This window comes from Sinohyriopsis cumingii, chromosome 2 (genome assembly GCF_028554795.1).
Source record: "Sinohyriopsis cumingii isolate HCF-2022 chromosome 2, ASM2855479v2, whole genome shotgun sequence".
Taxonomy (NCBI): Eukaryota; Metazoa; Mollusca; class Bivalvia; order Unionida; family Unionidae; genus Sinohyriopsis; species Sinohyriopsis cumingii.
In genome coordinates, this window is record NC_142962.1 from 99413641 (window position 1) to 99557819 (window position 144179).

General features: G+C 35.7%; 2 protein-coding genes and 1 long non-coding RNA gene across 4 annotated transcripts; 1 reads left to right on the forward strand and 2 right to left on the reverse strand.

Moving 5' to 3' along the window:
* Window positions 1-33669: 33669 nt before the first annotated feature.
* LOC149805461 (uncharacterized) lies at window positions 33670-42924 on the reverse strand. The gene is made up of 2 exons (XR_016419669.1): window positions 40910-42924; window positions 33670-40862 (listed from the first exon to the last, which is right to left on the reverse strand). It is a non-coding gene; the product is annotated as an uncharacterized LOC149805461 (long non-coding RNA).
* Window positions 42925-45019: 2095 nt separating this feature from the next.
* Window positions 45020-85899, reverse strand: LOC149805462 (uncharacterized). The gene is made up of 6 exons (XM_089950051.1): window positions 85678-85899; window positions 83676-83945; window positions 73074-73246; window positions 59353-59518; window positions 54050-54550; window positions 45020-50360 (listed from the first exon to the last, which is right to left on the reverse strand). Exons 1-6 carry the CDS (start codon window positions 85853-85855, stop codon window positions 49330-49332), a joined length of 2319 nt encoding a protein of 772 aa, XP_089806177.1. The 5' UTR covers window positions 85856-85899; the 3' UTR covers window positions 45020-49329.
* Window positions 85900-85999: 100 nt separating this feature from the next.
* LOC149805463 (uncharacterized) lies at window positions 86000-119276 on the forward strand. 2 transcript variants are annotated; one of them, XM_089950052.1, is made up of 6 exons: window positions 86000-86109; window positions 94984-95165; window positions 99829-99856; window positions 104845-105051; window positions 110965-111080; window positions 117186-119276. In XM_089950052.1, exons 2-6 carry the CDS (start codon window positions 95028-95030, stop codon window positions 117339-117341), a joined length of 645 nt encoding a protein of 214 aa, XP_089806178.1. In that variant the 5' UTR covers window positions 86000-86109; window positions 94984-95027; the 3' UTR covers window positions 117342-119276. The 2 variants fall into 2 exon arrangements, with proteins under 2 accessions (XP_089806178.1, XP_089806179.1); XM_089950053.1 differs by lacking the exon at window positions 86000-86109 and adding an exon at window positions 86220-86327.
* Window positions 119277-144179: the final 24903 nt, after the last annotated feature.

Sequence of the window (144179 nt, forward strand, 5' to 3'; positions counted from 1 at the left end):
TATATATATATATTCGTTTGAATTTTGAATAAACTGCACATTGTTGGAATTGAAAATTGAAAGAAAATAACATTACTTTAATAGAAATATATCTTTGCAAAATACTAGTACGTTCATTTTCCTGAAAAAGTTAGTAATAAACATAGTCAAATAATGTGAAAGATAAACAAGAAGCAAAGAAATCGGGACTAACAAAGTAAAGAGTAACAAATAAGAACAGCCCTTATCTGTTAGAAGTGAGATAAACGTAGGAAGGTGGTTGGGAGAAATCGTGACAAGAAGTATATTTAAAGACTGGTATCGCAGTCATACGCATTGTCGACTATAGGAACAAAATTTTTTCTCTCTATCCTCATGAAATGAAGGTCATTTACCCAGGGTTTTTTTTTTTATACTTTTGGCTTCTGCGATCTATTAAAACATGATTTTTTTTTTAAAGTTAGGAAACTACATGACTGAGTTTGCTTCGTCTTTAAAAAATCGCTTTTTTAATTATTTGGCTATTGCTGTCCATTTTCATATAATCATGTTTTGAGAAGCATGAAATTTGACAGTAATTTCTGCAAAGGGGTTTTCAAGGGTTTGCGTACTTTTAGGAAACACATTATTATTTGTAAATGAAATATACAGATTGACTTCCAGTTAACCATAATTCTTATCCAGCTTCAATATTTCTCCAAATTGCCTTTTTGGGCACGTACCAATGCATCTTCCGAATTTTTACAGAAATGTATCTCGCGCCTAAAACTAAAGGTCTTTTTCTTCAATGGGGCCAAAGTTCATCCAGGTCAATGTACTATGCACTAGGCAATAGTTACAGTATATTGGTCTATATTACATTCTATTTACAGTATATTGGTCTACATTATGGTTTATTTACAGTATATTGGTCTATATTACAGTCTTTTTACAGTATATTGGTCTATATTATGATCTATTTACAGTATTTTGGTCTATATTATGGTTTATTTACAGTATATTGGTCTATAGTATGTTCTATTTACAGTATATAATATTGGTATATAGTATGGTCTATTTACAGCATATTGGTCTATATTATGGTCTATTTACAGTATATTGGTCTATATTATAGTATATTTACTAATAGTTGTAACGTCTAATACTGAATTGGTTGTAACACTGCATTTTGCTTATCCTCGCTAGCGATTCTAATGTCATGCAATGCTTCCAGTATGTGAAGCGATTTTTTTGTTGTGGTAACAGCTGCTACAGTGCAGATGTCGTCATGGGGAACCCGAACCATATTCAGTCGATTTAATGTTGATTGACTGGCCGTATAATTCCTATCTTCCCCAAATTTCGAATGTCAGTAAAATTATAATCAAGATCGATTTTTCATTTATTCTTGGACATGATATCGTAGTTTGTTCCATAATTCTTTAATGGTGTTGTAATACTTGTTACACTTTACTTCAGAAGTTCACTTTAAAGAAATTATCACACAAGTGTTACTCAGTCGATTCACTAGCACACTATCAAGATGTACCTGGTTCTCACCTGAGGTTAGCTAACCATAAGGTGCATGGGACTGGATAGGCCGATAAATACCCCCAAACCTATTGTGATACTGACGGGCAGTTGTAAGGTTGATATCGCCTTATCATTCAGTCGTGCAATTTAATGCAGGTATATCTGTCGTCATACATCGATGTACATTTTATACACTTACCAATATGTATCGAGGCTCTTGAGTTTTGCTCGGCTGAATGGTCTTAAGACGATATGTACAGAATATATTCCGGAAAATTTGTAAATCCATGTGCAGTGTCACAACCCTACCTCCTATGGCTATTTCGAAGTTCATGACTATGTTGGGCGACAACTTGGGATAAACCATTTCGTGATTTTTTAATTTTAATTTTGTGTGGTTAATACCATTTCTTAGCACATGATATGTTACACCTGGCGGCCAGTATATTTGGTGGGGTAAATGCCCTAAACGATCCCAGGAATAACCACCGACTCGCGGAATGCTGCTGACAATCTTTCTCACATGCCCACGCTGTTCGATCCCAGATTCACGCGGACAGAGGTGAGATGTGTCAATAATCTGTGAAGATGAACGCATCAGACCACTCAGAGTCATATTTTCCAATTATAAAGCCTCTTTCGAGTTTTTGCACGATCCATGCATGTCGCATATAGCATTAAAATATGTGGAAGGTATTACATTTCTAAAGGGACCGTTGCTTTCGACAAGTGATGCCGTATTTTCACAAAACAAAACTATCCAAACAAAACTCACGAGGTATAATGTGAACAATTATCACCTAGTAGCCTTGAAATCGGCGACATCCATCAACACAATCGTTGACAGGACAATGTTGTAGAGTATGTAAGCTCGACATATAGACTACAGGAGTCCACGAAAATCATTGGCTAGATTAGGACTCGAAATTCCGTGCATGTAATGTGGCGAAATCGCAGAGCATAAACCTTGCAACACATAAAGCATAACGAAATGAACATGAACCGTCTTTACTTCTTCCTCCTTCTCTGTCTTAAATTTAGAACTTTACCGTGGGCAAGTACTATGCAAAGTCTAAATTCTCCGAGCGAATTTGAGCTTGTCTCGAGCGTCGGATAGGTGGATTTGTAAAGCCCTGGGTAAGTATGGTGGCAGCTTTTTGAAAATGAGAATAACGCTCTTTCTTAATACGCTGTAGTGGTTCAGTTAATAGGTGGTAGACGTATTGGGTTTTCGAATAAATGCCAGTAAACATAGATATATGATTGTTATTCATTGATTTTGTTTCATATGACGTATGGCATTGGATTGTGTAAAATGAAGTATTGTGGTTTTGTAGGCTGTATTTGTAAGTGTTGGAGGGTTAAGACAAGTCTTGATCAGTTAAGACTCATGTTGACTTCTGAAGTTAGACCAATTTAAATTCAGATAAGGTTCATACGGTCATTTTGTTGATATTCCTATAGGCATTTTTAATGTCGTATTTTTTTTTATATAGAACCCAAAGAGCACATGGTTGTCATAACCTGAAGATCAGTTTTTAAAATTTTCTTCGGGTTAACGAACTATTTCAAAAAGATCTCATAGAAAAACTGTTGAATATAAACTACACTGCACAATGTACTTGTTTACTAATTTAGTGCAATATGATGGTACATGATCTCGTTCTAAACCGCTAAGTTTTTAATAGTTAGTATCTCTCTGTTGACCCCCTCCCCCATGCTTTCGTTTGGTATTGTACTTTGTGACACAGCAACACAAGTAGGTTGTTTAGTCCAGAGGCCGTTGGAGTAAAGTGTGCATTGCTTAGGGGCACACCACGTCAGGTGATTATGTGGTAGGATTCAAACTCAAACCATCTCGATCACGAGTCCGACACGCTAACCAATGACCATTTTTAATGCATCCATTCGTCGCCTCTTTCGACATGCGGGAAAGCGCACTGGGCCTAATGTACATCCTAACTCCCAAGGTTATACTAAACCAGGGGTGGGCAACCTATTTTACAAAGCGTGCAACTTTTTCCGGATTAATTACAAAATGAACGAGCGCGTGCTATCAGTAAAAGAGTAACACTGTTAAAAAAGATAGTTATGGTTGCCTTCGTGTGCCACACGAAACCTCTTGACATGCCACCTTTTGGCACGCGTGCAGTAGGTTGCCGACCCCTGTACTAAGCCAACAGTCTTACTGCGACTTCCTATTTTCGGGAAAGAGTGTAAAGACGTTACTACAAATCAGTCGTAGATCTGTATTAACGAATTGGACTAAAAAAGTCTGTCTCCGATCTTACAAAACGGTAGTGTTAGGAAGTGATTTAAGATACTAATTGTTTCAATATACGTGGTAATACAAACTCCCATAATATAAAGGAACATGACTGGAATATAAACTCCCATAATTGAAAGGAACATGACAATAATGCAAACTCCCATAATCATAATGAACATGGCTGTAATATAAATTCCCATAATCTAAAGGAACAAGACAATAATGCAAAACTCCCATACTCTAAAGCAGATTTGGGCAAACTTTCCAGTGTATGTAACGCATACACAAATTTACACCTTGTCGCGGGCCGCATAGTTCATTAAGTAAATTAATTAATATTTGAAATAGCAAAAACAAAAGGTTTTTCTAAATAATATCTAACTAATTTTCAGTCGTTAATATGTTGTTAATATTTTAAAACTTAAACTAAAACTTCAAAAGAAGCACATTTATTTGATAAACAGAGTAACATAAACAGAGTCAGTGCGAATGATGACTTGTTCCTAGGCCGCATGAAAACCCTTGGCGGTCCGCATGAGAGCCCTTGGCGGGCCGCATGCGGCCCCCGGGCCGTAGTTTGCCCACCCCTGAGGCTAAAGGAACATGACAGTAATATAAACTCTTATAATCTAAAGAAAGGAACATGAAAATAATGCAAACTTCCATAATCTAAAAGAATACGACAATAATACAAACTCGTATTATCTAAAGAAACATGACAATGATGCGAGACCCCATCATATAAAGAAACTTATTTATATTACTGTAATGTTCTTTTAGATTTCTGTGAGTCCAGTCTGTAATGTTATTTTAGATTATGGGTGTCCAGTCTGAGCCGTGGACACTTAATTCGCTGGCGGTTCAAAGTGAACGTTGCTTGCGTATAAAGACGTAGCTGAAATAAATTTATTTCGCTTAAAAGCTAGACTGAACAGCGTATAGTATTGTAGCTTATTTGGAGTTTAGTGCGAGTTATACCACAGTAAGCAGAACCGGAATTACACAAGTTGTAATTTTTATTTACGACAATTATTTAAACATAGTTTCACTATCGGAAGTTTCCTTGTACTCATTCTTGTTCTTTACCAACGATTATTTTTGTTTCTGATACATTTCGCTGAAAAATAATATCTTGCTTATTTAAGACGCATTAAAAAAAATCTGCATGAATGCACCCTTCCAATGTGGAACTATGCGCGAGTTCACTTCGCGTGCACTGCTATGCTACAAACATCCTATCTTTCATATCTTTCCTCTGTATCTAATTACTGCGAACTGAATATTACTCTGTGTGTTGGCATAATTAGACCAATTATTATTCTTTGAGCAGAATTCTGAAAATTGTCCTATACATGTTGCGACCTCTGCATGCACCCGGCTCTAATGTTTCTCGACAAGTTTACAGGAATCAGTTGCGGAACTATTGAACAACTCTCAATCTTTCAAGCCACAAGAGCGTTTCCAATTGTTGTCATGAACGGCGATTTTATGGTTTGATCAACCATAATTGTTTAGACGGGGATTCAATTTCTGAATTATTTCTATGGAATTTCTAGTGTAATTTCCTGACTCGTTTTTACTTAGGGCTTCTCTACTGACGTTTGTTGTACTGGAGTGTGTCGCTGACAACCCTAGCTATTTCAGATCGCAGCTTGATCGATACACAGCATTCTCGTGTCAGCTACTCAAATACCAAAGCTATAGGTTTGCGGACACTTGTACACAGCTTTGATGAAAGCAGAAATCCTTAACTAATGTGCTGTACAAGAGAATTAATCTCTAATACGCATAAGAAATTTGATACTTGGGGAGTAATGATCAGATGTGCTTGAACGATCTCTACCAGTATCAGACAGAACCTAAACTTATCTGACCGATCTCTGTCAGTATCAGATAGAACACAACTTGACCAATCGCTGTCAGTATCAGATAGAACACAAACTTGAATAATCTCTGTCAGCATCAGATGGAACACAACCTTGACCGATCTCTGGCAGTATTAGATTGAACACAAACTTGGCCAATCTCCGGCAGTATCAGACAGAACACAACCTTGCCCGATCTTTGGTAGTATTAGATAGAACACAAACTATACAGATCTCTGGCAGTGTCAGACAGAACACAACCTTAACCGACATATGGCAGTATCAGATAGAGCACCGCCTTGACCGATCTATGGCAGTATCAGATAGAACACAGCCTTCAACGATCTATGGCAGTATCAGATAGAACACATCCTTGACCAGTCTATGACAGTATCAGATATAACACAGCCTTGACCGATCTATGGCAGTATCAGATAGAACACAGCCTTGACCAATCTATGGCTGTGTCAGATAGAACACATCCTTCAACGATCCATGGCAGTATTAGATAGAACACTGCCTTGATGGATCTATGGTAGTATCAGATAGAACACACCCTTGACCGACATATGGCAGTATCAGATAGAACACAGTCTTGACCAATCTATGGCAATATCAGATAGAACACAACCATGACCGATCTATGGCAGCATCAGACAGAACACAATATTGATCGATTTATGGCAGTATCAGATTAAGCACAGCATTGACCGATCTACGGCAGTATCAGATAGAACACACATTTGACCTGTCTCTGGCAGTATCAAATGGAGCACAGCCTTGACGGATCTATGGCAGTATCAGATAGAATGCAACCTTGACCGATCTATGGCAGTATCAGATAGAACACAAACTTGAACGATCATTGGCAGTATCAGATAGAACACAGCCTTGAACGATCTCTGACAGTATCAGACAGAACACAAACTTGAACGATCTCTGTCAATATCCAACAGAACACAGCCTTGAACGATCTCTGTCAGTATCAGATAGAACACAGCCTTGAACGATCTCTGTCAGTATCAGATAGAACACAGCCTTGAACGATCTCTGTCAACATTAGACAGAACACAGCCTCTGGTAGTATCAGATAGAACATAAACTTGAACGATCTCTGTCAGTATTCAACATAACACAGCCTTGAACGATCTTTGTCAACATTAGATAGAACACAGCCTCTGGTAGTATCAGATAGAACATAAACTTGAACGATCTCTGTCAGTATTCAACAGAACACAGCCTTGAACGATCTCTGTCAGTATCAGATAGAACACAACCTTGACCGATCTCTGATAGTATCAGATAGAACACAAACTTGAACAACCTCTGTCAGTATCCAACAGAACACAGCCTTGAACAATCTCTGGAAGTATCAGATAGAACATAAACCTGCCTGAAGCAATCACACGTATGTATAAAACTTCATGATCTTATCAGTATTCGGTTCAATATGAGAGTGAATTGTTTACAAAGAAAGTTCAAAATTCTTCTTGACGACTTGATACTTCAAAATGTAATTTTTCTTTTTTTAAAACGTTTTACCACTCTTATAATCCAGTCGTAAAGATTTAGAGGTATTTAATTAAGAAAAGTTCCAAAGTTGTGACTTCTTATACCTTATTAATCATCTCTCTCTCTCTCTCTCTCTCTCTCTCTTTCTCTCGTTCGTCCGTGTGTGGAGTGTGAGCCAAGATAGCAGTTTGTTAAACGAAGGACTTGTAATTCAAGGGCCGATGGTTCGATACTCGCACAGGTCAGTTTTGTTTTGGCTTCCTCAGTGTGCCGTTGAGAAAGGCATTTAGCTAGCATTTCCTCGGCACGATCTAGATAATGTTTCAATTTTACTTCGTATTTTTTTTTAATTTTATGCTGATATGACTAGGCTAGGATTTTAGATTCCGCAATAAGAAAATTGTTATTATGTATCAGAGCGCAAATTATATATATATATATATATATATATATATATATATATATATATATATATATATATATATATATCAGCGCTGAAATTACATTTATAAAATTGCAACATCTATCTATATGCGAAGAAGAAAAGACTGACATAGAATCTTAAATAAGCGTAGTCTATACAAATTAAACCCTTGATACAATTTCAAGATGTTTCGATAACGTCCCTTTGATGGCGTGTTCGATTTCACCTGAAATAATGTCTTGTGTCTTATTTTGCACCTCCCCTCAAAGGACATAATACTTGAAATAAGTAAACCCGACATTGAAAAATATTCTACATCGATAAAGATCACTTCTGTGCAAAATAGCAGTATATCATATCAAAAGGTTCGCGGCTGCTCCGAATTCCTCTCTTTATGTTTTCGACAATCTGAATGATTCTCCACAAATTAATTGAACACCGGGATATCGGGCTATCTTTATTTTTAAAATGAATCAAATTTACAAATAAATAAAATAAATCTTATTTTCAGTCCAATGCACTCTGGTCAGGTGTTAAAACATTTTGTTCGGAAATCTTTTCATTTTGTAACTTATTGTCGTTAGCGTGGAACAAATCAAAGATTCGCTTAAAAATAGTCTTGGACTTCTGTATGTTAATGAAATACGATAATGCACACAAGTTTTTAATACCATTGTATAGAAAAAAAGATTACGATCTTTGTCCTAGGTATATAATCAGTCTTGATCAATTTATCTTTTGTTATCGATGTCTTTGATCACTTTTTCTTTCTAGCGTTTTTTTTCCCATTGATTCATTCATATTATTATTGATCTGAAAATGATCCTCTTCACTTTTTAAAAATTAATTAATTAAATAAATAAATCAGCAGATTGAATTGTCCGTGAATTACGTGGAATATCTGCACTCACATTATATTTGTGTTGAAAAGAACATAATGCTGATGAGGGATATGTTTTAATTAATTGGCATGTTCCCGCAACGTATTGAGCCTGTAACCTTCGGTCATGAATTTACTTTGGCGTATAAGCTCTTATGGTGTGCTCTTTTTACAAATCAGCAGTCAAAGCAAGTGATGGCGTGTGCTGTAGTTAATTAAAGACTGCCTCCTCTAACTAAAGATGCGGGTTCTGTTAATTATATAAATTTACGTGTAAATAGCGCAGATGTGGTATACTGAATTCCGAACAAGAACATCGGTACTAAGTACATGTCCCATAAATTAATGTCCAAGTAAAATACAAAATGAACCATTTACGTATGTGGTCAACTTTATTGGGTATTCTATACAAGTCCGGAGGGCATGTAATATAAGACCAACTTAATCTCGGACTGTAAATGTTCCAGGTGATTGCGTCCAAATTCACCGCCTCATGGTTAGGTGGATATTAGCGTAAACAAATGTGCATCATGCGATAAGAATATCTTTAGTGACAAAGTTAATTGTCTTGCCGTCTGTTCATCTGTACGAAGTTTAAAAAATAAAGAAATGGTACAATATTCCTTTACGTATAGTCAACTTTACATCGTAAATCCTGCAGCAAACTTTCAGACTGGTGTAAATTTGTATCAATAATTGTGGATCATTTCATAAACTGATAAAGAATAATATTCAGTTTGCGATAATAAACATGATGCGTTAAATTTTCCGATTTATGTAAATTCACCGAAATGCTTTTCTGTTATTACAATGTCCTCGACTTTGTCTCATATTTTTTAATTTAAAAAATGCTTTTATAATTAATTGCTCATTTATAATTTTTCACGAGATCCAAAAAAATGAGATTCAGAAACGCTGCTCTTCCAAGTGACTCCACCACTAAACTATCTTGGTCATATATGTTTCCTTCATTTTTTCGGATTCGCGAATACATAAAAAATACGTTTAATGCTGATATATAAAAATAACAAGAAAAGAATCCGATTATCCCTGAAGATCACATTATGTGTTTGGATACATGCTTAAATGAAAGAAATTTAGCGAGTTTAAAAGAAAGTTTGATCATAAAAGTATCCCCAAAATGTTTTTAAAAATTTGGGATGCCGCCGCAAGTTTCGAACTCGCGACCTCTTGTTTGGCAAGTTTGACACACAGACAAACGTGAGTATTTATATATAACAGTAAACCTATATTATCAAACAAGCTTGACTGAAAGTTAGTTATACCACGTTCCATGCAGGAATTTAACCCGTGTTGTGAGTAACATCATTTATCGCTTAGTTAGCACGCCCCCGCGACTGACCCCCCCCCCCCACGGATGAAATATGGTAGAAGATAAATATAAATATTCGAGTTGCACGCGAACTCACTCGCTTCGTAAACGGTATTTAACACATTAACCCCTGGCGACGAGTTAACGTGGCAGGAGGTAGTAGCCTACTGCCAAGCTCTGTAGCGTCAAAGTCATGCATGATAAACTAAAGTAGGTGGTATTATAGAAAGGTAGATAGATGTAGCTCTACAATGATGCCAAATAATCTGGAAGTTCTAGTTGCATACAAAAATACAAAGGGAAAAACCTCAGTTTTTGGACTCTATTTTTTTCCACCCAAAATTCGCCCGTGGTCGGAATCCGATTTTGTGTCCGGATTTTAGACTTTTTGGTCTCAGATGTAAGGCAGACCGGTATGAACTGCAAACAGACAGATGAACATTTGCACAAATTAGAATAACATGGGCATTTGCAATAAAGAGTGGTCTCGATTAGAAAATAATGGGTCCATTAAGGTGGCGCTCTACAGTTTCGCATTTTGCATAGGGTTTTAAAGAAAAAGAATTTCCCCGGCTTTCCTCACTGGTTATACTGGCTATTTAAAAAAGACCTTCTATATCTTAGGTATAATTCAAACAACCTTTAATTCCCTTTATTTTGGTGTATGATTGATGGGTGTACTATGGGTGATAGAGTATACAGCTTGGCTTTACTTCAGATGTGCACTTTTCAAAAAAAAGTGCTAGCTCTATTTGGTCATTTCCACTTCCAGAACTTCAGAAGTAAATTGTATAAAAAAAAAGAGCAGATAACTTTTTTTTACATTTTATATATTTGGTAATTCATTCTTTGCACTTTCAGAAGCTGGTATTGTCTAGTCTGGGAAAATTAATTTTCCCTATCTTAATAGCTGCTATTTATAGTGTACTTTAGACTAATTCGGGCTGATTTTTTAACACAAGGGAGCAGTCATTTTAGTTAGCAGTGTGCTTAAATCATGTAAAATTTCCAAAAGTACAATATCCAAAGAAATATTATCCACATTACATTAATGTAGCATAGAGGTATGTCAACATTCTCTCCATTGTGCATGTTTTAAATGCGAACTACTTCACCTTACATACGTCAATGTCTCAAAAATACATATTAACTCGTGAGCGCCCCCTAAGCAAAAAAAACAACAAAAAAACTAACTCCAACTTTTACCCTTCTGCTCATGCGCGAGTCAAATAGCCAATGAAAAACGATGTTTCAAACACTACTAGGCATTAGGTTATTGGAAAATCACCTGGAAGCTGATCTCTTAGGATGTATTCAGAAATAGATTTCAAAATGAGTTTCCTACTCGAATTTCAGGCGAAAACGACAAAAACCTCCAGGGTTTAATGTGTTAACACTCAACAATATGCACAAACCCCACTGGATATATATTTAGAAATGTGGGGTTTGTACATGACATTATAATTATAAATAACACCCATATACCAAACAGAATGAACAGCATGTTTCAGGATTCCAAATTATATATTGTATTTTATATTACACATACCGCTACGGTGGCCTAGTGGTAAGAGCGTCCGCCTCGGATGCGGAAAGTCGTGGGTTCGATCCCCGAACGAGTCATACCAAAGACATACAAAAAAGGATACTAACAGCTACCTCGCATGGCGCTCAGCATTAAGAGGTTAGTGTTAGGACTGGTGTCAGGATAATGTGACTGGGTGGGACATCATGCTACATGTCTGCGGTATGATGCCCCAGTGCTAGACATCACTATAAACTGCCACACTGCAAACATCGTAGCGATATGACTGAAAAATTGTTAAAACTACGTTAAAAATCCAAATCACACATTCACACACAAGAACGGCATGTTTCAGGATTCCAAATTATATATTGTATTTTATATTACACAATATATACATACATATATAGGGGGCCCCGAGTGGCCGAGTGGTCTAAAGCGCTCTCCGTTACGGGTCACTGCCATCTCACCTCTGTCTGCGTGGGTTCGAGTCTAGGATTCCGCCAATGTGGGTATGTGAAAAAGCTTGCCAGTAGCTTCTCGTGGGTCGTTGGTTCTTCCCGGGTTCTTCCTCCACCATTAATATTGGCCGCCATGCATAGCCTATCGTGTGCTGAAAAATGGCGTTAAACCCCACAACATATATATATATATATATATATATATATATATATATATATATATATATATATATATATATATATATATATATATATATACATAGATATAATAACACACACAAACTCATACATATATATATATACATATACATATATATATATATATATATATATATATATATATATATATATATATATATATATATATATATATATATATATATATAGTTACATAGATAAAATAACACACACAGACTCATACGTACATACATGTGCAGTTATATACAGTTTAAACTGTGTCCTAACTTACCTTTTTTATCGACGGGAAAAGAGAAGAAATTGGAAGTCATAAGGAACACCATTTTACTGTCTTTCAATATGCATATTATTATGAAACCCAAAAGAGTGATACACGCCTTGGCAAATATCGTTTTCATAAGCTTCACGAATCGTTGTGTGAGCCTCATGAATCAATAATTATATAGCATTAATCTGCATCTACAAAACATTTTGGGAACAAAAAAATTGGATCCAAATTTAAAGTGAGAGAATAAAAAATAAAAAATTGTATAACCACATACATACATACATACATACATACATACGTACGTACGTACGTACGTACATACATACATACATACATGCTTGCATGCATGCATGCATACATACATACATACATACATACATACATACATACATGTTTGAGAAATTATATCAGATTGCGCTAAAGGAAATAAAAGTAAAAAGGATAAATAAGGAAAAATAATCAAATGTAACATCCTACATTTTCTCCTCCTGAACAAACTAAGTCTGTATATATAATGCTGAGAGAGAGAGAGAGAGAGAGAGAGAGAGAGAGAGAGAGAGAGAGAGAGGGGGGGGGACCCTATATAATATATCATGTGAAAAGCGTTGCTGAGAGGTGGGACTAGGTAAACAAGCGGAGATGTTACCTCCTAACAAGCAAGTGTCTATTATGTACAACAAAAGCTCGGGCTTGATGTCACCCAAGCCTCCGTTGAATTTATATCCAAGGAAATGATTTTGAAGAAGTTCCCAAACCCTTTGTGGCTGTATGCCCGAAAATAGATTCTATCAGATGTCACCTTCTCCGCATGACCTCAAGTTGCAAACAATACCATTCTCATGCACAGATACAGTCATGCAAATTTAGAAATCTAATTTCACCATCTGCTAATTAGACCCGAGCGGACGGTAAAGGTTCACACATTTATAATATTAGACTTACTTCCACAATTCTACCTTTGCGCATGTGTAGCTTTTAAAAAGAAACAGTAATGCTGTACTTTTATAAATTGTTCAGAAAATTAAAAAATTACGCAGCTTTTTTCGACAAAATTTAGATAAAATTTGTAAATGGCAGTGGATAGCACACCATCACAACGTTAACTACTCCCACATAGTTCAGGTGTGATGTGATGACTAAAACTATATATATATATATATATATATATATATATATATATATATATATATATATATATATATATATATATATATACAGTATTAAAAATATGAAACCGTTTAGAGCAAATATACCGACCAAGAATTAGCATGAAAAGCACATTAAAATTTAATTGAATAAAAAATAATCCATGTATTATATTATTATCAAATACATTTTCAGAATCGAAGAATGAACTCGACATCATTTATTTCAGTTTATGATTTTCATACTTTTCAAATTTGTGTTTGCTTGATTAATTTCGTTATCAATGTAGTTACACCGAGAGTGTCAACATTAGTGATAATTTGCATTTTAAAAAATGTTCAGGGAATACTCGGATTTTATTAATATTTTGGTTTCAGTCCGTTACAGTTGTACGTTTTATTTCTTTGTGTGTAAATGTTTTTCTTCCGTTACCGTTGTACGTTTGTTTCATTGTTTGTACCATAAATGTTTCAAGTATCATCCAAATAAATTTACACGAAAGTTTCTAAATGGGAGTCAGGTGGGGTGGGAATAAATAAAAAACAGCTTTATTCTGAAATACTATTTTTAATACATATTTATTTATTTAATATATTATCAATGTTTTGTATGATAATCCCAAATTCTTTTCTTTGAAATTACTCTGTCATTGGTGTCAGATACACACAATCCGTGCCTGGTTTGGTTTTGCAGACCCAGCTTAACGGTATTGCGCCTAAAAAGACATGTTGTCCAACAATATGCCGAACGTTTTCTGAGGACAGGGTTGACTATTATAAGTTTAACGCCATTTTGCAGCACATGATAGACTATACATGCCGGACAGTATATTTAGTGTAGAAAGAATCCGGGGAAAATCTCGAGAAAAATCATCGACCCACTGGAAGCTACTGGCAAGCTTTCTCACATAGCCACGTTGCCAAGCTCGATAACCAAACCTACGCAAACAGAGGCGAGATGTCATTTTAAAAGACGAGCGCCTTAGAGTATTCGGTCACCCTTGGCTAATAGACATACAAGCCGTTCATAATAGATAACATGAGGTAACGTCCGTGAACCTCCAACCAGAACGGGACTGTCAGGTGTCTACAAATCAAGTATTTAGACTGATATAGATCAGGTGCAAACATGCTTACGCATGCAGCCTGGTCCATTAAAAAAGGTACTTTCTTTCTCAGATAAGAAATGTGTGCACAAAAGTTCGTGCATGCGTTATAAAATATCCAAATTGTGACTTGCATGACATATATTGAATAATCAATGCCCAATACAGATACTCCAACTTTTATTAAAATTTTGATTTCATTTTAAAGATTTTTGTTGCCCAGAAACAAAGAATAGTGAATATGGATTTGTTTTTGTCTGCCTAATTCACGTTTTTTCCTTCTTCTTCAGATTCCACAATACTTGCCTGAGTCTCTATGACATATTGCACGCGACACAGGTGATAGGGAAGCTTCGGGGAGCGCAAAGAGCAGGTGGAACCAAGCGCGTGAGCTACAGTGAATGCGCGGAGAGAAAACAGAATCCGCTTCGGCCCCTTTGTTCTTTATCGATTTTTATAACGAAGAGATAATTTTAAAATTCTCAACATTTGTTTGGTGAACTATGAATGGAAAATTTTACTGAAAGTGCAGAATAATCTGATACAAAGAAAGATTCGAAGACCGTCCAACTGTTTGGTGGTGATCTTCAATAATAATAATAATAATAAATAATAATAATTGTAGTAGTTCGTGATAATAAATATATTAAAAAAATAACTGCATGTAGGTGACACATCACACGTATGACATATGTAGGAAATTGCATTCAATGAGACACTTATTATTGATTAGTCACAATGTGATCTTTCAACGTGAAAACAAGAAAAAACAGTACACATTTTGTCAAAGAACATTGTTACAAACTTTTAACATGTTTGGATCAGCTTCCACAAATTAACTAGTGAAAACAGGAGATTAAAGGGAATATGGGGAAAGGGAAGAAAATGACACGGTAAACAGTCTAAAATGATGATATTCGCAGCTAATTAAATTTTTATTTTCAATGTGCTTTTTCCATCTGATTGCGAAGTGTTGTCGGATTTTTTAAAATATTTATGAGACCAAAAACTATGAATATTTAGACTATTTATATACCAGGCCAAAAGTATATTCAGACTATATTATATGGATGCATATTTCATATACCACACCCTCTAGTCACCCCGCTTCCAACTGTGTCGCCAAACAGCGATCTACGAAAAGGTTCTCTCTCTCTCTCTCTCTCTTCGAATTTGGAGATAGCACCGATTTAAAGTATATTAATGTACAAAGTAGTGCAATACAAAATTGTTACTTGAAAGAAAAAAATCTTAAACATTTATTATTTGTATTTTGTTGTTGATTAAATTGCATAGTTTTAACAAATACAGAAAATATGAATTTTTTTTATTTAAATTGGACAATATCATAACTTAGTAATACCGGATACAAGATGTAATAGATCGGATGAATATTTGATTTTCAAATTAAATGCATTTCCTTGCTTAAGGAAAATTTTTCTTGTCCAATTTAGAACTATTGTCGACTACCTTTCTTGACATAATCTAACTGAAGTTTTTTCTTCTTCATCTTTTCTTTCTTTTATAAATCTGAAAAATATGATAATTAAACTAGCAATAAGGAGAAAGCACAAATACAAATTAAAAATAAAACAAAAAGAGTTTTTACAAAATTACAGTAAGTGATTTTATCTCTACAAGAAATAATGATGTATTATGTCAAATGCGTAGGGCATGGTCAAATGCGTAGGGCATGATAGTTAAGTAATACATGTAAAAGAAGCTGACGCTTTGGATTACATTTCGTTTGAATAATATGTTTGAGTGCGTTTAGTGCAGTACATACGACGGTTATATTGAATGCTATTCGTGTTATTTACCAGTTTTTTTTTTAAATATAAGGCAGACCCAAAGTTTCTTTTTCTTCTTTTCTTCTTTCCTTGGATAGGATGACATATCCTTGATCTTCATGTCCCACTGTATTTTAGGAAAATATTTCAACATACAACGAAGAAGTCTTTAAAAATAACACCTTAAATTTTCACTATACTGCTATTATATGCAAAATTGTGCACATCGATAAATATTGATAAAGGTGTTGATGCTACCTACATGCAGATACACAGATGTTTACTACAGTTTTGACAATGAAAAATAATGCATTTCAAAATAATTATTTTAAATATTTGTTACTTTTGCAATCAACCTTGATATAAGAAAAATCTCTCCATGATTGCATGACCAATGTTTACATTGAATATACGCAACCACTTTGTTTCTTGTTCGCTACCCGACGAGGGAAATTCTTTCGGCATTCTATACTTGCGTATGACAAAAAAATGGTATAGTTACGCGTCTGATCTGCGTCCATCTCTCTCTCTCTCTCTCTCTTGTAATGTTTGTGCATATTAATCATCCGTATTTTATCTTAAGATTCGCATATAAGCCTGTGAAATGTAGCAGCATTTATTTAAATAGCTTCCTTGCTTTTTATGTCGCCTTTATTTGCTAAAAGATATTAATAAATATGCATGTTTGTTACTTATGTACCACAACATAAAGTGAAAATCATATGACGGATCGATTGTCAAAAGCCAAAGCCAGAGGCAGATAGAGAACTTGAGCTTGGATATCACGGCACGAGACACGCAATGAAACAGATCAAACTTAGAACATATAGTTATTTTGGGAATAAATGTAGATGTTTGTGTGTTGGGGAAAACTTTATTTTTTAAAGCGATATAGCATAGTGACTCTATAGTGATCTTGACCAAAAAAAAATCGTACGATGAAATTAATGGTACTTCATATCTGTAAAAGGCAAAAAGAAGCCTCATTAGCAATGCAGCGAATGTGTGCGCGGTTTTGAACAATACTGACTGCCAACCGTTTCATACTTCACACGCCAAACGATTCAAATACCCTGCTTCATCGATTTTTGAAGCATCCCCGGTACCGCACACCTGCCGACGCTTGCTGTACCAAACATCAGTCGTTGGGAAAGCCCGCGACATCCAGCCTCCCTTGCCGCTTTTCGTGAATAAAACCTTGATTTTATACGCAGATATCCATTTAAGGAAATTTAGTGCGGAGTAATTGTTCTGTCGTGTTTAATTCCATAACAGAGACTCGGGCTTTTGAAATGAGGCAATGTCGTATGTACACATAATGGGGCGTCGGCACGACTCACTGTCTCTTTGTACTCCAATAGATTGATAGGCCTGACATAAATTATTCTGCCATGCGGCAAATTGGAAGCAGTACGTGTGCAATTGTCCATTGTCAAGTTGCAACCAATACGCATTCCGCCACTTGTGCGTATATTTTTCAATACGTAATAAAATCTGCAATTTTATTGTGCTTTTGTGGTCAATTGAATTATGCAACTCTTCCGTCGGTATTTCTTGGTATATTTAGATGGAGGCTGTTATTTTCTCATACAATCATACAATGTTTCTTCAAAGAAAAAAAAAAAAGAAAAAAAAGTTATAATGTTTGACAAGGCGGCTACTTGGTATCTTTTCCATTATCACAAATCAGTGTATAAGCTTTTGCAAGTTTGCATTTCAACTCATTAACATTACCAAATAAATGATATATAGGATGTCATGGCACATAAACACAACGCTGACTACACAGTGTTTCAAGACCGCAAAAATGTAAAAGTAAAAAATTACTAACATTCTATGAAGCTACATTTTTCTAAATAACATCAAAAGAAACATGTACAAAAACAAAACAAGAAATATAGAAAGTAAATATTTTAATTTTAAAAGGTATATAAAATAAAGTTGACCCCTTCATCCGACCCGTAGGCCCGACGTTGGGTGGGTGGAGTAGGGCCTCAGGAAAACACATCACGACCACACTGCATTCAAGCACACGAACACTGTATGATATTGACTAAAAACATACAATTACATTTGTTAGCTCTTAAAATAAGGTAAGCAATTTTTATCATTTTTTAGTTCCATTTGGACATGTGAAATATCACGACTTAATTGCCTCCAGAATGCATATGTATTAGATTTAGGTAAAGTAATTCTTGTTCAAAGGTAAAATGTAGCAAGACAGAAGGATTGGGTTGCACTTCTTGCAGCTTTGTCCTATCATCATCTTCTCATATACACAAATCTCTCGTTTAACAAGTTTCATAATGTACTTAACACAGACATAAAGTACTATAATTCTCTTTCTGTCCGCTTTTAGCGACTAGAAAGAAAGAAAGAACGAATAAATAAAAGAAAAAGATATTATGGAATCATATGTGAAATGGACTTATAATTCACCAAAAGGGGATTCTGAATAAATATCATTACGCAAATTATTATTTAGAAATGAAAATTTTCGGAAATTGTACGCCTTTGTATTTCTGTGTGAATATCAGTCTCGCGTTTCTTTTCGAAGTACTCTCTCAGATTTCATAAGCACCCATTCATTAAGAATAATGGAGTTTAATTAACTATCCATTCCTTCGACACCCCATACAAGGTAATTTGCTGTTTTCATGTAATAATAATTTCTCTCCCCTCCCTAAAAATTAAAATATACAAAACGAAGTTTTGTAAAATTAACGGCTCATACTTACGTAACTTAAGAACCGATGAATAGTTGTACGAACAAACGATGAAACAAAGAAGAAAGAAAGGCTGAAAGAAAAAAGATCGACTCGACGATTTAAAATATGAATCAGTCTTCTGAGTTAATGACGTTCGATGTTAATGATATTAGATTTATGACGTTAGATGGATATTGCGTTAGATGTTAGGACGTTTTTACAGTTTTCATATATGGTACAAAGTACCCATATTTATAACATAGGAGCAAATTTGTATTGCAGGTGTTTTTTTTCTTCTCAATAAGATGGTTTACTAGTCTGTGATATAAAATTTTAACAGTGCATGCATCGAAATTATTGTATTCCGCGATTGATTTGTCTCATTCAATTGATAAAAATTTTGATAAAAAGACATGATATACCAGTATATGATCAAATCAAGATGTTACGTAATAAGCAACAATAATAAATAGTATGCAAACGCATGGGAATTACAAAGTCTTATTACCTTTTCTTAAAGATATCGTAACAGTTGACAAGGAATGATAAAATCACTTTTGTGCACATGTATGCCGAGAATATCAACAAGTGCAAATTAATGCAACCTTATCTAAAGGAGTCAAATTGAATAGTATGTTTTTCGCCCGATAGTCTGCACGAATACTGTACACACGCAATTACTAGACAGCATGACAAAACTGTAATACTAACAGTCGATCAGCAATAAATAAAGTAAAATTGAAATGTGTATGGATGTATTTTTGTTTGTCCTTGAATGGCCTGGAGCTTGAAGTGCATCGCTCATTTGATATAATATTAAATAACAGATGCATTTGTCCCTCCCAAGTGTCAACTTTTTCGACATCAAGCGGAACGTTCTGTTGGCTAGTCAGTTTTATTCAGCATGAGTGCGCAGGTGGCTAGTCCGAACCAACGCGCGCGTGCGATACCGTTATTATCATAATGGTCGCGTGCTGGGAATAAAGATGGGCCGTGTCAACTACTGGTGTTTGGGTCTTTGTCCCCAAACCAATGGGCATGTGGACAGTTTTGGCGGGTAGAGGTAGATGGCATATATTACCAAATACAGGTGCAAAAATGTCACAGACGTACCTATTGTACATTCGCAATTTTTGATAATATGGTCATTTACAATTATCATTTGAAATGAACCGAACGACCAAGACGCATTAGTTTTGAAATCACGGCTGTAAAAATTGTCCAATATAAAAGAAAACCAATCAGCTACATCAAAGCGGTAATGGCCCCACGTGTAAGTAGCGAGTAGCGTCAATTATAAAGAGTACATAAAACCTATCTAACTCAGAAATACTGAACCACACATGCCATACATTTGAATTCTTTCGATCACCTGCCTTCAGGATAAAGCGACTCCCTTAACATATATCGGCTTATATTAATGGAGAGTCATGTTAACTGATCTAGGAAGGTAATGCCGTATTGATGGCGCGACAACACAATATCTAAAAGGTTATCGGGATCGAAATGAATGAACCATATGTCGCTAAATTATACGCGGACGAGTGATGGAATCAAGAAAAGGGATTACAAGCGACTTCTTTTCCAAATAAAAGATGCTAAAAAGCTAATGAATTAAGACCCTTGGTAATAATAATAATAACAACAACAACAACAACAACAGTCTGTGTGTCTTCCCCGTAAAGTCTAGCTGTTTGCCATAAAGATTATTCAACAGATTTTAACAACGGTATCTTTAACATCAAAAGATCACAGAATAGCGACATATGAAGCAGCAGTGAGACTGATATTAATCGTAATAGTGACCGTAATAGCAGTAGTACCAGCAGTAGTGTTTGTAGTGATATCATCAGTTGTATCGGTAATAGCAATATTAACAGCACAAGTAATAGGAATATTAGTACTAGTAATAGCAACTGTGATAATAGTAGCAGCAGCATTTTTAGAAAAGCAGCAACAGTAATGGCAGTAGTAGTACTAGTACTAGTAATATCAGTAGTGGTATTAGCAATAGCAACAGCAGCAGTAGTACTAGTAATGGTGGCGGTAGTAGTCGTAGTAGAAGTGGTAATAGCAATATCAGTAGTAGTGCTAGTGATTGCAGCAGCGGTACTAGTAATAGCAGCAGTGGTAATAGTAATAGAAGCAGTGGTAATAGTAACAGAAGTAGCAGTAGTCAGTAAGGTAGCAAGAAATTTATCCTCCCTCCGCACAATTTAATTCTGGGGGAAGTCCCAATAAAATTTAGCACGTGTTTAATGGAAATTTTGTGGCTACCACAGAGTCTCTGCCCCCTCCCGCCCTCCGCGGTTTACGGGGATTGTTACTCTGTTGGTAGTAGTATTTAGTATTTGCCTTCGTTTTTTTAAGGTTGCTGCTGAAGTTGCATTTGTATGAGGAATAGTGGAGTCAAACAAGCTATGCAAATGTAATGAAAGTGCTACTTTTTACCCAAGTATTCAAAACTAATACCACTGATACTACTGCTGCAACTAATACTACTACTACTACTTTCACTGCTGCCGCTGCTAAGTAAAAATCACAACAACCTACTGCAGAAGACAACGCAATAGTTGAGTAAGGAGTCACTTGACGCTGCTGCTGCTGCTACTACTACTACTATTGTGGAATTCGTTGTATTAATTCAGGCCAGAGGCGCGTAATTACAAGTGAACAGATCCGACTGTGGAAACTTACAACCACTTTGCAGGCAAATAATATACATGAATGTAATTAACGCCCGCCGTAATGTTGGTAATAACGAGAAGAAAAAAAAAACAACGCTAACGTTTAAGATAGTTTTTGGATTAAGTTGATAGGGATTTAGTGAAAATTAAATCATAGGCCAGGATGGGCGTGTATAAAGGCAAACTATTAATATCCTCCAATTTCAGGCCATGAGGCACCAGAGATATCAAAATTAAAGTTAATTTGGGGGAACGAGATTTTCTATAGCTTCATTCATTTCAAGATACTTTACACATTTCACAATAAATGACAAGGGCGCGCAGATCGAACATAGTGTATTTTCCTTGCCATTGTCCTTTCATTATGTCAGAGACAAGCTGACTGGTTAGAGACAAGCTGACTGGTTGGACCTTTTCAATACAAACAAAACAATAAAAAAAAAAACACCCAACATGTCATCTTCAGTATATCGCTTTTCTAATGAAAGATAATGCGATAGATATAGCAACATTTATTTTCCCGTTTTAGAATACAGTATATTTAACATTATTAACAGGTACACAGGTAATCCCATGCTCGGGTAGTTGAGCTTAAATTGACTAAGCACCTCAACGAACATCCATGTAAAAAGCCCTATCAGAGACATTATCTCGTCAAAGTGTACTTCGTCCCGTTTCGCATGTCATTTCAAATGAGTAATTACTTCCTTGCATAAAAGTAATCCGTTGATGTAATTTCGCGCTTTAATTTCTGTCACATCTATTGGTAAATAATTTTCTCCCACCATGGTGCTTCAACTTTGAAATAATTATAAATACGCTGATGGAAAGGATATGTTCAGTTTAAACGACAAATTGTTAGAATATTGGAACCGATGGCTTGACGTTTCAGCAAGATACAGATAGTGTGCTATGTTATCATGGCGGTGAGTGTGCTAGAAAATTGCTGATTTTATTGCAATGTCAATTATACAAATTACCGCGGCGAAGAGATGTAGAAACGTAATAAAATTTACACCAAATTATTAAAAAAGATAAATAATTGTGAAATAATTGTGAGATTAAATTCACAATTTATGGAGCCAAAGAAACCAAAGGGTGAAACACAATGATCATGGATTCCATGTAAGTTATATTCAGTATCAACCTCATTTATAAGAACTGTTCACTATAAAATCTTGTAAACAAAGACACACTCATATTTAAAGACTGTCCACTATGAAGTCTTGTGAGCAAAGATACACATAGATTTATAAATCATAAAGAAAGTAAAATGATTTTGTTCCCTTTGAGTCAAAAGTTTATATTGTTAGTCAGTTGAAAATGCCGCGTTCCTGTCGAGTAAAATGTTTGTATTGTTAGTCAGTTGAAAATGCCATGTTACTGTCAAGTGTTTGTATTGTTAGTCAGTTGAGAATGCCGTGTTCCTGTTGAGTCCAGTGTTTGTATTATTTATTATTCAGTTGAAAATGCCTTGTTCCTGTCGAGCCAAGTGTTTATATTTTTAGTCATTTCAGAATGCCGTGTTCTTGTCGAGTCAAAGTGTTTGTATTATTTATTATTCAGTTGAAAATACAGTGTTCCTGTTGAGTCCAGTGTTTGTATCATTTATTATTCAGTTGAAAATGCCGTGTTCCTGAAGAGTCAAGTGTTTGCATTGTTAGTCAGTTGAGAATACAGTGCTTCTGTTGAGTCAAGTGTTTGTATTGTTAGTCAGTTGAGACTGTCGTGTTCCTGTCGAGTAACATATCTGTATTGTTAGTTGAGAATGCTGCAGTCCTGTCGAGTATAGTGTTTGTATTGTTAGTCAGTTGAAAATGCCATGTTCCTGTCGAGTAAGGAGTTTGTATTGTTAGTCAATTGGGAATGCCGTGTATCTGTCGAGTCCAGTGTTTGTATTATTAGTCATTTGAAAATGCATTGTTCCTGAAGAGTCAAGTGTTTGTATTGTTAGTCAGTTGAAAATACAGTGTTCCTGTTGAGTCAAATGTTTGTATTGTTAGCCAGCTGAAAATCTTTGTAAGTTGTATCTGCATAGCAGTATGTTTACGTAGTTGTCAGAGTACATTTATCCACCATGAAAAATGCTCCAAGATGACCCCTGTAACTCTTAAGGTGTGATATTAGGGAAGGTTATCCTTGACTGTAATTGGTAAAATGCGGCATTATCATTGGTCAATATATGGATATTTTTTGGAGTTCCAAAAGAACAGGAACTAGGGCCATTTTGACTAAAAATGTCCGCTCTCACTGTATATGGAAAGTATTTACCATGGCACGCAGTTACGTCAGTGAAGTCTCTCTTACAGCTGCATTTGATCAGATCACTTCAGGAGCCCGTATACTTTGAGAGCTTCATCTTAAGGGTTTGATTCTTGCAACTCGAATTTACACCAACAAATACATTGTAAGGGCATCAAAGATTTATTTCTATGAGAGCTAGGTGCTTTGCGCGTATTTTTAAAACCGATCTTCTTGCTTTTAATGGCAATATTTAGCAACAAAATGTGTTCGGGTGGGGTGGGGGTAACAAAAATAAAATCATCGAAGTCACTTCATATGATAGTACAATATTTTTTATTTTATCTTTCTTATTTCTATGCACAAACACGTTAAGGGTGGACAGGGAAAAATACTTCCTTTAATAAAAAAGTAAAATATTTAGAACACAGGGTGTCACTTCTAATTTCTCACCAGCAAGACACGCTGGGATGGGACTATCCGGTATCGCCCCCACCCCACCGCTTTCAGACCGTAAGGCCTAAATTGCTTTGTATGCTTGTTTATTATTTTGTTTCCTTTTACAGATTTTATTTGATATGATCAGGAAAAGATGTCCGGGTGGTTTTAGTACGTAAGCAGCAACGGTAAGTAGTAATGCAATAGCAGCAGTAGTGACAACAGTAATAGGATTACAGTTCATGAATTAAGGTTGCCAAATAAGCTAGATTGTTATACTAGGAACAATACAGACGACATGATTGTTGTAAAGATAACCGCGTATTTATTTCGTGTTGAATAGTATTATGCTGAATAAAGAAAGCTAACGAAGAAATAGCATTTTACAACAAAATACGCATGTGAAGGGAAACAACTCTTGAAAGACTTGCGGTAGAGACTTGTCGTTCTTGTTTTGAAATGCAAAGTTGGTTCGATGTTCATTAAGAAATTGGTGGCAAATTTTAGTTGTAAAATGCAGTTACACAGAGAGTACACTCGTTACTAAAAATAATGCAAACTAAAACGTGAGCGGAAAACATACATACGTAAGATGGAAAGAAATGACAGCAGAAAAGACAGATAGATTGACAACGAAAGTGTGTTTGTATATGTATATATATATATATATATATATATATATATATATATATATATATAGAGAGAGAGAGAGAGAGAGAGAGAGAGAGAGAGAGAGAGAGAGGCGTGCATACAAACACACGCTCAATTTTAAAATGATACCTACTGCTGAGTGATATTCTTCCACTTTGTCAGAACTAAACTTTACATTTTACAGGATTCATGAAATAAACAAAGCTTGAAAATCGATTAACACTGCATAAACAACCCGAGTGACGTTGGCTTGATAGAAAAGGCTTCATTTTCTCTGATTGTGTTACATAATGATCTTTATATGGATGACTGGGAAGACTGTGAAAATGAGATATGTATAGTTTAGTTATATATTCTCCTAAATCGCAAGTATCTATTTCCTCGTGTAAGCGCAAATGACTCAAAGTCGATAACCTCCAAGCATGTTCGGATAAATCATGCTGCAATGAAAATAGCATAAATTGGATATGAAAAACAACATTTTTAAATCTATAAATTTCTCCAGTGAGCACCAGCAAATAATAACAACTTTAAAACACCAAGAGCGTACTGAAAATCAATCCAGGTTCAGACACAATAGCAGTGATTGTGCCCAAGATTTATCAGTCGTCCATCTATATTTCAAAATTTTCTACGTATTTTGTTAAATTAAATTTTAGCCATCTATCAGCTCGGCTTATGCACAGCCCTCACTTTTATCCGCTACAGTGCATACTTGAAGGTGTCATCTAACAATTTAGTAGATGGATGGATGGATAGATAAATCAGGTTACTGAGCTAAATGGATGAAAATATGGATGAAAAGATAGCTAGCAAGCTAGCTACCAGACGAAATGGTGTCAGAATTGCTTTGAAAGGTATCTCAGGATAATCAGACTGTCGAGTACGTTTACGTATCCAACAAACGCACACAGAGCAATGACCAAGTTCCAAAAGGTCTTAAAGTAACAAGTTCAATTTCGTACACAAACTTCTCTTTTTAATAAAGCCAAGGACCCTTTCATCTGGAACTTCATCGCGTGAAGCATCCCAAGGCAAAAAAAAAAAAAGATGTTGCTTCCGCCTAGTCGCCTCTTACGACAAGCAGTAGGGTGCATCAACCGAAGCAGCAGAGAAGGTGGACAGGCCACTTGCTGGAAGTTCCATTTTTAAAAACTAAAGCTTCCTACAAAAATGAGAAATATAAGGTCAATAACGTTAAACAGAAGCCTCTAACTAAACCGAGAGTATCTCTAATTGGGTTAGTTTTTTTTTCTTATTCTATCGTTGTCGTTCGTGTTTTTCAAAATTTTAATGCGTGTTTTTGTTTACCCGTCGGACACTCATTTTTGGTCGCACCCTCTCTGCTGCTGTAATGTGTGAGTAATTAAATCATTATTATATCAGTCTCTCAACCAAACATTTTATCAAGACCTATACAATATCGCGATCGAGGATCATATAAATTTATTGTTATAAATCTGTGTGGGGTAGATTGTGCTTTTGATAAAAAGTTTTTGAACTTAATCATGTTCATGTCTTCTGAACACCAAGTCTGATGAATATTTCGTAGAGTATGTGTAGAGCACACCCCCACAAGTGGATTAACAACAACAATAACAGAAAAAGCATGCACTTACAGGTAAACGTGTATCATGTGGTACAAACATAATAAAATTTATCTCCCTTGACAAGTCAAGGAAAACAGGTGTTCATATCGATGCTTTATTAGGAAAATTACCAGGAGATCCATGGGCTAAATACCCAGGAGAAAAACATCTTCCTGTATATAATTATTGTGGTCCTGGAACTCGACCTGATATCTTACTTGACGAGCGAGATCAGCCAAGACCTGGAGAGTACCCAGTAAATGCGATTGATCAAGCATGTCATGTTCATGATGTAGCGTATACAAATAAGGATTTACAACAAAGACATACTGCAAACGTGAAGTTGATTCAATCGTTAAACTCCATAAAAAAATAAATCTTTCAGACAATCATTAGCTAATTGGTTGATAAGATCTGCGATGAAAGGTAAACTAGTATTAGGGGCCGGTAATTACTCAACCGATTATTATAATAATGGAATCGATTTATTATAGCCCAAGAGGATATTGGAGGGGTAGAGCAGCGATTAGTAAACTTGCTGGTACAGCAAATGTTACACGTTCTGTTGCTGCAAATTGTCAGCACGACAGGCAATATGGCAAATTATCTACCAGCACCTAAAAAAGTTCAGCATGCACATTTTGATGTCAGCACTCCTAATGAAGTTCATCAAGCAGATATTTTATTTTTACCACATGATACTGTTAAAATTGGTAGACGTCAATCACTTACATACAAATATGCGTTAACTGTCGTTGACGTTGCAAGTACATATAAAGAAGCAGAACCATTATAAACTAAAACAGAAGCTGAAGTGTATATGCTTTTGAACGAATTTATCATCGAGGACCCTTGCTATGGCTACAGTTACTACAGGTTGATCCTGGCAAAAAATTTCTTGGTGCATTATCATCTTTGATGAGAAAACATAACGTCAAAATCAGACGAGGACATACTGCAATTCATCGTGATCAGGCAATTGTTGAACGATTTAATCGAACACCTGCTGAGCGTTTATTTGGATATCAATATGCGAAGGAAATAATTCAGAAAAATATGAGATCTCGCAAATGGGTTGCAAGATTACCAAGTGTGATAGCTGCGTTAAATAATGAAATTACTCGTGCGATTTCTATGAAACCCATTAATGCAATTACAAAAAAAAAACCCATATACCAATATAACGACATGACTCCTATTCAAATCAACCAGTACTAGGTAATGTGACTGTGAGGTATTTATATGAACCCGGTGAACTTGAAAGTGGCACACAAAAATGAGTGACACATAACATTTCCAGCGTGGTCAGATCCACGGGTAGATCCACAATCTACTGATTAGATTCAACTGCTCCTCAACGTGGATTTTTGTACGCGAACAATTACAAGTAATTCCTGAAGACACACAATTACCACCACGTTCACTTTTGTAAACTAGCGCATCGACTACATTCAAAACAGGTCAGCATCACATTTTCGCGTGTTTGACCAAATTACTATTAATTCTGTCAGCAATGAAATGTCTTGGATTATTATTTGAATATTGCCACAAGATTACTGGGTTACAGCTTGCACAAAGATTATTTTGCTGTTGTTTCAGCGTCATGATAAATTCAGCATCGATATCATCAAAGTCGCGCTTTTTTTGTCACCGTTTAAAACCAACTGATTTTTTTTCTTACTACATCATCGCTATTGTCAGCAGCAGTTTGATTATTATTTTATGTAAAGTCTATTGATAACCCTCCGCAGCTGAGATATTCTTCTGACTCGAGATACTGCGAGATAAACTAAATTTGACCATTTGATAGGATCATCAACAATCCAAATATTAATATCAGAAATAGTTAATCCCTGAGATGAATGAATCGTTACAGCATATCCTAGAGTCCACAGAGTTTTGTTTCTGACTCCGTCAGGCGTTAGCGCGCTCTCAACAACACTGACAGGAACTAAAACAATAGCATTCAACACAAGATTTTGTTTCTCTGACGATCCTGGTATATCAAATTCAATATTTTGTCGTCGAATATCTGCTGGTCGATAACACAAGGGTACGGGTAGATTTCAAAAATTTTCTTTATGTAACATTAATAATTGTTGTTGAAGTGTATCACGAACTATCTTTCTACTTGCAACTATTAAATCATTTGGTCTCCATAAATTCCAAAAATTGTTACTAGGAGTTTCTGAAATTATTTCACGCATTATTTCACACTGAATATTATTTGGTTATAGTCTGACTAATTTCTTAAACACTGTTAATTCTGGATCAAGTACTCTATTATCATCATCATTTATTTCCTCGTAATAATCCACATTATTCTTTAGCCATTTATATGGAGACAATCCGACAAAAGGTGGTGGTTGACCATGATCGCCACACATTATTACAGCAGTATATTTTATCAACAACAAATCAATAAATATTTTTAGTTTTTCTAACGGCACTGTACATATTTCATCCCAAATAATAATCATTGGAATATATTTTTCACCCATTCGTTCAGGAGTCCATGTGTATCACCCTTCCACCGAAAGAAGCTATAATAAGTATGAGATTTAACTCCTCGTTCGTTAATTTCTCAGGCGATTCTAAGTATATGTGTCAAAACAACCATATAAATAGAGTTTGAAGAACTCTGTCAAAATAATTAAATCGCACGTGTTGTTTTGCCAGAACTATCAGGCCCATTGAGATAAACAGTCTTATGCCTAGCTACAAGATTATATGCCGATGGTGCTGATGATAATTTTGATATTTGATTATTTTTCAATAAAAATGTTTGATTTCAACTTCGGCAGATTCAGAAGAACTATGTGTATTTTCTTATTTTATTCTCTATTCGCCCCATGATAAACAAGCCCATATATGTAATTGTTCTAACAATCCTGCATGTTTTTTTTATTGATATAAAATGAATTCGTAGCGACTCTAACCACGATATCAGGAAATCTGTTTATCATCGATAATAAATTTATCGAAACATACGCAAGCATTGAAGATCTTAAATGAGTATATTGTGGTGACTCAGTATCAATATAACTCACAATTGTACCTAATTTAGTTCCATTTGGCATGAAAACCGTTTCTCGACTTATAAATATGCTTCTATTCGTTGTATCAGTAATTATAAACTATAGTTCAGCATCGTCTATAATCAGTATTGTACAATGTCGTTTATGAACATATGATTCTCCTTGGGTAAATTTACAAATTATTTTTCTGCCATGATATTTTGCTATTTCATTATCAAAATCGGCTATATCAGGATTTTCATCATCAGAATATTTCTTTTGCTGTGGTAACCAACTTGTTTATGAGGACTATATGATATAATTGCTTCACATACTGCTAACAATAATGTTATTTTTACACCAAGCATATACCGTAATAATACTGTTAGTGCCCACATTTTTTCTGAAAAGCTTTTGCCAAACCAGACATAACAAATCAGATGAAGATCTTTGGCAAATTTAAATGACTCGATACAAGCGAATCCAGTTAGGTCACAATCTGGTATTGTTCCGTTTATCGATACTTTTGTCATCTCGTGTGTTGGATGTCCAAATCACTCAAAATATGTATAACACCATCTCATTCCAGGAAAACTTCCGGTATAACACGCAGCCATATCAAGCGAGATAACATCTTTATAATCGTATCTGGTATTCCATAATCTACCGTGTCCGTATTCGACACAACTCGATATTATCTCATCGATAAAATCAAACCTCATAGGAATGAGCCGCGACTGATGGAATCATAAAACAATTACTGAGCAACTTTTCATACATGACATCGTCGTGGGTATATTCAGCGTAAGAGTTTTCATTTCTTTGTGGAGAGATTGTGTCCGTTAAATCTCACCATTAGGTCTTACAAACTGATCAAACTTATTTTTTTCGATGCAGATACTTCCATCAGGTTTTATTAATTCGTTGTGGTTTTCTTCAGAACTCTGAAATAACCATACTGATACAGAATCACTTTTACTTATTTCTTTAGTAAATACAAACATATCACCGTTATAAAATTTGACAGTTCGACCTCGTTGAAATATTTTTATAGCCGATGTCCACGCATGTTCAGTATGATCAATAACATTTATCGTAGCTCAATACCAAAATTATTTGCTGGTAATCCACCGAATGAATTTGATCTATTATTTGGCCAACTATGATATACTCGTAATTGTGCTAGTGCTATTTCTTTCGCTGGAGTTGCAGTTGAAAAGTTAACACTACATTCAGGATTGGTTGAGCTTACTGAAATCGTCGTAGTTTTTGACAGAGTTGTATTAACGGCAATCTGCTGTAATAACTCGTTCGGGGTTGTTATTATTATCATTATTATTTAATTCAGACGTGGATTCTATCACAGTCATTACTTCTTTGTAAATCTTAATCATCTACGTTAACTCAGTATTTGATATTTTTCCATCACTAAGGTTTGATGATACTAACGAAGATAATTTGGAGTATGCTAACATCGTTGTATGTAATTTTATTTTATAATTATGTAATTTTGTGTTTGTGCACGTGCATATTTTTTGCGATGATATTGAGAATACTAGCAATTGTTGTTGCAGCTGAAACACAAATTGTTGCAACCGCTGTTGATGTCATTGGTATTGTTGATAACAATACGCCGGTTACAGCGATAACAGCAGACGCCGAATACACAATTATGTCAACGACAACTATACGTCTGCGATATTTTTTAAATACTTTTACTGTATACTTGACAACGATATTTTTTAGTTTTGTTTGCCATTCACGCGCTTGATTGTCTCTGTAATGTTGAACGTTGATTGAGGAACTCATTATATTTTACGTAGGTGGTAGTCAAGCAACTAATTCAAGACACCAATAATAAATTAAACTGAGTTTTTTGGTTGTTGTGTGTCATAAGAATAATATTGATAATCGCGACCAGAATCATCACTGAGAACTGACGCATTAATGTCAAATGCTGTATCAGACATATGCTTGAAAATGTTATTATAATTGTTATCGTTTAACACGAAGACCACTTCCTGCTATCAGACTGGCAGTTATATTTTTTCTGCTTCACCAGCCAACTCGGCTAGTTTTTGACCTGCAGCTTGATTGATTATTTTATTGACATTTGCAGGCATCACTTCAGCTCTGGGTAGTTTTACTGGTTGCGGTTTTCGTCGTATTAATCGTGCTAGTCTGTCCTTGATTGCCAAGAATGATTTGCTCGCAACAGCACCAATACCTTTATCACGAATACAATCGATAGCTTTCATTCCCATTTGCTTTGCAACAGGTAATGCTTTTGGGGCTATCCTTCTAAATAGACCCTGAACAACATCTCCGAGTCTATCTCCGTAGTATGTTTTATATACTGGTAATTGTGAATTTATCACCCTAACCATTACAGGTCTAAGTTGAGTACTATACATGATCATTGTATTTTTAGTCATTGTATTTAATTACTTTCAATCACGGTAATAATTATCGACGATTTCGTCAATGAGAGATAGATAAACATTAATATCTATGATACCGCTTGTAAATAATCGTTGACAAATATTAGCTGCTTCATTAATGATTTCTGGGGAATTATTACCGGCTCGTTTTCCGCTAATCAGAATTTCTAGTCTTTCAATATAGGCAAGAACGTTCCTGGGTCATGGAGTAATAAGCCCACTTCCTCGAGTAACAAGACCATTTCCAGTTGCTCTTTCTTCCTCACTTGCTATATCCGTTTTTTTTCTTACTTGGTGAAGAATGTAATTTCTTCAATCGTCTAATTTCTTCAAATTCCAAATCTTCTTTTTGTTTCCCTGCTCGTTCAACCTCTTTAAGTTTTGACTTCTTTTACTTTTCGTTTCCTGTCTGCTTTTGCTTTTTCAAGTTGCACCTTCATTTCTTCTTTTTGTCTCCTTTCCAGCATAGCTTGTCTAATATGGGCATCGATTGCCTTGTTAAAAATGTCAAAATTATTAACATCTTCCTCAGATCGGATTTGCCGAGTATCAGTAGCTATGCGATAAACATCTCTTCTCCAATCAGCATTTTTAAAAACATATTCGGGTTTTACATACTTATCTCTATCGTGATATCCATATGCGGCAATATCAAATATTTGGTTGGTTTGATAATTGGTTTGAATAACTGTTCTACACCTTCTGCAAATTCCACCTGAGACTCCTGACGAGCTTGCAATTTTTGTTTGACAGAATCAGGGACGGGAAGATATTTCTTAATTGCCTCTAATCGCTCTCGAGCTAATCTAGCTATATGATATTCTATAGCTGGCATACAATCACACATTATTGATATAATAATGATTTAATTACTCACACATTACAGCTGCAGAGAGGGTGCGACTGAAAATGAGTGTCCGACGGGTAAACAAAAACGCGCATTAAAAATTTGAAAAACAAGAACGACAAAGATAGAGTAAGAAAGAAAACAAAAACATAACCCAATTAGAGAAACTCTCGGTTTAGTTAGAGGCTTCGGTTTGACGTTATTGACCTTATATTTTTCATTTTCGTACGAAGCTTTGTTTTAAAAATGGACCTTCCAGCAAGTGGTATGTTCACCCTCTGCTGCTGCCTGCATTTCGCGCCCACATGGCCGGCCCAACTGGGCCCCGCGCTCACAATGGCCCCGCGCGTTAGTAACTTTAAAAATAAATCTGTAGAAAGTAATTTTAAAGCGATCAAAGACAATTTTAAGTTCAGTATGATTAAAACTTTTTACGATTTTCTTTCCAAATGCCGTGCTCACAGAGAGCCCCACGTGTAAATCGGGGGGGGGGGGGGGGGGGGGGGCTGCCAAAATGATCTATATCTTGCCCCGCGATTGCTAAGGCCATTTCTGCGTGTCCGTGGCCAGGGTGTGGGTGTAGACTGATACATTTCTATAAATTTAAGTCCTTGTCTAAGTTTGAAGAAAAAAATGTCGATGCAATTTTTCTATAAATATATAATGAATTCAGTTTATATAGGCAACGTTGTCAAAAGAAGCACTGAGCGACTTGAACAGAAGCTGGGGAAACTTCCATATTAACACGTGGTGATGGTTTTTAATAGAAAAGCAAGGCATGGCTATTACAAATGCTAGCTTTATTTTCCTTGTTTAAAAAAGTTGCATTTACATGATACATATATCTGTATTACATCATTCAAAATCTTTGACATTCCGCATTTTGATACAACTTTTTTCATAAAATACAAAATCTGAATGTCATGTGACTGCGAAAAATAACCAGATAAATATCTATTCAAAACAGTTTTGATTCTTAACAATGCTGTGCGACGTAAAACTGTAAAGCTGTCTATCTAAAGAAAGGGTCAGCAAAGTTTGCAACAACCTGATTAAAAACATCTAAAAACAACAGACTAAACGGAGTGATTAAGTAAGGTTTATAATGAGCTGTGAAGGGCGTTTTGAAAATGTATCTTACTGCTTACACAGACGGGACATTAAATCTTAGGATATCAGGGTAAAAACCCAGGGCTGTTAGTGATATACCAAAGTACCAGCTGAATTTAGGAAACGACACAGACGGTAAATTACTTTTACGAACTTTTAACGCTTACTCCTAAATTGTTGATGAGGATGACTACAATGCAAACGTCGGCGCTGCAGCTGCCGTTACCATAGAGAAGTGATAGAGGTTTCGCCATTCAAGGTCGAAATTAAAAGAAATGAAAAACCATTTCTGTAATATGGAACATGAAACACAAAATGTACTATAAACAGTATAAGCCGCGGTCATTCAAGTACAAAGTGGTACTTCTTTCTGCCTTGCATAGGTCGCTTACATCTGTTAAGTACTCGATACTGGTGGCAGATGAAACAACCACTCAATTCACATATTTGGCATTTAACTTTGGGAATGAAAGTAAAGAAACATAAACGTATTATCAAGAAACTTGGTCTGTTTTCTGTTGGAAAGAAAACTGAAAAATATATTTCATGAATTTTGCCAACAAGTAACTTTATAACTAATGCTTTTAAATGGCAATACACGATCAAGATGACACAGAACTGCAGGCATTTTTATGGAATAACCAGTCAAATAAACATCTTAAGTATATAATGTGGAGTAACTACATTATACGAAAAAACTATACATCACGACTCCTTTGGCCTTTAACATTGTTGGGATAGTCAAATTTATTATCATTACTTTATTATTATTATTATAATTATAATAATTATTATTTTTATTAAAACAATATAAAAAATCATGCTCAAAATTAGTTCATTGCATCATATAGCAACAAGCAATTAACTTAATAGGGAAGTCTTAAAGATTACAAAGCATTCATAAGTCATCATATTTTACATTAAGTTACAACAAATAGCAACTTAAAACAATTTTCAAACGAGTTCTTTTTAAATATGCACGAATGGACATAAGGCATAAAGAAACCATTTTTTACGATGAAAACCTTGTCCAAGATTAAAATGAAGTTACCAATATATTTCTTTTTTCTAAGGAAACCAGAATGTAATCAGTTATTACACAACTACATCTATGAACCCTTTGGCAGTCTCCATAATCGACTGTAAAAGCTATTATCATGCAGAAAATAAATTCGGACTAAAGTGGTGCTGACAAAAAAAGAGTTGATTTATGCGATAGGGCATACTGGTAACAATAAAAAATATACCATTTTTTTCAATGATTTTTAAGTTAGCGGTACTATAATGAATTAATATAAGTCATAAATAACTCTTTTTGGTTAAATCATTGTTCTTAAAATCTTTTTAAGAAGCTATTATTGTTGTCCACCCCTTGACTCTTAATTTTACTGGCAAAAAGGCACCAGCCTTGAGTAACCTTGGAGTAACAGCCCGTATGATAGCCATTAGAAGCACTGTTCATACATCATGACCTTGATTAAACTGTACAGCCAAGACGGCACATAAAAAGCAAGCAGTTCACACGTATAATTCCTATTCTTTTTCATTTGTACAATACACGTTAACCTGTTGAGGGTAACACATTGCAATATACAATGCATATTTATTAATATGGAAAGTTTACCATGATTTAAATATTATTTATTCCCATTTACAACTACAAGGGTCCAAGTTAGGGCTTACTGTGTTGGCTAGGATATATAATAATGTGGAAGAATACGTGGTCATGAGCTAAAAACATAAATATCTATGCCATAAATTGAAGGTAACAGGGACCTTTGGTTTGAAGGGTGTACATTGTAGTAATACAGAGATGCACTCAATTATCTCAATTATCAAGTGTCATGACTCTAACATAAACAGTACATAATAAATGACATTTGAACATGAAATATTAGACAATGTCACTAAATCATTAAATATAGGTATGGGTGACCTCTTTCGGCCACAGATTTTAGTATTTATCATGATGCATCCACACACCAAGTTTCATGATTTTAGGAAGGATAACATACATATAGCAAGCCAAAAACGTGTGTGATCATGAGCCAAACTGAAAAACTTAACCAAAGCCAATAACAAATAAAATATGGGTTGTGATAAGCTACTTCTGTTGTAAGTGTGCTGTACTAACAAAAATGCATATCATCATCAATTTCATGATTCTAGTATGAACAGCTAAGACAAGAAACTGAACCAGTCAGTGAAAATGGGCCAGAGCAACTTAAGTTTTGTCATGAGAGTGTAATACTCAGCAAGATACATCCTCTCACCAAATTTCAGGATTCCAAGTACAGTATAACAGTATGCATCCAGAATGCACAAAACCCCATGTGGTCAAAAGCTAAATGAAAAAAATTAAGATCAGTAAAATGTAAAATGTAGGTCACCATGACCTTTTATTGTAAGGGTGTGATACTAATAGTGATGCATATAGTTTGGTACTAATAGTAATGCATGCAGTCATCAACTTTGACAAATCTAACTTGAACAGAGCTCGAGAAATAAACTTTAACATACAATTTAACAAATCAATGAAGCACGAAATGTGAACTACTTTTGTGACAAGGGTGTAGTACCCATTATGATCCATCCCCTCACAAAATTGTATGATTTCAAGTAAAACAGTATGCATACTGGGTGTACAAAATCTAAGCTAATTGTAAAAAATTTAATAAGAATGTGTAACTAATATGCAAGTATATAGTTATCCCAAGGGGCGCTATGAAACACTCCAAACTGTTACCTGGGACGTAAGAGGCAAGAATGTTTAAGGTGCAGTGAGGCTGTATGTACAGTTTTCAATATATGTGGAGACTGACACCGACGCTGGTGTTAGTACAACATGCTTTCCTGTACCAGAAGTGAGCTAAAAATCACAAGTTCTTGTTTGAACTACAGTATCAAAGTTATTAATTCAGGCAAATGTAGGTATCCCCACCTCCGCTTTCCCACCCTCCATACCCCGAATCTTGCAGTTAGAAGAAGTGGTGGTCTGGATGTGATGAGGGATAATGGTGTAATGTAAGCACAAGTGATAGCCAAAATCGCCCTAAGGCAATCAAATGTTATTCATTCCAAATAAAACAACAAAATTTCAAAGTTTGTTTTGCTCATTGCTGAACTGCAAACTCACAGCCAGCCATCAGGGCAATGTTCTTGTTGCTGTATAAGGTTTAATGCCATTTTTCAGCACAAGATAAGCTATACATGGTGGCAAGTATAACTGTTGGAGGAAGAACCCGGAAAACCCCAGAAATAACCACTACTTCACAGGAAGCTACTGGCAAGCTTTCTCACAAACCCACAATGGGTGAACCCGAGACTCAAACCCAGGCAGACAGAGGCGAGATAGCAATGATCCATAATGGTAAGCACTTTAAACCACTCAGCCACCCGGGGCCTCCAAGTGTAATGTATTTTTTAGGTTATAGTAATAACTAAAAAGATCCATTCCGTAATGCTAACCTTCTCTGGTAAACAAAATATCGGAAACTTTAAATTATTATCTTAAACTATCACTTAATGGAATTATAACATTAGAAAAAGCAAATACATGTACAAACACACACATGAACAAACACTTGTTGGCATAAACAGGCTGGATGACACAGTCCCATCCTTTCATACCTTAACAAATATCTAAACAGATGCAAAGAAAATTTATAAAAAGACACCGAAATGTATTACAACTGTACAAAACCAATGACTAGATAGTGATCGACTAGACTAAAACAAAAACATGTTCCACATATTTAATGTATATGATGCTGATGGCACAAAGTTTACATAAGCTATTTAGTCATTTTTATTTTTGTAAAAAATGCTGTATAGAAAAGCATATGAGTTATACTTATATATAAAGTGTCACCCTAATTTTCATGGTAATAATACACCCAATAAAATTACATATTTGCTATCCATCATCCACTAAGCTATGTTGTGAACAGAATTTCACCTGGCTGTTTTAATTACCTTGAGATACTGCCAGGCTGTTTTCATTACCTTGATATACCTGGCTGTTTTAATTACCTTTTATATAAAGCCAGGCCATTTTAATTAACGTTATATACCTGTCTGTTTTAATTACTCTGACATATGGCCAGGTATTTGCAAGATAAAATGTATATATCAAGTGTCTTAAGTGAATTGTAACATTTGGTAAATTTTATTTTGTAAATTTTTATTACCATATATATTGTAACATATGCTGGATCCAACAGCAAACTACACTGACCAAGATCTGCCACCGCATAATGTAATGGAAAATTTGTTTCAATGCAGCATGTTGACTAAATGTATGAACAAACATACTTTATATACTTGCCTTTATGTCCAGTCCAACTGCATATAACATAGATCCTGATCTGCCATAGCATAATGTGCCTGCAGATCAAGGTCTACGTTGTCTGTTCTACTGATTAGTCCTAACAAACTGCACAGACCCGGATATACCCACACATTCTGTGATGGCAGATCTGGGCATGTGCAGTCTGCAGTTGGACTCACCGTATGAGTATATGGTAGATCCTGATGTGCAGACACATAATGTGATTGCAAATCAGGGTCTATGTTATTTGCATTTGATTCTGGCTGATACACCACAATATACAGATTTCAAACTAACAAGTCCACTATTAGAGTTAAAATAACAATTTTGATGTTTGTCAACCTGGATCTAAACAGAGCCGTCAACCTGTGTAGTTCAGCTATAAAATGATAGACAATTAAAAACTAGCTTTTGAGTTCTGTATTCGTTGGTTATAAAAGAAATTTAACACAATATCGGCTATATCATACAAAGGAAATGGGAGACAAGAGCATTTCCCAAGGACAAACCAAGGCAGCCCACCGGGGTTGACATTGACAGGTCTAAAACCTGCAAACCATAACCTGTATCAAACCAGAAATCCTGCATTAAATAAACCATCCACTGTATGAACTATGTCATCTCCACTGTATTAAATAAACCATCCACTGTATGAACTATGTCATCTCCACTGTATTAAATAAACCATCAATGTATGAACTGTCATCTCCAATGTATTAAATAAACCATCCACTGTATAAACTATGTCATCTCCACTGTAGTAAATAAAACATCCACTGTATAGACTGTCATCTCCACTGTATTAAATAAACCATCCATTGTATGAACTATGTCATGTGTCAGGAGTGAAAACTATTGTATGAATTTGTTGCCGAGGCATCTCTATTGTATTAAATAAACCATCCACTGTATGAACTATGTCATCTCCACTGTATTAAATAAACCATCCACTGTATGAACTGTCATCTCCACTGTATTAAATAAACCATCCACTGTATGAGCTGTCATCTCCACTGCATTAAATAAACCATCCACTGTATGAACTGTCATCTCCACTGTATTAAATAAACCATCCATTGTATGAACTGTCATCTCCACTGTATTAAATAAACCATCCACTGTATAAACTATGTCATCTCCACTGTATTAAATAAACCATCCACTGTATGAACTGTCATCTTCACTGTATTAAATAAACCATCCACTATAAAACTATGTCATGTGTCAGGAGTGAAAACTATTGTATGAATTTGTTGTATAGGCATCTCCACTATATTAAATAAACCAAATGTTAGGAGTGAAAACTAGCAGAATAAAGACCATCACTCTAAAGTCTTCTTTGATATATTGCCCAATCAAATTTTGTACAGAGGTTGGCATTATATCCAAGTTTATTTATATGCACGCACATGCCAGTACATATATACACAATTTTTTTTTAATTCAACAGGAAGTTAGTGAAATATTCATTTAAGTGTTTTCACATCATTATCATAGATGTTCTTTCGGTAGTTATATTATCCTTTCAAATATTTGTTGTAAATCAAATTTTGCTTGCATTTAAAAGCTTATTGTATTTTTGTTGTTTACAATATACTCTGACCTGAACAGTATCAAGGATGGCGATGTAAAAGCATCTGAAAGAAAATGGTATGTTGATTTCCTGTTGAAAAACAAAATTATATTTATGTGTTTGTGTGTGTGTGTAAGGTTTGCACTTGGAACTATATACATAAATAATTTAAGACTAGTGCCTCATTACAACTATAAGAATTCAACATTACAACTATAAGCATTCAACATTACAACTATAAGCATTCAACGTTACAACTATAAGCATTCAACATTACAATTATAAGCATTTAACATTACAATTATAAGCATTCAACATTAATAGCATAGACACATTTTGTCATTATTTGTTGTCCTATACTTATTCTGAAAAACAATGACATTACAACATCCCTTTTCAAATACATGTGGATAATTTAGCGCATATGTGCAATTTCTCAAAGTCAGAGAATACTACACTAACACAAAAGCCTTTTTATGTTGTTTTTTTTTATATAAGAAGAAGGGCAGCTTGAATTTAAAATACTGACAAACTGCAGCAAGTTTCACGGGGGAACCATTGTAGGTCCCCGCAAGTTTCATGGTGCACCATTACATTTCCCCAATCTGACTGAAATCAGATCTTCACAAACCTAAGTTATATGATGATCTGACATGCACTGATCAGGGTTGCAAATATTTCTATAATTTATGATTTTATTAACCAATCAGACAGTCACTTTCAAAGAGTCCTGGGCTTTTTATGTCAATCTGTTTAATGGAACACTTATATTTAGTGGAAATACAGCAAGTATGTCTTCACTGACTGTCAAAGTCATTACAGAACAGATACAACACCTGAACACGATCATTGATGGGTGCCTGTAAGATCTCGTCGTCCCTTAGGTTTGTGAAAATCTGATTTTATGCAGACTGCACAAATCAGCACACTCTATTTGCATTTCTGAAAGCATTCAAATTCTACCTTACCATGCATATTGTTCGGCTGCAATTCTATCTGTGTTACACAACCTTAAGACATCAGAAAATATTAGTATGTTGTAAACAGTTAGCTTGCAACAATTTAATGAATACACAAATAAAACAAAGAAAAAATGCTTCATTCATTTTGACACATGGCATGTGCTTGACACAATACACAATGATTCTACAGGAAAAATATCAAACAAGGAAATATGTTTTATAAAGAAAATGCAAGCATTGTTATCATTGCTATCAACCACAACCAAAAGGCATACTTTTGACAAATTGGCATACTTTTGACAAAAAAGCATACTTCTGACAAACAGGTTTACTTCTGCCAAATAGGCATACTTCTCCCAGATAGGCATACTTCTGACAAACAGGCATACTTTTGCCAATTAGGCATCCTTCTGACAAACAGACATACTTCTGACAAATAGGCATACTTCTGACAAAAAATGTTCACAGTTTTGTACATTCATATACAGCTGACATTAAATGGTGAACATTACAAGAGAGACAAACTAGTACAATGCACATGAGTTATATCTGGCAAAATTAATGAAAAAAGTAAAATTGCTATCCAGTGAGTTACAAATCATTTGCACTGCTCTAAATAATAACAAACCTAGTCAACACAATCCAGTACTACTGTAGAAATATCCCTAATATACATCTAAAAAGCAATACAATAAATTCACTATTATTTGCAGGGTGTCAATAATAAGGTTTGAGCCACTGCAGTTCTACCAGAGTAGTAGTAGGTGAAAACTTTATCAATTGTACTATAATTGTGGACACATTCTACAAGCAATTACATATTCCTGATGACTAAGCTCTTAGCATATGGTAATACTTGTGGGGTGGGGGTGGGGGAAATCTGAATTCCTGAAAGAAACCATAGACATGAGATGGGAAACTGCTGACATGACCATGTGCTGGAACTAGAGAATGAACTCAAAACAACATAAAGGTGAAATCAAGCAAACTGCTGATGTGCTAACGAGTGGTAATACTATGTACAAACTGCTGTGAAAATACACTAATGACAGAATCTCATGATGAAACTCTTATTTGAAAGCAGACTGTTAGCATACAGTAATGACAGAACCTCATGAAACGCTTATTTGAAAGCAGGCCGTTAGCATACATTAATGACAGAATCTCATGCTGAAACTCTTAATTAAAGGCAGGCTGTTAATATACAGTAAGACTCATGCTGAAAGTCTTATTTGAAAGCAGGCTGTTAGCATACTTTAACAACAGAATCTCATGCTGAAAGTCCTATTTTAAAACTTTATATTCTCTTGGTTGTCCTGAAAAAAATGCTGAGAAAAAGACTTGAACTATGAACATTATTTGGAACAAACAATGCAATCCAGAACTTGTTCCTAGAACTGCATTCAGGAATTCTCTAATTAATCCACAACAGCTTATTATCAGCCTAGCATCACAAAATGGTGATCTAATTGCAATCAAAAACACAGAACAGCATACCAGTATGATGCGTAGAAAGTAAACTGCTTGACATAACATATATACTAGCTTCCAAGATGAGTCCAACTGCAAACTGCACAGACCCAGATCTGCCCTTGCATAATGTGCCAGAAGATCTGGGTCTCTGTAGCTTGTTGGTAATAATCGGTAAAGCCACCATCATAAACCCTCATCTGCAGGTGAATTATGCTATGGCAGATCAGGATCTATGCTGTCTGCAGTCAGGCTTGAATTGTTGGTGAGTATATATGCTAAAAGTATATATGATAAGAGAACACAAAAGATGCACCAATTATCTAGTGGTAATTCCATTCAAATATCTCCTAGCTGTTATGTCATTTTCTTTCCTTTCCTGAATGTCATTTCAGTCTTCTGTATCGATGCAGCATGCAGATGTATTGAACATATATGTAAATTTATACAGTAATTATTATAGTAAAATGGCAAAATACACCCAAATACAATGTCCTCTTAACACAGGTTAATGCATAAGTGTCCACTAACAACCAAATTAAGAAACTGAATATAATATAACATAATAAAAAATCTAAACACACACACACACACACACAGATATATATATATATATATATATATATATATATATATATATATATATATATATATATATATATATATATATACACACACACACAAACAGAGACAGAGACAGACAGATATTAATATGTACGGTCTGACACTGGACAGGTGGCTGGATGATAATTGTTTTAACTGCCAATTTTTGCCTTACAAACATGAAAAGATATGAATATACTTAAACTTCAAAAATGTTTAACAAATCCAGTCCTTGTCTTTAACCAATCCAAAACACAAAAGGTAATAAGCTATCCACTTAGCACATAATGAAATCTACTAAATACTGTACATATTAAAAAGTAGTTTAAAAAAAACACACAGTAGCATCAATATAAACATAAAACACCTTTTTTTTCACAAACAAGTGCGGTATAGTTTAGTTCCATTCTCCTTTTGAGGAAAACCTGACCAACAATTAGTGCTTTTGAAAACAAGGATACCTTAAAAGGACTGATGATCCACTGGTTGAAAAAACATTCAAGAAATTCAAGATAAGACTTATTTTTAACAGCTGATTGTTGACATATTTCTTAGCAATAATAAGATTGTCATATCAGCATCTATGCTTGACATATTGGATGTTGGACTAGTGTGATTTGTACTTCGGACCAAGGCATCATAACAAGCCTTCTGATGGAAACACCATGCTGATACGACTTCTGTCTTTTAGGAGTAACGATAACTAGTTTTCAAGATGGCAGTCATGGTGACCAAAATGGATATCATTATGACTAACTTGACATCAGAATTAGTCTTTTGGCGAAATCATCTTATACGACCAACCGCCAATAAGTAGAAATAAGTGGTGGCCACTTTTGGATGTCCAAGCGACAATATTTTAATTTTGGACCAATTAAAGCATAAAATGAATGTGTGCAAAGTTTCATGGCAATTCTCCAAGTAGTTTTGGCAGAGTAGTTATGGCAAACTTGTGCCAATGGAAGGCTGGATGATGGATAACAGACCATATCATACATAAGCTCTTTTGGTCTAAGACTAATACAGCTAAAATCTGCTAAATTAGAAAATGGCAGCGTTTATTTATGACACACAAGAAAGATGCAGTGAAGGAACTTGAAGTAACTACATTACACCATATACAAAAAAAGCGGAATTTGATTAATTTCAAGAAAAATTTACTTGAGAAAAAAATCACTGCAATTTTACTTATAATTATTTCCCCTTTTTTGTCTTCATCAATACATTAAAAAATGTCATTCTCAGCAGAAATGATTATTAATCACAATACCATTATAATTAAAGATACATAATTTTCACTCCATTAACAATAGAGTTACACCAATACATAACGTGGAATATTGTACCTACTGTATATACTCACTTATAAGACAAGTCCAACTGCAAATTGCACTGACCCAGATTTGCCATCGCAAAATGCACTGGCAGATCTGGACATTCAGTTTGTTAGGAGTAATCAGTAGAAAAAACCCGCACAGACCCTGATGTGCACAATGCTACAGCAGATCAGGATCTTTATTGTTTGCAGTTTGACGACTTATAAACAAGTATGGTATGTACATAAGAAGCACAAATAACTGATATATAGATTGCTTAAGTGAAACATCCATCTAGACAAAAAAAAAAAAAATCTAACAAAAATTCGCCCATTATCGCAATAGGTGTGTGTGTGTATGTGTGTGATTTGGATTTTTAACGTAGCTTTAACAATTTTTCAGTCATATTGCTACGATGTCTGCAGTATGACAGTTTATAGTGATGTCCAGCACTGGGGCATCATGCCGCAGACATGTAGCATGATGTCCCACCCAGTCACATTATCCTGTCATCAGGCCGACCAGTCCCAACACTAACCTCTTAATCCTGAGCGCCAAGCATGGCAGCTGTTAGTACCATTTTTGTAAGTCTTTGGTATGACTTGGCCAGGGAAAATCGCAATAGGACTTTGTGTCTGGATTTTAGATATTTTGGCCTCAGATCTAAGGTAGACTGGTCTTATCTGCACAAAGACAGGTGAACCTTCGCAAAGAAGTAAAATAAGATGGGAATTTGGAATAAAAAGTGGTCCAGATACAAAAATGATGGGTTTGCTAAGCAAAAAACAAAAGAACAAAAAAAAAAAACCATTCCAACTTTAACCCTGCGCGAGTGAAATAACCAATGAAAAGTGTTTCCAACACAACTAGGCATTAGGTTAACCAGAAATCTCTTGGAAGTTGATTTATTAGGATATATTCAGAAATAGTCCCCTAAATATGTTTCCTACTCACATGACAAGCAAAAATGACAAACCCTCCAGGGGTTAACGAATTAAAAAAAAATCTTGATATTATACTTTTCATTATTTGAGTATAAAACAAAAAATATCTGAAGTGGAAAGAAATGAAAAGATGGAATAAATTCTTCTCACTTTTACAGGGACTTTACTGTAACAAGTTGATTTTTTTTTTTAAACTCAAATTTGTGACAATTTTAAAACTTTACTTAGCAAATAAACTTGGTTCTTCTCAGAAAAAGTCAAGATATTTTGACATTAATTCACAGAAGTACTTGCTAAATATGGAAATAAATTTTTTTATTTGTTTTCACACAATGAATTAGAAATGTATATCTATGAATTTCACTAAGAAAATATGCAATGCTAAGAAAACTATTCCATATTTCACCATTATAGTAGGATCAGTGCCAAATGTTGTCACAAATGAGTACATGTGTACTCAAAGATATGATCAATAAGTATCATATCACTTTTCAACCAATTATCTTTAAGCTTCATTCTTTTCCCCCACAAAAACTGAAAACTGAGATGACATTATACTGTGGCCTAGACTTCAAAAGAATGTAGTGAAATACTTTGAACTGAGATATGCCTGAGTGAAGGAAAACGGGAGTCTAAGGAAGGATCTAAAATGTAATGCAGTCAATTTAGCATGTAAATAAAGTGGGGTGTTTCCCAGGACATTGTTTATCACACTTGTACCAAACTGGCAACAAGGTCAGTGTGACACATGCATTTACATTTGGCCAACTGATAATTAATGAGAGGGCTGGGCTGGCAAAGCACATTGTAGAAAGCATGTGCTTTCAATATCCAAATTTTGTTGTAAGCAAACTTTGTGCCTGACCTAAAACCTTGTCTGCCAATAAATGTTTAACAGACCCATTAAAAATCATTAGAACTGTCCAAAAATGGTGTGTAACAATTTTGGAATGATGAATCTTGTAAATACTATTTGTATTTTTGTGAATATTTGAAGCAAGATAGCAATCTGTTAAAATTTGAATTTTTTTCATGCTAAATGAGAAAATTTCCTATGAACCATACTGCTACACAGTTGGACATGCTTAGCACCCTAGGCTAGATTACCTAATGTTTCCTACACAGGTCAGGTTGACATTGGTTAGCATTTTTATTTTAATAATACTTGGCTGACAGCTGTTGCCAACAGTTAAACTGTCAATTACTACATTTGCACTTTGTTAAAAATATTAATCTGGTGGAAATATATACACATGTAGCAAACACTTAGAATAAAAAAGTAGTTTATGGCAAAACCTTTCTGCTGACTATCTCTTCAAGGCATTTTCTATTTGTGGGTGCCTAAGATATGACTATGTTTGCTGTCCAGGCAGGTAGTTAAAGAAATAACTTGAATCCTCTTTACTGAACACTTGTTATATTCAGTAATTAGAAATATTCATTTAGGTGTCAAAACTGATTCTTTTAGGTACCAATCAGCTGGTGACAAAACCCAGTGTGAACCTGAGTGCACGACTCAATTTCCTAACTGTATGTAAGTTAAACAAGTAGCCAACTCTACAATATGACATGATTTATTTCAAATGACAACTCTTTTTATATTGCTCACGACTTCAATAAATTTCACCACGAATAAAAGAGCTACAGCTGAACACATGGGAAGCCATCAGTGCTTATAGAAAATAATGCTCTCTTTAATTATATTCCTACATCTGCATGGGTTCATGTCCAAGGCTCGGCTAACATGGGTATGTGGGAAAGCCTGCCAGTAGCTTCTCGTGGGTCGGTGGTTCTTCCCTGGGTTTTCCAGGGTTCTTCCTCCACCAGTTATACTGGCCGCCATGTATAGCCTATCTTGTGCTGAAAAATGGCATTAAACCCTAGAACAACAACATTATATTCCTACAACTGTTTCAGTTGTATATAAAGCAACATGTAACAATTTTTTAAGTACTTTTTAAAAAGTTTTGTTTTGTCTAAGACATAAGTTTTCATTTTTTTCCAATTATGAATTTACATTTGCTTTGATCTATTAATATTCAAAATATGACTTTATGCAACCAAAAATTTAACATGAAGTATTACTATCATAAACTCATAAATAAAACTGTTGTTATTTTAAGTCTAAAGAAAATTGCAGAAATTGCTCACATTACCTTTAAATAAAAGACTAAATGTATTCCTAATTGTATCTCACTGAAATTACAATATTATCAAAAATTCTCCCTGGGACATGCCTCATTTTTTTTAGCTGAACCTGCTTCCCAGTCCATATTCCTTGAAGCACTATTATTAATGTTACAGTATTTTAACGGGACCTGCTTCCCAGTCCATATTCCTTTAGCATCACCTGGAAATGCTTCCCAGTCCATATTCCTTTAGCATCAGCTGGACCTCCTTCCCAGTCCATATTCCTTTAGCATCAGCAGGACCTGCTTCCCAGTCCATATTCCTTTAGCATCAGCTGGACCTGCTTCCCAGTCCATACTCCATTAGCATCAGCAGGACCTGCTTCCCCGTCCATATTCCATTAGCATCAGCTGGACCTGCTTCCCAGTCCATATTCCATTAGCATCAGCTGGACTTGCTTCCCAGTCCATACTCCTTTAGCATCAGCTGGACCTGCTTCCCAGTCCATATTCCATTAGCATCAGCTGGACCTGCTTCCCAGTCCATATTCCTTTAGCATCAGCTGGACCTGCTTCCCAGTCCATATTTCTTTAGCATCAGCTGAGGACTTGGTCCCAATCGTTAAATTCTGTAACTACATCTTTTTCTCCTCTGGATCCCAAACATTTACCAAACTTAAGCAGTTCAAAGTTCTTTTCTGTCAAATTCCTGCCCTATGCAATCTTTGCAACCAGCTAGATATGTTTAAGGTCTTGAGGATTAAAGAATTGGAACTTTTGTCAACATTATCATTCAAACTGGGTCCTAAAACATAATCACAAATATTCTTCCAGGTCTCTTGTTGAATACTAATCAAAACAGGACCTTCTTCATCATTAATTCATCACTTTTCCACTGTAAAACATACTGGCACAGCCAAGATTTATGTTTCTCAGCAGGGCACAATGCTTAAATCAGCAGTAAAAAGAAGTACAGACATGAAAAATAGTCAACGAAACTGAGGTTTTCTTGTGACATCTGCATACCAACAAAACTAATTTACATTTTCAGTAGCAGCTAATAACTAGTTGAATTCTGGTCGGTAATGTTTACAAATGTTGCATCAACCATCCACAAACATGACCGACTAAAATATGGCTCATTAAATATAAGGAAAACGAATAAAAAGGCAAGGCCTACAGAGTACAGTTAACTTATACTGGATGACGACATAATATGCACATAATGTACTGACTGATAAGAGACGATGATGTGGAGACTTGATCTGATATGGCATGTGAACATTCTTTTAGTTTTTTTAATGGACTGAAACATGGCAAAATTTAAGAAATATTTTTTTGATGTTTCTTACATTTTCAGGAAGAATGATGACTTAATTTCACATCACTCCATCATTTTGTTTCAAATCAATATTTTAAAATCATCTTCTAAAGTCTGATCATGTTTAAAGGACCGTGCTTTACAAGGTCATTTTATACTCTCATTGGTCTCTCTCTCTCTCTCTCTCTCTATATATATGTGTGTGTGTGTGTGTGTGTGTGTGTGTGTGTGTGTAATTTTATACTGCACTTACATGCAATCTAACAAAGATGACATCTGAGACTGTTCTGACTTCCACTTAGGAGAAACAAATATAAGACTCGTATCGCACATTGTTATGGCAACTGGCTTTGCCAGCTTCCGCAGACAATTTTCTGCAACAAACGTGCAGCCCCAAATAGTCGAGACACAGTGCAGAGTAAAGGCTGTACCCAGATGGGAAAAAATTCCAATACCAGACCACAATAAAAACTGTTGGATCATTCAGTTTTTGGAGGCTTGGCCAGTAAAGGGCAAAGCAAACATTTTGTAAATTCTGGACTTTGTACAAATTAAAGTAAGGTAAAAAAAAGTCCAATTATTGAAACCAATCCCCATATATAATATATCTAAGTCTAATCTCTTAATAGGTATAACAAATAAACAGTTATATAAAGCCATCCATTTACAAAAGACAAACAAGCATTTACACTCTGTATGTAGTCCTCGGGGAATATCTTATATGAATTCTTCGTTTCTTTATAAATCTGTACATTAACAATAACAGACCAGTCATGCATAAAACAAACACAAAACCAAGCATTTTGAATGAGGGAGAATCTTGAGAAACATCCACAAGTTTTATCTCTTCCTTAAAATGCTGTGCCACTATATCGTGTGCACGGTTCTTCTGGTTGTGAGAGTTATCTCCCTTTTTATGTTCCTTCATGTTCTCTTCATGGTCATCATAATAATTGTTATCATCTTTATCTGCATTATCATCACCTCCATATCCATCTTCATCCTTCGCTTCCACTTTCTTACCCTTGTTAAAGGAATGATTATCAATTTTTTTATTGCCCACATGTCCAGCCTGATTTGGAAGATTTTGATTAATGTGATTATCACCAGCAACATCATCTTTATATGTGTTATCTTCAGCATTGTCATCCTCATTGTAATCACCATCATCTTCTTCATTATAAGTTGCATGTTCCTCATCTCCATCATAGTAGTTATCACCACCCCCACCCCCATTCCCAGCATTATTATTTCTCTCTTTTCCCTTGTCATCACCCCCATCCGGATAATGAATCATTTTATGTGGGATGTTAATATCCCCAAATTTATCTTCATTCTGACCCATGCCACCTACATCATAAAGATTATGGTTTGGGACACCAAATGGACTTGGACCTAACTTGTGGGAAGACCAAGGCATCTGAATATTTACATCATTTCCTTCATGTCCAAGATTTGGAGGCTGAACTTGGTTGTTTCTATAATCATCACCTTGTACTTGATAATTATCCCCCTTGTGGACATTACCACCTTTTTGAGATGTCTTGTGAAGCTTTTTAAGGTTTCTATGTAGGGATTGTAGCCTATCACTTGGAAGCCCCTCATTGTGACTGGCAGATCGATTAAAAGTCTGAACAGCATCAGGATCTAAAAGGTGACGTAGGTACATAACAAGTGCTCCAGCAGCAACAGCAGTCTTGTGGGAGAGACAGCCACCTGAAATGGAGTCCAAGACCAGAGCTAGACATCCATATCTGAAAATGGCATGCTATTACTGAACCTACTTTTTCTGAATAAATGATTATTTGCCTCAACTTAATTGGAGTCAAAATGAAATGAAATGAAAAATAATTATAGCAAAACTTGTTGATAAAGGATTGAATTAAAAATAGTCTTATTCAGTTAACAAACTAGAATGTAGCAAGAGCACAGAACTTGCAGGAAACATGGTACCTAAATTAACATAAACACTGAAACAGGAAACGCTGCATCTAAATCAACATCAAAACAGGAAACACTGTATCTAAATACACATAAACTTCAAATACAGCAAAAAAATTGATTGTGATGAAAAATCAATGCAAAAAAAGAAAAACATTTTTTTAATTACATTTTTGACAAAATAAATAAATAATAAATAAAAATATTTTTGAGACAAAGAACATAAATATGTCACAAAATATTACTGAAGTGTTATACCTCAAAGTTATCTTTAATATAAATTATTGAATTGGATGGACAGTAAGCTTTATCAATATCAATCAAACTATATACCTTTTTTCATTTGAAGAAAATTTTCTCCTCTGTCAGTTGTCTACATATTTTTATATGCAACTTCTCTCATTTTCTTCTACTCTCCTTCTATCATTACAATGAAAACCCGTATGAAAGTGACATTTTACAGTTTAGTCATGTCTGATGCATATAAACAGTGAACAGTCTTTCAATTAAAATTCGATGTTGATATAACCATCTATTCAGGTGGAAAAATGATAAATCTTTTTCAAGATAACCACAGACCAGTGACAATCATACTGGATGGCCAGGTGACACCCTTTGTACTTAGAACTAACTAAGTTTTTGGTGAAAACCTCATGACAATATGACTTTCCATTCAGGAGAAGTAGCAAAAAGGAAGATTTTTAAGATGGCTGCCATGGCAGCCATATTGACTCTTGGATTAGCACCACTTTCATTCAAGACCAACTAGACATCATAAATAGTGTTTTATTGAAAATCCCATGTTGACATGACCATTCATTCAGGAGAAGTAGCACACGATTTTAAAAAATGGCCACTGTGGCATCCATATTGGATGTCCAAGTGGAATAATTTTCATTTAGGAAGAAACTAGACATCATAAGGATATGATGAAATGACCTTCCATTCCTCTGCAGAAGCTATAAAAAGATTTTCAAGATGGTTGCTATGATGACCATATTTGATGTTAGATTAGGAAAAACACAGTCTTTTAATAAACCATCCATATTGATATGACCACCCATTCTGAAAAGGCAGTTTATACAAGATTTTCATGATGGGCAGTGTTTTATCTATATTGGATGTCTATGCAGAACCATTTTCATGATGGGCAGTGCTTGTCTAAATTGGATGTCTATGTATAACCATTTTCATGATGGGCAGTGTTTTGGCTATATTGGATGTCTATGTAGAACCATGGGCAGTGTTTTGGCTATGTTGGATGTCTATATAGAACCATGGGTAGTGTTTTGGCTATATTGGATGTCTATATAGAACCATGGGTAGTGTTTTGGCTATATTGGATGTCTATGCAGAACCATGGGCAGTGTTTTGGCTATGTTGGATGTCTATATAGAACCATGGGCAGTGTTTTGGCTATACTGGATGTCTATGTAGAACCATGGGCAGTGTTTTGGCTATGTTGGATGTCTATGTAGAACCATGGGCAGTGTTTTGGCTATATTGGATGTCTATGTAGAACCATGGGCAGTGTTTTGGCTATGTTGGATGTCTATATAGAACCATGGGTAGTGTTTTGGCTATATTGGATGTCTATGTAGAACCGTTTTTCATTTATGACTAATCTGACATCATAAGAGGTTTTCTGGTGAAAACCCCATGCTTAAATGAATTCCTGTTCGTAAGAAGAAGAAGCAATAACAACATTTTTAAGATGGCTGCCATGCAGTCCATACTGGATGGACATCTGACTGGCACCATATTCTTCTAGGACCAACTAGTCTTGAGAAGAATGGGTGTGTAATGTTTCATGGCAGCCCTGCAAGTAGCTTAGAAGAAGTAGCGATAACAAACTTGTGCCAATGTATGAACAGATGGAAAAAACGTGGTTGTTTAATAACAGTGACCTTAAAGTCAGTTTGACTGTCCTGAATGGCCCTTCAAGAAGTTTTACATCCCTGTTAGCACTTAACAAATAAGTGATTGTAAAATACAAATAAGTTAGGATAAAGTATACTGTTATTAATGAAAGAGTGGTAACTTTTTCATCTATTTGTGAACATTTTCAAGCTGTGCAAAATACTTCATTACAATAACATTAACATATACTGTGGAGATAACGAATACATTCTTGCGACAAATTTGAATTCATTTCCTTTTCTTTGGAAAATAAAAATGGTTTTACGATTTATTTCTCATTTTAAATCACAACATTTTATACTTCTTATGACCAATGCATCACTGACTCAGCATAGTGTTTTTCAAACATAGTAGGTCCAGCCAAAGCTTTGATATGCCTAACATAATTATAATGCACTGTCAAGTACTATCTATACTTGCTTATGAGTTGAGTCCAAATGCAAACAGCACAGACCCAGATCTGCCACTGCATAATGTGCTGGCAGATCTTGGTATGTGCAGTTTGTTAGGAGTAAACAGAAAAACAAACAACATATACCCTGATATGCAGGCACATTATGCTATGGCAGGTCAGGATCATTGTTTCCAGTTTGACTTGTCTTAAAAGTGAACATATATGGTAAATTTCACCTTAGATTCTGAGATATATATCAGATGTGTCATGATAGTCCAAATAAGTCTAAATAATGATCTGAACTTTCACAAAGAACCTTCTTTTCAGTCTTGAATCCTTATCTAGACCACCAAGATATCAAAGTGGGCCACATATAAAACTCCTGCATTGAGAAAAACAAGTTAACCATTGTAGTTACATCCAAGTATTAAGCAACAAATGAAAACAACAGAGAAACAGTCAAGCACTGTTTTAATGCAAACCAATCAAATTTCACTTAACAAATGATGATAGTGCACAATCCAAAAACAGTATCTTGTTTCATGATGAAAATAAAGCAAAAGCATCATGATTTTGAAATGAAGGATATTGCCTGTGTGTTACCCATCACAATTAAAGTTTTCACTTATGCTGTGTTGAAAATGAGGGTGCATGTTATATATTACTGATTGTCATTCACACCAAAATATGCTACAGGTGGAATTTTTAAAAGAATTTCTGAAAGTGACATTTATTTCCTATAATAGTGTCATTTATGTAAAAATATCCTTTAATGATCTATTCTATAATGTGAATTATGTCTAACTAAACTTTGCTTGCAGTTTCAAGTAGAGAGTTCTGAATGGAATAATTTATATGGTCAATATTGCTTTTAACAATAATGATGTATAGGGCTCGTAATCATGTCTAACAGAACATTACAGCTCTTGTGTTTACAGTGCAAGAAAAGAAACTAAATAACTCCCTATTTCCGCAACATGATTTGCAGTACAAGTCCTCCATTTATTCTGTTAAAATTAGTTTCAAATCAATTGATTAAAATAAACAGTAACAGGTATCTAAAACCACAAAGTCCCCATCATTTAACAGATTTGTTGGGCAAACTGATTTAAACTGACGGCATATATTTGAGGCAACTTAAGAAGCTTACCTCCAAGACTTTTCTCTGCTAAAAGGTGTCTATTTTGATGCACTAAACCATCAAAGGAATTGTCAACACCCTCCGTACTCAGTAGCTTCCTCAATCCATGATCCACAACATTTTGCTCCTGAAGAGTTTTAAAATGGTTCATTTGATGATTTACAAAATTTGACATGTTCTTTAAATCTACTGCTGGAAACTGTCCATGTTGCACCTGATTCTTAGGAGGGACTTTAAAGTTGACTGTGTCTTGATGCATGCTGTCAAAATGTAAAGGTTGATTGTTTGCCACCATATCACCAGTATCTGAGACAGAATATTTGTCATCTAAATAATCATAGTCATGTGCTTTAAATCTTGCTAGAACAGATAAATCCATTTTTGCTAGCTCTTCTTTTGACAGTTTTCGCATGATTCCAAAGCAACCACTCTTTTTCTGCCATGATAAAATCTGTGACAAAATCTTCAGGTCCAGGAATTCATAAAACCCAATACTTGGACAGATAAACACTGAAAACAGAAGAAAACAATCAGGGCAATATTACTTGTCAGCAGAAAAAAGAAACAACAACACTATTATACCATTCAAATGGAATAAATGTGCAGTATAAGTCTGAATACTCAAAGCACTGTGTGATCAAACAATTGTTGGCACTCTTTTGTGGGTCAAGGGCAAAATAAAGCTTTATACCCAAGTCTGTGCAAGTCATTTGAGTGGTGCAGATTAGTCAAATGACTAATGTCTGAGCAAGCCATCTGAGCAATGTAGATAAGTCAAAGTGACTGATGTCTATGCAAGTCATTTGTTGAGTGGTGCAGATTACCCAAGTGATTGATGTCTGAGCAAGTCATTTGAGTGGTGGAGATTAGTTCAGTGACTGATGTCTGAGAAGGTAATTTGAGAGGTGCAGATTGGTCAGGTAACTGATGTTTGAGCAAGCCATCGATTGGTGCAGATCAGACATGTGACTGATGTCTGAGCAAGTCATTTGAGTGGTGCAGATTAGTCAAGTGACTGAGCCAGTCATCTGAGTGGTACAAGTGACTGATATCTGAGATAATGAGGTCTATCTTTAATCTAAGAATCTTATATGAATGCTAATTTTACATGAACTGTATGAAGAGAGATGAATAACTGCAGAAAGCAAAACATTAAAATTATTCAACCGGGTTCCTAAATTCTATTTGAGATGAGCATGGACATAATATTCTATTCATCAAAGAACAAATAAGTTCAGTCAAGTGCCTAAAGTGATTGGACCCGAATTACAGTTAAATGCTTAAGAATGTTAAGTAATCGGACCTGGATTACAGTTAAATGCTTAAAAATGTTAAGTGATCAGACCTGGATTACAGTTAAATGCTTAAAAGTCATAAAAATGGATTTTTTTACTTATGTGAAGGCAATTCCTCTGGGGTTCTGGCTTACCTACAAAAGTTCTGCAGGAGAATCCATGCCAGAAAACAAGGTTGAGCTTCACAAATAGAGAATGATAATTGTCTGGCAGTTACCTTGGTTTGACAGGATTCAAATCTTTCATGAGGCCATGTCCCATAGAAAAAGCTGGAGAAAGTAGAAAAGATATGTCAGCCAACTCTCTCTACTGTCTCAAACTGACACATTACATTCAAAGGCCAGATCTGTGGAAACCTGAGTTCAGAGTATTAACCCACTTTATCCAAGAAGCCAGTGCTTGTGAGGTTATCTTTAGCTTTCCCATCTTAATTGGGTTCAAGAAGCCAGTGCTTGTGAGGTTATCTTTAGCTTTCCCATCTTAACTGGGTTCAAGAACCAGTGATGGGCTCTGAATATGCTTCCTGTACACCAGGTAGCATCCGAAAGTGCAGACTAGGCCCAGCAACTTTGCTACTCTTGAAGGGTTTGTCCAAACCCAGAAGAACAAAGTGAACTAGCAGGGCCTGGTTAACTTGAAAATGGACAAGTCAGTCATGAGTGGGGGGTCAGAAAGTAGAGTGGGGGGGGGGTGTCATCAGAAAGATTGTCCTGTGTATGTCACAAGATGAAGCAAATTGCTGATCCAAGATCTCTCCCATTGTATATGGGCAATCTTAATGCTTCTGTAAGCCTTGCATTTCATCTTCTCTGTTAGTGTTATTAATAAGACTACTGGAGGGAGAACGGGGTAAAGGCATAGGTTGATATCCCCTCCCAGGTAACTGACAGGTCACCAATGACCCATGCCTCAGAATCCAGAAATGGAGAGACAAAGGTGGGCAGTTTCTTCTTCCACTGTATCACAAATAGGCCTGGCCCCATAGAGCACAAACTCATTAAAAGATGGATAGATGGAGACCACTCCATATGAAGCAGCACACCTCTTCTTGATACTGAATTGACAAAGACAATGAGCCTGCCCAGGATTTGTTACACATGTATGTGCATATCGTATTGCACACACCAACAGATGAACTTTCACACCGTAAAGCAGAGTTCAGGTTATTTCTTCCTCCCTTGTTTGAAGAGTTAATTCACTGAGTTGTCTAAAATTATCAAAAACATCTTCCCTTAGATTTTCTTCCTCCAGTGCTTCAAGAATGGAGACTGTCCTTCACTTCTACAAGATTTATGTGAAGAACCTTCTCCTGTACTGTCCACTTACCAATGACCACTATGAAGCATGGAAGCATGTGCATAAATGTATCTCAATTAAGAATACCTCATCTGTCACTCAGAGTGATAATAAATTCAACTGCTTCACCTTACTGGTAAAAAACCCACATCAAACGCATGGGATTCATACAGGTTCTCCCATTATCACATAGATGCTTGAAATGAGTTCAATGAAACATTTCCAAATGCTTCAGTAATATTGTTTAAGATCCTACCAAATGAACAAAACTCGGGCACGAAGCAGACAGATACAAAAAATGATGTTCAATACAATGATCTGCAGCTGCACATACAGCATGCTGGGCACAGGCAGATATATGTTTGTCATGTAATATTGATAAATGACAGTAACAAAAATATTGGAGGAGGAGAAACAAGAATACTAATGCGCAAACTGTATATTGTATAATCTGGCATTCTTTGGGTAGTCTCAGAATGATATCAAAGCCAACTTGGATAGAGGGGAGTAAACTGATCAAGATCTTCCATAAGAAGTCCAAGATATTTATATTTTCATTTTATACTTCATCACCTGAAAATAAATGGCGCCAGATATTGTAATATACATACTTTATTGATGTCATTGACGGATGTTATATGACCAAGAATTGTTAGAGAAGAGGGATTTTGTTAAACTTAAAACATGTTGCATCTGGAAAAGGGCAAATCAATAGCACTTTTAACATCTGGAAAAGGGCAAATCAATAGCACTTTTAACATCTGGAAAAGGGCAAATCAATAGCACTTTTAAAATTCTGAAATAAGAATCTGACAGTGATGTAATACAGCAGTCATCATTTTTGGACTTTACGACTATTCATGAAGTTGATAATGTTGACTAGTTAAAGTAAGCTACTAATCCACATAGATTTAGCCAATTTGTGACACAAATTTAATTGAGATCAAAGAAAGTAGCTAAAATAAATGTATGTTTTTCATAGTTTTCTGTAATTAATAATTAAGGCATGTAACATATAGATTGCTCTCTTTATGCTCCGATTATGCTTTTTTGCCACTTATATTAGTGGGGGTTGGCATGTGTGAACCTACAACAAAGCAGTTCAGGTTCACATTTAATACCATTTCCCTTTATCACATGTGGGAAAATTTGCTGATACTTCATATCTTTTTATAGTTAATTCGTAGTTAAGAACATCATGGATAATGTCAATACATATTATGTAAGATTACGACTATAGACCTGATTCTCTGGACTCAAAGAAACTACCTGTCTGTCATTTAACCATTATGCAATGACCCATCTGTGGTAAATTCAAAAGGAATTCTACAACCTGGACAATGAGGCAGAGACTCCGATTTTTGTTTTGCAATCCATCAGTGATGTCACGACTGACTTGAAAGCAATTTCAGGCTTCGGGAAAACGGAAACCAGAGAGTGACAAGTGTTAAATTACTCAAGGCAGTTTCCAAAGAGACCAGACCATATCCAATCAAAACTGAGAGATTCAATCAAGGGCAAAGTCTAAACAAGCAACAGCTTATGTCTGAACTAAATCCATTTTTCAATCAATGTGGGAACCTCACCAGGGGCGGATCGAAGAAAAGTTGAGAGCCATTAGACTGCACTCCTAGTAGCATAAGTTGTGCACTTATTAATGGCGGGAAGGAAATTCTAGTTGGAAATCTAGTTTTGGATTTGTGAACAAAGCCTTCATTAGGAAGCTTTCCAGGTGGGTGTTAGACTCGACATCCAAGGATAGGAGACAAGGGAATAGACGTGGACAGTATGTGGTTGGCATTTATAGTGACGTCAGCAGTTGGTGTGAAGGTGCAGTGCCAGAAGAAGCACATGACAGAGAGTACTGGAAGTGTCAGAGGAATGGATCCATAAGTGCCAGGAAAGCACACTGTCAAGGGTACTGGAAGTACCAATGAGAAACAAGAGGTGAACAGGGATTGACAGATGAGTAGCAAAGACAACACTGAAAGGAAACACTCCCACTTAAGACCTTTAATTTCACTGATGAAATAGTAATTGGCAAATGTGAATAGGTCATTGACTGTATTTGTTCAAAAGAAACTGCGAATGAGAAAACTATTAAATTATTGAATACATTTGCAATATTTCATTGAATTATTATAGTTTGCACCTTGAGTTATTTATACAGCTAGACCATTGGCATTGCTGACTGGGGGCTCAGAGCTATTAAAATTTTAATCGTCCACCTTTCTCCGGAAATAATAGAAATAATACCCTAGGAACCATGTGATGCCCTTTGACTGGTTACTAGGGTAACTGATCATTAGGATCAATGGGTGTCTGGTTGAAATTTCCTAAACTTTTTACATCTCTACCCACCATGGACATGAGTATAAATGGCATTGATCGTCACAACCACAAATGTCATTCCTTGGCCTTTTATCAGAAATATGTTGGAGGACATTATGTAATCATTTTATTCCATCAGAAATGATTTTCAAATGTAATAAACAATGTGAGATTTAACAAAATAATGATAATAATTTTTTATATTAAGCATAGACATATTTCTGACTAATTCTTTTCATTTATAAAAATGGTATGTTTAACAGCAATAAGAGAAGGGAGATAACTCCTAAACTGAACTGTTGATGAGGACAACATCACCAGAAAGTGATACCTAAACTTCACAATCTAAGAATACAAGTTTTATAATGAAATTCTAAAAACCATGATTACATTGCTCTAAGAATAAGTCCTGAAAGCGAGGTATAATTTTCCCTCTTAATTTCTTCACTGCCTCTGTCATCTGGATGTAGTTGTTGCTACATAGTTCTTGCTGCATCAAGGCAATGGAGCTGTTATACTGTCGTAGCATCTGATCCAGGACTTCAAAACAACCTGCCTGAAATTAAGAAAAGCATAGTATGCACATGGCATTACATAAAAAGACAACATAGAATTAAAAAAAATCTACCTGTGGATAAAAAAATAAGCAGTAAAACCTGATTTAAAAAGAACATCTGAAAACATGAAAAATTTATACTGCAAAATATTTGTGATGACTCTTTATTTAACAATAGTTACTTTTTTTGGAATGAGAGTAGCAGTGGCTGCCTCTGTTCAGCCAACTCTAGCCATATCCCTCTTCATCTTAAATCAAGAATCCTCTCTTACAATGTGGTATTAGTAACTTGCTGTTGTTGTGGGTTTAACACTATTTTTCAGCACATGATCAAGCCATACATGGTGACCAGCATAACTGATGGAGAAATAATACGGGAAAGAAAGCTTGTTCACATACCCATGATGGTGTAAAGAATCATCATCCATCATATCAAGTACATACTGATTTTGTCTATTGGTTGATTTAACTGGAATGACACAATCTACTGACCAGTTAATAAAACAAAGATTAAAATCACTAATAAAGAAAAATGACAGCTGAGAAAAGTTTTGCAAGCTGGGGTATAATTCCAGTTATTCAAACAATTATCATCATTTGGATGTGGTCTGTCGAATGAAGAAATTAAATGGATTTGCTAATTCAAATATGTTCATTGTCTAAACAGTGTTACAATCAATCTTATACTCATGTACTTCTTAGACACTGGCAGCAAATTTGTTTCTAATTGCTATTGAAAATATAATATAGTTTTAATTTTTTTTCGTATTTGTCTGGCAAGCATTTCTGTTAATAGTGCAATCACTTTTGTTCATAAACATAACAAAATCAAGATTTTCTCTGCCAATTAAAGCATATTTTACAGAACTATTTCATCTTAGTAAGTTTTTATGCTTATAATTTATTGTAAAATTATTTTAAAAATACTGCAGGTACTTTATAGTGCAATTAAACACCATGACTTCTTCAAGAAAAACCTATACATACAATCAGAAGACAGCTACTTGTGTGGGACCTCTTCAAATCAAATCTTATTAAAAAGATTGAACTGATACTTTATAAAGACCTCAATAAGTTGCAAATAGATACCACAATACATAATTCTTCCAAAGACAAATAAGGCAGACATTCCTGAATTGTCCAACTCTTCAATAGTGCAAGCTTAGAAGTTACTTAATTTTTTCTACAAAGTAGTTTATCATCATATATTTCATTTGAAGTACCGGTACCTGATTCTCAATAACCATGAAAATTATACAAACATGTGAACTATCTAAATGCCAATAAACTCATATAAATACTACTTTCATCCTTGTACTTTAACAAAGTAAAAATGTCTGAAACTAACCACTGATTTAGTGGAAAACATCAAAGCACTTAAACAAAAATATATATGCTACATAACAAGCTCAAAATGTAAAATAACAAACATTTTTCTGACAAGATTTCTTTTTCTTCCTCCTAAGAGTAGGAAGCCAAGCAATCTGGGACCATAACTCCTGTAAATGCAAACTTGGATCAGTGAAAATCACTCATATATGGTCTCATCAACATAAAGCTGCATCATAAATTTAGTTAAAATCCAACATTCCACTGAAAAGATACCATTAGGAATCAAAGTTAGAAATATCTGCATTTAAGAGCTACAACACCTGTAAATGCTGAAAATCAAACTCACTCAAGGTGTCCTCGGTGTCAAGCTGTATGCCAAATTTGGTACAATACTCCATGACACAAAGTTATGCTGCAGAAACCAGTGTTATGATGATGGCAAGGAAGGGTCACTAATCCTAACAATGATGCTGTGGAATGCTGTAAACTGAAATTGTTCCAGGTCTCATGAAGATAAAGCTGTGGAATGCTGTAAATCAAAATTGTTTCAGGTCTCATCAAGATATAGCAGTGGAATGCTGTAAATCAACACTGTTCAAGGTCTAATCAAGATACAGCAGTGCAACGCTGTAAATCAAAACTGTTTCAGGTCTCATCAAGATATGGCAGTGGAATGCTGTAAATCAACACTGTTCAAGGTCTCATCAAGATATGGCAGTGGAATGCTGTAAATCAACACTGCTCAAGGTCTCATCAATATACAGCAGTGGAACGCTGTAAATCAATTGTTTCAGGTCATGTGAAGATACAGCTGCAGTGGAATGCTGTATATCAAAACTGTTCAAGGTCTCATAAAGATACAGCCATGGAATGCTGTAAATCATAATTGTTTCAGGTCTCATAAAGATACAGCTGTGGAATGCTGTAAATCAATACTGTTCCAGATCTCATACAAATACAGCCATGGAATGCTATAAATTAAAATTGTTCCAGGTCTCATCAAGATACATTTAACACTGTGAAATGCTATAAATTAAAATTGTTCCAGGTCTCATCAAGATACATTTAACACTGTGAAATGCTATAAATTAAAATTGTTTCAGGTCTCATCAAGATACATTTAACACTGTGAAATGCTATAAATTAAAATTGTTCCAGGTCTCATCAAGATACATTTAACACTGTGAAATGCTATAAATTAAAATTGTTCCAGGTCTCATCAAGATACATTTAACACTGTGAAATGCTATAAATTAAAATTGTTCCAGGTCTCATCAAGATACATTTAACACTGTGAAATGCTATAAATTAAAATTGTTCCAAGTCTCATCAAGATAAACCTGTGGAATTCTATAAATTAAAATTGTTCCAAGTCTCATCAAGATAAACCTGTGGAATGCTATAAATTAAAATTGTTCCAAGTCTCATCAAGATAAAGCTGTGGAATGCTATAAATTAAAATTGTTCCAGGTCTCATCAAGATAAGCCTGTGGAATGCTATAAATTAAAATTGTTCCAGGTCTCATCAAGATAAACCTGTGGAATGCTATAAATTAAAATTGTTCCAGGTCTCATCAAGATAAAGCTGTGGAACGTTGTAAATCGAAATTGTATCCTATGAACAATTTACTGATGAGGAAATTTCACTGAAGGTGCACACTTCGAAAATCTGTCCCAGTGAGATCTCTGTTTACATCCAGTTGTACCTGTTTGGTGATGGTGATAAAATTAAATTAGTCTTTAGGAACAAGCCTACTATTGCATGCAATTTACCCATGTGTAAGCGTCTTCTAAAAAATTATAGTAATTTTGTCCCAGTAATTATTTTCAGCATACTTGTGCCCTTAAATTTATTTTTATGTACCACAGCACATAGGTTGTCTCCACAGCACATTAAACCAAATTTTATTTTCATAATTATTCATAGTATACTGCATTTTTTCTTTAAACCTCCTGAAAAAGCACAGCAGTCTCACAAGTACTGTTTTCAAGAGATAGAAGAATTTATTTTGATTTCAAAGCCTGCTGTAATGATAAAATGATACAATTTTTCACAAAATAATAAACATTATCCTGTGCAGGGATGGTCCTGGCTTTTAAAAAGATGTCGCCAAAAAAATCGCCAACCTCAATATTTTGTCGCCAATTTTCAAAAAGTGTCGCCAAAAAAGTAGTGTGCATTTTTCCAAGTGTTAATTTAGTCTATTAATGTAACAGGCAATGAAAATTACAAAAGATGGATTAGTTATTACTTTAATTACAAGAAGCATTAACAAAATGTTATAATGTGTTACATGAAGATCCGTCGCAATTTTAGGGCTGCCCACTTGTTGAATGCAGTTTCAAAGTCTAATTTTTCACATCTGTACATGCTGATTCTCATTAAATTCTCGAGAGATGAGATACAGAGCTTATTTCTGATGTCAGTTTTTATGAAGTTCATCTTACTGAATCCACGTTCACAGTCTACAGTGCTGACAGGTGACACCAGAAGTCTCTCAGCAGCCCCCCCCCTTTATGGCTAGCTTCACAAAGCTTGTAGTGAATTGCTTCCTAAATCCCAAGAATGACCACTGAATGCTGTATAAATTTTCTCGACAAGAAAAACAGGATCTCCATTCCCACGAATGAAGCTTATACGAGTCAACACCTGGCAATATTGGACCGTATATATAAGCATAAATTCACACCCAATTTAGGGATTCTTTCACTCCTGCTTTTTGAGAAATAAATAATTATTATTAATTATGCAAAACTGTTTTTTTGTTCTTTTGCTATTTCTTGTTGCAGAGTTTAAGTCTCTGCAGCCGTAACACAGGACTGATGGCAAAAGGAAAGATCAATGAGTAAAATGCTGCACTCGCGACAGATGTAATTGTGATTTAGATTTTTTCCATTTGCTTTGTATTTATACACGGTAGTCGGTACTTCAAAGCTTATCAGTTTTCTATGAAGGTTCAGCAAAACTATTGTATTGGTATATGTATAAAAAAAAACAGAAGGATTAGCCATACAATTAATTTTATCTGTTCTATTCGCGTCTTCAGAAGTCGGTCAGTTGTAGGTATAGTGCGGTAGCATGATTGACTGTATCGCAGCATACAGTACTCAGCCCAGATGTCAGCATAAGCAGATTATGATGTAACAATGCACTGTGAAGATGGGGTTGTCAATAAGAATAAAGGATCGTTTGTGTAACAGATTGATTCCAATGCATTGCTTAGTCAAGTTTGTGGCTTCCTTTCATTCTGCCTTTTAATTTATCCAGTCCAAATCCATGATTGTATGTACAAATCAAATAACCAAAAAGTATGTCGCCAAAAAAATCGCCAGATGGGATATTTTTGTCGCCAATAAGGAAAAAAAATCGCAATTTGCGACATTGGCGAAGCCCAGGACAATCCCTGCTGTGCAACTTACAGATATAAGCTAGCAGAAGTAGTCTGGTTTCCATGTAGATACATAGTGCGCCTATACATATGCTAAATTAATTATAAAGCGCAAGGCAAGACAACTTCGACAAAGGGATGTAACCTGCTATCATTACATAAGCTACTAGTCCATACAAAATATGAAACATGTGCATGTACATAGAGGTATAAAACTTGCACAACAAACAATTTACTTCTAAACTGCAAAGATATTCACTTTAAATCGCTGACACAATGGGTGGAAAAGTATTTTATCCAGATCCAATTCCTCCAGATCTTTTTTGTTGTAATACAAGTGATTCATTGACAGTATAACGTTAATGTTGGGCCAAATTCGAATAATTTCATGGTAAGACTAGCAAAATATGCTTACATTGTATTATTTTTCTATCCAAGAGGAAATATTTAAAATGATAACAATTATATGCTGCACTATTCATTTTTTGAGAAGAATTCTCTTGTACTACCTGTTATAACATGGTAGTCGGGGTCCATTACTGCAAACTGAGTTTTAGTAAGAACAGTGATATTCAGGTACAAAAAAATGGATGTAGGTAATTTATCCAGTGGTAGAATTATGGATGTAAAGAAGTCATGCATATACAATGCAACGATGTCCTTTAATGGAAACCTTGTGTTAGCAAATAAAATAATTTTATTCATAGTATTATTGTTTTCATACTTTATGTTTTTATGTTTATTTTACTGTCCCTCACAAAAATAATGAATGACTGCTCTAGCATGGTAGTGGCGCACCAAGTACACTGAAAGTATGCAGGTCCCACTTTTAAGCTCCTTCAACAAATTCTGGAATGAATTTGCCAGATGCAAATTTGAATATGGTAGAGAATTTGATGTCTAAAAAAAAATATGGTAGAGAATTTGATGTAAAAAGTGTCCTATCGATGGAAAAAATGTAAGTATTTCCAGAAATAATAATACTTAACAGCATGAGCTTGCATCATTTTCCAGTCAACAACAGAAATAACATTTATCTCAATTCACCTAGTTATAAATCAAATAAATGTAAAATTTTCAAGAAAAATATTAAAAACACTCCCAAGTTATACTGTGTCCACCAGTGATGGTGCCATAATTAACTGCTATCATAATGCCCATTTTTAAATAAAAAAGGGGGGGGGGGCATCACTGGGTTGGGTGGGTGTTCAGGTTAAAGAGAAAGCATAAATACATGCATCTGAAATTGTGAAAAGATCATCAGAATGAGAGAAAATAAATCAAATTATTGTTCACTCTGCCTAGGACATAGAACTTTTACAGTAAATGTCATGTACCAAACTTTTATAAATTTGTTAAGCCAATCACACTGATTTCCCACCATGTTTTGTCTTGCCAGGAAAGTACCATTTGTTGACTGAATTCATGATACAAGTCATACAAGGAAAGCACCAGTAAAATTTCTGACAGTTTTCCCAATTTTGTAAATAATTTTTTGTGACAGAATGGAATTGTATGAGACGTTGGCAGCAAATGGAGAAAAAAAAAAACACTATCTATGTGAAGGGGCAAATTTCTGGCGATCAGATTAGATCTGCAAAAATTTGAAGAGCAAAATCCCTGATTTTACTCTTCAAGGTGGGGCCTATGTGAAGGGGCAAATTTCTGGTGATCAATGAAAAACACATGAATTACATTTATGGGGACAGGCGCATATCAAATCGCCATTCTGACATGATTGGTAATGTCTTTTCAAAGGGGGAGGGAATTTCATTCTTAATTAAGCATTTGTTTCTACAGCAGCCAAAAGGACTATTAGGGACACGGTAAACTTTGATTTCATGGGAAAACTGTCACAAACTGAAAATTTCCAGTAACCCGTAGTTGCAATGTAAAAAGTCAAGTTGACCCCGACTTTGGCGCCCCTGGAAAAATGCGGCAGATATATTTGATTCTGATTGGTTATGCTAAATAAGGGGCATGTTTCCCACACTAAATTTCCTAGTTTTAATATTGCCACATCGAAAATTTTAATCAGTCTAAGCTTTTCTGCAAGAGAAATCAAGCATAAGAAGACTCTGGGAGAATTTACAGAGAAATTCTCTCGTAAAACTGTTGTCAAGAAAAACTGATGAACAAATTTGGCGGTAGAAGCGAGGAACGCTGAAAGCTCAAAGGTATTTGTGACAATTCCATGTAATTTGTGATACCATATATTGCTGAATTTATTTACTTATATTTGCATGAATTTAATTTCTACATTCGTATATCAGTTTGATTTATGTAGTAGAACTGTGTTGAGTTTATGCATAGGAAGTCGTACATTAATCTTCTTTAGATAAGTTTGACCAATTGTTTGAATTTGTCGTCTAGTTTGCATAAGAATTAGGTTCTACGAATTTCATGCATTACATTAGTTGATGTGATTACTTGAATCCGTGTAAATTCACCAAATTTAGAAGATTTCACATATGATTAAGGGAGAGTGTGTATTGACTGAAATGACGTAGTAAGCCATGTAATGTATCTCATTTATTCACTTGTGTCAATTGAGGCTGGCTCAGAAACGCTATGCCTCATGTGGTGTTAATGTGTGATGTTAATGCGTGATGAATTAACCATTAAACTAACTAGGGTCATTATAGGACATGTGGAGCAGACTGATAGCCTTAGCATCTGTTTAGCACCGATAGTAAGATCTGATAACGAGGGGGAATAATGCAAAAGCCCCTGTTATCATAAACAACAGAAAATTTTGGTTGTCTCTATTTATATTTTTTTTAAAGGGAGAAAATAGCTCCTGCACGTATGGTGCAACGGATTAATTCTGCGATGTATGGTATGACGTGTTAATTCTGAGATGAATTCTGAGACGTATCCTGTGAAGTATCTGTGAATCTATGTGCTACATACAGAGGACTGAGAGAGGCAAGACCGACAGAATCGAAAAAACAGCTACAGTGGAAGTGGAGTGAACGAAGAAACAGGTTATGCAATTGCACAAGGCATTGACTTTGATTGTTCACTTGATCATATGATGAACTAAATCTATCAGTAAACAGATCAGCTATTTTATTTAAATATATGTGTTTTTATTTTCTTTACTGTAATTCAGTGAAAATTTTATATCTAAAAGCAGAGTATATTCCTGATGTAATGAATTCTCACAGTTGTTTTATGTAATTGATTAAATTGTTTGTTTATAAGTACGGGGGCTCATGTTGGTTTGTTCTATATATCTGCTCAGATCTCTATCTATTCCACCTCTAAGTTTCACTACTTATATTTACATTTACTCGAACCGGGCAATAATATCGAGGGCGGTCAACCTCTAGATAATGAAAAACCAAATTAAGCAACACACCAGCGCCTTACAATCTACATCGATCAGTGTTTACTTAAATTATGACATCTATATGCTATTCATTTAAAATAGCCTGACAGTAGCTCATTTGGTTGAGCACCAGACCTTTAATCCTGAGGTTACAGGTTCAATCCCTGCCCTGGCAAGCTCAGGTTGGCTGCTTTACTGTGTCCTTGGGAAAGGCATTCAGATTACCCCAACACCCCACCCCAATTCATAACAGTAATTCTTTCTGGAAACTAAGATGACTGTTGTCATGTACAATCAATAAGAGTAAAAACATCCTGTTAATGGCACATTAGACAGCTGAGAATTATGTAACATGTGACCCACTGTTCAAAATCCACCAAGTGGTAAAGTGCAAGTGCATCTGACCTAACATTTCTTTATAAAAAAAAACTTTTGCATTCCAATGTCTTATCTATGGTAATAACAGAAAATGGTTAAAAATTACCCAGCTTAGATTAATTTTATTAAAAACATAATGTAATGAGGCAGATGGTTCTTCCAATCACCAAATTCGAAAGCAAAATCCATGCCATATCTGTAACAAATGACATTATCCAAATTATGAGCAATAACCCAATAAACTAGGATGTAAAAAAAAAATTCTCTCAGCTTAAATCTTTCAAGCTGATGATTATTCATCTGGAGAATCCTCTAATGTGTTTCATAATCTTTACTGAAAAAGGAAAAAATGGCACATTTCTAAGCAATTAATGTCCACAGGTTTCATATAATAATATCTGATCCTAATGTACAGTGTAGTAGGACTCTTATCGCACAAAACACAACAACAGGAGTATGTTTTCAATAAGACTTGTACGACAAAAATTGCTTGTGTTTTATTACATCATTATGCTGAAACAAAAAAGTTATTTCTTTCACACTGTACCTATGATGAAATATCTCCAGGAAACTGATTGCCACTATTCCAGTATTTCAAACTTAACTATCATAGCCAACTTTTATTAACTATGTACATTTTTTTAAACCTATGACATGTAACATGAATTTTATGAAATCATATGTTGCACCAGATAGGAAAGATGGCAGTACTAGAATCTTGTCTTGTTAAATGGACTCAAAGTGCTGTCTAAAAAATATCAGCTTTTGAAAAACAAGTTTGATTTGGAATTAATTTTAGGAGATCATTGTTATTAATGACCTCGTGTTTGTAAAAGCCATATCTTCACAGTTGCTGGATAAACAACTTTCAATTGTTTTATAAACATTGCTTTATCAGCAAATGTTGCATCATAAAATATCACCCAACTATAAACCTGTCCCTAATGATCTAGCTTCTAAGATATCCAACATGCGGTTTCTAAATCTTTGCATTCTAATCATAAGTCATATATTTTATCTTAAAATCTACAATGGAAAAACTGCTACAATTATCAAATTTTGCTGTACAAGGAGTGTGGTGTTGTTACCCTACAAATCTCAATTTTATTGATCACATTCATTTAAGCACATGTTTTCACAATTGTGAACAAGGTTTTATACAATATCAGGGTTCTCCTGAATGTTAAATAATACATATGCATAATTTTCATTTTGGGATGAATTAAAATTCAAAAACAGTTGAGTCCATCATACACAGGTATTTTTGTCTTGAAATTATTGTTAATCAGATCTGTTTCTACAAAGAGCATACCAGTCATGTAGTGTGTGTTATCAAACTGTGTTCAAGTTACTGTAATGGGAAGAGGTGAACCACAAAGGTTACAGCTTAGCAAACATGGAGATTAGGACATTGGTTAACTGACTGTCAGTTCATAATGATCATTTTGATCAGAAGACTCAGTTACACACGTGTGTGATCTGACACCTCTCATTGATAAACATTACACAGCAATTATACTCTGTCATACTATAAGTCATTACATGATGTTTGGAACTCGTGCAGTTCTTTTCTTTTTTTATTGACACAAAATAAATGATACCTGTAATGCGTAATAGTGCATTAGTTCTAGACAATAATTTTTCGACACTGTACAGTGAAAACTTTCAGATCATATGAGTTGATCAGGCATGAGGTGACATTATGTATTACAAACACATTATACCATACAATGTACATCATGCTATAAAATATGCACTTGAATAAACAGAATATTCATAGTTACCAGTGTAATAAAGGCTCCCACTCTTTCCAAAAATCAACATAAATTTGTCTATCTTTTCAGATCTGACTGCAATATACTTTTCCAAATTATAGTACATTTTACTGTATACAATATTTAGAAATATTGAGCAAAGAATTTAGGACTAATTTTGTTTGTCAGAGGATCACAAGATTGGCTGACAGAAATTAGTAATTGCATCAAGTTTTGGTAAATAAAGTAGAATGCTAAAACAACTGAGAGATTCATAGAACAAAAGAAAAATAAACATCTCATGGGCTGAAAAATGATAAAATATGACTTTATGCACATGTCATGACTTTGGAAGAGAAAATGCAATGGCAATCCAAGCAAAACCAAGTCCAGAACTTGGGGATTTTGCTCTATACCTACCACAGATAAATTTTTAAAAGTTTGCTGAAGAAAAAACGAATTTTAGTGTGCTGATTATTAAAATGAAAAATGAATGTAAACTGGTTATTAATTTCTTCTTTCTGTGTCCTGGAAAATGTGTTGATTTCAAATGGAATTAAGCTATTAAAAAAATCAATACAGATTTTTTAAAAAATATCTACCCTGATTCCTTCTATCTAGATCAGGGGTCTCAAACACATGGCCCATGGAGTTATTTCCTGCGGCCCACAATAATCCCCGGAATTTGTCAAATAATTAATAATGCAAATGAAAAGGTTTCAGCGATGAATCCCTCAAGCGAGTATACTAGTCCTCATGTGGCCATTGTGGTGATTTGAGTTTGAGATTTCTGTTCTAGATGCACACAAAAGTAGAAAAGACTGGCATGATGAAGGAATTAAGAATTGTTATAGTTGTAGCATAACAGTTACAGTTATCATTTATCAATAGGACTGTCAAAAACCATGGAAAACTTCACCCAGGTACCCGTTGTGCCATTTAATGGATAACCAGGTACCCATTAGAACATGAAAGATATGTACAACCCTAGTTACTCCACTGTCAAATATTCACAAACCTGGATTGTTGTAGGGTGACGAAACAAACTGACTACTTACATCAGTTCGCACATTGTTTACCACACTTTATCCACTATTTTACATTCTCTTTTTCGCATTTTACCAATTCGCACTTTCGCATTTTCACATTCACACTTTACCCACATCCAATGGGAGATGGCTGATAGTCTGTTGACGGAGATAATTTGTTTTCCTGTTGTACTTCAAATTGTCTATTATAAACTGTGCTATAATATTTTGTTTGATTTGTCAATAATAATGAATTAATATTACAATGTCGTTTCACTTAATAATAAACCTCCACAGCGTGTTTTGTTATTTATTACTCACGGCAAATGGTGGTGAAAGTCAACTTCCAATTGAGAATTTGGATACTAAAGGTGGTTTACACTTAAGTAAGTAAGCAATACATTACAATATTAAAATTTCAAACTAGAATAAAATAACCTTTTTGAATGTTTTTACTAAAAATTAAAAAATTAATAAACTAAGAAAGAATTTATCAAAGCTAAATAATACCAGTCTGTCCTAGTGTCCAAGTACATGATCATTGTCCCTCGCAAAATTTCCAGTTTCTGCTATAAAAAACCCCACAAAGATATCGACCGTATCTGGCAACAGCAATGCACGTTTCCTGTTTACAACGTGTCCTGACCTCAAAAAAGCACTTTCAGATGGAACTGACGTTGCAGGAATATAGATATTGTCACGCAAGGGCAGCCAGCCCATTACTCTTTGTAAAATAATTATTAAATAGAAATTAATATCACTCCCTATAACAACTGTGTTTTGTTAGACACACATGCAGTGCTTCTAGAATGGCAATAGCAAACAGGACTACAGCGACTGTGTGGTGGTCATGTGGTGTCACTGGTATGAGTGGCTGATTCATTTTCGCTAGCGGATCACTTGGCCTACTTGTTATGCAATGTAACAATTTAATAGGACAAGCTAGACCTCTTGGCATTGGGAGTCTATAGTATAAGCTGTGCATATAGCAGCAGCCAACCTCCCTCCCAGTCGCAGTCAGCCACAGCTTGTCGGTCGTTCGCTGACTGATGAGTAAGTGATATGTTAACACGCATAGTCTACATATTAGTATTGTTTTGAACTGTGAAGCCGTTCACACAGCCCAGAGTGCAGCAGCTGTTTAGTAGTCGGCTGATGATGCATAACGGGTGGTCCTACTCCTAAATATAGACTGAAGCTGCAACTCAGACCAGCGTACTGCTGAAGATATATGATATTTTGATAGTGTTGCTGACAAATTATTTTTGTGAATGGGTACTCATCATTAATTTTCAACGCCCGGGTTTTTCACTACGGTTGGGTACCCGTTGACAGCCCTATTTATCAACTGCCTTAAATTTGAGTTTGTTTATTATAATAGTAAATATTGCACAATGAATGACCATTAGCATTCTGCTTATATATATATATATATATATATATATATATATACAATTTATTACTAAATAGAGATAAACAGATATCATTAATCTTTGCTGTATATACACATCTCCATGTATATTATTCGTTAATGTATAAGATAATTAGGTTAAAAATGTAAGCTATGACGTCATCTTGTTTATGTCATATTGTTTATTTCATTGATCACTTAGAAACAACATATTTAATGATGTAAGCAGTGATATTGAATTCAGCCTGTCTGGTGTATATTTATAATTCTCTATAATTAATTCTGTATAACTTTATTTCTTTCATAGGAATCTGGAATGACTGTGCAGATACATGAGAATTAATTACTAGGTTGTCTTGCAAGTGTGTCTGCTGCACACGAGTGCATATAACACCGATGCAGTTTCATCACTTTAAAGGTGATGCGTGCTTAGTCGTGATGGAATATGGACTGGTGTGTGCAGGCAAGGCGATGGGTGACGTTTACTCATGTCCCTGGGTTTGAATCTCTGTAGAGTACGAATTAAAATTCTCTAACCAGTTTGATAGTTTTATTTGTATTATATATATATATATATATATATATAACAAAACAGATATAATGTTTTGAATTATTGCACTGAAAATAGGAGTTTTATTGGGATTCCTAATTTCAGCGCTGGCACTGCAAGATTTTTTAAGGAAGGGGTCCTTTAAAAATCATATGGGAGAAGCCTGTTAACACAAATTCTCCAGATACTGGAAAAGCATGTCCTGATGCACTGAGTTCTTCAAAAGCTGATACTAAGAAATAAACAGGTAAAGGCAATTTCAACAAAAATGTATTAATGGGGAAAATTAGATATAGTGGAAAAGTGAACTTGACTCTACACTGTAGTTGTTCCATTTCAGAATACAGGCCTGTATAGAACACTGTTGTAGAAACAATACCTTTTCAGCAAGCATTGTCCAGAGAACCTGATGGGTGAGCCCATATCCCATCATCCCTGGGTATGTCATTAATCCAAGACACTTGTTGCTAATGGAACATTTCTTTTTATCCTTTGCCATTGCTCCTGTTAGTTCTGCCATGCATTCATCACTTGACCTTTCATCTAGCTTAGCTGAAAGACACAACAATGAAATGAAAAGTCTAATCTGTGGAACAAAGATCTGCAACTGTCTTGCATATAGCAATTAGGTAGCATGACAATTTTTCATGTCAGCAATTTAGGTGACAATTTTGAAAAAACAACACTAACAAACCTAACAAGAAAAGATCCACTATTCATTGGTTATGAAAATTTTGATTGTATGTTACAAAATAAAATAACAAAACCAAATCGGTCACGGCTTTTATTTTTATAAATAAAATAAAAATTTAAGTACTTATATCATATAGCTACTTCAGACTGAATTCAAAATAATGAAGGGCAATAACTCTATAAAAACTCAATCATTAAGTAGAACAGTTAGCAAATTCTGATTCTGGGGCCACTGTGGTATGAACACTAATAGTTTCATTTTATGTAAAAACCACACCAAGCGCAGTTCTATGGAAATAATCAAAACTGAACAATGAATGTGCATATCTATATAAGCTTCCCAATCATATCACAAGTTATTTTATCTTATCTGGTACTGGATACGTTGTATCATATTATGAACACACACAAGCACAGGTATGATCACATAACCCCGGTCTGTTCTTAACAAAATGCAGGAATAATAAAAATATCTACTCTTACTTGCATGACAAAGTACATCTGCAGTGAAAATGCAGTGAATGACAGAAAGAGCAGTAAATGTCACTGTGCATTTAAGTTTTCTTCAAAAGAATGATAGCCTAATGCTGTTGTCTGAATGATAATACAAGTGTTCCATGTAACTTGGTGTCTCAATGGTGTTGATAACATTATACAGACACCAGTAATGCTGTCTGTCTGACAATGCACGTTTCTTGTTGGTGTTGCAGTGGTATTCTGATAACATTCTACAGACACAAGTAATGTTGTCTGTCTGACAATACAAATGTTCCATATAAGTTGGTGTCTCAATGATATTCTGATGACATTCTACAGATACCAGTATTGTTATCTGTCTGACAATGCATGTGTTCCATGTAACTTGGTGTCTCAATCATATTTTGATGACATTCTAGACACCAGTATTTTTTTCTCTCTGACAAGGCATGTGTTCCATGTAACTTGGTATTTCAATGATATTCTAATGACATTCTACTCACCAGTAATGTTGTCTGTATAACAATACATGTTTCATGTAACTTGGTGTTTCAATGGTATTCTGATGACATTTTACAGATGCCAGTATTGTTGTCTGTATGACAATACATGTTTTCCATGTAACTTGGTGTTTCAATGGTATTCTATTGACATTTTACAGACATCAGAATTGTTATCTGGATAACAATGCATGTGTTCCATGTAACTTGGTGTCTCAATCATATTTTGATGACATTCTACAGACACCAGTAATGTTGTCTGTATGACAATACATGTGTTCCATGTAACTTGGTGTTTCAATGGTATTCTGATGACATTCTACACACACCAGTAATGTTGTCTGTATGGCAATACATGTGTTCCATGCCATCTAACTTGGCATTTCAATGGTATTCTGATGACATTGTACAGACACCAGTAATATTGTCTGTATGATAATACATGTGTTCCATGTAACTTGGTGTTTCAATGGTATTCTGATGACATTCTACACACACCAGTATTTTTGTCTGTCTGACAATGCACGTGTTCCATATAACTTGGTGTTTCAATGTTATTCTAATGACATTCTACAGACACCAGTAATGTCTGTATGGCAATACATGTGTTCCATGCCATCTAACTTGGCATTTCAATGGTATTCTGATGACACTGTACAGACACCAGTAATATTGTCTGTATGACAATACATGTGTTCCATGTAACTTGGTGTTTCAATGTTATTCTAATGACATTCTACAGACACCAGTAATGTTGTCTGTATGGCAATACATGTGTTCCATGCCATCTAACTTGGCATTTCAATTGTATTCTGATGACATTCTACAGACACCAGTAATATTGTCTGTATGACAATACATGTGTTCCATGTAACTTGGTGTCTCAATGATATTCTGATGACATTCTACAGACACTAGTATTGTTATCTGTCTGACAATACATGTGTTCAATGTAACTTGGTGTTTCAATGGTATTCTGATGGCATCCTACAGACACCAGTAAGATACCTGGAATCCTGGCATATCAAGATACCAGCTTTAGGCATATAGTAATAGCATAGCAAACCTTCAGCTACATACAGATCTGATGTTGAAGATAAATGACTCTCAAATCCTCAATATAGAACTTAAATATTAAAAAGTAACACATATATCACACCATTCACAGGGAAGACAATCAAAACTAAAGTATGTAATCTTCAATAGTTTCTTCTGAATGGATTTTATATAATGCACTGTAACAGTCTGGGGTCAGAGCAATAGAAAAACATTTTCAGGATAAAGCCAAGACGATAAATATAGGTCCCTCAGTGGGACTGATGCTTTACTGTGCAAAAACTTCTTCCAGGAATTCAAGACAAGACCATTCTGAGATGCTGCCAGATTTTAATCAAGGACAGAACTCCCCCCTTCCTACCAACAAAATTGGGGGGAGCTGGAAAAAAAGAAGATGAGGGATTAGCTATAGTTAAAATATTACCCAACATTTAAATGGCTCTCTTTCTTCCTGTTTTATACTATGAAAGCTCTAATGCAATCAAAATCTTTAAAAAATGTCACAGCTAGTTGTCAGCATTAATCTGAGCTTAATCAGTTCCTTATTTGTGTATGAATATTGCTCTATGCTGAGACCCTCCCCCCTTACAGTCTGTTCTGCTGTCTGAAAGGGCATGTAAATAGCTAGTTCAGCTTGAACAAGTTGGGAAACTGTTCTTTATGGTTGTTATATACAATTTTCCACAGATCACAAATATTATCTTTTAAAAATTCTGCTCCCAAAAAGGATTTTTTTTTCTTTTGTATGTTTAGGGGTGGAGGTGTTTATATTTTTTAAAATAAGGAACTTCATTGATCTGATAGTGACTGATATGCCAGATTAACCATCTGTTCCATACTGCGGGGCCCAGAATGGCAGAGTGGTCTAAAGCGCTCTCCATTACGGATCACTGCCATCTCACCTCTGTCCACATGGGTTCAAGTCTCAGATTCGACCAATGTGGGTATGTGAGAAAGCTTGCCAGTAGCTTCTCATGGGTCGGTGGTTCTTTCCGGGGTTTTTCACCACCATTAATACTGGCCACCATGTATAGCCTATTGTGTGCAGATACATGGCGTTAAACCCTACAACAACAACTGTTCCATACTGCTGCATTAGGGTTCAAGTCCATCAAAGCCATATCCTATTTGTTCAGACAGAGGTATTTTGATCAAATAAATATCTTTACTTCTTAATTTCAGTTTTTATTCTCATTTTTTCAGTTTAGTTTAACTATTAAATGGATATATGGTTTTGTAGCACAAGATCTGACAGGGCTAAATAGTCTGAGCAAAGAAATGAAAAGTTGCATGGCTTTTTGCCTGTATTCTAATTAGGCTTAGTATTCTGCCTTTTCAACATTTAATTTTGAAATATTGCAGAAAGGGTGCCTGATCAGCATGCCATTATTTTTCTTCATCCAGCATTAGTTAATTTAGATTTAAGTGGTTTTCGCACAGTCGTGCATGTACCACTGTTTTATGCCCACACAGCAGGCTATTTAATTACTCCTAGGGGAAGGAATTGGAGCCACTTCCCCCAGGCTTTTATGTGCTCACGGAGCACTGTTTGATTGAAGCCGTCAGGCAGTGGGATTAAGATTAGTTCCTATCTGTCTGAATGAAGGGCTTGAAGGCGAGTGGGAATAGACCCAACACACACTCGACCTATTCAGTCGATTCATCCAGCATGTAGATATGACTTGTATTAAACACCATTTTCAGGCTCAATATCACTCATTATCTCTATTAATGCTTTCCTAGCTCCAATATTCTGATATACTATATAACTTAAAATCAATGCCAGCAACACCATCATCAGCCAGTATTTGCTAAATGAAATTGTTATTTGGAGATAAACCACACTGGGTTTTCTAGGTAGTCCATATTTTAAACATGCATTTGTAAAACTTTTTTGATGCAAGATTCAAACTTGAACAGAATCCCTGTTTTAGGGCCAAATGAATCAATCAAATTTAGTTTAACAACCAATCAAGCTGAAAAACCAGATGTGTAAAAAAGTGCATACTGGAAGAAAGACTGATGTTAAAAAATTTTTTTAAAAACCTACCTAAACAAAGATTGATACAGTGACAAGTACTATTGTACCTCTACTGACATGACTTACGTTGTGACAAGCATTCTGAGGGTGAGCAGTTAAATAGAAATACTGTGCAGAGTACATTTTCATATGTGCGACTTTAAACTAATTTGCAGGAATTCTTGCATATCACTGCTCTCCAAGTGTGCAAATTTATATAAATCTTGCATGATTCACACAATCTTGTCGCCCCCCACCCCCTCGGCAGCATCTCTCTGGAAGTCAGATTGGCAGCATTTTCATTTAGGACCAAACAAACATCATAAGAAGTCTACTGGTGAAAACCCATATCAATATGACTTTCTGTTCAGGCAGATTTGTGATAATAAGATTTTTAAGATGGATGCCATGGTGGCCATAATGGATGTCAGATCAGCAGCATTTTTGTTTAGCTAGATATCACAAGAAATCTTTTAGAAAAAAATCCCATGTTGATATGACCGTCCATGTAGGAGTAGCAATAACAAGATTTTCAAGATGGCCACTGTGGCTGCCATATTGGTACCATTTTTATCTAGGACCAACTAGACTTTATAAGAAGTCTTTCAGTGAAAACTCCATGTTGATATAACCATTCATTCAAAAGGAGTAGCATTAAGATTTTTCAAGACGGTTGTTGTGGTGGCAATATTAGACATTAGATCAGCACCATTTTCATTTCAGACCAAACAGACATCATAAGAAGTCTTGTAGGGAAGATCTGATGTTGATATGATCATCTATGCAGGACAAGTAGCAATAATAAAATTTAAAGATGGCCACTGTGGTGGCCATATTGGATGATCATTTTCATTTAAGACCAATTAAATCATGGGATGCAGGGGTCTCAAAGCATTTAAGAATGAGGAGTCCATCAGTCATGGAACTCAGGAGTCCCTCACTTTCAAAAGGATAGAAAGGAAACTGAAAAGCACATGTATTACTCAATATCATGATTGAATTCTTAGTCATTTATAATATCACACTACAAAGAAAATATTTTTCAGTAATTAGAATGCTAAGTTCATTATACATGTAAATTTATAAAAATAATTTACCTCTAAAATAATACTAAAAACAAAAATAAACCAAAGAAACTTAATCTGCAAACACCTGGCATTAAACTGTAGCATATATATACAACGCAAATTACATTTATGAAATTAAACAAAGAAGGAACAAAAAAATATACTATGCAGCATATGTGCAAAAAACCCAACTAATTCAGAATAAATATGTTAATTAGTAAAATGTGTGAAGTGTCTTAAGAGCTGACCCTAAGGAATAAGGTCAAGACTGCAGATTTGAACTGTTGTCAACATTAATACACACAGGCATTAGGTACTATTACTCAAATATCACCAATCAAATGAAACATTTTCTGTGTTTTTTTCTCCTCTAATTGTTTGCTAATCTCCATCACATGTCTGTTGTCCGACTCATATTTACGAGGCAACATACTTCCCTGCACTCTTTTAAAAAAGTCTCTATTGATACTGTAGTGACTTACTGAAATCAAATGCACTTAAATAGCAGTTATTATTATTATTATTATGGAATGTCAATTATTTGAGAATCTTTGATTACCCTTCATGACTTGTGTTTAAGTCATCACCAATTTAGTTAAACCTGTTACAACAAAATAGGGTATCATTTGTTTGCCAACCAATTTCAGGTGCTTACGTACATACTCAATACAACATGGTTTACGTGAAGTATGTCAGAGTGGCATTCGGAGGGGCAGTCCTTTTCGAAACATAATTACATGTACAATGATAATGGCTTCATGCCTGTTTACTTCAGTCTAGCATTTAGTTATTCTGCACAGTGGCCATGGATGACAAAAACATAAAAAGGGGTAGCAGTAACATTTAGTTATTCTGCACAGTGGCCATGGATGACAAAAACATAAAAAGGGGTAGTAGTAGCATTTAGTTATTCTGCACAGTGGCCATGGATGACAAAAACATAAAAAGGGGTAGGAATAGCATTTAGTTATTCTGCACACTGGTCATGGATGACAAGAACATAAAAAGGGGTAGTAGCAGCATTTAGTTATTCTGCACATTGGTCATGGATGACAAAAACATAAAAAGGGGTAGCAGTAACATTTAGTTACTCTGCTCACTGGCCATGGATGACAAGAACATAAAAAGGGGTAGTAGTAGCATTTAGTTATTCTGCACACTGGCCATGGATGACAAGAACATAAAAAGGGGTAGTAGCAGCATTTAGTTATTCTGCACACTGGCCATGGATGACAAAAACATAAAAAGGGGTAGCAGTAACATTTAGTTATTCTGCACACTGGCCATGGATGACAAGAACATAAAAAGGGGTAGTAGTAGCATTTAGTTATTCTGCACACTGGCCATGGATGACAAAAACATAAAAAGGGGTAGTAGCAGCATTTAGTTATTCTGCACAGTGGCCATGGATGACAAGAACATAAAAAGGGGTAGTAGTAGCATTTAGTTATTCTGCACACTGGTCATGGATGACAAACACATAAAAAGGGGTAGTAGTAGCATTTAGTTATTCTGCACACTGGCCATGGATGACAAGAACATAAAAAGGGGTAGCAGTAACATTTAGTTATTCTGCACACTGGCCATGGATGACAAGAAGATAAAAGGGGTAGTAGTAGCATTTAGTTATTCTGCACAGTGGCCATGGATGACAAAAACATAAAAAGGGGTAGCAGTAACATTTAGTTATTCTGCACAGTGGCCATGGATGACAAACACATAAAAAGGGGTAGCAGTAACATTTAGTTACTCTGCTCACTGGCCATGGATGACAAGAACATAAAAAGGGGTAGTAGTAGCATTTAGTTATTCTGCACACTGGCCATGGATGACAAGAACATAAAAAGGGGTAGTAGCAGCATTTAGTTATTCTGCACACTGGCCATGGATGACAAAAACATAAAAAGGGGTAGCAATAACATTTAGTTATTCTGCACACTGGCCATGGATGACAAAAACATAAAAAGGGGTAGTAGTAGTATTTAGTTATTCTGCACACTGGCCATGGGTGACAAAAACATAAAAAGGGGGTAGCAGTAGCATTTAGTTATTCTGCACACTGGCCATGGATGACAAAAACATAAAAAGGGGTAGCAGTAACATTTAGTTATTCTGCACACTGGCCATGGATGACAAGAACATAAAAAGGGGTAGCAGTAGCATTTAGTTATTCTGCACACTGGCCATGGATGACAAAAACATAAAAAGGGGTAGTAGTAGCATTTAGTTATTCTGCACATTGGCCATGGATGACAAGAACATAAAAAGGGGCAGTAGTAGCATTTAGTTATTCTGCACACTGGCCATGGATGACAAAAACATAAAAAGGGGTAGTAGCAGCATTTAGTTATTCTGCACAGTGGCCATGGATGACAAGAACATAAAAAGGGGTAGTAGTAGCATTTAGTTATTCTGCACACTGGTCATGGATGACAAACACATAAAAAGGGGTAGTAGTAGCATTTAGTTATTCTGCACACTGGCCATGGATGACAAGAACATAAAAAGGGGTAGCAGTAACATTTAGTTATTCTGCACACTGGCCATGGATGACAAAAACATAAAAAGGGGTAGCAGTAACATTTAGTTACTCTGCTCACTGGCCATGGATGACAAGAACATAAAAAGGGGTAGTAGTAGCATTTAGTTATTCTGCACACTGGCCATGGATGACAAGAACATAAAAAGGGGTAGTAGCAGCATTTAGTTATTCTGCACACTGGCCATGGATGACAAAAACATAAAAAGGGGTAGCAATAACATTTAGTTATTCTGCACACTGGCCATGGATGACAAAAACATAAAAAGGGGTAGTAGTAGTATTTAGTTATTCTGCACACTTGCCATGGGTGACAAAAACATAAAAAGGGGGTAGCAGTAGCATTTAGTTATTCTGCACACTGGTCATGGATGACAAACACATAAAAAGGGGTAGTAGTAGCATTTAGTTATTCTGCACAGTGGCCATGGATGACAAAAACATAAAAAGGGGTAGCAGTAACATTTCGTTATTCTGCACAGTGGCCATGGGTGACAAGAACATAAAAAGGGGTAGTAGTAGCATTTAGTTATTCTGCACACTGGCCATGGATGACAAGAACATAAAAAGGGGTAGTAGCAGCATTTAGTTATTCTGCACACTGGCCATGGATGACAAAAACATAAAAAGGGGTAGCAATAACATTTAGTTATTCTGCACACTGGCCATGGATGACAAAAACATAAAAAGGGGTAGTAGTAGTATTTAGTTATTCTGCACACTGGCCATGGGTGACAAAAACATAAAAAGGGGGTAGCAGTAGCATTTAGTTATTCTGCACACTGGCCATGGATGACAAAAACATAAAAAGGGGTAGTAGTAGTATTTAGTTATTCTGCACACTGGCCATGGATGACAAAAACATAAAAAGGGGGTAGCAGTAGCATTTAGTTATTATGCACACTGGCCATGGATGACAAGAACATAAAAAAGGGGTAGCAGTAACATTTAGTTATTCTGCACACTGGCCATGGATGACAAGAAGATAAAAGGGGTAGTAGTAGCATTTAGTTATTCTGCACAGTGGCCATGGATGACAAAAACATAAAAAGGGGTAGCAGTAACATTTAGTTATTCTGCACATTGGCCATGGATGACAAACACATAAAAAGGGGTAGTAGTAGCATTTAGTTATTCTGCACAGTGGCCATGGATGACAAAAACATAAAAAGGGGTAGCAGTAACATTTAGTTATTCTGCACACTGGTCATGGATGACAAGAACATAAAAAGGGGTAGTAGCAGCATTTAGTTATTCTGCACATTGGTCATGGATGACAAAAACATAAAAAGGGGTAGCAGTAACATTTAGTTATTCTGCACACTGGCCATGGATGACAAAAACATAAAAAGGGGGTAGCAGTAGCATTTAGTTATTCTGCACACTGGCCATGGATGACAAAAACATAAAAAGAGGTAGCAGTAACATTTAGTTATTCTGCTCACTGGCCATGGATGACAAGAACATAAAAAGGGGTAGTAGTATTTAGTTATTCTGCACACTGGCCATGGATGACAAGAACATAAAAAAGGGGTAGTAGCAGCATTTAGTTATTCTGCACACTGGCCATGGATGACAAGAACATAAAAAGGGTAGTAGCAGCATTTAGTTTTTCTGCACACTGGCCATGGATGACAAGAACATAAAAGGGGTAGTAGTAGCATTTAGTTATTCTGCACACTGGCCATGGATGACAAGAACCTAAAAAGGGGTAGCAGTAACATTTAGTTATTCTGCACACTGGCCATGGATGACAAGAACATAAAAAGGGGTTGGAGTAGCATTTAGTTATTCTGCACACTGGCCATGGATGACAAAAACATAAAAAGGGGTAGCAGTAGCATTTAGTTATTCTGCACATTGGCCATGGATGACAAGAACATAAAAAGGGGTAGTAGTAGCATTTAGTTATTCTGCACACTGGCCATGGATGACAAAAACATAAAAAGGGGTAGTAGCAGCATTTAGTTATTCTGCACACTGGCCATGGATGACAAGAACATAAAAAGGGGTAGGAGTAGCATTTAGTTATTCTGCACACTGGCCATGGATGACAAACACATAAAAAGGGGTAGCAGTAACATTTAGTTATTCTGCACACTGGCCATGGATGACAAGAAGATAAAAGGGGTAGTAGTAGCATTTAGTTATTCTGCACAGTGGCCATGGATGACAAAAACATAAAAAGGGGTAGTAGTAGCATTTAGTTATTCTGCACATTGGTCATGGATGACAAAAACATAAAAAGGGGTAGCAGTAGCATTTAATTATTCTGCACACTGGCCATGGATGACAAAAACTATAAAAGGGGTAGCATCCTGGACGAAAATAAGGTGCATCTGTTGAGGCGCCAAAGACAGCAGCATCATATTCTTTGATGATTTCATGTGTATCTGACTCAGAAGCTCGGATTCTGGGGAGTCTTGGAATGAATGTGTATGAAAAGTGTCATAGCAATCCTCGATGTAGTTTAGTAGTAGCAGCAATAACAAGCTTGTGCTAACTCACAGATGGACAGTGGATGACGGACAATAGGCCAACCCATAAGCTCTTCTGGTCTAGGACCAGTAGAGGTAATAAAAATCGAACCATACAATTTTTAAAGCAATAAATGAAAGAATTAAGTCACCTTCTGATAGTGCTTGTCTATATATAGGAGGCTCCCACCTGAGCCTCCCATCCACTTTTCTTTGCTTATCATGAAATATTTCCCATGGTGTGCCAATCACAAAGTTCATGATCTGATAATATTCCATGTCATCATTCTTCACATGTTCTATGGCCACAGAACAGATTCTTGTAGCTTCCTTCTTCATCTGTGTCAAGCGCTGAAGAATTTCTGTTGTCAAGTGTTTGTATCGCCCATTGCTGCTGCCATTTATAATTGCTTCAAAATGACCTACATGTACAGAAATGAGAAATTACATACTGTTATGTATACAACACAAAAATCATCATCAACAACAACAGCAAAAAAAGAATCCTTGCAAAAAAATTAACAGCCTGACCTTATTATCATGGACAATTTTTTGTCTACAGCCCCAGGTATTTTATATATATGAACATGAAATTTGTGTGTGTGTGATTTGGATTTTTTAACGAAGCTTTAACAATTTTTCAGTCATATCACTACGATGTCTGCAGTGTGGCAGTTTATAGTGATGTCCCACCCAGTCACATTATCCTGACACTAGGCCAACCAGTCCTAACACTAACCTCTTAATGCTGAGCACCAAGTGAGGCAGCTGTTAGTACCATTTTTTAAAATATTTAGTATGACTCAGCCGGGGATCGAACCCACAACCTCCTGCATCTGAGGTAGACGCTCTAACCACCAGGCCACCAGAGCGGTGTAACATGACATTTGGTCATTTTCACTACCTGAACTTCAGAGGTAAATTGTATAAAAAAGAGCCTAAAACTTCTTTTTACATTTTATACATTTGGTAATTCATTCATTGCACTTTCTGAAGCTGGTATTGTCTAGTTTGGCAAAATTCATTTTCCCTATTTTAACAGCTGCTACAGATAGTGTAACTTTAGACTAATTCAGGCTGATTTCGTGAGCACAAGGGAGCAGTCATTTTAGTTAGCAGCGTGCTTGTGCTTAGATCATGTACAGTTTCCGAAAATACAATATCCAAAGAAAAGTCTGCCACATTACATTAAATTAGCATAGAGGTATGCCAACATTCTCTCCACTATGCATGTTTTAAATGCAAACAACTTCACCTTATATACATCACTCTCTCAAAAGTACATAATAACTGGTGAGTGGCCCCATAGGGAACCTCAGCACAAAAATTTATGATATGGCCATGATTACCTTAAATATGTAATAGAGCCAAATTACTAAGACTGGTTCAGGAATTTAAGTACTGCATACAATTATGTGAACTATGATTACAGGTCTGAGGAACAAATCATGTCCAAAATGAGGTTATCATGGAGTCCACTATGTTTTTTTTTTATCTATATAACGGTCAATGAAACTTCTGCTATAGGTTACCTTCTTGACGGAGATGATCACACTTAAATCCTTCTACACACTTAAATCCTTCTACCATAATGACTATTTTAAGTAAGCACCTTCTATTTTAACTTTAAGCACCCTCATTTCTCCTAATGACTTTTCTTACCCAATGAACACCTTAAGCTACATGTGATATACTACTGTCTTGTCTTTGAATCAGTTCTAATCACCGACACTGTGTATGCTTTTAAACAATAAAACAGTAAAGTTCTATATTTAAATTGTAAAGTGTACACTGTGATGTGTTACACGTTCATACATTACAGAAACAATTGTGCATCTGCATGTTGTATATCAATGTGTTGTACTTTCTTCTGATGTTACCTGATGATGAAGTATATTTTATTCTGCTGTTGTAATGTCTTTTATATAATGATGCATTTTCATTTAATCTGCTGTTACCATTGGCACTGCAATGTATACATGTATACTGTTACACTGTAAATATGTACTAAATACATACCAGTCTGTTCAATTATGAAATACGATTGTTATGTCGGTAAACAGCTCGAACCGAGCTAGTGTTTTATGTGTTTTACGAAGCCCACCGCCTTAAATAAAATTTATATAGTATTTTGTGTTCTTCTTTAGTGCTTACCCTCCACAACTCTGAGACCATAAAGGCCATCTATGTTAAGATTTTGATAATTATTGGTATAATAATTGACAATGCTTTCGAGAGCACTTAAAACAGAATGAATGGCACTGTCAATGTCATTCTGCTTTGAAAGTGGAAGGAATATCACAATCAAACAGATGACTGTGCAGACCGCCATCGTTGTTGTTGATTTGTAATTTCCTCCGGAACTCTATCGGCGCACCTCAATTGATGTACAGTCAAGGAATTGGAAAGTATTCCGAATGCACGTTGAACAGTCATCTCCCTTGAAAACAAGTTGAATTTATATTAAAGACGATTCTTCCGTCATGCGGAATATTTTGGCTATTTTCCTTTCACATTTTGAGAAGGCACTGGTGACCTACCGTTAATAACAAAGTCCAAGCGTAAATAAAGCAAGAAACTAATAATGTAATAACAATATAAAATATTCACATTTTGCAGGGGTAACAAATATGTGCTCATACAAATGATACTGTCGCTTCTTGCTACCCACTATAATTTCCACATGCCATGGTGCATGTCACACATGTCATGTAGACGAATTGGGCTGCTAATTTTAGCAACGGGGCATGATGTTTCCACCATCATAAAATGTTTAAAAATGGAATGTTTCGTGCTTAATTTGAGTATACATAATTTCCTATTATTATATCTTTCAAAACAAATTCACAGGAAACATTAAAACAGGCAAACCATTTATAACTTTTCTTTTGTTATCCTTTTTTTCTCTCAAATGCTTGACCTGTTGCAACTCGGTTGAAGTTGTGTATAATTGTAGTAAAAAATTCACTTATAGAGACTATTGAATAATTTTGTAGCTAATACTTTCTTGATAACTGAAGTTGGCCTTAGCAGGCTTGTGATACTTTTTTTTAATTACCAGACTAAGAAATTTCGACAAATGCATGAGTTTTATTTGTGCAGTAGCTGCTGTTCAACATTTGGAATCATAGCTGCTTGGGGAAAAGTCTTGCATTTGGGGATGGAAGAGTAATAATCAGATATAAAACACATTGAATTATGAATAATAATCAAATATTTAGGGACTAAACAAATAATATAAAATATTCTGAGACTGACAAACAATAAATCAACAAGTGTCAGAGTTGCTTTTCTTGGTTGCCAGTTGCAGTGTTATCTCTTCTTTGTGTGACTTAGTAATGATCCAGTAAATAATGGTCCATTTAATATTATGCTTGCATAAGAAGTACACCAGTAGAATGGCATGTGATTATCGATTGTGATTTTTTCTGATGTGCCTTTTTTTGGTTGGAGAAATTATATCTTAACAATTTGTCAACTATTTAAATTTATATTTTCTTGAAGACATGTATCATATATATGTCTCTTAATGAAGTTATACACTGATTTCTTTATGATAGTTAATATTTATTTTCAAAGCCAGGTGTCTATTGCCCATTCTAAGGGGGCATATATATTATTTACATGTATGTCAGAGTTGCTGTTTCTAGCTAGGTTGGCAAAGGTACTATAATAAGAAAACATACATGTATCAATCTTGCGATAAGTAGAAATTATTTGTTGCAGTCATGGAAAGTAATTAGTTTTTCTACAAGTGATACACACATACATACATACACACATACATATATATACATACAGCTATAACTGTCAAACTAACCACATTTGAGTAGGTAGAGTGACATTATGGCAATCAAATACATGTACTTAGTAATGCTTGTCATATTACTCAGCCACAGGTGAGCTATTACTCCTATTTTCTAGTTACAAATTAAATCACCAAGTCTAGAAAAGATTTAGTGGGCTAGTGAAGACCTTTGTTTGCCCAAAGAGTAATTGTTAGAGCAATTATCTGCCTTTCCCCTCACTCGCCCCCACCCCCAATAAATGAATATGAAAATGAATATGCAGGATATATATGCATTTGAACCATAAGCTTAGCTAAATGAATGAGGCAATGAGAAATAATCTTTGAAAAACAGGTAAAAAATAAACCTGAAACCTCAGTGCTGGCTTAATAATGCACATCTTGTTTAAATATGTTGCTGCAACATTTACAGTTTATAATTAATGATGTATTTGTTTCATTTATAATAATAGCTTTTGATACTTTAATACACATTATATTTTTAATAATAATTATGAAGTGATGTTTGAATAAGGTACATAAAAGGCAAACACAAACCTCAGCACAATCATCACAAAATACAGAAAAATATATGAAGATCACAATTCTTTGAACATGTTGATATCTGGAGAAGAGAAAAAAGTGTAATGATACTATTTAGTCATACATGTGATCTATTATTTGGAATTAATCACTGCATCAGTGTCATCAAAAAGGTAAAATCTGAGTCTCATCCCTGACATTGTCTTGGCATAGACCTGGCAATTAAAGTACCAGGCAGATTCTACCGTTGAATGCCTAGAGAGCCTGTTAATGAGACCCATGTTTAGTTGCGTGACATCTTCATTCATTCTTATAGAATATTTATCTTTCAGTTTTCTTTTGTCCTTTATAATGGCTATTTTGGCCCCAGAAATCATGAATTTCACAATTACTGGTTTTGGTACTCATGTTGGTCTGGGAATTCCATGGATAGTGATTATGTCTGTGATCCATGTTTTTACCTGTAGCTTGTTTAACTAACTGAACTGTTTTGGTCTTCAAGTTTTCACTTTGTGTCTTGGGCATGTTAAATATTTTCACATTGTTTTTTTCTAGAGTATTGTTCATTTTGATTTGATTTCTGCATTGCATCATTTGCCAGATACTAAGTCGTTTTGAGTTCTTTCAAATTCGCATTCTTCTTTTTTGAATTTTCTAATTTTCTTTCAATTGTTCATTTTCAAACACTAAAGATTCCATCCTTTCTTGCCTTTCTGTCATCTGATCTTTTATATCTTGCTCCTGTTCTCTTTTCAGCTCTATTTTCATTTTGTCTGACACCACCCCACCTAATTCCTTTCTTGTAACCAGTAAGTTGACACCTTTTGTACCCGTCCCCTTCAAGGTTGACTTAATATGCAAATCACTCTGGATTTGGTAAACACCATTCATTTCCTCAGTGTCCATGATTAAGTCTGAGTCTTTTGCTGCACTGGATTGTAAGTTATTGTTTGACCTGGTTTGGGGTTTTGAACTTTCTTTCCTTTGCCCCTGCTGACTTCTTCTTGTTGCTGTTGTTGTAGGGTTTAACGCCATTATTCAGCACAAGATAGGCTATACATGGCAACCAGTATAAATGGTGGAGGAAGAACCTGAGAAAACCCTGGGAAGAACCACCAGCCCATGAGAAGCTACTGCCGTACTGGCAAGCTGTCTCACATACCCACATTGGCCGAATCTGAGACTCGAACCCATGCAGCCAGAGGTGAGATAGCAGTGATCCATAATGGTGAGCACTTTAGACCACTCGGCCACTCGAGGCCCCCCCCCCGCAGACTTGAGTTGAGGGTAATCTGAACTGTTTTCCTTTTACTCATGATGCTAATATTAGAGCTGCAAGTGCTTTAGTTTTTTGTCATCAAAAGTTAGTGGATTAGGTTAGTATGTCTCTACAGCAAGCACACAAGAACAATCAGGGGTCATCTCAAGTAGTCAGTATAGGTCCATGCACATCAAAAAATAATACCAAAAACATTTCCATAGAATATAAAAAATATGGTTTTCCTTCTAAATCACATAGTCCTCAGAAATCCTAAGTATATGTTTCCTATGAGGACGCATTCAAAGACTAATATTTCCAACCTGAACTATTCAATCACATTTGTAACTGAAAAACACCAACACTTGAGAGAGATCTGTGTCTAGTTGCTTGCTCTGGCAGACATCTTGAATCCCTCTGGCAGCCATTTTGAATCCCATTTTCAGTAATCTTCAAAAATAGAAAAGAAAAAAAAAACACTTTCTGTATATGACTGATACATGTAGCATGTATAAATGGTAAACAATCATGATTGGAGCTGATGTAAAACTATCCCTTGGGCAGTTTAGATAGTGGCAACTAAAGGAAAAGAGGTCAGGTTATAAACCACTATTTCACATATTACTTAACTGGCTGACAATAACTAGTGAGAGGTGTTAGAAGGCAGCAGCAGGTGAGCCCATTGTACTAATTTGTATAGATAGGATCAGGAAGTGGAACAAACCATTATGATCACAGAGATGCTCAATGCCTAATCAAGAACCAAAGTTATTACATATCAATGCCTTGAATGGGAATGTTTAAGCCACATGTATTATATTTTTGGTGAGTTTGTGAACAATGGCAACTTTTCTTTGAAGTCAGATTTTACTGCATATATAGAATGCAAAGCATGATCATTTCATTTGATGGAATAGTGTTAAAGTGTGAATCATTTTTGAAGCCAATTTAGGTGGCAATTAGCTATCAGCAAAACCCAACAAAAATAAATTGCAGAACTCATGGTAGATGGAGTTTTACTTTACTTTGTGAAGCATGCCAGTAAAAAAAAAAAATAGCAGTGACTATTAATTCTTTGCACATACTGCAAACAATAGATTGGCATACATCAACGCAGTTCTGACCAGGATTCACTTAGAGATTCCAGTAGACCAGCAGAGAAATTTGAACACTTGGACCATCCAGTCCTAGTGTGGGTAGTGATGAATGCTAATGACAATTTGACAATTGTATTACATTTAAACCCCTTTGAACCCTATTGAATTTATATTTAAATTGTAGCTATAGCAACATTGTGTGACAATATTAAACAGGAGTGAAATCTTAGACATGTGGAAATTGTAGTCTAGGCTTATGGAATTTCAGTCTATTGTTTTGTTGTGTTTATTGAAGTCACCAGCCCTGTGTTTAAAAAAAATTCTCTTAATGCTGAGTGCCTAGCAGTTAAGCTTTAGTACCATTTTTATAAGTCTTTAATATGACTCAGCTGTAGTTTGACCCAACGACCCCCCACTTCCGAGGTGGACACTCTAACCACAAGGCCACTGGATAGGCCTCAAATGTTATACAAAAATATATTGTACATGTAAGCATCCTTTAGCTTACCTAATTTCATCTTCGTCATACCTCAAACCCAATGCTGTTCACCATATTGCATAATTTATACAGCCATCATGTGATAAATTGTTGCAAATAATTGTTTGATTTTTATTTTGCTTTATATTTTTATGTTTTTATTTAATTTTTGGAGGGTATTATTTTGAATATATTTTTTTAATAAAGTTGAATGTTTTTAATAAGAAATAAATCAAATATATTTTGTAAATCAAACTAAACAGACAGGCAAGGAAAGGCAATAATTGTGTATATTTAACTAAAGTATAAACATTCTTAAAAAGCTCAGAACTAAATAGTCCCTGTATTAATTAATAAATTAATTTATTTTATCTGTAATAAAAAATGTTTCATAAAGATTATATGTGTATAAATATATATATATATATATATATATATATATATATATATATATATATATATATATATATATATATAGTCATGACATTTAGTCGGACACAGGTTGGTTTGTAAAAATGGTCATTGTTTTTCTGTTCTTTTGCTTCATTTTCCATTAGCATAAAATTCCATAAGATATTTAATCATTTATAAACATTCATATTAAAAATAGGCAATGTTTACAATATAATTTCAACATTTTCTATAAGATAGAAAATAATCTACTTACAGCCTACTTTCAGTTGCTATAAACTTTATTTGACCTAATTTCATGATGTAATTATAAAGTGGGCTCGGTGAAAAATAATAGTCAGTTCTGGTTATCTCGATTGTGTTGGGGATGTAAAAGAAATCATTGACATAACCAGGTCCAGGAATTATAAAAATAGGTAACATAATTTTAAAAGTGACCTTGACCTTTATTCCTGTCTCTTACTCTTAGGTTTACAGGAATGTTGCTGACAAACAGGTTCTAGTTTTGAGATTAATTATTGTTTTATTTGTATACAGTTTTACTTTATTAACAAGAGTTGTGATTTTGCAACTTTTTAGACAGAATTCAAACTCCAGCTGTATGTAGCAGAATACAAAAGAACAGTGTTGTTAATAACTTACTCACCCACGTATACATGTACTCTCTTAAATAAAGATACATTATGTATTCTATTTGCTATTTTAATTCCACGGTCGGTGTTTAATTTGCAGTGAACATATCAAAGTTTTAATATCCTTAAACAAATAAAATAAGCTTACCTCCTGAAGAAATAAAGCAAAATATGAACTTAATACATCTAAACCTGACCACCCCTATGTAAGCTAAACAGATCTGCTTGTTTCTTTTGCAGATGGGAAAGAAATGCAATATACATGTACCTACAGCTGTCATGAATCTAACTACAGAGATTATTTAATGGAAACTGATACATTGTAATGTGTCACTATAGTCACATTTTATGAACTGAAGGCAGAATCTGAACCAAAAGACGTTAATGAACATCTGACATCACCTAATACATTGTAATGGCTAAAAGATATGATTGTTTTTTTTTTGTTTTTTGTTCTTCATGTTTTCTGACTTGGGAAAACTTATACTCTGTATATGTATTTGTTTAAAAATAATAATGTTTTAATTTTGTGCATTGAAATGTGTTGAGATCGTTATGACCCCACCTTCCCTCTTTATGAGTGTCCTTATTCTTATTACTTGTAAATTAATATTCATCGGCTTCAGCTAGTACATGTCATAATGAATATCTGTCTCAGTGTAATCTGTCATTGTTTTTGCATCTGATGCAAATCTCAGTAAAGAGCCCTTTTCAAACAACCTGTTAACTTGCAATGACATAATATTAGCCTTTACAACACGTCACGTTTTTAATGATTCCTCAGGGCAAGAACAGAAGGGAAGCCAGTTTTTCTGCCTGACAAAAAAAAATGAAAAAAATGACGAGACTGAGAACCAAATTATAGGGCCTCAACTGTCAAAGAATTGATACCAAATGCCCAAGATTATACACTCAGATGCATATGTATGGGCATATAAATAATGTGATATTGCACTCAGTAATAAATCTGTTCTTCTGTTTTTTCTGTTCACAAGTAGATCGTTTCATAAGAGAGTAAGAAATGTTACAAAAGAGAAAGCTTTCAAACCACAACGTTAAATTGTATTATGAAAAATGTGTTGATCAATTGATCACAACAAAATTACTTATAAAAAAAGAGTAAATATGTAAAAGATAACCTTTTATTAACGAAAGAGGTAATAAAACTGAATTTTTATAATGAAGGTGAGGTTCAGTAATAATGATAGATTGCACAAACATGTATTATTTTGTATTGATAAACAAAATTTATTACAATATTTTCAATACAAGATCTTGGTTTATAATGTTGTAAGGTATCCAACTCATTTCTAATTTCATTTTTAAATTGAGGTATGTCAGTATTGGTGCTATAAAGCTTTGAAAATTTGTGAAAATATAATGATAATACAATGTCCTTTTTTTTTTTGTAAACGGTTTTTAAGTAAATCAGCTGCATTATAAACATTTTTTTGTATTTTTCTCTTTTTTTGTAGTTTGAAGTGATGTGGTTTTCAATTTCGTAATCATTTAATACATTTTTTATATGATACTTCATATTGTATTTTGATTTTGTTATAATTGTATACTTGTCTACAAATAACCAATACATTGATATTTATATCCATACTAACTAGCACAATTCAAACAAATATCGTCCTGAAGCATCAAATGATCCGGTGGCCTAAGTGGTTAGAGCATTCACCTCGGACATGGGAGGTTGCGGGTTCAAGCCCCAGCTGAGTGGTACTAAAAACTTATAAAAATGGTACTAACAGCTGCCTCACTAGGCATTCAGCATTAAGAGGTTAGTGTTAGGACTGGTCGGCCTGGTGTCAGGATAATGTGACTGGGTGGGACATGATGCCACCAGTGCTAGACATCACTATAAAATGCCACGTGGCAGACATTATAGCAATATGACTGAAATATTGTTAAAGCCATGTTAAAAATCCATTTAACTCACTCCTGTAGCATCATACCAAGAAGCACCACCCCTCAGTAAATGTAGACAGAGTTTAAGTCAAAAGTTAACTGAATGATGGATGGACATGTAGATGAAAGTTGCAGAGATAAATGAAGGGTCAAAGACATATGAATGGACATGGACAGATAGATGAATGGACACTGATCGATGAAAGGTCAAAGACAGATGAATGGGCACAGATGAGTAGATGAATGAACACAGACAGGTAGATGAATTGACACAGATGAATGGACACAGGTAGATGAATGGACACAGATGGGTAGATGAATGGACACAGATAGATGAAGGGTCAAAGATATATGAATGGACATGGACAGATAGATGAATGGACACAGGTAGATGAATGGACACAGATTGATAGATGAATGGACACAGACAGGTAGATGAATAGACACAGGTAGATGAATGGACACAGATGGGTAGATGAATTGACACAGGTAGATGAAAGGACACAGACAAGTAGATGAATGGACACAGGTTGATGAATGGACACAGGTAGATGAAGGGTCAAAGACATATGAATGGACATGGACAGATAGATGAATGGGCACAGATGGGTAGATTAATGGACACCAATCGATGAAAGGTCACAGATAGATAGATGAATGGACACAGACAGGTAGATGGACATAATGAGCATGATCAATTACAATATATCAACAAAAGTGCAGATATAAAGATATTCATTCAGATTGCTGTTAGCTTTACATTTGTTAGTACTACACAGCAAAACCAGCAGATTAAAGACACTTTTAAGTATGGACTCTTGGCATGTACATTTTACCATTTTTAAATTTTGTTTTCTTTCTTATCACCATATTTATATTTATCTACTTGAAGTGATTCATGAAAAAATTTACTTGAAACAGCCTATAACACAGATTTCCTAGTCATATTTACCATGTGCTTTTTGTGGGTGAATTAGTGGATAAGTTAGCACTGTAATCCCATGTACTTCATAACAGGTTAACTTTGAGGAGTGACATTTTGTCCCGTATACATGTGTGGTAATTCCTCCAATGTGCTGTTTTGTGAACTGTTATTGTATAGGGCAAAACATGAACAGATATTGAAATCTGGACAATCTATAAAATAATGTAAGCAGAGAGTTGGCCCATAGTTGTTAAGGCATTCAGAACTTGGAGAAGTTTAAATCTTATTACCAATAAAAAAAACAGCAGTTGTGCTAAAGGTAAACAAAGGAAAAGGGGTCTGTTGTAATTTATATAGAGGTGTGTCCACTAAAGCAGGTTTCACTGTACTTAACAGATCTTCTCTGCATTTTCAGAATTTTTTCGGAACACTTGTTTCTAGAGGCAACACCCAGAGAAGATGAGTCAGCTGTTTTTGATTCACATTAGAATCAAGGAAAGTAGCACACCAGGACTGGACCTACCTATGTTTCTGACTAAAGTCACTAGTCTCTTGGGTGGTTATTCAAGTGCAACCACATGTATTCACCGTTTTAAGGTATTATTAAAGAAAGAGAGAGACAGAGAAACAAGGGGAAAGTAGAATAGATTTACATGTAGATAGATAGACCAAAGACATACAAGCATACACACAAAAAACCTACCTAAGATCAATAAATTACTTGTGATATCCAGTTTTTGTTTTGATGATCCTTAGGCGAAAGAAAATGATACTACTTGGGTTTAACTATAGTATTATTAATTGACAATACATTCATTGGTACATTGTAAATGTTAATTGGGTTTAACTATAGCATTATTAAGTGAAATACATTCATTGGTACATTGTAAATGTTAATCAGCTTTCAGATTTTTCTAGCCAGATAGATTTAATATTGTGTTTTCTTCATGTATATTGACAGATTGTAGTACATTTGAACATTTGTTGCATCACAAATCCAGCTCTCCCAAGGTAAACTAAGGGAATGGTGAGAAATTTGCTCACATATATATAACCTTACCTTCCCCTGTATCCCACCCCTACTGCATGATGCAGATGATTCATTAGTCCAAAATGGGGCATAACTCATTTGAAAATAGTTCAAGTACAGTGATTGGTCAGCATGCATATGACCAGATGGAAGGACAAAAATCCTTTTAAATTCTCACATTTATCACAGTTCTTCCTGAAATTGTATTAACATTTCAAATAATAGAAATCACAATGAGCGTGACATGTTAGCACATTGTTTCATCTAAGTTGAACATGGAAAACAGTCTCGTAATGAAAAGCTAAGACAAAAATGTGCAGTGGTAAAGCATTTAGTTAAACATCGTGCAGTTACTGAAGGTGGCGTCTCCTCCATACAGATGAATGAAACTGTAATTTATGGTTTGTCTTGGAAAGTGTCTTTGTTTCAAGCCAATTCTTGTAATTTGTCACTTGTACACCACTCACATTATAATGGAGATTAATCTATCCATTGCCTCAACCCTTCCTTGGCAAGATGAACCGAGTACATTGGATATTTTGTGTTGGGTACTGTCACTCTTGAACAGTGGTCTGTTCTGTTGCTTATTTCCTGATGATCTATACCTGTTCTACAGAGTTGGCTGGCATGTTTGTCTTCAGCTCCTGTGAAATCTCCCTTACAGCCTGTTTCTTTCATGAAGGTTGGTAATTTGTCAATGCCACAAGCTATTTCCCAAATGCAGTTTCTTCCCTGTCCATATCTGTTTTTGTAAAATCACTCTTATAGCAGCAACACAACAGGCTGCCTTTCCTTGTAAAGCACTTTAAGTGTTCCACCTCAAACACAACAGGCTGCCTTCCCTTGTAAATAAAATCATGTGTTTCACCTCAAACACAAATGGATGTCTTCCCTTGTTAAGCACTTCAAGTGTTCCAACTGAAACACAAGAGGCTTCTGTCCCTTTTTAAGCACTTAAAGTGTTCCGCCTCAAACATAACAGGCTGCATTCCCTTGTAAGGCACTTTTAAGTGTTCCACCTGAAACACAACAGGCTGCCTTCCCATGTAAAGCACTTCAAGTGTTCCACCTTAAACATAACAAGCTGCATTCCCTTGTAAAGCACTTGAAGTGTTCCACTTGAAACACAACAGGCTGCCTTCCACTGTAAAGCACTTAAAGTGTTCCACCTAAAACATAACAGGCTGCATTCCCTTGTAAAGCACTTTTAAGTGTTCCACCTGAAACACAAAGTGCTGCCTTCCCTTGTAAAGTACTTCAAGTATTCCACCTGAAACACAACAGGCTGCCTTCCCTTGTAAAGCACTTCTAGTATTCGACCTCAGACACAAAGTGCTGTCTTCCCTTGTTACGCATTTCAAGTGTTCCACCTCAAACACAAAAGGCTGCCATCCCTTGTAAAGCACTTCAAGTGTTCCACCTTAAACATAACAGGCTGCATTCCCTTGTAAAGCACTTTAAGTGTTCCACTTGAAACACAACAGGCTGCCTTCCACTGTAAAGCACTTGAAGTGTTCCACCTTAAACATAACAGGCTGCATTCCCTTGTAAAGCACTTTAAGTGTTCCACCTGAAACACAAAGTGCTGCCTTCCCTTGTAAAGCACTTCAAGTATTCCACCTGAAACACAACAGGCTGCCTTCCCTTGTAAAGCACTTCTAGTATTCGACCTCAGACACAAAGTGCTGCCTTCCCTTGTTACGCATTTCAAGTGTTCCACCTCAAACACAAAAGGCTGCCATCCCTTGTAAAGCACTTCAAGTGTTCCACCTTAAACATAACAGGCTGCATTCTCTTGTAAAGCACTTTAAGTGTTCCACTTGAAACACAACAGGCTGCCTTCCACTGTAAAGCACTTGAAGTGTTCCACCTTAAACATAACAGGCTGCATTCCCTTGTAAAGCACTTTAAGTGTTCCACCTGAAACACAAAGTGCTGCCTTCCCTTGTAAAGCACTTCAAGTATTCCACCTGAAACACAACAGGCTGCCTTCCCTTATAAAGCACTTCTAGTATTCCACCTGAAACACAAAGTGCTGCCTTCCCTTGTTACACATTTCAAGTGTTCTACCTCAAACACAAAAGGCTGCCATCCCTTGTAAAGCACTTCAAGTGTTCCACCTCAAACACAAAAGGCTGCCATCTCTTGTAAAGCACTTCAACTGTTCTGCCTGAAACACAACAGGCTGCCATCCCTTGTAAAGCTTTTCAAGTGTTCCACCTCAAACACAACAGGCTGTCTTCCCTTGTAAAGCACTGAAAGTATTCCACCTCAAACACAACAGGCTGCCTTCCCTTGTAAAGCGCTTCTAGTATTCCACCTGAAACACAAAGTGCTGCCTTCCATTGTAAAGCACTTCAAGTGTTCCACCTGAAACAAAAAAGGCTGCATTCCTTCTAAAGCACTTCAAGTATTCAACCTCAAACACAACAGGCTGCCTTCCCTTGTTATGCATTTCAAGTGTTCCACCTCAAACACAAAAGGCTGCCATCCCTTGTAAAGCACTTCAAGTGTTCCACCTCAAACACAAAAGGCTGTCATCCCTTGTAAAGCACTTCAAGTGTTCCACTGAAACACAACAGGCTGCCATCCCTTGTAAAGCTTTTCAAGTGTTCCACCTCAAACACAACATGCTGTCTTCCCTTGTTAAGCACTTCGAGTATTCCACCTGGAACACAACAGGCTGCCTTCCTTTGTAAAGCACTTCTAATATTCCACCTGAAACACAAAGTGCTGCCTTGTTCCACCTGAAAAACAAAGGCATCATTCCCTTGTAAAGCAATTCAGGTGTTCTGCCTGAAGCACAAAAGGTTGCCTTCCCTTGTTAAGCACTTCAAGTGTTCCACCTGAAACACAAATGGCTGCCTTCCCTTGTTAAGCACTTCAAGTGTTCCACCTAAAACACAACAGCCTGCCTTCCCTTGTAAAAGCACATCAAGTGTTCCACCTGAATCACAAAAGGCTGTCTTCACTTGTAAAGCACTTCAAGTGTTCCACCTGAAACACAAAAGGTGCATTCCCTTGTCAACCGCCTCAAGTGTTTTTTTTTTCTAGATGGTGGTGGTGGGGAGGGATTTTAAACATAGCAACTCTGTGTTATGACCTTTGGTTCTTTTTCCAGATGGGGGGTTCTAAAAAATAACAATCCTATGATATGACCATTTGTTTGTTTTTCAGATGATGGTGGTGGAGAGCGATTTTTAATATAACAATTCTTTTTTTTTTTCCTCAAGATTTTTTTCCAGATGGTGGTGATGGGTACGGATTCTAAATATAGCAACTCCATGTTATGACCTCTGGTTCTTTTTACAGATGATGGTGGTGGGGAGGGATTCTAGATATAACAACTTCATCTTATGACCTCAGGTTCTTTTTCCAGATGATGGTGGTGGGGAGGGATTCTAGATATAACAACTCAATCTTATGACCTCTGGTTCTTTTTCCAGATGATGGTGGTGGGGAGGGATTCTAGATATAACAGCTTCATCTTATGACCTCTGGTTCTTTTTCCAGATGATGGTGGCTCTGAATATAACAAATTCCTCTGTTATGACCTCTGGTTCTTTTTCCAGATGATGGTGGTGGGGAGGGATTCTAGATATAACAACTCAATCTTATGACCTCTGGTTCTTTTTCCAGATGATGGTGGTGGGGAGGGATTCTAGATATAACAACTTCATCTTATGACCTCTGGTTCTTTTTCCAGATGATGGTGGTGGGGAGGGATTCTGAATATAACAAATTCCTCTGTTATGACCTCAGGTTCTTTTTCCAGATAGTGGTTGTAATGAGAGATTCTAAATGTAGCAATTCTGTACTTTAACCTCTGGTTCTTTTTGTACATGTTGGTGGGATATTAAATATAATGATTCTGCGTTATGACCTTTGTTTATTTATTCCAGATGGTAGTGATGGTTGTAGTAGGCAGGGATTCTAAATATAACAGTTATGTATTATGTCCTCAGGTGCATTTTCCGGGTGGTGGTGGGAAGGAATTTTGAATATAACAGTTCTGTGTTATGAGCTCTGGTGGCAGTGGGGAGGGATTCCAAGTATAATGATTCTTTGTTAAACTCAGGTTCTCTTCAAAGTGGTGGTAGTGGATAAGAATTCTGAAATTATTCTGTTTTATATTCAGTAATATGTCTTAAAAAAAGCTGGGGGAATTTGACATTACCAGCCATTGATGTTGTTCTAATGTTTTTTTATATTTTTTATATATAATCCAAGGTGACCGGAGAACCCAGGATAATTGCAAGTAAGTAGTTTCATATTAAGCATCTACAGTGTTCACATTTTGCATGTGGTTGTGACATAAGTTAAGCATCAGCATTATTCACATTTTACATGTGGTTGTGACACAAAATAAGCATCTACAGTGTTCACATTTTACATGTGGTTGTGACATAAAATAAGCATCTACAGTGTTCACATTTTACATGTGGTTGTGACATAAAACAAGCATCTACAGTGTTCACATTTTGCATGTGGTTGTGACATAAATTAATCATCTACAGTGTTCACATTTTGCATGTGGCTGTGACATAAATTAATCATCATCTACAGTGTTCACATTTTGCATATGGTTGTGACATAAATTAAGCATCTGCATTGTTCACATTTTGCATGTGGCTGTGACATAAATTAATCATCTACAGTGTTCACATTTTGCATGTGGTTGTGACATAACATAAGCATCTAGTGTTCACATTTTACATGTTATTACATAAAATAAGCATATACAATGTTCACATGTTACATGTGGTTGTGACATAAAATAGCATCTACAGTGTTTGCATATTGCATGTGATTGCAAAATAAAATAAGCATCTGCAGTGTTCCCATTTTACATGTGGTTAAGACATAAAATAAGCATGTACAGCATTCACCTATTACATGTGGTTGTGGCATCAAATAAGCATCTGCATTGTTCACCTTTTACTTGTGGTTGTGGCATCAAATAAGCATCTGCATTGTTCACCTTTTACATGTGGTTGTGGCATCAAATAAGCATCTGCATTGTTCACCTTTTACTTGTGGTTGTGGCATCAAATAAGCATCTGCATTGTTCACCTTTTACTTGTGGTTGTGGCATCAAATAAGCATCTGCAATGTTCACCTTTTACATGTGGTTGTGGCATCAAATAAGCATCTGCATTGTTCACCTTTTACTTGTGGTTGTGGCATCAAATAAGCATCTGCATTGTTCACCTTTTACTTGTGGTTGTGGCATCAAATAAGCATCTGCATTGTTCACCTTTTACATGTGGTTGTGGCATCAAATAAGCATCTGCATTGTTCACCTTTTACTTGTGGTTGTGGCATCAAATAAGCATCTGCATTGTTCACCTTTTACATGTGGTTGTGGCATCAAATAAGCATCTGCATTGTTCACCTTTTACTTGTGGTTGTGGCATCAAATAAGCATCTGCATTGTTCACCTTTTACTTGTGGTTGTGGCATCAAATAAGCATCTGCAATGTTCACCTTTTACTTGTGGTTGTGGCATCAAATAAGCATCTGCAATGTTCACCTTTTACTTGTGGTTGTGGCATCAAATAAGTATCTGCATTGTTCACCTTTTACTTGTGGTTGTGGCATCAAATAAGCATCTGCATTGTTCACCTTTTACTTGTGGTTGTGGCATCAAATAAGCATCTGCATTGTTCACCTTTTACTTGTGGTTGTGGCATCAAATAAGCATCTGCATTGTTCACCTTTTACATGTGGTTGTGGCATCAAATAAGCATCTGCATTGTTCACCTTTTACTTGTGGTTGTGGCATCAAATAAGCATCTGCATTGTTCACCTTTTACTTGTGGTTGTGGCATCAAATAAGCATCTGCATTGTTCACCTTTTACATGTGGTTGTGGCATCAAATAAGCATCTGCATTGTTCACCTTTTACTTGTGGTTGTGGCATCAAATAAGCATCTGCATTGTTCACCTTTTACATGTGGTTGTGGCATCAAATAAGCATCTGCATTGTTCACCTTTTACATGTGGTTGTGGCATCAAATAAGCATCTGCATTGTTCACTTTTTACATGTGGTTGTGGCATCAAATAAGCATCTGCAATGTTCACCTTTTACTTGTGGTTGTGGCATCAAATAAGCATCTGCATTGTTCACCTTTTACTTGTGGTTGTGGCATCAAATAAGCATCTGCATTGTTCACCTTTTACTTGTGGTTGTGGCATCAAATAAGCATCTGCATTGTTCACCTTTTACTTGTGGTTGTGGCATCAAATAAGCATCTGCATTGTTCACCTTTTACTTGTGGTCGTGGCATCAAATAAGCATCTACAGTGTTCACATTTTACATATGTTTATGACATAAAATAAGCATCTGTGTTCATATATTACATGTTTTTGTCACATAAAACAAACATCTAAAGTGTCCACCTATTACATGTGGTTGTGACATGTGATGTCCTCTTTTCTGGCCTTGACTTGGAGGAAGAGACGTTTGTGTGTGCCATGACTTGTCTCTACGTGTCTCAAATAGTGCTTGAGGGTGCAGACAGGATCTTGCATGGCTGCTGCTCTCGACTTGTCTTTGAAAGAAAGAGGATGAATAACAATGCTTTAGTTACCAACTGACTGCAACCGATTCTTGGCAACTAAGCCTGGTTGTGTACAAAGGACTACTGAACAATACCAGCTGAACTGAAGTTAGTTAGGGTCAACTGATAGGGAATGTAGCCAATAGACCCTGCTTCCGTTACTAAAACTATAAGGAAACATGTCTTGTATGATAGGAACTTTAAGTGAAGCATGGGCAAGAGGTTCAAACTTGCTTGAGTTGAGCCAGGTTAGAACCCAAGTCAAATTCCATTCTGGAACAATGTTATGGATTTTGGTCACTGGAGATAAAAATTGTCTGGCAGATCATAGAGACCTTTATCAGGCCCGATGTCACATCTGCCATGATGTCAGAATGTGTCCAAGATAAGGGATATTGGTCATTATGGTCTGAAAGATCCATTAGGTCTCTAACCAGCCCAAACATGTTACCATGATGCCAAAATAGGTCCAATATCATGGGGTGGTAGCCTTTGGTAGTGATTGGGGTCTAGCTTTTTCTTCTCCAAGAAAAGAGCCAGAGAAAGTCGGCCAGTTGAAGGATAGAGGTATGCTGATGGATGATATAGTTGATTACTCTTGAGATTCTCTCCACAAATGAAGGTTTAAATTGTCTGACTCACAAGGCTGTTCTGGTAAGAGCCAGGCATGTTGAAGAAGAGGGTGGTCAATTCAGGTTGGCCAGAATTTTTCTGGGTGTATTATTGTTATGAAAAGTAGATTGGTGATACAGGGCTTGACCCATGAAGAGGAGCCATAAGAACCATCTTGCCATTCTGTCCCCGCAACTTTAGCACCATAGGAGGGGCAGCAGAGGCCTACAACCCCTCTCGAATGGCTGACAGTGCATCCCATGACCCAAGCTGTTGTGTCTAGACCTGGAGAGATGAAGGTGGATAGCTCTTTATGCCACCTCCTCGCCAATTGGTGGATCATCAGATGCCTTTGAGGTGCATAAATCCAAGTGACAACCAATTGATTGAGGGTCCATTCCAGGTGAATGACATGACCACCTCTGGATTGATTCTCAGCCAGGCCAGTGATGCAGCCAGAAAGTATCTGATTTGTATGTTGGTATGGAGGTTGTTGAACCCTCATGGAAGATGCCAAGTCAGAACACACTGGACGAGTTGTTTGGTACCTCCTTGTTTGAGGAGATAGGTCACCATCACAGAGTTATTGGACCAAAAGATGACCATTTTCTCCCCAGGTGTGATCTTTACAGAAATTAAAGGCATTGATGACAGCCTTCATTTCTAAGATGTTGATATGTAGAAGCCTTTTCCCAGGTGTCACTGACAGTAAAGAAGGTCAGCAACAGGTGGGCACTCCACCTTGTTCACTGGCAGTCATACTTTATATTATTCCACCTGGGGTCCTTCAGTGGGATTGCAGTGGTAAACCAATCTGGATTGCCCCACTGCCCAGGTACACCAGTGTCGATGTAGATGATGTTGCCTGGAACAGGGAGACACTGCAATCCATAGTCTTTGTGAATGTCCAGGGCTGATATTGTGGCCGAAGGAAAGAACTGTGAATTGATAACAGTGTAGTGGTAAGCAGAAAGGGGTAGACAGGTGGATAGGACTTGCAAGTATGTATCTTTCAGATCAAGACTGATGGCATACTTGCCTTGTCTGACAGAGGTGGAATGACCTCACCATCCCCATCTTGAATAGGGTGAGAAGACTACAGTCAGTTATGGGCCTCCATCTGGTGTTGTATTCTGAAAAGCAACAGTCCCCCCAAAAATGTGGTCTTAGCACAAGCTTGTTATATGAGTGACCGTATCCTATTAATGTAATGAGATTGGATAAGTATTCTCAGAAACACATAATTTACTTTAAAAATTTGTTTTTTCTTGAAGCATTTCTTAAAGCGTTTTATTGTCTCACTTATGAATAGCAAAACACAAGTATCATTTATACACACTTATAAGTCAGGTCCAACTATGAACAATAGAGACCCTAATCTGCCATTGCATAATGTGCCCATAGATCATTGTTTGTGTTGGTTGTTCTATTGATTACACCTAACAACCTGTGCAGATTCAGATCTGCTGGTGCATTATTTGATGGCAGATCTTGGTCTATGCATTTTGCTGTTGGACTCGACTTCCATGCAAAAACATACAAATGGGGTTTTATGGTATCATCAATGTTAAGATTCTAACAAAATTTTTCAAGTCATTTATTTGACATACGGAACTGAAACATTAACACAGTATTACTGCATGCCAGGATTTTCTGTCTTGTCAGCATAAGAAGGCTACATCATCATAATTCTGCAACATTTCTATAATGCTTAAGTTTCCATGAGCATTCTTCTTGTCTGTACTCTTTGAGGGGATTGACACTGTACTCTATAAAAAGAATTTCCAGGAATTCAGAAATAAACTTAAAATGTAACAAAAAAGTAATTGAAGCATGAAATACAATGAAATTGACCTATGTTTGTGATTAGTGTGTATATTTTTCAAAGGAAAATGTCTATTATTTTTTCATTAGACCTTTTTAATTTGACTGGACATGGATGGAGATGATGAGAAATACAATGATTTGGGTATTTGAAAAGGTCAAACATCAGTATTTAAATAAAAAGTACATTGGAAGGGGGCATCAGCTACTCTTTGTATAAGTACTAGGTTTTTTTTTCTTTGCAGTATATGAGGTGAAGAACATATTGGGACTAGAGAGAACAATGTCTGGACTATCACGTATGGGTGTGTTTGATGTAGAGTGTATTCCTCTCTTGGCATATGAAACTTTTGCCAAATTTTTGGGAGTGGATGGCAGTCTGACTCATCCTTCACCACACCAGATAACGGAAAATCAACTTTTCTGGTTGGAGTTCACACTGGAGTATCCAGGTATATACAGCAGGATATTTGGAAAGTTTTACAGTTGAAATGGTATACATGCATCAGGGATCATCTGGGGAAGGGGAGGGATTTAGGTTCTTATTCATGAAATTTGACCTCAACACATCAAAAAAGTGAAATTGACTTCATTTTATTTCAGATTGGTGCTACCCCTCCACATTTCCTAACTAAAGCCATTAATATTCTTTTCTGACCAAAACGGTAAATTTTGCATGGATTTTAGTCATATACTGATATGTATAACTAGATTGTTTATTTAAGTTTTGGCCATGACTAGATTTTGATGATCATGTGTAAAAAAGATATTGCATAGCTAATGTTTGTCCATGAATCTACATTTCCTGTTTTAAGATAATACGTCATAAATAGTTTGTTTATTTGGGTTTGAGTTCTAGACAATGAAGCTGTGTACAGTTTGAAGTAATTTTTAGAGTGGAAGGTTGAAGTGCTGTGACATACGTCAGGTGGAAATGTAACATGACGTGTCATGTGGGAATGAACTGCAGCAATATCACATGGAGATGAATTGTGACACAGAGTTGTAATACAGTTGTGAGGATGTGAATAAGGAGAGTAGTGAACAATTATTCCAATTCCATTTCTTTTACTGTTCTTACTTTATGTTCAGTTAAGTATGTAATTTTTTAATTTGAGAGGAATTTTTTATTTTAATTATTTATGGACTAATTACTACTTTGGGATTATTGTGAATTCATTCAAAGGAGTTCTGGACAATGCCATTGCAATGCATAAAGACTGTTGGCACTTCAGCACATACAAGTCTATTGGTAGATCAGCACATTCAATACCTGGACTTGTGATAGAACTTTTAGGATTAGATTATGGATTTAATTCACATGTAAGTTCCTCTTAAAATTTCATTTATAGGTTAGAAAAATAAATTATTTAAGTTTGACATGACTTGGTGGTTTTGCTTCATTCTGTTATTTAGTTTAAGACCACAGAGTTGTAATGATTGCTTAAAATTGGTAAACAGTAGAACCATGCTTTTGAATTGACTCTTATGCTAATTTAGTAGCATCCATTGCCAATCAAATATGTACCAAGTTATGATTTTACTGCCATCCATACAGATATTTAACTCCAGGAAGTTATTGAAATTCCTGCTTTTTTCAACTTTAAAACCAAATACTGAATTGTTAAATATGTTTTGAGACTTGAAGAGATTAATACATTTTTCAGATATTTCACTTAATAGCATAGAAGGATGAGAGGGTTTGGCTTCAGCATGTAGTAGTCAAACCCACTTATCTTGACCTCATTTATCTTGAAAACTCGTTTATGTCAAGCATTTTGGTCCAGTCCTGAAAAAAATACTTTGTTATGTTCATTCTTTCCAAGTTATCTCAACCCCCCCCCCATCAAGTCAATAACCCTGTCACGTTAGGTATAAGTTTTGGTCCAAAGTAACATATGGACCCACTTATATCATTGAAATGATTCTTACATATGCTCAGCACTGGCGACACTTTCCATAAACAATTTCATTTTTTAAATACATTTAGCCATTTCACTGTAGCTTCATCATCCACATGTATATAATTAGAAAATTCTTCCTGTACAATGCCAGTGGAGTCCGCAGTCTCATTCTCATCAGCCATTGATTCAAGACGTTTCTGATTGAGTCAATGAAATCTGTGACTGTTGCATTTTCCATAGTTATCAGTGATTGGAACAAATTTATTTTGTCTTACAAGTTTTGTTTTCTGCAGGTAAATCATAATTGAATGCGTTACTTTAAATTAGTTAAAGTTTTAGTTATGCTTAATTAGGGCCCCGAGTGGCCGAGTGGTCTAAATTGCTCACCATTACAGATCACTGCCATCTCACCTCTGTCTGCGTGGGTTTGAGTCGCGGGTTCAGCCTATGTGAGAAAGCTTGCCAGTAGCTTCTCGTGGGTCGGCTCTTTCTGGGTTTTTCTCGGGTTCTTCCTCCACCATTAATACTGGCCGCCATGTATAGCCTATCTTGTGCTGAAAAATGACATTAAACCCCACAACAACAACAACAACAACAACAACTTATGCTTAATTAATTTTTAAAAAACCTTGGTGATAGGTTTTCATTTCCTTATGAGTAGCCTTTTTCCCTTGTAGCCTCATTAAGAAGTTTACATGACAGTCCCTCCTCCACCTACCACCTGTTGGATGAGATGTTGAAGGAGAAGAATGTTTGGACCGTTGATTAGGTGATGAACAAAATTTATTACCTCCTTCCCCCAGAACTGTTTTCTAAAGCCATTTGAAACTGAGGACAAGAAGATAAGAAGATTATCTCCAGTCTGGAGAGGTTTCTGGGGTATTATCTTATTCAGATCTTCTGTTGTTCCCACAGTTGTGTGAGAGCTTAGTATACACAGAAGTTTTCCTGGAGACAAGAATTCATCAGGCAGCAGAAGGGGTGGTTTGCCCCTTCAATCCTTTGACCACTGTTTTCTGAGTCATTTATCTGTACCCCATTGGACTATGATGCATTACAAGTGGGGATATTGGCTGGGGTCTATTCATGCCTCCTGGTTTATACCTTTGAAAACTTGAAGCTTAAAGCCTGCACTGAAGTCACCATTGCCTCACATGCCAATGTCTTTTTGATGGCTTCATTCTCTCATTTGAATAGTTGTTTACAGCAGCACTTCATTGCTTGCCAGAGAGTGTAGCAAATACATTGTGCCATGTACTCTCCAAATCAGTGGCACTCTCTGCTGAGTTTCATCACCTTCAAAGGGATGCTGCCTTGAAGACATTGAAGATCTTGCTGGATCCCAGCAAAACCCTTTTAAGGTTTGCACCTTTTGAGGTGAAGATGCAATTAGGAGGCCTCATCTGTGCTGTGACATCACTGGCTTCATTTGGAACATTCTATACTTTTGAACTTGTGATAAGACCTTTAGGATTATTTGGGATTTAATTCACAAAACTGCAAGTGTTTCTTAAATGTTATACTTTGTAACTTAGAAAAATAAATAACTTGATTTTATTTAAATTGTTGGTTTCTCATTCTTTCTATTACTTTACTTTAAGACTTAGAGTTGTAAGACCCAAATCGGTATTATCACTATTCAGGAGAAGTCTGATCTCATCACTTGTCACAACAACCTATATGTTAGGATACATTTCTTCACCAGCCTTGAGAGGGTTCATATTCCTCCAGCCAGGATTGACCAAATCATCTTCCTCAAAATGGCTATTTTGGCCAAGTCCTCATTGGTCATTGGTTCATTGTTACTACTTTCTACTTGGAATTGTGACCTTAGTTGTGAACTTGGTTCTCTCAGGAGACTTAACTTGTACCCTTTCCACTTCCTGCTTCTTGCAAACTGCAGACTGCACAAAGATCTTCCATAAGCTTCGATCAACCAGGGATCTGATTTTTCACCACCACCAGTACTGGAGCCTGGATCACTGTGGGATCTGATTTTTCACCACCACCAGGATTGGTGCCTCATTGGGACGGGTTTCCTACTGGCAGGCATCTCAGTTTACATCCCTAAAGCCCAGTCCTTCATGCATCAGATTCAGGATGGTGTGCTTCCCTGGAGCCAGAGGATGTAGTTCTTCATGGATTTGGTCATAAGAAAAATAATCCTTCATGTAAACAACTTGAACATGCAGGCAGTACTCTAGCCTTTTAGAGATGTGTCAACCTCATAAACTTTCACCTGACAACACAAAAATAGTAGCATATTGTTACGTGTTTAGGCTCGAATAAACAGTAACACAGAAAGCGTGAAAACAACAAGCTTTTTAAAATTTAACAAATAATTTATTTTCCTGGAAAAATTCAGCAAAAATGAAAAAAGAAGAACTTAGTTTCAAGAATCAAATCCAAAAAATAATCTAAGAATAATCCACAAATTAAATTGCAAAAGTCCTAGTAATAAATGTTCTAATAATTTCAAGTTCAAATCCTGATGCGAGATGGATGACGATGACGTTTGCTGTAGTCAGTACTGTGTTTATCTACATTTCCTTGTAGAAATACAAATAATGGCACTCCGTTGTTGGAAATCCAAATTAAATTTGTAAGCAATGTCTTTCCAAAATTTCTGTGTGAGCAGTCCTCCAGAGAAAAAAGAAGAAATACTTATGAAATCCAACTGATCTGAAGAAAATTATAACTCAAAATCTGGCTGCAACAAAATAACTTGACATCAGTGTAAAAACCCCAAAACTGAGAACTCTCTCTCAAAGTATCTCTATTAAAATTAACAAATGCGTAGTAATGGAAACACCAGAATTGTGAAATCAAAGGGGGGGGGTCACATGACCCTGACAAAACCAATTATTTTACTCCAAGAAATAAAAAATTAAAAAAATTGTGTACGTATTAAATCATGTAGTCCCATCATGAACTTGGAAACAACCAATCATTTTAAAATAAAATAGAACTTGTTTACGAAGGTTGTTACAATTTCTGAAACAAGGTCAGGATTTAGATCAACACCTGGTGTTTATAAACTAACTGTCAAGGTCAATCTATTTTCTGAATAAATTTACATTATAATAGCATATAATAGAATAAAAAATTTGAAAACTGACAAACAATTAGAATAAATATGAATTAAATTAGATATATGTAACAATATCTTACACATCAAGGAAGTACACACACTCCTCTTTGTGTGGATGTCTGGAACCGTCTTCAGTGAGCAGCACCAGAGGAGATAACTCTCAAAGTCTGTCATATTGTGGTCAAAAGGAATATCCTGATGGATAGTCTGCCCAGAGGGGGTTCTGTGGTCTTCATGGTATTATCACTGCAATAGTCAGTATCAGAGTCATTTTCACTATGGGAATGAACAACAGGTTTCCCTTTTATGTCTTACCAGTACCATATCAGAAGACATGGGCAGTGGACACTTTCATTTGAAAGTGGGATAGTCAGTATGTGTAAGTTTTCACACTTTTCAAAATAATTCCACGAAGTCAGGATCTCCACCAATCAACTCATCCAGGTGTCCCGCAATTGCCCCAACATTTGCAGTTCGACAACCTACTTATCCTGTTAATAGATGAGCCTGTGAGATTTTACAATGGATGAAGAACCTGCTGTTACCGTACATTGGGTCTCTCCACGACAGCCCACAGATTCTCAACCTTTGTGCTTGGCTCATCCGAAGTGATGAATCTGTCAGGACCAATTTTTGAACAAGTTTCCAAACTGCATCTCCCAGGCTAGAGGCAGTCCACAAGGTTTATGATAGAAAGTGGAGAATCTTCTGTGATTGGTGCATGATAGTATATATGTACTAATTTTTTTTCAACCTGTGTGAGGATCCATGTCACTCACCTGCAGCTCACCATTATATACATTAGGAAGGACCTTCTCCTAAAAATAGCAAATATAAATTTGCAAAATTACAAATCATTGTGCCTGTGGATCAAGGTATTGTTTGAAATTTATAGGTTATGAAGGAATTAAACAATTCTCTGCTAGATTGTTATTATGCCAGGTAAAAATACTTTTGGAAACAGGAGGTCAGTTGCAATTTATAATGGATCAGGAGCCGATTGTTATATGTTTTACTAAGATACTGTTGTAAAATCATAAGGATGAAATTTCATGTAACTAGCATGTATCCACCCACTCCCTCTAAATTTCAAGACCATCTTCCCCACATCATCCTTGTTAGGTTAGGTGGTCAAATTGAACATTGTGTGTCCCCCCCAAAAAAAAAAAAAAAAACTTATGTACATGTGCAACTAGATATTATCAAAGATAAAGTTTTACCATAACAATTGAGAGAAGCAGGGGAATGATAGAAATGTTGCAGGGTATTTAATGGGCCATTTTAACACTTTTTTTGCTTAGAAAAAACACCCATAATAATTTAATTTAAGATTGGAAAGGTAGTTGTCTCAAGTATTCTTATGTTTTCAGGAAAGAAAATTGAAGAATTTCTAGCCACTTGGATGAAAGAAGCTACTGCAGCTTTATCAGCTAGAGTAGTCCAAGGGAAGCAGATTGATCTGTTTAAGGTTGTGGCTGAGAGAAAGGTAGTATGATATGGGAAATAATCTTTGAATTCACTTTTATTAGTGGGTTACCATATATATATACATATACAAGTCAGATTCAGCAACTTAGATCCAAATCTGTTGCTACATAATGCACTGACAGATCTGGGTCTATGCAGTTTGTTGGAGTAATGAGCAAAACAAAAAACAGTATAGACCCCAATCTGCTGGCACATTATGTGATGGTAGATCAGGGTTAATGTTCTTCGCAGTTGGACTTGATTTATACACAGGTACATACAGTAGCAATTTTCATGACATTTGTGATCGCTAAATCTTAACAACAATGATCTGTGTATGAAGCGGTATGACATTCCTCTCCGATTCATGAATTTATGAACTGACTCAAAAATGTCATTTTAACAAAACCACACAAAATTTATGCCTTTGAAAACAATGTTAAAACTGTCACTAATTATATATTTATTACAGTAAAATCTGCCATTGGTGGCAAGAAGGCATATCTGTCAGAGCAGGGTGGTAAGGATTGTAAAAAGTTGAGTACAATACAGCCAGATTGTGACATTTACCATATATAATTGTGTATAAGCGTGTTCACATATAAGCTGACACCCCACCCCCCCAACTGAAAAGATAAAAAACATTAAGTGCATGACCCACATATAAACCAACCCACAAGTCTGGGACAACATCACAAGATGTGCACTGCAAGTTCTAAATGCATTTATTTAGGCAAACATATATTAGCAAAAATTACTTGTATACCTCTCTCCTGGTTGGCATGATTATTACCATAGTTACCATATTTGTTGGTACACCTTTTATGTTGGGGCCCCGAGTGGCCGAGTGGTCTAAAGCGCTCTCCGTTACGGATCACTGCCATCTCACCTCTGCATGAGTTCGAGTCTCGGATTCGGCTAATGTGGATATGTGAGAAAGCTTGCCGGTAGCTTCTCGTGGGTCGGTGGTTCTTTCCGGTTTTTTCTGGGTTCTTCCTCTGCCATTAATACTGGCCGCCATGTATAGCCTATCATGTGCTGAAAAATGGCGTTAAACCCTACAACAACAACAACAACAACCTTTTATGTTGAGACACCATAAATTAATATTAAAGTAATTTTTTGTGCACTGTATGTTCTGGGGCACATGAATTTTTTTGAGTTGTTAAGTATGGGGCACCTTTTAAATCATTTGAAAATTACATGCTGGAAATGCACTTCAGCTGAAATTTTATTTTAATAAATATAAAACTGTACTTGAGATAAAATTCTTTAATCCACTGCAGCAGCATCTCGTCAACACAACCCTTTTCCTGCACATGTACGATTGATTCTTTTGGTGCATGAATATTTTAAAATCTTTTTCATGCTGTGAAAAATTATCATTGGAAACAAAACATTTCCTGAAGCAGAAACTGCAATGACTAAAACCAGATTTTTTTACAAATTTGCCCCAGTCATGCTAATTTTTACACTTTTAACCCCCATTATCATCAGTCTGTCCAGGAATAGGATCAAAGTACACTAGAATTTCATCCACATTAATTATTATATTGTCCCTGACAATATAATTTTTATAAAAGAAAGTTATTTAATGAAATCATATCTGCACGAGACAACAATTACAGCCTGGGGCCCCAAGTGGCTGACTGGTCTAAAGTGCTCACCGTTCTTGATCACTGCCATCTCACCTCTGTCTGCATGGGTTCGAGTCCAAGGCTCGGATAGCGTGGGTATGTGGGAAAGCCTACCAGTAGCTTCTCGTGGGTCGGTAGTTCTTCCCTGGGTTTTCCAGGGTTCTTCCTCCACCAGTTATACTGGACGCCATGTATAGCCTATCTTGAGGTGACAAATGGCGTTAAACCCTAGAACAACAACAAGAAATCCCTGAAATCATCTTTTCTTCAGGCCTTGATGAATTCATCAAATGATTTTATTTTCTCCAAATTTTCTGAGCAACCCTGAGTTGTTGATGTTTGTCACAAAGCACTATATTGTGTCACTTTAAAAATTGTTCCATTGTTTCAATTTATTTTCAAAATTCCTGTGAATACCAGTGAAAAAGATCCAGAGTTTGCTTCTATATGTTGAATGACTTTGTATATTAAAAAAAAACAACCTCGGCACACTTAAAAGAATCCAAAGTCAGCTTCATAGGTCAGCTTGCTTTGTAATAAAAATAACTTTTGTATTGATATCCTTTACAAGAAAATCAGCTTAAAAGGATCCAAAGTTGGCATCCAAGGTCATCTTGCTTTATAATAGAAATATCCTTTGTCTTTGATGTCCTATTGGTAAGTTCAAACAATGAGTTTACTGCTTGCTGCCAGTTGTGTTTATTCACCATCAGGGCTTCTATTTGCTTGGCATCTGTATTTATAATTAATTCTAACTGGCATTGATGTCTGCAGGTAAATGGTATGCATAGCAATAACTTGCTTTAATAATACTTTTTGTAACCCTTTCTTGCAAAAAGATTATCACTTGCACTCAGTTATATGTATTTTCGAATAATAATATTTATTTGCGAGATACTATCATATAGTTGATCTGGATATAATTCAGTCTTTGTTATTTTGCACCAAACACTGTGTCATGCATTGATAGCATGGTCTTCAAGCAATCATTTGATTATTTCCCTCTGCAATTTTGTTGGATCCAGTTTTCAGTCGGATAACATATTCAAACCGATGGGTACATCCTTTGATTTGATGCACACTACAGTATGGATAGCTACGCTACATATACAGAGTTAAAAAATTTATGAGAACAAACATGTTCAGTGGTATATTTGGTTGTTGTAAATGAAAATTTTGCTTTCAACTCGACCAGTTCATGATAATAAAATTTGCATAGTTCATTGTTCCAAATAATTACATATTCATTCCATAGGATTTTACTTTAATCAGGATTATGTCAGAGGATACTGTAAAGAAAATGACTGTTACATGGATAATGTGAGAAATTTTTAAGATAATTACTATAATGATAGATATAATATATAAATTTATACTTTTGACTCATTCTTCTCATTATGCATGTACATATATCTTTGACAGTGGCTCAGTCGTCTCATTTATACCTATCCTTGACAATGGCTGAATTTGCCTCATGTTTACATGTTTTTGACAGTGGCTCAGTTGTCTCATTTATACCTATCCTTGACAATGGCTGAATTTGCCTCATGTTTACATGTTTTTGACAGTGGTTCAGTTGTCTCATTTTATATATTATCTTTGACAGTGGCTCAGTTGCCTCATTTATACATATATCTTTGACAATGGCTGACTTTGCCTCATGTTTACATGTTTTTGACAGTGGCTCAGTTGTCTCATTTTATATATTATCTTTGACAATGGCTCAGTCATCTCATTATACATATATCTTTGACAGTGGCTGACTTTGCCCCATGTTTACATGTTTTTGACAGTGGCTCAGTTGTCTCATTTATACCTATCCTTAACAATGGCTGACTTTGCCTCATGTTTACATGTTTTTGACAGTGGCTCAGTTGTCTCATTTATACCTATCCTTAACAATGGCTGAATTTGCCTCATGTTTACATGTTTTTGACAGTGGCTCAGTTGTCTCATTTTATATATTATCTTTGACAATCGCTCAGTCATCTCATTATACATTATCTTTGACATGGCTCAATTGTATCATTGATACACATATCTTTGACAACAGCTCAATTATCTCATTTATACATTATTTTTGACAATGGCTCAATTGTCTCATTATACATTATCTTTGACAATGGCTCAATTGTCTCATTGTTGCATATATCTTTGACAATGACTCAATCATCTCATTTATACAGGGTTAGTTGCATATTTCTTTCAACATTTTCAAGGTTTAAAATCATGTTTTTCAAGGTTCATTCTAACATTAATTTTAAAGGGAACATTTCTAGCAAATTTAAAAAAACCCCACATTAAGTCAAGATTATGATCACTGATGTCATTCCCATTAATACTAATCATCCTATATCTGGTTCATTAGAATAATGAACAGTCACTGAACTATGTTCATTTTACTCTGTCGACACTAAACTATTTACAAAGTCCAAAATATTTTAGATCAAATTTTTCAGTTCTTGTAGCTTGTCATCCAGCTGTTTTTCAAGAGCTCTAAGTTCAGTGATTTTGTCTTTAATACTTTTCCTCAAACTATTTGATGTCGTGATAAAGGAAATTTTCCTATGGGTCTCTGCTTTCAATATGTAGTCATCAGTAGCAGCTGTCATTGTCTCAATGTCTTTTTCAGCACCTGCCTTTCTTCATCCACCCCAATAACACACAAAAAAGTAAAAAGATATTTGTTTGTTTTTGTATTATCACTTATTTAAAAACAGCATCTGGATATTTAACTATTTCAAATTAGATATATTATAATTTCTCTCAGCTTAGCTGTAGTCTGTATTTTAGATTTGTCATGTTCATTGCACGTATTGTCTGTCCTATTTCGACTCAATCGAAATATAGAACTGGATCAAAATAATTTCATAATCAAGACTATATAAATTTACCATTTTAAAACTTGAATCTCTGTGTACACATACTTCTTCATCAAAAACAATTTCATGTTGAAGGCTTCTTGTTTTGCAATGTTAGCTGCCATTACAAGAACTTGTTGGTTTTTTTTCCAGCTGCATGTGACCGTAAAGCACTCTCTCCCACTGCATGCAAATCAATATCCTTCTGGCATAATTGGCATTTTGCAAAGCTCTCTGAGAAAGATCTCATAATCCAGACTTTATATTTTTCTTCATCTAGGTTAGAATCAGAAGCTAGCCATTTCGAAGCATACAAATGATTCAGATTTAACCATGGCTACATCTGGGCCTTGTACAGCTGGAAGCTCAAAATGTATGACTGCGCAGTGGCCAGTTGTGGAAATTTACCTTCTGCCACAAAACTTAGCGAGAGAACTTTTTTTCCTTTTCTTTTTTATTTAAATCTTAAAAATGAAAACTATTTAATAATTTCTTTCGGTTTCATGAAAATCAAGTCTTTTCAACATACTAAGATAATATTTTAAATTTTCAAGATGTTTTAAAGGCCTTGAGGGACAAATTTATTTTTCAAGGTTTTCAAGGCCCCCCTACAGACCCTGTTTACACATTATCTTTAACAGTGGCTCAGTCATCTCATTTATACATGCATCTTTGACAATGGTTCAGTTATCTCATTTCTGCATTATCTTTGGCAATGGCTCAGTTGTCTTATTATTACATACATCTTTGACAATGGCTCAGTTGTCTCATTTATACATGTATCTTCGACAAGGACTCAGTTGTCTTATTTTTATATACATCTTTGACAATGGCTCAGTTGTATCATTTATACATGTATCTTTGACAAAGACTCAGTTGTCCCATTTTTACATGCATCTTTGACAATGGCTCGGGGCCCCGAGTGGCCGAGTGGTCTAAAGCGCTCACCGTTACGGATCACTGCCATCTCACCTCTGTCTGCGTGGGTTCGAGTCTCGGATTCGGCCAATGTGGATATGTGAGAAAGCTTGCCAGTAGCTTCTCGAGGGTCGGTGGTTCTTTCCGGGGATTTCCCGGTTTCTTCCTCCACCATTAATACTGGCTGCCATGTATAGCCTATTGTGTGCTGAAAAATGGCGTTAAACCCTACAACAACAACAACAACGACAATGGCTCAGTTATCTCATTTCTGCATTATCGTTGACAATGAATCAGTTGTCTTATTTTTGCATACATCTTTGACAATTGCTCAGTTGTCTCATGTATACATGTATCTTCGACAAGGACTCAGTTAACCCATTTTTACATGCATCTTTGAGAATGGCTCAGTTGTCTTATCTTTACAAGTGTCTTTGACAATGGCCTAATCATCTCATTCATACATTATCTTTGACAATGGCTCCATCGTCCCATTTATACATGTATCTTTTACGATGATATGACAAGGGCAATAACTCCTTTAAATTCACTCTCTTTAAAATGACAGGTTCATTGATTGCTTAAAGCCATCTTGGTTGTTGTAATGAGGGCTGACTGTAGCTCAGTTTCAAGTTATTTGTTTAATCTTTTCAAGTCATCACTGCATTTGTAGTACTCTGCATAAATATAATTTCATTTTGATGGCAGGTCCATGTTTTTATATGCTGCTCAGCAGAGGAACTTGACAAACTGTCCTTCACGCTGCCTGTAATGCAAGAAAATGGAGAAAACACGAACATAAAGTGCCATGCCCTACAGAAACTAGACGACTATACAAACCGTATCAATAAGGAACACCTATAATGGAGTGTATTCTGACCTTACAGTGCTAGTAAATGTTGATAATTGGCTAAGGACAATGAAATATTGCGATTTACCATATATACTCAACATGTAAGTTGTATCCAGCTGCATTCGTCAGAGACTCAGATTTGCCATTGCATAATGCACAGTTTGTTATGAGTAATCTTCAGAAGAAACAACACAGACCCTGATCTGCCAGTGCATTATGCAATCATGGCAGATCGGATCTTCTTGTTTGCAGTTGGATTCAACTTAAAATGAGTATACATGATATTTTTGTGGGGTACCAATTTTCATGGATTTTGATGTTGCTGCAAATCACAAATTTTCAACATTTTTATACTTGATTACCTAATTTTTTTACTCACCTAATTTTGATACTTGATTACCTTATTTTTGCATCTTTCACACTGAGGAGAAACTTCACTGACATCTTATTGGAATAATGCTATCACATGAACATGAGGAAGGTTATCGCAACACAAGATCGGTTAATTTTAAATGTGTTCCTAATTAGAGCACTGCTGTAATATGACCCATTATCCTGTAAAATAAAGTCTGTAGTTACCTTATAAAAATATATATGTAGTCCTTTAGAGTAACGTAAGGTTGGAAATAATGGAAGAAGCTGCAGTGGCTCAGTAATTAGCATTTCAGACACGTGACTGAATGGTGCTTGTTGAAATCCTACGATAAAACGAACACAGGCTGACTACTATGTTGTGTCCTTGGGCAGGATACTTTACTCCAGTTGCCTATGCACTAAATAACTACTTGTGCCGTGCTGTAAAACACTAAACGAAACAAATAAAAATATATCTGTAGTGGACATTGGTTGTTGATGTGCCCGAAGTTCTGCTACTAGTCACTATACAAAAAAATCATGATATAAGAGTGAGACTCCTACATGTAATACCATATATACTTACGTGTAAGTTGAGCCCAACAGCTAACAACTTAGATTGTGATTTGTCATAACTTAATGTGTGTGCAGATAAGGATTTTTGTTGTTTTATATACTCCTAACAAATTGCACAGACCCAGATCTGCCCGTTCTTTATGCAACAGCAGATCTGGGTCTGTACTGTTTGCAGTTGGACTCATAAGCAAGTACATAACAGTAAGCCATCTTGCTAAAAAATCTTCATTTGCACTGACAAGGTATGCAATATCAGTTTGAAAATTTAATTTAGAGATTTCACTGATTAATCATTTATGCTCAGAATCAATGATGCAAATAGGGGATGGGAAATAACTTAATGTCGTTTCAAACTCTGCTGTCTCTGATGGACAAAGATGGCATTTTGACCTCTCGAGTTCAGTCAATTTATTTCAAATTTAAAAGTTTTTAGTTGATAGAAATCTTTTATTGTATCATAATTTTCTAATCATTTTAGAAAGAGTTGTGGTTTTGTTAAGTTTAAAAGATGCCTCCATAAACAAATTTTGTAATTCAGCAACTGTTTTTTAAGTCAGCACATTGTGTTACAGTCACAGATATCTGACATTGTGCATTAATATGTATGTTTGTACGTACAGTAAAACTGGCCTAAACAGTCCTGAATTGGCCTAACCATTCACCTCTGTTACCACAATTACATTCATTTTGTGCAAATTTCAATTTACTCATTAACATCAGGAATGCATTAATGGCATAAATCAAGCATCACCACTAAAGGACAGCTTTGGAGAACCAAACAAATGCCCATTTCTTATTGCAAAGGCATCATCATATAATTGTATTGCATTATTGACTGACTTTTTTTCTCCATTTGCTGAGTATGTTTTCATATCGGTGCTTCAGAGGTAATCCGTTTCCTTTGAAATTTCAGCAAACTATTTTATCTGGGTACAGTTTTCAAAAGGAATTGGCCGTCATTTGGACTATTCTAGTTACTGTCCCTCCATGCCTATTGAATAAACCAATAAGTAAGATGTAGTTTTTATTTTTTATTTTTTATTTTTTATTTTTTTTTTTACATTTGTGGTAGCAGCGTGATGCTGCCTTTCACGCATGCGCCTGAAAATTAAAGGGTCAATGGACGATAGAGATGCAGGTGTTCTGGTTTGATGACAGGGATTATTACAGAAAATGTGAGTGTTCTGAAGGATTTAATTCTGAGTAAAAAGAAGAGGAATTTTACTTTCCATCCACATACAAATGTCAGTCTTTGTAAATGTATTAATTACTAGCAAGCAACCCAAAATCCGATGAAAGATAGATTACGAGATAATACCTCGTCCAGTTGATCTCCGTTACCAGAAATGTCGACAACAAAAAAGCGTATATTTCACAACATACAGTACTCATGCTAGATGTCAAGATAAGCGGATTATAATATAACAATGCATTGTTTAGATGGTTTGTCAATATGGACAAAGAATTTGTTTATGTAACATTAGATAAATTTAAGTGCATTTTATATCCATTTTGCGGCTTTCTTTCATAGGGCCTCTGAATTTCTGGACTCCAAACCAATGGTTGTATATAAAAGTTTAAACAGCCAACAATGTCGCCAATAAAAAAAATTGCCACATGGTATGTTTTGCCGCCAATAAGGAAAAACAATCCAAGTTTGCAACATTGGCGAAGACCTACACGATCCCAGAATAAACTTTGTATGCATTATTTTTCGTACTTTTAAGAAGAAAAAACTACTTTTTTATATACGAGAAAAATACATATAAAATTTCAGGAGCTACTCCATGATTGTCTCGTATTATTCATACGTGATCTCTTCCCCAAAATAATAATAATAATAATAATAATGAGGACCTTGTATAGCGCCTAATCTTTAGAAGCTCTAAGCGCTTTGCAACATTAGACAACACCTATAAGATAAAAAAACATATAATAAAATTATTACAAAAAGAAACACCATGAAATTAGAAAAACATTAAAACAAATAAAAAAAACATGCGGAGAATATTTCAGGCATAAAGCATTATTAGATCTTTAAGTTTGTTCTTGCAGTCGAAATAAGTGAGTTTTGAGAACCCTCTTGAATGTGATCACTGTGTCTTTGTGTCTAAGTTCAGTGGGCAATTCATTCTACGTTGCTGGGCCCTGGTATGCAAAAGAACGCTGTCCATATGACTTTGTTTTAATAGTGGGAATAATGAGTATACGATTGTCAGAAGAGGAGCGTAAGTATCTTGCTGGTGTGTACACATGGGTGAGATCGGATAGGTACATGTATGTTGGACTAGAGTCCGACAGTGAAACGTAGCACAGAGAACAAATTTTGTGTTTGATTCTGGATCGAATGGATAGCCAGAGTAGGGTACAGAGCAACGGAAGGTGTGTTCTGATCATGGTACTCTAAGTATGATCCGAGCAGCTGTGTTTTGAACTTTTTGAAGTTTCTGGAGTAGATATTGAGATGAACCAGACAGAATTGAGTTACAATATTCCAGTCTTGAAAGTACTAATGAACACACAAGTGTTTTAGTGGCATCAACTGAAAGATATTTGCGTATTGAGCTGATGCGTCTCAGCTCAAGATATGCAGCCTTGCATATGTTCATGACATGTTGGTGCAATGTGAGAGTATTGTCCAGAGTAACACCTAGGTTTCATACTGATTGTGTGAATTTAATGTTGGCATTGCTGATATTTATTGTTTGAGGTAAAGGATGTGAATGAGAAAGTCTTTGTGTTGTGATCAAAATGACCACAGTTTTATCATCATTCATCTGCAGCTTGTTACATGTCATCCATGATTTCACATCAGAAATGCACCTCTCTACACCTTGGATGGTAGCATCAACTTCAGTTGGGTGGCTAGATTTGTATATTTGGGTGTCATCAGCGTACAGTTGGTGAGACACTGGATGATGATCTATGACACTTGAGAGCGACTGAGTGTACAGAATGAAGAGAACAGGTCCAAGAACAGACCCCTGTGGAACACCACAACATAGATCAACTGGGCTGGAGTGTATTCCATTTGCAGATACAATTTGTGTCCTGTTGACCAAGGAGGACTTGAACCACAGTAAGGCTGTATCATGAATGCCAAATACATGCTGGAGACAGTGAAGTAATATATCATGGTCTATTGTGTCAAATGCTGCAGACAAATCAAGGAGGGTGAGGTCTGTAATCTTTCCGCTATCCAACGCAGGGAGAATGTCATTAACTACTTTTAGAAGAGTAGTTTCAGTACTGTGGCAAGGGCAATATGCAGATTGTACATTGCTAAAAAGACTGTTTGAATTTAGATGAGATACAAGCTGGGATAGAACAACCTTTTCTAAGATTTTTTATATGAATGGGCAATTAGAAACTGGGCGGTAGTTCTTTAAATCATTATGGTCTAGTGTTGGTTTCTTCAGCAGAGGCTTTACAATGGCAGTTTTGAAAAATGATGGGAATTCCCCTGATGAGAGAGAGGTATTAATAACATCAGTTAGTGAAGGCAATACTGGATCTAAGCACTCAAGCAGCAGTGATGTTGGAATTGGATCAAGTTCACATGACTTTGGTGCACTCTTCATCAGGATTGTACTTACGAAATCCATAGAGACAGGTTCAAATGCTGCTAATGGTTGCCACTCAAATTCTGTATCCCAACTGTATGGTGACGACGAGTCAATTGAAATTGTGGTGTCAAGCTTATCTCTAATGGTTTGTACTTTGTCACGGAAGAAATTTGCAAACATGTCCGGAAGGTCGACTGGAGAGAAGGTAGTTGGAAGTGGTGTTGATTTGTTCCTTAACATTAGCTTGTTAGTAATCTCGAAGAGCTCTTTGCAGCTGAACTTTCCATGATCTTAGTAGTGTAGTGGGCTGATTTCGCTGCATGGACTATATCTGTGACATTCTTCTTAGTGGCTTCATAGATTTGCTTATGAATAGTGAGTCTGGTGGAAAGCCAGAGCCTCTCAGCTTTACGGCGGTCTCTTTTAGCAGTGCAAAGCTGGGTCCCTAACACTGCTATACCATGGAGAACACTTTTGAATTGATACTGTGCACTTGGTAGCTGGAGCAAGTTTGTCAAGCAGTGAACGCAGACAGTTATTGAGTTGTTCTGCGGTAGGAGGTAAGCAAGTTGTTAGGTTAGCATGGATGTCGTGCATTAGTTTGGTTCTATTTATTATACGGAGGTTTCTCTTAGTAGCAGATAAAGGTGGAGGGTTAGGAACTGATACGTCAAGATGGCATATAATGCAGAGGTGATCTGATGCAAGGTCATGGGATACCAGGGAGGACCATAGAATGTTATCATCAGGTCTATGAAGAATCCAGTCTAAAATGTGACCATGTTTACGGGTGGGTTGGTTAACTGACTGACTGAGGTTGAAAACATTAATGGAATCGATGAGTTTTGATGTATTTGAGTTTCCGGGACAGTCAAAGTGAAAGTTGAAATCTCCAAGAATAATCAGGTTGCCACCTATCGAATTTCCATAGTCCAGGAGATTCGGAAACTGCTCCAAAAAGAGAGTCAGCCAGCTTGTTTTTTCTACTAGGAGGAGGGCGGTATAGGCAGAAAAAATGGACTGACCTTTGCTCCAGTGTGAGTGTTGTTTGGACTAGTTCAAACGATGTGTGGTCGAAACTGAATGTTGTGGTGTAGTTAAGACGTTTTATCATGGAGTTCTTTGTGATGACAGCAATTCCACCTCCACGAGAATTACGGGGGAACGACTTGATGGAGTAACCAGTGGGTGTTAGATCCGCACACGTGTGCTCATCGCTTGATGTTTTTAGCCATGTTTCTGTCAGGAAAAATATGTCAACATTTTGGTCGTTGATAAAATTAACTATTTCTGTGAACTTTTCCGGTGGTCCTACTGACTGGGCATTTAATAATGCAATGCGCAGAGGTATTTCTTGGATAGTTGACACAAAGGTTGACGAATTAATAGGGATTTGAATTAGGTTAGCTAAATTAACGGTCGAATTTTTTTTTTAATGGTTGTGCCGAAATAAGGGAGATAACTGGGATTCTTCTTCCTGTTCTACGCCGGCCAGCTTTGAAACAACGTCTCTTTTTACGCTTCTGTTTACGTTTAGGTAATGATGAATGTAGTCCCAGTTCATTTAGTCTAGAGCACAATGTAGTGTGGAGAGCCAAGGAGTGATCATTTTTAGCAATTAATTAGGGTCCATCGTAGCATAAACGGGTTGACTGGCGAGTATCACGTGATGGCGGTTTGTTCAAAAACAGTGGAGCAAGACAGCTGGGAAAAAGTCTAATTGTTCTCGTTTCCAAAACAAGGAGATGAAGAAACACATACGAATTTAACAGCCAATACATAATGAACACAATAACGAAGATGAAAACGGGCAATAAGCACAAATATCATGAAAACGGCACTAAAAATACGGAACATCTGCTTCAAGCCGGTTAAGCGATAGTGGCCATCTTGTCTATAGTCTAAAATGATAAAGTTTTTATGGGTTTTTTTCGTACTTTTAAGAAAGATTTTGTGTGTGTGTGTGTACAAGAAAAATACATGTATATGAAATTTCGGGAGCCACACCACGACTGTGTTATATCTGAATTCATGTTATAACGGAGCGCACTATAACGGGGTCATACTGTATATAGTTAGTTAGTCCTAATTGCACCCAATGCTTGTAACCCACCATCGGTCCTGGTAGTGGAAAGTATCACACAAGTTTAGAGATGCATTTAATGAATCTGAGATCAACAAATGACAGATAATGAAACGGTTTGTTGTTTTGTTGTCTATCATGTTTCTAATAGAAAGCCATCCCTCTCTGGAAACGTATCCATATTTTATGTTTATCTAAAGTTTTTTTTTTTAATCTAACACTGTTATATCTGTATGTAATCTGTCAGAGATCTGTTAACTTTCCATGTGGGAATTTCGTTCAGCAATTACCCACAAGCCAGAGTAATATGCAACAACAATTGTGATTGGTTTCCTTATTTAGGGTTGCCACATTCCTTTAGATAACGTTAATCAGCAGAAGCAACTGTCACATGCTCTGCAATGAGTACCCTTTTCTTTCAAAGACCAGTGAGAAAGCAAATACATGTACAAGATCATAGGCATCCATTATGCCAAGCTGAAATTGAAAGAAACCACAAGTGGTGTGTTAAAAAAGACAAACATTAGTGAGCCTTGTTTGTTTAAGGGTTGACCCGGAGGGGCTGGTGGTATGGGCTGATTAATTAATCAGATAATGAGGTACAGACGTGCATTAGTTTGGCCTATTACCTGCAGTAAAAATCACCCAACACACAGCTATGAAGTTAAATGGTAATAATTCAGGGATCCTGCTGCAGGTACCCAAAGGAACAATTCAGTGATCAAATGTTTGTCTCTGCTATATATACAAGTAAAACCCGTTATAACACGATGCTCAGGGTCCAAAGAATAATATTGCCATATAAGCGGGATCACATTAACAAATTTTTTTAAAAAACTTCTCATAGAAAATGTGCATTGAAATTTCAGTGTCATCCATTTTAACTAACCTCTTGATCATATATCGTTTATTTTGGTTGCCAGGTTTCATCAGACATCAAATATACTTCAGACAATAAACATACACAGTATATTATCAGGTGACAAATATACAATGTAATTTGTGATAGACCAGAAACATTTGTTTGTCTCCATTAAGTTTGTTTGATCTTACTAAGGAGTTTGCAATCATTGGTATCATGACATTCATTTGACGCAGGCAGCACATCAAACAAAATTCAACTAATTGTTGGATCTGAAAAATGTCTCAGTCAGCCGACAAAGAGATCAAATTCACGTTTGAATGGTTTGATAGTTCTCTGAGAATGTCAAACTAGCTACATGTTACTTCCTCCAAATATTAACTGACTGTATTCAAAAATCTTTTAACTTGTCTGAACTTTATAGCTTTTCTTTATTTTCAACACGAATATAACACTGCAGTATGTTTTAGTAAATTTTGGAAGATAAGGGAACATTAAATGCAGTGCTTGGGATTAAAAATCTGCTAGGGATACGAATAATTGACTTTTCCAAGAGCATGTATTTAGGATGTTAAAAAGATATGTCACCTGAAATTAATAAGTGGGAGCCATGCTGCCATTGTGTTATAAGCAGAATTGTGTTATAACGAATAGCATTATAATGGATTTCACCTGTATATATTTTTTAACACAACTGTTTTTTAATATTTTTCAGTTGTGAACCAGGCTTTCAGATTGGGAGTAATGGTTGCACTGCATTCATTTTTTTAATTTACCTTGGCTCACAGGCAATGGATTTTTCTACCCACGATTTTCATCTTAATGCTGACTGCTCCGGTGGCCTAGTGGTTAGAGCGTCCGCAATAGATGAGGGAGTTCATGGGTTCGATCCCCGGCAGAGTCATACCAAAGACTTACTAAAATGGTACTAACAGCTGCCTCGCTTGGCGCTCAGCATTAAGAGGTTAGTGTTAGGACTGGTTGGCCTGGTGTCAGGATAATGTGACTGGGTGGGACATCATGCTACATGTCTGCGTCATGATGCTCCAGTGCTAGACATCACTATAATCTGTCACACTGCAGACATCATAGCGATATGACTGAAATTTTGTTAAAGCTACTTTAAACATCCAAATCACACACACACATCTTAATATTATAAATGGAACAATTAAAGGTATTCAATATCATTCAAAAACTTACAATTCACATGGTTTGGCATCCACTGCTTTGTTGGTTGCTTATGTATGAATATTTTCATTTTTTACAGTTCAGCATGAAGTCTTTCTTCATTTATACAGGCATCAAAGATCCTGAAATCGCATATTTTCTGGACATGTCTAGTATATCAAAACTCTTGATGGGCACATACTCTGAGCAACCAGACATCTATAGGAGACCTCAAATATCATTATATGAACTTAAATTTAATTTGTTTATCCAGTAAGTTGTCAAATAAGCACTTTAACGAGATAAAATTCAAAGGTCGCTAGCTCTAGTTTACGCATTGTTTCTTTGCTGGAAAATCAATAAAGATGCTGCTGTCTTCTCTTAATTCAGAGGATGACTGGGTCTAGTTTACACATTCTTTGTTTTGGTGTTGTTGATTTAGCTTGTTTAGCCGCAGAAAACAAGACAAAGGAGTTACGAAAGCTTATCTCCTCGACTTATAAAAAATCCCACTATAATTGTGTGTGTGTGATTTGGATTTTCACTGTAGCTTTAACAATTTTTCAGTCGTATCACTACAATATCAACATTGTGGCAGTTTATAGTGATGTCTGGCAATGAGGCATCATGCCGTAGACATGTGGCATTGTGTCACACCCAGTCACATTATCCTGAACTAGGCCGACCAGTCCGAACATAACCTCTTAATGCTGAGCGTCTAGGGAGGCAGTTGCTATTACCATTTTTTATAAGTCTTTCTTATGAATCTGGGGAGAGGGGTCAAATCCACAACCTCCTGCATCCGAAGCAGATGCTCTAACCACTTGACCACTGGACGGTTGTCCACATATATCACAAGCATAAGTATAGTTGGAAGAGTAGTATTTGGCCACACTTCACTATTGAAATAGCACCTCACGGTCGTAAAGCACAAGAAGAATAATAATCTTGGCTAGAATGCACAATATAAAGCATTGTTGGAAGAACAATCTTTGAATATCATTCACACTCATAAGTGCACTTGGAATAAGAACATTTGAATACACTTCAAAACAGTAAAGAACATGTGGAAAAAACAATCATTGAAAACACTTAATGATCACATGCACAGTTGGATTAACAATCTTTGGCCAAACCTCACAATCATATGTTGTTCATTCTTTGAGATCAAAGATGTCCATAACATCACTGACTTGTTTGGTTACTGTGCTGCCTCTGTAATTCTTTTCCATTCAAAATCTGTAGCAACAGTGTGGATAAATCTGAGCCATGTGGAGCGATCCAGTGTAAAATCCTCAGTGAGTATTGAAGTGTTTCAAGGGTAACTTGAGGAAATCTTTGAACATTTCTTCTGACCACCCTTAGATAGCTTTTGATCCTTCATCTCACGTTAGATTATCTTCTTTGTTAGTAGTTCTTCTGACAGCCTGGTGACATGTCCTACCTATCTCGACTGTTATTTCATCAGAAGAATGAGGATGCTCGGAATGACTTATCTCATGGGTCTCAAACACGTGGCCTGCGGGCCGCATTAGGCCCGCCAAATGATTTACTTCATACGGTGTTATGAGAGGTAAAAAAGGTAGTGCGGCCGTTGAACCATCGCAAGTGCCCTCACGCGGCCCTCAGGGTGGTTTGAGTTTGAGACGTCTGACTTATCTCGTGAGAGCTTCAGTGTCTGGGACTCCATCCTAACATCATATCCTTGTTAATTTCCTCTTGCAGCCCATGTGAAAAAGATCTAGCCTCTTGGCATGGCGTGTGTACACAATTTTTGTTTCCAATGGCTAACCTAAATTAATGAAAGAATGAGTTAAAAGAAGACTATTTAACAAAATATGGGATTAGATACTTCAGTTGGGTTTTATCATGCAGGTTTGGATTATCCGTTTCACCATCAAGTGCTAGCTTGATAACCTTTAAGCACATTTCAACGAGAAAAGTTAAAGTGAATAACAATAATACTATTTGCAAGCTGAAAATAATTTGAAAATAATTTAGTGCTAATTGAATGTAACTTTTTAGAAATCTTAAGTTTTGTTGAAAATGAAAGGGAAGGTGATGAAAATAAAACAGAAGGTAAAACTTTAAAAAAGCCAAAGTAGAAAATAGTGTGGCTGCTATACAACTGCTCCAAAGACCCAGATAAAGTAAATTCATCTTTTGAAATAATGTAACATACTGAGGCAATACAGGTTACATTTTTTTAACAATTTTATCAATAAATTACATGCAAAATTAAAAATATAATTAACACTATAAATACAAATCATCAGCAATAAATTCAAGAAGAATGTCAAAGAAAATAGCAAAACCAAAACACTTAATCAGAAAATATTGCCGACAAAGAGATAATTGGTATGTGTGGGAAACATAAGTTTGTAAAGTGAATAATACAAGACAAAAAAGTGCCATCCATTATATTATATACCGACAACCAAATAAGACTTACATTATTTGGAGAGATGAAACGCGGGACAAATAATCTAACAATTGTATACAGAAACAAGAGTATCATAAGAAAAACACAAATGAACATCCAATTGTTTCAGCCTGGGCTTTCGCACAAAGACGCATGTTATGAGACAATACAGAACATTACTATCCCAAATTGCAGAAGTGTCGAAATAAGACAACACAAGCATATGTAATTTTGTACAGATGAAAAACCTGCCCTGACCAGAGCTGTGGAGATATCCTTCTCAAATGTGTTTCGGGTGCAATGTACAGAGCACATGAAAAAAATACAAAAAGAAAACATTAAATTGAAACTTCGGAGAAAAGATAGTGTGACTTGGAATCTGAAGAGAACAGTCATAGATAACATATTTGGCGGGTTGGTTAATGCAGACAGCTCCATCGTCTTTGAGGGGGGAATCCTCAGAAATGAAGCAGCTTTTTCGTGACCACTTCATTCAACTTTATATGACAGCCACATACAGAAATTGTATTGCCATGTAAATGAACCAAGAAGAAAAAATCTTAAGGTAGACTTGTGGACAAACGAAAAAGCATAATCATTTAACAACACACTGAACAAACAAACGAAAACCCAACCAGTGTCAGGAAGCCACGGCACACCCCTGAGCTGGTTCAGCTATTATTTTAACCAGTAGACCTCCAGTTTGTAGATTTCAGATGTGTACCGAATTGATTCCGCATATTGCGTCAACAGCATAATATGGCGTTGTTAAACTGAGGAGAAAGGCGAATAAATCTTCCTGAAATTCCTTAAGAATTCGAATAACAAATGCAAGACATCACAGTTTCAATCAACTGAAAGTTATTTCAAATGGCGCTAAAAACATTGCTCCAAATCCAAACAAACGGAAAAGACCGAGAAGTAAAAAAAAGCAATTTGAATTGACTGGAGTGACATTTACTATTAAATTTTATGTATATATTCTGTAATATGTTCCTTAATTTCATTTTCTTGCTTTTTTGCATTGCTGAACTTTAATTTTTTTGGGGGTGTTGGTGTTACCGCCATGTGTATTTATATGCATATAAAAGAAGTTTTATTAATTTCTTTTCTTCTCAGTCGAGTGTCGGTCAGTATAGTTGTAGCTCCTTAAATCATTCACAGTGATTAATTTATTATAAATCATAGAAAGGCAATGTATTTGTTTTGCGTGAGGATCCACTCTGCCATGTAATTATTGTGTGTACGTGTGTGTGTAAAGTTTTTAATCTTATGTAAGGACTAGTTATTGCAAATCTGTCTCATGAAAAATAGTTTTCTCTGTTTTTTACATCAGTAAAAGTGACAACTTCTGGGCTGATGATCTGAAATAGTAGACTGAGGTGGTAGATACAAGGATTTTGTTCTCTGTGAACATTTCTGCGGTGTCTATACACAACTAGACAAGAACGCCAAAACCGAAACTAAACATTTGAATTAAAGAGATTTCAAAATGAAAATCGATTATAACTTTTGATATTGTGCAATTTGCGAAAGTCTATCATATGACGATTTGTAATCAATATACCGGTCTCAAACGCTTTATGTTGACATAATTTGTCCACATGATTTAAATTTCATCACTAAATTTCAAGGAGCGGAGGGAAGCTTTTTTGCAAACTTAAAATTTACATCTGTTAAAAAACACCAAATACTATATGTTGTGAAATGCTGTTTAAATAACGACTCCTTCGTAAATGCCAGCAAGGTATGGAACTGCTAGGAAAAAATGTAGACACTTAAAACGCGACATAGAAATTTATTATATAAAAATTATTTAGGCAGCAGTAACAATCAAATTATTGTGAAAAAGAAATGCATATATAGTTACTAAATGGTACTAAAATTAGTACTAAAACTTCATGGATGTTGAGGTTACGACATCGTAGCTAGTTACTAAAATGCAATGAAATATTCTAAAGTGCACTCAAAATAGTCTAATAAAGTTATTTATTTCAATTATCTAATATGTCATGGACGTTTTAAGGATTTAAAAAAGAAATGCACGTAGCGTTACAACACTTTACAGCTGTAAACCGTACGGTAAAATTAACAATCTCTTTTCAAAATTTCTTCACGTAGTATATGATGAGCTTCACATTTTGTTTACTTTCACATAAATTAGCATTATAATACATTTCAAACGTCCGCCTCGGATGCGAGAGGTCGTGGGTTCTATCCCCGACCAAGTCATACCAAAGACTTATAAAAATGGTACTAACAGCTGCCTCGCTTGGCGCTCAGCATTAAGAGGTTAGTGCAAGGACTGGTCGGCCTGGTGTCAGGATAATGCGACTGGGTGGGACATCATGCTACGTGTCTGCGGCATGATGCCCCAGTGCTAGACATCACTATAAACTGCCACGCTGCATGCGGACATCGTAGCGATAGGACTGAAAAATTGTTAATGCTACGTTAAAAATCAAGATCACACACACACTTCAAAGATGGTTTGCGTTAGGTTTGTAGTGGTTTGCGGTAAATACATGGACCCGTATTTGCACAGGGCCTCAAGTCAACTTACCTTACCCCACCAAATCGTACCCACTTTACGTCAACTCGCAAACCCCAACTCTCCAACTCTATGTCAAGTCGACCCCAAATCAGAAGTTCTTTTGCATTCATATACTGTGAATTAATATCATTAGATAAAAAATAGCCCTTACTGTATGCCAACTCTCCTCACCTTTAATGAGACATGGACAAGTCATAGAAGAAAAATCTGCCTAGTATAGACGAATAATTGTTCAGTTACAGATTAATTATGAAATGGTAGCAATCAATATTTTGCACAGAAGATACACAAGAAATCTGAAGAAAAAAATCACAAGACGTGCATTGGCATAATAAATGAAAAAAACTTAAAATGAATAAAGATACTCTGAAACATATAAACAATAATAATAAATTATGTGAGATGCTGACAGTGCGATATAAAAAGCATTATAACACAAAATTGAATCACTGCTATTTCTAGCGCTTATTTTTTTCTATTCTGAAATTTTGAATATGTAACCAGATTGAAACCGAATGGATGCTTGGATTGAATTATAAAGCAACACAATGAGGGTATGTTTACGAAACAAAAAACAAATGTTCACAACATATACGCAAATTGACTCGCAGACCCACCACCACCACATAATACATGACTACTATACTGAACGTGTTACAGATTCACACATGTATAACAGTATGAGTATGGTTCTCACATCCGCAATATGCGCAGTGAAAATACGATTTACAGACATTCGATACAAGTGAATAAATAAGAGTACGATTCACAGAATCGTTTGATGCAAAATAAGTTAACTAATGTTCACACAACCATATGCCACAAAGTAAATTAAATATGGTTCACAAGCATGTGATACAATGAAAATTAAATATGGTTCACAGCCATGTGATACAATGAAAATTAAATATGGTTCACAGCCATGTGATGCAATGAAAATTAAATATGGTTCACAGCCATGTGATACAATGAAAATTAAATATGGTTCACAGCCATGTGATGCAATGAAAATTAAATATGGTTCACAGCCATGTGATGCAATGAAAATTAAATATGGTTCACAGCCATGTGATGCAATGAAAATTAAATATGGTTCACAGCCATGTGATGCAATGAAAATTAAATATGGTTCACAGCCATGTGATACATTGAAAATTAAATATGGTTCAACCATTCATTACGCAACATAACGGTCCTTAATCAGGAGTTGAGAATTTACGTCATAATTCCGCGTCGTTTTCCAGAATTATACGTCCATTTTCAATAATTCCCATCATGAAACAGATACACTGTCGGTTGAAATGGCTTCACATCCTGTTCTTATAGCTGATTTGTCGGTCTATCCATCCATCCATACAGTCCAATGGCTGTAGTTGGAAGTAAGAGTGTTGTCACTCCCTGACAAGTTCCAAGCGATCACTATCTCGCATAGAACAATAAGCCTCCTATAAATACAAGAGAGAAAAATGTACACGACCAAACGGTAAAGTACCCGTGCACACCGTGCTATTCGAGTATCTCGTCGCGAGCGACCTAAGACGAGATGCAAGTATTGTTTAGTCACACAAAACAAAAACACAAATGAACCACCCCAGGTAACGCTGTGTGCGTCTGCAAAGTCAATTAATCAGTTTGTTCGTAAGGCATGCCCATGAGCGCCCACAGCATAGGTCAAGGGGGGAAGGGGAGTCACGTGCCCTCCCCCATCATATTAATTCCGACAAGTTTAATCATGCAAATAAAGCTGAAAGTATGTCACAAGATTCTGTTCAAAACGCTTATTAAATATTAGCTTTAGTTTCAGACTGCTCACTATACTAACTATGCAACTAACTCTCCCGGCCGTGACTTACTGACTGACTGACCCCTACTGCAAACTTCCTGCGGGCACCCATGGACATACCAAATTATTTTCTTGCCTTATTCCGTGACAGATTATGAACAGTAAAATATATTTATAGTACTCTCTTTATCGACTCCATTATGTGTGTGTGTGTGTGTGTGTGTGTGAACGATTTAGGACAGAAGTCACAAGACAAAGAGTCACCTACAGGAAGAAGAAGTTTAGCGAAAAAAAGTCACATCTGAACAACTGGTGAAAACATCACAATCTTATTATAAAGACAATTTTATCTGATATCACGTGGAAACTATTCCGAGGTTACATTTCCTACAGCAAAAATGAATCACAAAATGGAATTAACCTATGCCCTCAAATCAAAGCCATGCATGCGTCCCGTCTGTTTTTCATTATTGAACGTAAATAGAAAACGGTCTGTTAGATACATGGATTTAGTAATATACGTATATATTACATATGAAGAAGAAAAAAAATTGTCCGTACCAAGCCACGTCATTTTTTAAAATACCGGTAGTAATCATTATATAAAGAAATTATGAATTGCTACCAGTTTAGTCTATTCTATAAAAACAAAGCATCTTTTATCTATCTCCGTTCATTTGAGTAGTAATGTTGCTAACGAAAACGGCTTCGTTGTATGTTGTTGCAATCAGCAGTTCACAAAACTCATAGAACCAAATTGATTCAATATTTATGTAATTCTCTTCCATTGTTTGCTCACTTACCTTGATCACCCGTAATAGCTTGAACCTGTATGACTAACGTTTATCGGAGAAGTAAATGTACTTGTTTCAAACTATTTGTGGATCAAAATGCTCTTGTTCTTGTTTCATAAATATGATATATGATAGATTTTATTGCCTTCCTTTTTTTGTTATAAATTGTCGGTTATAATTAGTTTTATTGCAATATGAGTGCCACCCCACCCCACCCACCCCGAAAAAAGTGTTGGTATTTATCGCGAAGTTTATCTTTTAAATGTGGTAAATGCTTGTCTCTCTAGTTAGTGCTTCTTTCTCACATTATCATGCCTGTACAGTTTTCACGGTAAATTTAAAAGTTTATACGATTAAATCAACATAAAATGAAATGAAAACAAGAGAAGCAGCAAGATACAAGCTGCATCATTTTTTGTGGGGCGACCTGATTGCAACTGGGGGCAAGCTGACTCCATCGTGTAGAAAAGTTTGCGCCAGGTGGGGGCGAGATGAGGGTGTGTGTGTGTGCTAGTTTCTAGTTGACATAATCCCTTCTATATTTTAATCCCTTTTGCCTTGCACGTGCAATGTGTAAGTAGACTGTTTTATTAGGGTATATGTGTATGTGTGTGTGTGATTTGGATTTTTTAACGTAGTTTTAACAATTTTTAAGTCATATCGCTACGATGTCTGCAGTGTGGCAGTTTATAGTGATGCCTAGCACTGGGGCATTATGCCGTAGACATGTAGCATGATGTCCCACCCAGTCACATTATCCTGACACTAGGCCGACCAGTCCTAACGCTAACCTCTTAAGGCTGAACGCCTAGCGAGGCAGCTGTTAGTACCATTTGTTTAAGTCTTTGGTATGACTCGGCCGGGGATCTAACCCACGACCTCCCGCATCCGAGGCGGACGCTCTAACCACTAGGCCACCGGAGCGGTGGGTATATGTGTAACGAAAGCACATACATGCATACAAGTTACTGAATTAATTTAATAATTTCTGGGCCCAGCAGTTTCATTATTTTTCAATAAATTGCGACAATAGGGATAGGTGTATAATGAAAGCACACATATCAATTAAATATTTCAATGTCTACGTTCATCCGTTTTCAGAGTCGAAATATATCGGAGTCGAAATATATCGGAGTCGAAATATATCAGAGTCGAAATCTTACATATAACTCAAATGATTGCTGGTGAAGCTTGGTGTCAAAATAAAGCATATGAATACAATTCATTTAATTAATTGAATAATTTACGAGCCCAACAGTTGCATTAATTTTCATTGAAGTCGTTGATTGACAATTATCTAAGTCCAGCAGATTCGCCACTTTGCATCGCACACTTTTCATTCACACTAGTTGCAGGTACTTAATTGCATATACATTTATTATTTGTAACTGATAAAAATATTACAAAGCAATGAAAGTAAGTACGGCCTTTCCACTATAAGCAAAATAGTTACATATCAAAGTACAGTTTTCGTAGATGTGATATTAACAACTGTAGTTACATATCAAAGTACAGTTTTCGTAGATGTGATATTAACAACTGTAGTTACATATCAAAGTACAGTTTTCGTAGATGTGATATTAACAACTGTATCATATCAAATATGCATAAGATGAATGTTAGAAAAAGTAACTATTGGAATGAAAGTGTAAACGTAGAAGGTCAGATGCATGTAGAAACCGTGCAGAAGCGGGTTAGGGGTGACACTAAACGGATCCTGAAGTATACTGTTCGCCACCTGTTAAGTTGTACAATAGGTATTGTTATGGAGCATTGAAGGTACCGGATCGAATGTTTCTTCCAGCCAAATTAATCTCTGAGTCCACATTAATAACAAAAATGGAAACCAGTGCTTTATCTCTGACAGTGAAATGTGCATTGTTTTTCCTGTTATTTATGCACGGAGTGGAGACTAATCCCGGTCCTGGGTCTATGGGGAAACCCCAGGAAAACCAATCAAGGTGGCGGAATACACCCGCAAAGGTCACAAACGACACAGAGCCCTCTCAGTAACACCAGACCACATCTAACCGAGGAATGGATGACAAACTCGCAAAACACATTATTTGCGTGGATGGGTTATATTATTTACATGGATGGGTAACTCAACCTTATCTGACACGTCCAGTTCCGGCAAGTGTTTCTGTACTAACGCAGCAGAACTCCAGCGCCTCAGCAAATACTATTACAGAAAGGGAACATGAATGATCATACCTTTATATAGACGGCAGAAACAATGGATTCAAGCTTGAAATATTTGCTAGAGATAAAGAATGAAGTAAAGAAATTTAACGAACGATTTACATTTATTGAATGTTCCCTAGATGAGTTAAAAATTAAAATGAATTGCTGACGAATATGGTACTGTGCTAGACGATTGAGAACCTGACGGAGAAAGATAATGAAATTGAAACACACGATTGCAGGCGAATTAATAAAAAGTTAACCAGCAAAGGTCGTTTCCCGTCGAGAGAATCTAGTGTTTTTTTCTTTGTGCTGAAACCCGCGAAAAGAAGTGGGAAGATACAGAACATTCTATTAAAGTGTATATGAGGGGTGTGCGTGGTTTAGATTCTGAGAGGATTGAAGTTGCAAGAACCCATCGGCTGAGATTAAAAGAAAGCGCAAGTAATTGTCAAATTTTTAAAATATAAAGAAAAAGAGATAGTATCGATATTCTATAGAGAGACGAGGAAAGAAGCACGTGAAGCGGTCACCAGGACCACGATTGAGAATGAAGATACAGCGGCAGCTAGCAGACCAGCTAACATACGTGTAGCTGAAGATTTTCCTTTCAGAGTGAAAAACTCTCGTGACAACCTTTGCCCGATATTGATAAAAGATATATAACAAGGAGAAAAGCTTCTTTTTTATTTTTACAAATATGACAGCCTAATATTAGATGGTTACATGAATGTTTGATGCAGTTAGAAATGATGCTGTTCCTGTAGACAAAAGATGGGACTCCAGCTGATGTCTACAAAATAAGTATGATGAATGCTGTTCCACTTTTGTGTTAGTCTGTTTGGTAAAGTTTGTAGATAAAAGGGGTCGAAAATGTGTTGAAAATTTGATACACTAGGCTTTATTGAAACATGGGTAGAAATAATCGATCAGTTTCATATTAATGCTTACAAAAACTTTGATATCGTAAGAATTATATCACAATCAGCAAAAATAAATTGGGGGATGTCGGTGTTTGTTCGTGTTTCCTCTTCAAGCATTTCAATATATCTAGAGAAGAAAAGTGTCTTAAAAATATTATTTGGTTAGTTGTATCATCGAAGGCTAGCATATTGAGGTGGAACTTAATGTCTGGTTTTGTCCATTTGTCACCTAAATACTGTTCATTCCAAAGAAAATGTATATGCAGTGGTAGAAAATGAGTTAGCTTACCTAAAACTGAAATATGTTGAATATAAAATAATAATTGCGAGTGATTTTAATCATTATACTGAAACGGAGCTAGATTTTATCAAATATGTTAGTGTTATTGACCTAATTCAAGAACTGAATTATAAAGAAGACGAAGACACGAATTAAGACGTAAGGGAGATAAATCACTATTGAGAAAATTTCTTCAACTATGCCTGAAGACTGGATCGAGTATAGCCAATGGTAGATGTTGATCAAATAAAGGGATAAGGAAATTTGCATGCATCCATGGCAACCCGGCTTCAGCAATAGATTATGTTTTAGCTGACGTATGTACTTTAAAAATATATCGTCCTTTAACATAGATGATAGTTTGAAATCAATACATATGCCCACTGTATTTTCCCTTGACTACATGATGAACTAGAGCAAAAGCTTTAAGTGACTCTGAGGGTGACGAAATAGATAAATACATATGGCACAAATAATAAGGTTTATCTTTTATCCAGAATTGGATAAGATTTTAAATGATATAAACAATAACATGCTCAATGAATGCGTCGAAACAATTGCTGATATTTACGATGATGCAACAAATTCAATGAAGACAATCAATAGAAATCACAATCTAGCTGTGACATCTCAAAGAAGACTTGTTAAATGCGAGCCTTGGTTTGACAGAGATTGCATAACCACCAAAAACAAAGCCTTAAGATGTGTAAGACAGTTCAGATTAATGGGCACGATTGAATCGCTTGAAGATTATCAATTCTGTAGAAATATGTATAAATCTTAAACAAGAAGCAAGCGAAAGCGATATGGATTAAAACCAAAAACAAGTAGTCTTTTATTTGGACCATACTCTAAAACTACACAACTTTTGGGCGCCTTGTAAAGTATCCAAGAACTGTTATCAAAGGCAGTATCACGTTTGCAACTTGGAATAAATATGTTTTAGACTTATTTAACTTTTCCAATTCTGTTGACATGATACCGGAAAATGAAAACATTCATCCAGTTCATAATAATTTAGATAGAACAATCTCTGAGGAGGCTAGCCTAGCATTGAGAAAACTGAAACATGACAAAGCTGGAGGAATGTATGCTTTATCCAGGGATTTCTTTGTATGTACGGACAACATAATTGCACCAATATTAAAAATATGATTTAAAAAACTGTTCGATGTTGAATATTATCCAGAATATTGCTCAACGGCTACCATTATACCAATTTTGAAGAAAGGGGATGCAAATGAACCCTCCAATTGGTTATGCATATTTAATTCAATTGTTTGTTTGTTAGTTTTAATTTTTTTATTCCATATTATTGTAATGTAACATTGTTTGCTTGACTCAACCTTGTCCAAAATTGAGTTCAGTTCTGCTTGACCTGATTGACGTTTTATTTCTTAAAGTAAACAACTTAAAATAGCTTCATTATTCTCTGTTGTGTATGAGCAAATTAACCAAATTATTATCCAGATAAACATGTTGATCTGAGTGAAGGTCATACCTGTACTACGTGACAAGTATCATGTGCCAATTGGTAATAAACGTCTATTGTTTCCAGAAGAATGAACTTTTGACCCTCATCCAGGAATCTGTTTCGCGTCTTAATTAGTCTTATAACTGATTTTTTTTATAAGATTTATCAGTTGGGCTTTAAATACTTGACACGTTAAGTTGTATTATGTTGTGACAAGTTTTGTGCTGAATTTTATTTTCTTCAAATTATTGAATTCAAGTGATTATTTTCTCTGGAAATACAAAAGTGCTCTGACAAAATTCGTGGATAAAGACATTCATTATAATTTATACTGAATTAAAACCTGGAATAATATTTTATGTGATTCAGCAAGAGACTGTTGACACATCTGCACTTCGTTGGATATTAAAAACGTCATTGCCTTCGATATCGGATTTCATCGGGAGTCGAACTCAATTTCATTCAGGTATTTTTATTCTTACGACTTCTAATTTTTAATTATTGGATTAATTTTGGATTTTTCGTAATACTGTAAGTTCTTATTTTTTTATTTTCACTTTGTATTCAGGGGAAATAATATATTTGTTAAATTTTGCAAATCTTGTTGTCTTCACTCTTTTCTGTTACTTATTTTAAAAGCATAGACTCGTAACAAATTACAGAGACATTATTCTACAACATGTATTAAACAAAGTGTTTACAATCGATTTTAAATAATAGGATAAATTAATGGTTGAACGAAAACGAATTACCGGGCAAAGAACAACAAGCCGGATTTTGAGTTGGATATCCTACAGCAGATAATGTATGTATATTATGTACATTGATTTGTAAATATTTAAGAAAAGGTAAGGTAGATTCTATTCAGTATTTATAGACTATGAAAAGCCTTTGATAAGATAGAGAGAAGTTTACTGGAACAAAAGCTAGTTAGCGAAAATATTAGTGGAAAAGTGTTACAAATCACTAGGGTAATTTATAATGATGTGAAAGCATGTGTCAAATCCAACAATCTTATTACAGCTGTGTGTAATTTTCCTTTTTATAGAAAACGGGAGTTTAGTAGAAACCTTTGAACTACTTTTACTGTTGTATACAGAAAATTTAGTTGTCTTTGCTGACACTGTTCACCAGTTTCAAACTATGCTTAATAGGATGCGAACATTTCGCCTAAAGTTGAAATTAAAAGTGAATATAAAAAACAAAATGATTTTACTTCGCAGAAGTGGCTATTTCAGAAGTTACAAAAACTGGTAATATGGCCTACGGCGGTAAAGATTGACTTATATTATAAGTATCTAGGATGCATATTTTCTTCAAGACCTCTTGGTACACGTGCCATAAAACTATCTTTGCAGGCGCTGAAGGCTATGACTATACGGAAGCAAAGTCTTTAAAAAAATTCATATTACCCATAACTGGATTGCTTCGTCTGTCTGACTCAAGGATAGCTCCCGTCCTTAACTATGGAGCCGAGGTTTCGGGGTTTTACAATGCCAATGCTATTTTAAAAAAGTTAATTTGTCATTTTGTAAATATATTCTTGTTACGTCTTAGTCTTCTAAAAATGAATTGGGAAGAATTAGTTAGCAGAATATCAGATATAAATGTATTTTGAAATATTGGCTAATAATTATAAACATGCCAGAAAACAAATATCCGAAACAATACAATAATTTACAGTTAAGACAAGGGGAAAATTGTGATTGCTGGGCTAACAGTGTTAAAAAGCTTCCATTTTTTACATTTGGAAATGACAATGTTTGGTGTACTCACTGTGTAAATGATGAAAATAACGTTTCTAAGATTGTTTAGTCAGAGATGTGAAGATATATTTAGGCAACAGCTGAAGGACGAGATTAAGTCAAAAGAAAGACTGTTTCTATACGTCGTTGAGAATATAATTCATTTGTCAAAAATATCTAAAATTGGTAGGAGACAGCGATTTTTTTTTATATAATTACCCACGTTTGTATATAAAAATCCAACTTCAGAATAATTTAGGACTTTTATATTTAACAAACATTCTAGTAAATTTCTGATGACTAATTAAGCAATGTTTACTATCAAAGCCTTAAAACTAAGAGTATCCATTTTGTCATTAACTCTTGCTACCAGAGGCTCTAGTAGATAAATATTACGAAACTTTCAGGCTTTTAGGTTCTCTTTAAAGGGGGCGCTCACCAGTTATTATGTACTTTTCAGACTATGACATATGTAAGGTGAAGTTGTTTGCATTTAAAACATGCACAGTGGAGAGAATGTTTGCATACTTTTATGTAATTATAACTTTTGCCTGGAAAACGGGAAGTCGAGGTCTAAGTGTACTGTAGCAATTCTTCAGGAAGCCGTGGGGGCGTAGGATATATATATATATATATATATATATATATATATATATATATATATATATATATATATATATAGTGATTTCTATTCTGAGAGACCTCTGATTTACCATAACAGGACATGCATTACAATCTCAAGCTTCACTTTACCCTTGGATCACGCATGGCCGTCATGCTTCAGTGATACCTGGTTTCGTCAGAAACCTGCTCTATGTACATTTAGATCCTGGCTAGCTTTTGTTTACACCAATGTTTGCGAATTCGTAAATCAATGCTTGTACTGAATATAGTTTTATTAGCTACATATGTTGTCTTATAATGAAGCTGGCATAGAGCCACAATATGCAGTAAATAACAGCATCTACTTGTTTTACAATATATAGCTGAATTACTGATGGCTTTGTTGTAAAATCAGTTAATACAAAAATTCTAGCAATCATTTTCTTTCTTATGTGAATTCAAATTACAACTCCAAAAATCATACATTTTAAAAATCCCTAATAATTACATCGCAACAAAGATAGGACATTCATTGTCTAATTCAGCGAGTTAATACTGATATGTATGTATGTATATATGTATGCATGTATGTATGTATGTATGGATGGATGGATGGATGGATGTTATGTACGTACGTACGTTCGTGTGTGTGTGTGTGTGTGTGCTTGCGTGCGTGCGAGCGTGCGTGCGTGTGTGAAAGGGTGCTGGCCACACTTTCATTTGGAGTGGAAGAGGAAGTGATGAGCAATGTGATGCCAGAATCGGCTTTATAGTGAAGTCAGTGTTTGTTGGAAATCTAGCTGGACTTGTAAATGGTTTTGAACGACAGGCTTATGACCATGTAGCTCCGTCTGTCGAATGGAAGAAACCATATCATGATCGTAAGTACCCACGCTCCAACCATGACCAATCTAGAAGAAGTAAAGAAGAAATTTTATGAAGAACTCTACTCTACCATAACCTCAGTTCCCACATCTGAGAAGCGACTCATGGAAATTATGTTAGTCATGTTACGAAATATATCACGACTTGTTTGGATGTACTTTTCTGTGGTCACTCTTTAATCACATGCGTCTTCAGTTCACTCTTGTGATATTTTTTAAAGGGTGTATTTTTTCTGTGGATGTGATTGTTATGTTCTAACATGACTAACATAATTTCCATGAGTCGCCCATGGCGTGATCATTTGTGTGTTAGTTTTATTGTTTGTGAAGTGACTAATGGTCAGGTACAGAAAAACGCGTCTGATCATCTCGCGGTGCGAATAACAAGTGAAACCAATTTGAAGCTAAGGCGGTGGAAAATATCGACTGACCAATGAAGTCACTTACAATGTGCAACACATTGTTTGGTTGTAAATTCAGGGCAAGTAGAGTAGCGACCAGCCGCAGAATGAAAAAAAAAACACGTCCGATCTTGTCACTGTGCGAAACGGTACTGAAGTCAATTCGAAGCGAAAGCGGTAAGAAAATAAGTATAGCCAATGAAATCGTTTATGATGAGTGATGCATTGTTTTTTTCTTAGGTAGTGTGGCAAAATAATGCCAACGCAAGAGCGTTGTTACCATTGCAGTGCAGACAGATTGGAAAGTGTAAACGTACAAACCCTTTGTTGCGTATTGTACCATTTCTTCTTGCCAAATCAAATATTAAACGGCCATAGTACTGGTTCGCGTTTTGAAACTGACAAACATTTTTAATCTTACTCAAACATTTTGACAAGCACACTCACATGAATAGAGACAGAAGTGTAAAATATCGGTTGGCCAATGAAGTCACTTACAATGCGTAACACAATGTTTGGTTGTAACTTCAGAGCAAGTAGTGTAGCGACCAGCCGCAGAATAAAAAAAAAAAAAAAAAAAAACACGTCCGATCTTGTCACTGTGCAAAAAGGTACTGAAGTCAATTCGAAGCGAAAGCGGTAAGAAAATATGCATAGCCAATGAAATCGTTTATGATGAGTGATGAATTGTTTTTTCTTAGGTAGTGTGGCAAAATAATGTCAACGCAAGAGCGTTGTTACCATTGCAGTGCAGACAGATTGGAGTGTAAATGTACAATCCCTTTGTTGCGTATTGTACCATTTCTTCTTGCCACATCAAAATATTAAACGGCCACAGTACTGGTTCGAGTTTTGAAACTGACAAACATTTTTAATCTTACTCAAACATTTTGTCAAGCACACTCACATCAACAGAGACAGATGTGTTACAGAACCAGGTGACAGTTTTTTGTTATTTTTTTTCCCCATCAAGCTAGTGATTTTGGGGTTTGTATGAAGTAAAGAAACTAAATGTACAGTGAACCTCAACGATGATAACCCAAGCTGTCTGTCCATTGATGTATGTATTTACATCAGAAGAAATATGATCCTAAAACAAAAAGATATAAGGCAAGCATGATTAGAACGAACACAAAGACAGCAAATTGTAGTAACAAAGGTATGTTTTCCTTCACGTCCGCGTAACTTAAAGTTTCAATCCCCTTGCAAGACAAACTTGGTACCCTTTGTAGAGCTTGAAATAAAAAACTGAACAAACTTAAACACTTTGCTATAGATACATGTATTTTCTTTTGCAGCAACAGACTAAACAACATAAATAAATTAAATCTTCTAGCAAAAAAGAAATACATCATAAAAATAGAATTAAAGATTAACGATGACTAACCAACAAAACCGAATTTAACAAACGCAATGACATGTGTAGAAATGCCTCTCAGTTTGAGAAAGTATTTGGATGTCATATGCCATGTACCAACAACTTGAAAAAATGTATAAACAGAGAGAAACCTTAATTCAAAATTTAATGCTGTTCCAAATTGTTTGTGTCTTTAGGGAATATACCTAAGCACTAATAAAGGGTGGAACAGGGAAGATACATATAAAAGCTTTGCTATTTCTGAAAAAATGAGGTGCTATTCCTACAGTTCTTAACCAGCTATATATGCTGGGACGGGTCTGTTGGATATCCACAAATAAAGAAGTACAGATTCTGGTCACGTTGCAAGTGTGTGCGTGTTTTGGAAAATGGTAAAACTTTGATACACAATTTTCTCGTGACACTTATAAAGTGAAGAGTCTGTACAACTGTCAGAAGCCAAAGACATATAACTTTTGTACGTTTTGTAAAGATTTCCACTTTAGAAAATGTGAAGTATCACAAGTTATTATCACAAACAGAAATGGAACATAGGGGCTTGACAGTTGTTGTTTAGATACCTCCGCTCAACTTCACAACTTACTTGCTCTGCCTCATATTTTGATCTTAAGGAAAGATCATCTTTGTGCAGCAACAGTGGTAACAGCAGGAGGAAACGCCGTCACTGCCGTCGAAAAATGGTAGTTCTTTTAAAAATGCGTTTAGTATATTTTTTTAAAATATCAGATGAAGAAAACGTGTGTTAAAACAGGGTTGGTAGAATGTTTTCAGCGACAAAGTAGAAGTGACTGAGAGAAGGAGACAACGTTGTCG

Bases quoted from the DNA above. Each gene is read 5' to 3' on its own strand.
- LOC149805462 (XM_089950051.1), bottom strand. From the start codon at position 85,855: ATGGCGGTCTGCACAGTCATCTGTTTGATTGTGATATTCCTTCCACTT. The intron at 83,946-85,677 runs GTAAGCACTAAA...CTGTACATGTAG, and splicing joins TGGTCTCAGAGTTGTGGAGG to GTCATTTTGAAGCAATTATA. The intron at 73,247-83,675 runs GTGACTTAATTC...TGTGTCTTTCAG, and splicing joins TAGACAAGCACTATCAGAAG to CTAAGCTAGATGAAAGGTCA.
- LOC149805463 (XM_089950052.1), top strand. From the start codon at position 95,028: ATGAGTCAGCTGTTTTTGATTCACATTAGAATCAAGGAAAGTAGCACA. The intron at 99,857-104,844 runs GTAAGTAGTTTC...TTTTCTTTGCAG, and splicing joins AGAACCCAGGATAATTGCAA to TATATGAGGTGAAGAACATA. The intron at 105,052-110,964 runs GTATATACAGCA...TTATGTTTTCAG, and splicing joins GTTCACACTGGAGTATCCAG to GAAAGAAAATTGAAGAATTT.